Source organism: Phyllopteryx taeniolatus, chromosome 12, assembly GCF_024500385.1.
Source record: "Phyllopteryx taeniolatus isolate TA_2022b chromosome 12, UOR_Ptae_1.2, whole genome shotgun sequence".
Classification (NCBI taxonomy): domain Eukaryota; kingdom Metazoa; phylum Chordata; class Actinopteri; order Syngnathiformes; family Syngnathidae; genus Phyllopteryx; species Phyllopteryx taeniolatus.
Genome location: NC_084513.1, coordinates 15,326,388 through 15,470,566, shown reverse-complemented (window position 1 = coordinate 15,470,566; position 144,179 = coordinate 15,326,388). Strand labels below are relative to the sequence as shown.

At 40.2% G+C, this 144,179-nt stretch overlaps 9 protein-coding genes across 13 annotated transcripts in view; 4 read left to right on the top strand and 5 right to left on the bottom strand.

Annotated features, from left to right (window-relative positions):
* The first annotated feature begins 36,358 nt into the window (after nt 1-36,358).
* LOC133486424 (indian hedgehog B protein-like) lies at nt 36,359-43,553 on the top strand. Its single transcript, XM_061791523.1, has 4 exons — nt 36,359-37,190; nt 38,279-38,436; nt 38,673-38,776; nt 40,448-43,553. Exons 1-4 carry the CDS (start codon nt 36,876-36,878, stop codon nt 41,110-41,112), a joined length of 1,242 nt encoding a protein of 413 aa, XP_061647507.1. The 5' UTR covers nt 36,359-36,875; the 3' UTR covers nt 41,113-43,553.
* A 976-nt stretch (nt 43,554-44,529) lies between these two features.
* LOC133486421 (myc box-dependent-interacting protein 1) lies at nt 44,530-57,814 on the bottom strand. Of its 2 annotated transcripts, XM_061791516.1 has the most exons (18): nt 57,445-57,814; nt 56,486-56,566; nt 56,301-56,355; nt 56,094-56,188; nt 55,441-55,536; nt 55,249-55,359; nt 55,048-55,140; nt 54,805-54,890; nt 54,367-54,442; nt 53,901-53,956; nt 52,453-52,522; nt 52,254-52,376; nt 50,965-50,985; nt 48,463-48,816; nt 47,995-48,072; nt 46,840-46,914; nt 46,646-46,747; nt 44,530-46,560 (listed from the first exon to the last, which is right to left on the bottom strand). In XM_061791516.1, the coding sequence occupies exons 1-18, from the start codon at nt 57,529-57,531 to the stop codon at nt 46,459-46,461; spliced, it is 1,761 nt and encodes a 586-aa protein (XP_061647500.1). In that variant the 5' UTR covers nt 57,532-57,814; the 3' UTR covers nt 44,530-46,458. The 2 variants fall into 2 exon arrangements, with proteins under 2 accessions (XP_061647500.1, XP_061647501.1); XM_061791517.1 differs by lacking the exon at nt 48,463-48,816 and having other exon boundaries at nt 57,445-57,813.
* Nucleotides 57,815-59,784: 1,970 nt separating this feature from the next.
* On the top strand, nt 59,785-86,852 carry tmem198a (transmembrane protein 198a). 2 transcript variants are annotated; one of them, XM_061791522.1, is made up of 7 exons: nt 59,785-60,238; nt 73,008-73,260; nt 75,341-75,579; nt 77,573-77,785; nt 78,830-78,953; nt 81,832-82,124; nt 83,187-86,852. In XM_061791522.1, the coding sequence occupies exons 2-7, from the start codon at nt 73,095-73,097 to the stop codon at nt 83,337-83,339; spliced, it is 1,188 nt and encodes a 395-aa protein (XP_061647506.1). In that variant the 5' UTR covers nt 59,785-60,238; nt 73,008-73,094; the 3' UTR covers nt 83,340-86,852. The 2 variants fall into 2 exon arrangements, with proteins under 2 accessions (XP_061647506.1, XP_061647505.1); XM_061791521.1 differs by lacking the exon at nt 59,785-60,238 and adding an exon at nt 65,666-65,888.
* Nucleotides 86,853-87,776: 924 nt separating this feature from the next.
* Nucleotides 87,777-93,662, bottom strand: desma (desmin a). 2 transcript variants are annotated; one of them, XM_061791520.1, is made up of 11 exons: nt 92,998-93,662; nt 92,650-92,710; nt 92,418-92,513; nt 91,619-91,780; nt 91,354-91,479; nt 90,763-90,873; nt 90,434-90,543; nt 89,990-90,042; nt 89,603-89,694; nt 89,464-89,502; nt 87,777-88,206 (listed from the first exon to the last, which is right to left on the bottom strand). In XM_061791520.1, the coding sequence occupies exons 1-10, from the start codon at nt 93,558-93,560 to the stop codon at nt 89,467-89,469; spliced, it is 1,410 nt and encodes a 469-aa protein (XP_061647504.1). In that variant the 5' UTR covers nt 93,561-93,662; the 3' UTR covers nt 87,777-88,206; nt 89,464-89,466. The 2 variants fall into 2 exon arrangements, with proteins under 2 accessions (XP_061647504.1, XP_061647503.1); XM_061791519.1 differs by lacking the exon at nt 89,464-89,502 and having other exon boundaries at nt 92,998-93,661.
* Nucleotides 93,663-100,798: 7,136 nt separating this feature from the next.
* Nucleotides 100,799-119,901, top strand: ptprna (protein tyrosine phosphatase receptor type Na). Of its 2 annotated transcripts, none has more exons than XM_061792943.1 (24): nt 100,799-101,121; nt 103,223-103,273; nt 106,014-106,124; nt 106,519-106,624; nt 106,801-106,933; nt 108,438-108,636; nt 108,734-108,874; nt 109,001-109,129; nt 109,435-109,469; nt 109,767-110,029; nt 110,981-111,067; nt 111,177-111,256; nt 111,404-111,468; nt 112,767-112,976; nt 114,523-114,735; nt 114,843-114,990; nt 115,102-115,175; nt 115,453-115,530; nt 116,127-116,246; nt 116,784-116,950; nt 117,743-117,796; nt 118,390-118,454; nt 119,140-119,213; nt 119,306-119,901. In XM_061792943.1, the coding sequence occupies exons 1-24, from the start codon at nt 101,046-101,048 to the stop codon at nt 119,375-119,377; spliced, it is 2,751 nt and encodes a 916-aa protein (XP_061648927.1). In that variant the 5' UTR covers nt 100,799-101,045; the 3' UTR covers nt 119,378-119,901. The 2 variants fall into 2 exon arrangements, with proteins under 2 accessions (XP_061648927.1, XP_061648926.1); XM_061792942.1 differs by having other exon boundaries at nt 100,800-101,121; nt 114,475-114,735.
* Nucleotides 119,902-120,145: 244 nt separating this feature from the next.
* Nucleotides 120,146-127,215, bottom strand: dnajb2 (DnaJ heat shock protein family (Hsp40) member B2). The gene is made up of 11 exons (XM_061792948.1): nt 126,957-127,215; nt 125,391-125,487; nt 125,045-125,154; nt 124,869-124,922; nt 124,572-124,688; nt 124,004-124,078; nt 123,787-123,910; nt 122,612-122,682; nt 122,236-122,532; nt 120,617-120,689; nt 120,146-120,506 (listed from the first exon to the last, which is right to left on the bottom strand). Exons 2-10 carry the CDS (start codon nt 125,453-125,455, stop codon nt 120,661-120,663), a joined length of 942 nt encoding a protein of 313 aa, XP_061648932.1. The 5' UTR covers nt 125,456-125,487; nt 126,957-127,215; the 3' UTR covers nt 120,146-120,506; nt 120,617-120,660.
* A 2,944-nt stretch (nt 127,216-130,159) lies between these two features.
* On the bottom strand, nt 130,160-133,104 carry LOC133487012 (tubulin alpha chain). The gene is made up of 4 exons (XM_061792945.1): nt 132,967-133,104; nt 131,556-131,778; nt 131,304-131,452; nt 130,160-131,229 (listed from the first exon to the last, which is right to left on the bottom strand). The coding sequence occupies exons 1-4, from the start codon at nt 132,967-132,969 to the stop codon at nt 130,255-130,257; spliced, it is 1,350 nt and encodes a 449-aa protein (XP_061648929.1). The 5' UTR covers nt 132,970-133,104; the 3' UTR covers nt 130,160-130,254.
* A 1,362-nt stretch (nt 133,105-134,466) lies between these two features.
* LOC133487014 (tubulin alpha chain-like) lies at nt 134,467-137,752 on the bottom strand. The gene is made up of 4 exons (XM_061792947.1): nt 137,625-137,752; nt 137,290-137,512; nt 137,036-137,184; nt 134,467-136,566 (listed from the first exon to the last, which is right to left on the bottom strand). The coding sequence occupies exons 1-4, from the start codon at nt 137,625-137,627 to the stop codon at nt 135,592-135,594; spliced, it is 1,350 nt and encodes a 449-aa protein (XP_061648931.1). The 5' UTR covers nt 137,628-137,752; the 3' UTR covers nt 134,467-135,591.
* A 3,387-nt stretch (nt 137,753-141,139) lies between these two features.
* LOC133487013 (tubulin alpha chain-like) overlaps nt 141,140-144,179 on the top strand; it is a 4,504-nt gene continuing 1,464 nt past the window's right edge. The window contains exons 1-3 of the mRNA XM_061792946.1: nt 141,140-141,297; nt 143,729-143,951; nt 144,146-144,179. The exon at nt 144,146-144,179 is cut by the window's right edge and continues 115 nt beyond it. Of these exons, the coding sequence (XP_061648930.1) occupies nt 141,295-141,297; nt 143,729-143,951; nt 144,146-144,179 (260 nt within the window). The 5' untranslated portion in view covers nt 141,140-141,294. The remainder of the gene's footprint in view (nt 141,298-143,728; nt 143,952-144,145) is intronic.

Genomic DNA, 144,179 nt, shown 5'->3' with positions numbered 1-144,179 from the left:
TTACCCTGTGGAAAATGTAATAGTAGTGTAACTATTGCAATTACTTTCTCAAAGTAATATACTTAATGACATTTGAATACATTTTAATTACTTTTCTTAATTTTGAATGAATGCATTAACAGGACCCTTGGATGTTTTCTCCCAAAAAAACAAAAAAAAACAAAAAGTGGATTAATACCATAGATCATTATTTTGGAAGTAATATATATATAAATAATTTAGACAATCATTTCATAAACCAGACAAACCAGATAAGTGAGTTTTCCATAAATCCAAAATTATAGAGATGAAACTGTTCAAAAGTCAGTGTTCTTTTATGTGTTCCAAAGTGTAACTTGAGTCTGTCTTTTTCAAAATCTCAGATAAACTAATAGATCATACCACAAGGCGGCACTTTGAAGTTATATATGGAAAAATGTGTCACGTTTGAGACTACCGGAGGATAGCACATGACCAGAGAGAGCCAATTACAAGCATCAGATGTAGGAGGAAGTGATATAAAAAAAAAGTGCTTTTGCGGCTATTTTTAAAAATGTAATTGAAGTTGCAATCATGGAAATTTCCAAAAGCAACTCTAATCTAAAAACACATTTACCCCCAGTAATATAGTGAATTACAATTACATATATTTTGTAATTAAATTATGTAATCTCATGATTAGTTACTCCCCAACACTGCCTACATGCATGCATATCCACACACAAGTCTACTTAGGTTGAGTCACCACTTAAAGCAGCAGTGGGTGGAGATGGCCCCTTTAAATAGACAGCATGCAGAGTGGGTCTATCTTTAGAGCTCCGCAGACTCTGACAGAAAGTGAGAAGTGAAGAAAACGACAGGGAACACGGGAAAATGAGGCTGAAATTGAGCGGGTTTATTTGTGTTGTGCTGAGTAGGGCATGCTAAACTGCATGGCTTGAATCATCCCACATCCGTCATGGAAGCTGGTTGCAGGGTCAAACTCAGTACTGTGGCGAATGGCTCTGTTATCGCGCAGCTTAAAATTTGCTGCACTGCCTTTTGTCAAAGACAACCAAAAATAGAGATGCCCAATTAGAAGCGATCCCAAACCTTTGATGAAATTAGCAGGGAAAGGGAGCTTGCATAACCGACACTCTCAGACAACGACAAAATGTGCAGACAGCATATGCAAGGCTTGTCCTATTTACAGGAAATGAGTCCTGTGTCAATTTTTGGGTACTGTGAGACAGTAAATAATAAATAAATAAATAAAACATAAACAAACTGTAGAAAGTAGCTTCCTCATTCACCTCGTCTCCTTTAGTCAGAAATCTTGCAGCTACGAACTGCATGAAAGTTGGCCCTTTTTAGAATCTGTCAACAAATATGCTTTGTGCTATTTATTCATACATTACAGCTCGTCTGCTGCTGATACTTGCCAGACACATCTGTACAAGTTTGTACGTTACAAGTAACACAGGGACTGAAAATCGAAGAAAATATGTAAAATATGGAATTGGCCCACTTTGTAGCTATTGTAGTCTTGGGTGACATTTTACAAGATTTTCTCTGTTGAAATTTTAGTCAATTCATCCAGAATAATACGCATCTCAGATTTCATATGTGCAAGGTCATCCGTGTTGGACAAGTGCGTCCGGCTTACAAATTCAGTTATAGTTTGTCCCGAATTACTTGATGGGGTTGAGGTCAGGTTTCTGTCAGTAAAGTTCTGACAACTCATCCCACCATGTTTTTCATGTACCGTCTCTAACTGAATGATCAAAACACGTCTCAGGACTCTTGTTTGTATTCGGCAGAAAATTTGGCTGAAAATAGTTACCACCGTATTCAATCGGATGGGTTTCCTGTGTTTGTGTGTTTACAGACTACTACCTAAACTCACCATGTAGAATGCTGCAATTAATCCTCACCTGAAAGATACCTTAACAAGTAATCCCAATAAAACATGGTCCAGGCAAATATTCAACAAAAATAATATTGGTGTTCTCCTCTCGTATGGTCAACCCGTCAGCAGATAAAAGCTATAAAAGAAAGAAAGCGAATAAGAGAAGAAGACTGCGGCAATTAAAGGCTTTAGTCTTTCGGTCAGCTCCCCTCCTGCCCCCATGCAGACAGAGAGATTGGGACAGAGAGCCTGAGGATTGTTTGGACCCTCTTCTCATTCTCACTGCATAAGTATGATGGGGGTAGCGGGGGTCTGGCAAATTGGGGAGAGGGGGTGGAGGCCTTTGAGGGCTCTGTGGAGCCTGCCTAATCAGACAGGACAGGTCCTGCTTATTATAGAACCAAGCCTGGATTAAAAAATCGGAATCAAACTGCTGTTGGAGAGTCGTAAATGAACCCCCTTTCAATTTATAAATTTATGAAGGCATAGAGGTGGATCAAATGGCACCAGTTTGCATGGAAATAACATTTGCTCTGGTGCTTACTGAAAAACTTGTAAATCCGTACTACAAAATGATTTCAGTGCTGCTACTACAGTGGCTCCATGTGATTCGTACAGATAATCCTGGAGGTCATCAACTGGGTTGGTTCAGTTACATGAGACAACCTTACAAATCAGTTAATTTAAGAGAAAAGGGTTTTTCAAGCTGTGTATGCAAATCCTAAGATCCATATGGGAGCAGAATTTAACCATCCATGCACACAAATGAGCTTCTTTTCTCCTTCATGTCACCTGCAGGCGACGGTTGCTTCCATACACCTTGTATTTGTCTGTCAGCCTGCACCTGGAGTTGGTACACCATCTGTGGGTGACACCCCCATCTGTAATATTTATTTAGGCCCAAACCATACGTTTGGTCACTGTCCTGCTTCTTTTTGCTTCATGGGTGTACTCTTCACACTTCCACCATCGTTGGTTGGTTGGTTGGTTTGTTGGTTTGTTGGTTAGTCGGTTGCTTGGTTGTTTATTTGGTTGGTTAGTTGGTTGGTTTGTTGAGAAATGAAAACCAAAACACAACAACTGCCTGATGGGGTCGGGTTCCCTAAAAGCATTACAATGACTCCTACATTGAAGAAGTCAGAACAGCTCTTAAAGGGACCAAAGCAAATTCAAAATGAAACAAGATGAGAATAGACATTCTATTGTGTGTCTCCAAGAAATGCAATCAAAAAAGATAATACAGCAAAAAGAGTTTGTGTAATAACAGTAACGATTCCTGCATGACTAAGATGAAACAAAACAAAGCACATGGACAAAACGTGGCATGAGAAAAATGAAAAGAGACATGTCAAGGTGATGTCCTCAAAAATTAGATGACACAGCCCAAAAAAAAAAAAAAAAGTTTCTCAATAACAAACTGAGCTTCCAAGAAGCTTACAAATCCTTATCAGCAAACAGTGTCCTGTCGCCCTAATCACAGCAGATGTGATAACCGAATTATCTGTCTCCTCTGATCGCTTCATCTGATAGGAAAGCCACACTTCCTCCTCTCCGGGGCACAATTCAACTCCAGTGGAAAGCTGTGATTTCCCAGCCTCACATTTGAACCTTAGCAATGATCGTATCTGTAAAGTTCAGCTGAAAGAACAAAAAAGATCACACAGAGTCAATTGGCTGTCGTGATCCGTTGCTTGAGAGCCAGACGTGGAGGGCTATGGCTGTAATCTATGTCATGGCTCATAAGAAGCTCATATTTAAACCTAGCTAAACAGTGGTAAATGGTCAGCGGAGATCTGAGGAGTGTACGAAGAAGGAATTTAAAACCATGCAAACGGGGGAACCAGATGCCCAGACGTTGAGTCAAGAAATGGGTGATGTATGACATCACTTGAAGGAAATGAACAGAAGACTATCGCTCACATAGTTCTCTTATTAAGAGGTGAAATCTGTCTCTTCGAGTTGAGGTTTACTGTAAAATTGACACATGCAACAAAAAAAGAATGATATATTGTACATTTAAACCTCAAAATGTTCAATCAAACAATATACCGTAATTTTGTCTGACAAAAGTCCACTGGCTAAATGCTAACATATAATGCAAAACATCATAGACCTGCTAATGGATATTAGCATAGAGTTAACAATGATTATACACCTTCAAACAACTGCTACTTTAACACACACACTGAGCAGCATCATATATAAACATCCGACAACGATACTGGCATATATTCTCTCAACTGTGGGAACAGCAACTATGACTGGAGATTAGTTGTGGACCTTCTATGCCTATTCTTAATCACATGCTGCATATCTTCCAGTAGACCTCAGTGCTGACCGGCATTTTGCGGCACAACGTGGTACTACACGAGGCACAAACCTTTAAATTCAGACTTGCCTGTATAATGTAAAATGTTAAACCAATAATAAACAATCCATTGTATAGCTAGGCTTCACTCTACCTTGAAGTAGGAATGCCTGGGTGTCGTACAATAGACAGTTGGCGATGTTTGTGTGTGAGGTGCATGCATTAGCCCTCCAGAAATACATCATTAGAAATCAGCTATCTCAGCCAGCTTGCACTTGTTAGATTAAAAACTTTTTTTTTTTGTACATAAAGGATGAGATAAGGAGAGATCAGACCTACAGTGACTATAGCAACTTCCCGCTTATGCCTTTCTTTGCCTGTCACCCTCCATTTTTGTCTGCTTCCTTTGATTGGGAGACCTCAGCAAACAGAGGCGGGATTTACATCAGCGACGTCAAGCTGCTCTCATCACTTTTGCTCTGCTAAAGCGTTTTTAACAGCGGAGCTTTTGAGTCTCCCATCACAGAGGAGCATTACATCAGTTCCTAGGGTGCCGCTTTTCTGTCAACTCGACTATGACTGCGTCTCAGGGGCTTGTAAATAATCCTCGAGTGCTCCCTATATGAACCCAGATAGATACACTGCGAGTAAATCTCACTGCTGTGAACGAGAAAAGTGAAATCCCGTAATGAAAGTGTGAAAACAGTTTGTAGCAACCTCAGTTACGCCTCTTAGCTCATGTCAACAAAGCATAAATTATCCCAAGAAAACATTAGTTAAATCTGCAATGTAAGGCATTTACAGGGATGAAGGATGCTTTCAAATAACTTTTCATTTATGCGATGTTGTAACTCAAACTGTTAAATGGTATTTATGCACTTAAAAATTAAGAGTGCTCCATAATATCATCTTTTATTAGTGGCCAGCGTCAGGAGTTGACTGCGAGTAGCCACGTGGACGCTGAGCAATATTGATGGTTCTTATAATCAATGTTAACTTTTGTATTTTGATACATTCACGTGTGTTTTGGTTTTTTTTCCCTCTTCCTGCTGCAGCTCAGGCGTAATAGATTTTTTTGGCCTTGGACTTTGATTTGGATTTTTTTCTCACTGACATTTAAGTCCTATCTCTTTGTGCTGTTTGAGAAGAAGGAGCAGGTAGTGTGTTTGACATTACATTAGTGTGGGGGACTTGAGTCACATGACTTGACTACAGTCATACTTAAATCACCAGTTTTAGGACTTGGGACTTGCTTGGCTAAAACAAGTAAAAGACTTGACTTGTACTTAATATTCATGACACTTGACTTAGACTTGAACTACAAGACTTGACAAGTCTTGCCTGTTAACATTTGAAAATCTGCATTTATTTTTAAAAGTTGTTTTTTTGTGAATGTGTCATGTGCGTGAACCTAGCAACCCACCAGTATCCTTTGGTGTAGAATGCAGAGGCTAACTCATGAAGTACATATCATGGAGGAAGCCGATAACCGATGCCTGGTCAATTATTAACTACCGTAAGCTGTGTTTAATTGAGAAGACAAAGTAATAGACAATACAGAAACTGATTTTCGAACTATGATTGTGAATGTGTTAGTACTGCTAACTAATGAAACTACAGACCTTATGTTATGACTGAGCAAGATTGTATGAGTTGACTTACGACTTCCTTTAGCCAAGTAATGATTTGACTTGCTTGAAATTCAGTGAGGACTCGACTTGACTTGCTTGAGTTTTGCTACAGGAACTTGCGACCTGCTCGAAACTTGGTTAAGACTTGAGACTTATGACTTATTTGTAAATGCAGTATGCGGTGGTTACCATTGTTTACTCTTGTATGACAGTTTACGCTGGTCAAAAATGAGATTTATGAGGTGCCATCGCAATACTTTTGTTTGCTCCTCATTCATTAACGTTATGAGAGTGTTGTATTCTGTAGTACTTTATGAGTGCACAAGGGTTTTTTTACATAATTGACTGAATAATCGATATTAGATTTTTATGTGCCTCGTAAATTACAATGTTTAAACAGCTAACCTAATAGCTATCTGCTAATATAAACTCAACAGGAACCACAGTTATCTAACAAACAATAAGAACGTTGTTGTTGTTTTTCAAAGCAGATGCTTGCAATTCTGTTGGCTCTAATGAGCACAGAATGATTATGTGGGACAATATGTTGATTTTCAGTTGAAAGCTTTAGATTATTTTTGCCTTTGGAGAGGGGTGCAGCTCTCAGGCCTTTTCTTTCTGTCACTGGCACAAGGTTTACATGTGTGCCACATGAATCGTCCTTTTCCTTTCGTGTAAAGAGCTTAGGATACACCAGCTCAGCTGCACACACACACACACACACTCCCACACATACACACACAGATGGTAGTGTCTGCTGGGGGCTACTAATGTCGCTGTGTGTGGTCGCGTGTCTGCACTAAGTGCATGCCCATTGGCATTTATGAGAGGGATGCGATTGGAAATGGCAAGGAGGAAGCTGATGAATTAAAGTAGCCTTTCACTCATGTTTGACGCTCAGTGCAAGTGCAAAAAAGACAGCTCCACCAAGCATTAAAGTTTGGTAGTTACAGTGTGTTAAATTGTCTTTGCATTGTAATAAAAAAAAAAAAAAGAAATACATAAAAATTCCCGTTTGAAACAATTGAATTTGAACTAATCTGTACCATGGCATACAGTTCCCATTACCAATATAAAACATTTATTTAATTGTACAGGAATTTATTTGGGAAATTGTAACATTCCCAACTTTTAGGCATAAAAAGAAATCACCTTCATAGTAGCTTAATTTGCATCAAGCACAAATGGTCAATGTTATCTTAAGCTTACACTGTACAACATTTATTGTGCTGTGTGCATTAACTTTAATGATATGTAATGAGAGTCACTGATGGTGTAGTGGTACACTCGCCTGACTTTGGTGCAGGCAGTGTGGGTTCAGTTCCCACTCAGTGACGGTGTGAATGCGAATGGTTGTCCGTGTCTGTGCCCTGCGACAGACTGGCGACCAGTTCAGGGTGTAGTCCGCCTTTCGCCCGAAGTCAGCTGGGATAGGCTCCAGCGTCCCGTGGCCCTAACCAGGATAAGCGCTGTTGAAAATGGATGGATGGATGGATATGTAATGAGAACCTTTTTGGGCTGCATTTTGCATTGCTGCTAATGTGATCCCACAATGTTAGTGATGATACCTGTTTCATCTGTCATCTGTCAATTTTAGAGTCATAATCGATTCAATCATCCAATAGAGCATACAGTGTAACACTTACACTGTACTTAAGCTATATGAGAGTGTATTTTTTACATCAATTATGGTCTCATGCCATTCAATGGCGTGGCTTATGTGAATTTCCTCTACTGTGAAATTCATAAAGGATTATTTTTTAATATAATCACATCTATATATTTTAAATTATTGTACAGTGCAGCTTAGCCGACATATTCTCTATATACTGCAGGAGGCCTTTAATGGATGATGGGCTGATAATGCTGCGGTCAGATGTCAGGTTATATTTAATTCAGGGCTTCAAACGGCAAGTCTCATTTTGTTAAATGCCTATTATCACACCTCTCCTCTTATGTTTTTTTTTCCTCAACTCTGCCTATAGCTTGGTGGGAGGGCCTTAAGGGGACAGCAGAGCATATGCTATATGCAATAATATGATGAGAAAAGGGGTTTAAAAGTGATTAAGCTAATACGAAAGGTTGCTTAAAAAGGGGGGAAAGAGAAGGGTGAAAACCAGTACCAGAATGAAAAAAAAATCATATCATCTTAAGAAAATTTCATTTGAGAAAGCGTATCATTTGATTTTGACCTTTCCATTTTCCCTCTCATTTTCTTAGCAATATCGCTGTCTCTTCAACAGCACTTTGGATTTAAGAGATATCTTTCTGTCTATCCTGTTAAACCGAATGGCATCAATAGCACTGAACTGCAAATGCGTTACAAAATATCAGTCGCCGTCCTTGAAAGCATGGCCATCGACTGCTGCTGGATCAAATTCATTTATACGCTCGTACACTTGGTGGCTGTCTCGACAATTATATAGGCTGTCATGACTATCCCTGATCAGTAGCAATACAGTTCATAGTCATGTTTATATAGCTTAACTAAAAGCAACTTTTTCGACTTAAATAAAGGTATTAGATGCACACTTTGATGACAAAATGGTAACTCCTAAAATACTTTACTGGGAGGTATACCAGTCAAAATATTTCCCAAAAAAGCTTCCTCCCTTCCTTTACATCAATTACAGAAAATGACAACATGACGTTAACCCAATCCCTTGTTGAAAGTAAGTGTGACAGATGGATGTCATTCCAGAAATCTTGGGTGGGTTCTAATTGGAGAAACTGAGCTATCCAAACACCTCGAGCTGTTTGAAGTAATGCTGTATTGCACAGAAAACTATAAGACAACATGAAGACGACAAAGTCAGCTATGAAAAACATTCCCACCAGCCACTCGCACGGACTGTCATTTCCTCTCTCGAACCCTTATCCCCACTGGACTTAGTACAAATACAGTCAATTTATTTTTGAGTGTTAAAGCTGACAAGCGCATTAATCCATAATATTACCTGCAAAGGACTACAAAATGTACCCCAAAGTGAATATGAAACTCATTACATTTTAGCATAGCATGGTAAATAAAGAAAATACTTAAAAGCTTGAAATCGTATCGCGTCATCGCATCACAATCCTTCCTGCTGTCATCTTATTTTACTTTGGAAGGGTCAAAACAACACATTTGAAACTGTTTTGCTTCCCTCCCTTGAAATGCAAAAGCGCCAATTTCCTGTAATTTTGTTGTGCCTCCTTTCAACTGCTAGTTTTGCAACGCCGCTTATTAAATTCAGTAAAGGCGATTACCATCTCATGGCTAATCATATAAAGCCCAGAGAGGTTCCACTGGGTGTGACTCTGGTTTCATAAAACGTCTGTTATTGCTGTGGTTTCCCCGCATTTGGCCGTGTGCCTTTCTTTACAACGTGGGTTCTGGTAGAAAAGAGTAAATATTGTTTTATGGCTTTCTTTATAGCAAGCGTAAAAACAGTTATTGTAAGCTTCAAATGCCCTTTTCTCTTTTACAGTGCAGGAGTCTCATTAAACATTTTCAGTTTTTAAAATTGAAATGTATTATTATTGTTATTTTCTTTTTATAATGAATATTCACTTTTTCTTTTGTATGCAGACACAGAAGAACAACTGCACCCACACTACATCGAATTTGATCAAAAACAGTATTACAAGGGTCTTGTTCTCCAAATTAAATTATGTTAGCAAAGCCAGGTTGGATCAATGTTCTTTCTGTGCCACTGACTCACTCAACTAAAATCATTCTAATTCACTAATCCAGTGCTCAACTTTGTGATCATTTGCTGTCTCAAATACGAAGAAAAGAAGTTTGTGCATTGCACTGGCTATGCAGTTTGACACAATAATACAGTGAAAACAGTTTTGCTGAGCCATGTGCAGGGGGTTCTGCCAACTAGCTGTGATGATGACATATTGACAGAGGCTCTACAGGGACACACCCAGCACTGCTGCTTTATTTGGCTTAGAAAAATAGATTTCTGCTTCGGGGAGGGGCCCCGTCGTGGTTGATGCCTGTGTGTGCGTCTCCTGGATGAGGATGGATGAGGACATTTGGATGTCAGCATTAAGAAGGCCTATCTGGCTCTCTCAGAAGTCCACAAGGGAGAGGAAACCCAAAAGGGTCCAAGTCTCGGTTGGCAAATGTATCGTTCCTGGCATTTCTCATCATCCTTTTGTCACACTGGCTGGAATTTGGTGTCTTGTCGGAACTTCTGATGGCACAAAAGAGGAATCTCTCCAGGCATTGACTACTGCTTTAATGCAGACAATCCTCACCATCCCTCCCTGAACTGTTGCTTTGTTTTCAAATCATGCTTTATTTTCAGTGGATGCAAGTACAGGTGTCAAGGGAGCCCCCGCAGATGACTCGATAGGACCTATCAGAACCTCTATGAGTCAGGCATTGATTTCACTGCTATACCTGCTGTCTGTTTCCAGGGCCTTCAGGGTGGAAGTCCAGGATCCCAAAACAAACAGTGGGTTGGGTGGTTAACAGTCCACAGCCCCATCCACGGGATGCTTTAGCAATCAATATGACCTCGAGAGCAATCATTCTTCCTTTCGTCTTTGTCTACCCTTTCCAACATCTTTGTTCCCCATGGGCTAACACAGAAATGTAAGACCCACTGAGCTGTGGCAACCTCTCATTATGTGAGCGTCCTTCAAAAAAAAAAAAAAAAAGACAGCAGCAGATTAATATAATGATGTGTGTCATCATGTCTGGTTAAGGGAGAGCATAGCCGGGAATATGCTTGCAACCCGCTGGATTAGGTGGTCAAGACATTTCTTGTTGGTCCATTAAATTAACTCCTAGAAAACCTGAGGAGGGAGTGAAACAATAAATGGATTTAATAGACGAATACAGGCATCTCGGGACTATGACTGCGGAATGTTTTCATTTTCTCCAACTGAGGCCTAACACTAATTGGGTTACATGGGCTCAGCAAGGAAGTTGTCAAGCTTCAGGGGGTTTTATTTGTGCCTGGCCGACAAATGAGCGAGCAAGGCTGTGACCCTCAGGTTGATGCCCCCGTGAGGCCCTTTAAGGTACAGCTGTCTGATGAGACGGTCCAGAAACCCTCCCTTCCACAGCAAATTCAACACTCTGAGGTGTTAAGGTGACAGAAGGTAAGAGGGCACACAGATTGCGATCAGTGGAGGATTTTAGAGAGAAGTGGGACCCTTAAGCTAAAAGATAACGATAGTGTATGAATGATAATTAGACTGCGGACACCCATTTCACACAAGGACAAGCCTCACCATATGTTGGAGTATGTAGCTACATCGGTACTGGGTTCCAGCGTTACTTGTTCTAATCTTTAAATCACCTGAATTAATGTGCAACACAATTGTAGTCCTACTGAGTCCATACAACATTGCCCATAGCTGCTGTCATTTAGCAGATAAAATATTTGCTTAAAGAAAAGTGTTTGCATATGAGCTTAAAAATGTATTGTGTCAGCACTAATAGTATGCTTTGACACTGACTTTTCCTGGCAATTTTAAACGAAGTCAATAAAGCACCGCTGTAATTACGAGGCCACCCTGCCTGTCCAGATGTTGGGATTTTACCAGATGTGGCGCCCCTGCTGGGGTGTTCTAACAGCATTCTCTGCTGTCCTCCATCTCGAGGGGAAGAGACCAGCCAAAGTGGAAAGGAGAAACACACCTAGCAGCTGATGATGACCTACAAATGGTCAAGTACTGTGTTTGCATGCGGGCAACTGTCAACACGAAACTAATTATGATCCGCATATGTCCTCTACTGTATGTGCTTAACAACTCATTCATTGTCAGTCCTCCATGTTAACATGGATATTTGAATTCAGCAGCTGTCAATGCCAGTGATTTCAACGGCTTCACAGACTCGTAAATCTATTGTTTTCATTTTTTAGAAAATTAGCAGTCTTGCAACTTGAAAAATCCAAATCACCATGAAAACATTTAAGTCAGGTAAAATGGACTATTATACTGTCTTTACATTACACTTATTTTGAATCATATTGTGTGTAAGCAAGCTGAGTGAAAGCAAGGTTGAATGCTCTCTATCCCTATAAATGCTGGAGGGTACCATACCTCTTAATATGCAATTACTCCAATATATGTTTGTATGAATACCAGTTATTGTGTGTGTGCGTGTGTGTGTGTGTGTGTGTGCGCGTGTGTGTGTGTGCGTGTGTGTGTGTGAGTGTGTGTGTGTGTGTGTGTGTGTGTGTGTCTAAAAGAAGCTTCAGTTATGGTGGTGTTCCTGGGGAATTGAAATTAATGATTGTAATCAGAAGCAAGCAGCAAGCCAAGAAAGGGCAATTAATACAAGCAAAGCAAGCTGAGCTGCCGGTTTTTGCACGGTGAGGCATGGCTGCAGCTGAAGCAACGGAGGATTAAGATGCAGCCACAGACAAACTCCTCAGCTATTCCACACACAACAGATGTCCGCAGAGGAGCGGTGCTGGGAGCCTGGCACCGATGAGCATCCGCTAACCGGCCACTCGGTCAGCCTGGCCCAATACAAGCTGACAACCTCCTGGCAGCATTCAGATAACACCATCTTCTCTGTTTAGTTTATGAGCCAAAGGAAGGCCCTCACCCGGAGCCGCTGCAGTGAATACAAAAGGGATTCAATGCAAAGCTGCACAGTGGAGCCACTATGTGTATGAGAGAGACAGGGCAACATCAAGAGATAAAGGGGGGGGGGGGGGGGGAGAGAAGCAGGGAGGGCATTGTGAGTAGGCTCAGCTCAAGTACATCTCAATGTGAGGGACTTTTTTGTTTCCCCCTTTTTTTTTGTGCTTTGTTTTTATGACTGAACATTCCTTTCGATGAGTGCATTTCATTTCATTCCATTTATTTCAGTGAAAATAAACACACAAATTGAACTCATTTGTCCTTGAAAAAAGACTGGGCGTGTTGTTTTCTTTAATTACCGCTGAACCAGGCTGTCAACATCCAAGATCTTTTCACTCAGCCCTTGCCGGTTGAAGGGTGTTAGCTCCCCGATGGCCAAGCAGTTCCACTGTTTACAGAAGATAATGATGCGTGTGTAAGATTATTATTTATATATTTTGTTGGTCTTAACCACCAGAACGGAGTATCATCAGATCAGAGCCCCAAAAGGTTAATGAGAATGAATACAATAGTGGCAATGTGCGATGAACACAGAATACACTCCCAAAAAGGGCTTAAAGGTCATGTAAGGTCATTTAAGCATTCGGTTAAAAGTAATGGTTCAAATCATTACCTGTAATTTTATTGAAATGAAAATTGTTAGCATAATTGTCCAAGTCATTTTTAACATACATTATCAATAATAATAATTTTAAAAAATACTAATGTGCCAGTTAAAAAAAAAAATATTTCTCTATGTCCGTGTGGATTCTTAGTAAAAAATGACTTGGGCAATTATGCTATTAGGCTAACGAACTGATACTCGTTTGGATGCATCTTAATTGGACAGAAACGTCACTTTATAACAATGCCTCTGTGAAGTCCTGCTGATGAGCCAAATATAAAATAACATTCACAAACGTCCTCTGCAAATCATGAAATATAAAACTAGTGTGCATTCTGACTTCGACACTAATGCCTGTTGGTCTCATGCCCACCTTCTAATAGACTTGCTTCTATGGAGTTTTTAATGTGAGCTCAGTCATAAAGCTGTCGCATTTGAGGGCTGTGCATTGAGAGGGAAATTTGATTGAATTCCCCACCATATTTTGTTGGTGAGAAAAATACCATCACCAATTGACTGATATCTTAGCAATCATCAATCCAAACGACAGATTGTGTTGAAGCTGTCTGGGAGATCTTCGTGGATACTGATAAATTATTGTCTCTTTAGTAACTTCTTCAATTAGTTCTCTCTCGCCATTAGAGCCGCAGCCCAGTTAAATGTGTCTATATTTTACAAACCCATTACTTTACTGAAGGACAACTCAAACATGAAGAATTGATAGTTTTCTCTTTAGTGGTGGCCAGTTAGAAATTACCGGGAAAGATCAGATCAGATTTCCCCATAGGAATAGACGAATTTCCTCATATAATAGTATTAAAAGCATCCTTCACTTCTTTTTGCTTGGGCAAGGAGCAACGCGGATATTCGTTTTTTTTGCGTAGCTTGTCTGCCCTCTTCTGGATTCATCTGGTTATGTTGCAATAAATTATCCATCCATCCATCTTCTACAGTTTAACCTGGTCTCGGGTGAGCTGGAGCCTATTCCAGCTGACTTTGGCCCGAGAGACATATAGACAAACATGACTAATTTAGAATATTCAGTTAACCTAAAGTGCATGTGTTGGTAGTGTGGGAAGAAGTTGGAGTACCTAGGCCCAATAAATTAGTACAGGACAAGAAATATATATATATAAAGACTAGCAGACTGGTTTTAATCACGAGGTTAGTTTTTTGGCATAAAAAACATTACATTATACGCTTTTCAAATATACATTTAAAAAAAACTGTATGGCCTAACACTTGCATTTCAGTGAAATTTGAACAATACAATCCTAGAGATGTCCTGTTGAGAACTTCTGTGAAACATATGTGACTCCATCCCAGTACATTAATGGTAAACATATAAGCAGTGTTGGAAAAGTTCATTTTCTGTGTGAACTAGTTCAAAGTTCAGAACACAAACTTTAAAAATGATCTAGTGGAGTTCATAGCTCATTGGTAAAAAATTTGAACCAAGTTCGCAATTCCAAAAATGAACTAGCTCATATTTAATTTCCAATATGTTGATGTGAAATATTATCCTCAAAATATTTTTTAAAAAATGTCCTCACTGTTTTGTTCATTATTAACAAAATGTCAAAACATTATTTTCGCAAAATGATGTTTTATGGCCTAATTGAATCAAAAGTCTTAATCCAACGACAGTTGGCGTTGTGCGACATCTCTAACTGCGCCACTTTGCCACATACAATATGGCGCATGTGTCGACATATTTTGAGCCCTCATTGACTATGTCTATCGTTTTGACATTGCTTTTTGCACTTGCAAGGGATGACCAGCAGATGGCATTGTAAGGGATGTTTACACTGTCTCAGCTGATCCACAATTTTGTTACTCATGCGTAGAAAAAAGTTTTTTTTTTCGTTTTGGACTCTGAAAGGTCTGATACACACTTCTGAAACAACACATTTTCTCAAATTACCTCAAAGTTTTTTTCTGACATCAATTAATGACATTCACACTGATCATATTAATGATTTCTCACATTAATTATCAACAATGGTTTAACAAGGTAGGAAACAGCTAAATATTAATATGCAGGAAACAGATATCCATCTGCAACTTTATTTCTATACATTTATATTTATATTTGTTTATTAAGTTTTCCACTATTCCAAATGATCTCTTTGACAACATTCTTAGAAAATCACAATGTCTTATCACTGGTGAGCTATTTCTATGTTGTCCTTTGGGCGACCTTACTCCTGTGGGGACCTAACCCTATAACACCTGCTTTACAGAATTGTCCATCAACTCAAAATCTGAAGGTTGTCGCATTTACCCCCCCCCCCCCCCCCCCCATCCCCCCCCAAAAAGAAACATGTAATTTACATGTTTGACCGTGGTGTGAACCCACATTGTTGACCTGTAAAAAAAACTTTAATAAACAAATAATTTGTGACATTGAAAAACTATTATGGTAGAAAAGCACCACAAACAGATAACCATGAATAAAATGGATGCAACAAAAAAAGCTTTGATTGATCTGTAAATGTGTTAACGTTAAGAAATGTGTATTTAAATATTGGGTGTCGATACAGAATATTCATTACTAAGGTGGTGATTATAAGATAACTATAAACAAAAGTTTTGTATTATGCTACCATAAACACGCACCCATGCAGTAATACTTTATAATGGCAACATCAGATATGTAATATCTTTTTTTTTTTAAAGTGCTTGAGACAACTCTGAATAAAGGGAGCTGTAATGATGAATTTCCTCTTTTGTGGTGACATCACTGCCCCTTTCGCTTTGGAGATGGTTGAAAGCCCAGATGTGAATAAGAGGGATGTGGTGTGCCACAAGCTAGTAAACAGCACAGAAACACGGCCTTTTAGTTCCTGTGGTCAAACTGTTGTGCAGCATTAAATGTTTAAAGACAAGGGTGGAGCAGGATTCAGAAAGAAAGCATTTTATATAGACGCCACTGGCCATTGAATGGGATGGGTTTTTTTTTTTTTAAAGTTTGTGTCCTTAGGGAAACATTGGAAAGAAGACAAGCATGTGGGATGTGTTGATATTAGGTGTAAATCGATGCAGAGCAGGAATACGGATAATGACCTGATGGGTGGAGGTGGTCGCGGGTGCCCAAAGTACCAAACGGAGCAGCCATCATCACCAGTAGTTACTATTCTTTCCTGCAACTGACCTCAAACCAGCTCCCACCACTTCCTGTCTGGACACATGGCAGACAAACACATAGGCGTGTACACACGCACTACAAACTCCCAATACACAATTATGTTGACTGTAATTGGTCCAAGAACTTAGGGACCATCTTTTGTAAACTGAGCTCAAATAGGTGTGTGCGTGTGACAGAGAAAGAGGCCTGCTTTAAAAATTGGCCATCATTGACTTTGAAGAATATTTTAAATATGAGGAATTGTAAGAACAATGTGAATGAGATTAAGAAAAGTGTCCAAAAATATATGTCCCGATTTTTTAAAATTAATATTATTATTTGATTTTAATAGTGGCGGCACAGTGATCGAGCGTCTGCCTCACAGTTCTGAGGACCGTGGTTCAATCCCCGGCCCCTCCTGTGTGGAGTTTGCATGTTCTCCCCGTGCCTGTGTGGGTTTTCTCCGGGCACTCCGGTTTCCTCCCACATCCCAAAAACATGCATGGTAGGTTATTGACAACTCGAAATTGCCCGTAGGTGTGAATGTGAGTGTGAATGGTTGTTTGTTTATATGTGCCTTGCGATTGGCTGGCAACCAGTTCAGGGTGTACCCCGCCTCCTGCCCGATGATAGCTGTTGAGGCTCCAGCATGCCCGCGAACCTAGTGAGGAGAAGCAGCTCAGAATATGGATGGATGGATGGATTTTAATAGTTATTGATTTCTGGAATCTGAAGTTCTGAACAGCAGAGGGCAGCAACAATACACTTTTCACAGTACAGTGTGTTACCTGCTTGCTATTCATACGTACTGTAAATATCCATCATCTTAATTTGGAAATGCAGCTCAATCAGTGGGATTGAAGCTACATGTTAGGTTAATTTTACAATATATGACCAATAATGAGTATTTGTAAACAGATAACAAATACAAACAACAATAATGTAGTCTGTGTGAGATGATTGATACATCGATACAGTATTTTTCAATGAATTTGTAATTAATAGCACTCTTGTCAGTTTATCTATTGTTGTTATGGTTGTTTAGTGACCATTGTGAGATTCTCTCTCTTAAACAGATGAGTACCAGAAATTTTGCCTACATGTGCATGACATACAAGTACTTACATGTACGTACTTACCGATACAGAGTACTGTTGTTTGATAATTCCATTACATCTTGCAGGTATGATGACAATGTTTAATTTAGCGAAATATCGTTTTAAAAAAAATGACATACGTTTTGATATAAATATGGTATATAAAAAAAAAACTTTTTAAGGTAACAACTTGTCATTACTCACATTTTTCAGCTGCAACTCTTGTCACACGTTTCATAATGTAGCATGTTACATTTCAGTCATGTGGTGCCGCAGTATGAACATTAGGGGGCACAACGTAAAAGGACGACATAGATAAGAGACAAAGAAGAATGTACAGCGTAGTGGATAGAAACAAGTAAAAATGTTGTGGTTGGTGTTAACTACTAAATAAAGTAAGTAGAAAGAAATGTGAGACTGCATCTTGAGAATACGACAAACTATAAAATGAAACTTTACCAGAACAACTGAAGTGACCCTTAATCAAACCAGGGCGTACTTCTCTTAACTCAAAGTGCCGTTACACAGCTTCGGCTGGCGGGGCGGCCTGCCTCTGTCTCCGCCTGTGCAGAACATAATTTGCAGTCGGCTAAGAGTGTTGTCACCCATATTTACCTTAAAGTATTTCAACACGGCTGGCATGGCTGCCACCCAGAAGGTATACAGTATGTCGAGCTGGGGAAGTGGTATCGGTGTGTAATGCAGTGCATTTTTATAGGTACAAGTATGAGTGCAGACATACAGTATAGGGGACCAATACCAATGCCACTACTGGTGCATCTCTAGTTACAATGATGTCATAAAACTACATTTCTTACGTTTTCATCGTATACCAAAAGTACTTCAATTCATTTTGAGATAATAGGAAATACCTCAACAGTGCTCTTCAGTGGCGTGCAAAGAGAGAGGCGGAGGGGGCGGTGGCCCCGGGCAACCAACTCGGCGCCCCCCCTGCCATCAGCACATGTACAGTATTTAGATCGAGAGACATTTCCATCAAACCCCCCCACAAATGGTTGCAGCTGACAGAATTTAAAAGAAGCCAAACCTTCAGTTCGGCTTTAGGATATTAGCTTTCTTTAATGATGGTCTTTACTAATTGAAGTCACGCAATGTACATGTCAACATGGCATTATCGAAACAAGAATATACCGTCATGTACATTGTCCTGTTTTTTTAAATGTAACTGATGACAACATACTAACAACCTACCATAAAACCACATTCATTTGATGTATTTATAGTTTCATTAATTTTGAAACCATCATGTTTCTACTAAATCCGTTTCCTGCCAATTTTTACCTCCTGTCCATCACAGTGCTGTTGACAAATTAAGATGTGCAAGTCTCACTGAGTGCTCTGCATGACAGATGTTGCTCTCCAACACACACGACACACACGCACATACACATGTGAGCATGCACGCAGAGTGTGAGCAATGCAGTTTAACAAGCGTCACAGTCGTGATGTGGTCAGCTTTGCTTTATGTGCATTCGTTGAAAAGCCACATGAAGACTTCTGGGTATTAAAGGACAAGCCTCAGTTGGCTGGGAGGGAATCTGTCATGCAAGAAAACTGTATTCACCGCCCCTCACCAATTTAGTGCTTTTCAATATTTCTTTCATGGTGCTTTTCTGTCCTTTAACCAATTTTTTGTCTCCGCCCTTCGGTCATGTTTCCTCCTCCGTTTCTTGCATTTTGCGGCATATTAATTGCTTGTATAATACTCTCCATCTTAAAAATCTAAGACCACTGGAATGTTCCATCTAAGAGGTGGGCGGAGCTGGAGGCACGGAAGAGGCCAATATAACCAATTAAGGAGGAGATTGAGGTAAGACGGACAGCTTCTAAATGGTGTAATAACAACCTACTACAATTTAATTACAACCCAATAGCAATAGGCACGTCTAATGACAGGATATATGCCAATGTAATTTCCTAATTATGGCTTTGGCATAATAGCTGACTGTTAACATGGCATGGAGATTATAAAGAGGTGTCTGAACGCAGAAATTCAACCGCAATATCTTGTAAAGTGTTAGGTCATAATGGGCCCCTCGCGTGTATCGATCAGAGCTGCTAGGTTAAGGGTAAGCTTGCAAAGGAATGAGTCCATCCGTGTAAACTGGAGTGAGTGATGTAACAAGGTCATTTAATATTCATGAAGCACTTTTATACATACGTCATTTCCACTTTTGTTTATTCATGTGTCAGAATTGTGTGTGTCAGCTGATTCAGGCTGCGCTTATTGTTTCCTGCTGTTTGTCCACCCCTCACACACTGTCCACAGCCATTCATGCTGCTGCTATACAACCATATGTCCATCCATCGCCATCTCTCCATTCATCATTCCATCTCTAACAAGAGGAGTGGATGGTGGCGTCCATTATTACAGAGCATCCCAGAATAGAGTCTCGTTTTATTACAAGTCCCTCTGGTCGCTGTGGCTACCCAAATTACAGGCCAGCCTTCTCACACATAAAAAAAAAAAAAAGTTGCCCAGCCGAAAACCAGCCACCTCAATAAAGGATGGATTAGAAAATCCTTCGCTTTTTTTCCCCTCCTTTCCTTTTTGAAAGGTTTTTCTGTACATTTTTCTTCCTCTGGAGTTTTGTTGGAGCACTGCGGTCCTCTCTCCAGCGGTTTTGCTCCCCAACCCTGCGGCGGGAAAATGCGCTCACTTGTGGGTTTCTGGGAAGGCAGTGGCGGACGCAACATCTGCTGAGAGCAAGATGTAAGTGTGTGTATGTATGTGTGTGCCTGTTTGTATGCGTGCGTATGTGTACAAAAACACAGTGTTATCATGTTCTGGATGACAGGCGTGTTGGTGATAACAAAATCGGGAGAGAAAAATATTTCACGTTGCATTTAGTTTGTAAGTTCTGGAGAGTAGCTGTAGAGCCACAATGTTCAGCTGTTTCATATTTTTTTACAAAAAAACTGTCGAAAACTACAGCACCTGGAGCCTATTATGTTTAATAACACACAGCAAATCAACATAGAACACCAAAAGCATTCAAATTGTGAGAAAGTACTCTTTTTCAAACCACTTTTGTAACTAAGTACTAGCATCACAAACTACAGTATAGATAGCCACTGCTCATTTGTTGTAGTACATGACAGAGAATGTGACATAACATGACACAGCGCAACCTCCAAAGTTCCGTGATGTGGGATGAAACTATCACCATCGTAAAAAAAAAAATACTCTACATATAACCCCAATTCCAATGAAGTTGGGATGTTGTGTTAAACATAAATAAAAACAGAATACAATGATTTGCAAATCATGTTCAACCTATATTTAATTGGATACACTACAAAGACAAGATATTTTATGTTCAAACTGATCAACTTGATTGTTTTTAGCAAATAATCATTCACTTAGAATTTTATGGCTGCAACGCATTCCAAAAAAGCTGGGACAGGTGGCAAAAAAAGACTGAGAAAGTTGAGGAATGTGCATCAAACACCTGTTTGGAACATCCCACAGGTGAACAGGCTAATTGGGAACAGGTGGGTGCCATGAGTGGGTATAAAAGGAGCTTCCCTGAATTGCTCAGTCATTCGCAGGCAAAGATGGGGCGAGGTTCACCTCTTTGTGAACAAGAAAATAGTCGAACGGTTTAAGGACAATGTTCCTCAATGTACAATTGCAAGGAATTCAGGGATTTCATCATCTACGGTCCCTAATATCATCAAAAGGTTCAGAGAATCTGGAGAAATCACTGCATGTAAGCGGCAAGGCTAAAAACCAATGCCCGTGACCTTCAATCCCTCAGGTGGCGCTGCATCAAAAACCGACATCAATGTGTAAAGGATATCACCACATGGGCTCAGGAACGAATGTCAGTAAATACAGTTCGGCGCTACATCCGTAAGTGCAACTTAAAACTCTACTATGCAAAGCAAAAGCCATTTATCAACAACACCCAGAAACGGCGCCGGCTTCTCTGGGCCCGAGCTCATCTAAGATGGACTGATGCAAAGTGGAAAAGTGTTCTGTGGTCCGACGAGTCCACATTTCAAATTGTTTTTGGAAATTGTGGACGTCATGTCCTCCGGGCCAAAGAGGAAAAGATCCATCCGGACTGTAATGGACGCAAAGTTCAAAAGCCAGCATCTGTGATGGTATGGGGCTGTGTTAGTGCCAATGGCATGGGCAACTTACACATCTGTGAAGGCATCATTAATGCTAAAAGGTACATACAGGTTTTGGAGAAACATGCTGCCATCCAAGCAACGGCTTTTTCATGGACGCCCCTGCTTATTTCAGCAAGACAATGCCAAACCACATTCTGCACGTGTTACAACAGCATAGCTTTGTAGTAAAAGAGTGCAGGTACTAGACTGGTCTGCCTGCAGTTCAGACCTGTCTCCCATTGAAAATGTGTGGTGCATTATGAAGCGTAAAATACAACAAACTATCCACAAGAAAGGACACAGACAAATACACTAACAAAGATATGGAATCTGAACCACACAGGTGTAGACAACAGACAGAAGACAAATAGCAGGAAAACGAGACCACAGAGGAATATGATTACAAGAAATTGAAGCTCTCACGTGTGACAAATAGAAGTGAGTACAACGTGGCAGAGGAACGATGCTTCGGCGACAAGCTCCCACATCTCAAGCGCTTATGAACGTCACTAATGATAATATAGATGCATCAGAGGCTCCGCCATTCCACTGCACTAGGGGACTGAAAAAAAGAAAAGAAAATTTTCAGCCACAGAAACACATGATCATGACAAAATATTGTATCCAGATTCTTCTTCTCTGTTGTGGGAACTGTAACATCTGGTTTGATGGTGATCATTGCACTTTTCCTCTTTGCCATCAGTGTTTTCCCTCTGGTGGCATCAGGGGAAAAAAACATAAAACGAGCCAAACACGCTTGAATCCTTTAGATTTTCATTGATGTTTGCATGATGGTTTGACTTCGGATGCATATTTTTTCCACAAAATGCTGATTGAACTCCAAATTGTACAACTTCTGGGGTGTTTAATTTCAGAGGTTCCACCTTACTCTGGTGAAGCTGATTTTATGCTTCATGCTGTTTTTAAATCATCCACCACTGTTTTCAGTTATGCTGGAGGATGTAAAAGGTACTGTACTTCCGATGTCCTGGAAATTGTGAGAATTGTGGAACATTTCCAAAGCTAAGCTTGGGCACTAATAAATAATACACAACCAATATCAACAATGAAGTTAAAAAAAACAAAAAAAACACAAATTGTATATTATTAGGTAAGGATTGGGATTGAGGGGATACGTTTTTTTGGTCTTGCTCTTCTCATTTAAAGATGTGGCTTTTTGCTACACATAATGACATACTTTTGTGATTGCCTGCATAGTTTAAATAACTGAGACCATGTAACGCAAATGTTATATGTAGTAACGTTTTTGGATAAAGTATAATCCAGTCACAAAAACAGGTTGTGGAAATAATGTAGGCGATTATAAAGATCTGTAGGAGGTAGTTAAAACTGGGATCTAAAATTCCTTGATTAGGGAAAGGAGTGACGGTGATAAAAATAAAATGGCATATTTTGGGACTTTCACCAAAATCTCGCCTTTTAAATCCAAAATGAGAACTCCAGCTCAGGATGCTTGCTCATTAAATGATATGAGGACTCTTTATCATGTGGCAGCCCACAAGAAGTACGCCTGCGACCCATCTTGGTTTCCGAGCCATCATTTAGGAAGCCAGGATTTAACAGGAAGTGTGAGTGTGGTGTGCGATGAAAGGATGGGATGAGGTGTGTGTGTGTGTAGGTCTTTTTGTGTGTGCGTGTCTACAGTGCACTCTATTATTAGGTCACTGCGGTTGTAATGATGTCAGACGTTCACAAAGGAGTAAACAACAGCAGCACGCTAGTGACAGACATGAAAACGTTTAGTTTTTTTAGATTAAAGGTAAAAACATGAAACATATAAATTTGAAGATATTCTTACCATACAGACTGTGACACGCCATAGGTTTGTCTTGAAGATTTCAGACATCCACAACCTGGAGCCCATCCCAGCGTTGATTTAGGGTCAATCAATTGTAATGATGGTCAGTTGGAAGCGAACCATCTTGGTGGTGGCCACTAAATTATATTCATTTAAGATTTGCATCCTAGCAGAAATTACATGACACAAGGTCCATGTGGTTGAATTGTGTAAAAGAGTGATAATAATCAACTATTTGCCCAAGTACTGAATATTATGTCACTTAAAACACGACATAGAGGAAAGCTATTTCAAGCAATGGAACTTATGAATGCTGCAGTAACGCACTTTAAGATAAGTACAGTTCAAGCAGCCTTATGTCAAACTGTGGAATGTTATGCCTGGCCAAGTTAGTCCAACATTGGCTTTTTCATAACCTGAAGACTAGACATGTGAGGCAGATGAAAACCAGCATTGGGTGGCCCGGTTTTGTGTGTCTGAGTCAAAGAAACACATTGGAAAGCACTCAAAATGCATCATATTGGGCATCTAAATGAAGACATATGGACGATATGACATTAACTGGTAACAATATTAACTGTTACGAAACCAAAATACATAGTTATCAATCCATGGCATCAGGACACGTGCATACAGCGGAAACCAGACTTTTTACATAGACTATATACTGTAAAAAGACATATACGCTTATTTTTTCCCCATGTTTTATCCAAGCTTGGGACTGAAAGTAGCTGGGTATTGGGGCACTGGCCTGGAATTGAACCCACACCATCTGAATGAAAGGCAGCAGCATGTACTTTCCTTTACACCACCAGTGCGATTTAGGTATGAATGCTAATGATAAAATTCAAGCAAATCTTATATCCAGTCAGTTCAGTCCATCAAATCCCAGAAGACCAGTTTTGCCTTTGGTTTAGTTTGAATAACTATCAATCATTTGCAATAATTCTTGCCAGCCAGCTACTTAGTTTCTGCATTTCCGTCCACCTGCCTTCACTCAACGTCACAAAATATGTCTTTTGCCCAAATATATAATTATAGTCTGCCTGTATGTAGCTAAATACGCCCCGGTGTAAGTCTGGTCTCCCTGGTCATGTTTTTTCCTCCCACCGGTCGTGTTTGAAGTGTTTATAATTGGCAGAGGCATCGTGTCGGGATTAGAGACTCCTGGTTTGAACACTCCAACACTCCTGCCTTCCTATCCCAACCCTCATTCAGACAACCACAGCTTTAAAACCCAAACCCCTCTTAATGTTCCAGATACTGTATTATGTGTGGGATTTAAGATGTAACAATATTATAATAAGCAAAAACAATCCTACAGATGCAGAGAGTTCACACATCATTATAGATGTTTTTAAAAGGCCAATCTCGATTAATTCGGCTGTCTATTATCATTATCGGCACCCATCCTCCCTTAATTCTGTCATTACTTAAAAGGTCCCTTGCAGCTTCCATTTCTAATCTGCTGTAGGCTGTCAGAACAACCAAAATAATCAATTATGCTCTAATACTGTACATATTGTCTCCTCTTGAAGGGCCATTACAGATCTAATTAACCATAAATTATATTCTAAGTCTTGTTAAAGTTTTTTACAAGTGTTAATTACGTTTTCTGGTGCCTGCAAGACGCCTGTGGTGGAATTATACACCTCTCGCATCTCAGACGTGCCAAGCAGCTCCTGCCATCCCAGGAGACAAATGTGTTTTGAGTTTGAGAGAAACAATTCATCAAATATGTAAAAAAACGTTCTGTTCTAAGTTTTCTATGTAGTTATAATTTGAATCAAAACATGTTTTTGATGGAACCTAGCCTCGTTTGTTATGGCTTTATGACGCTCACACCTCTGGTCTATGTGGGTTTGTACAAATAAAGATTGTTTGGTGCATCAAAGCATTTCAAGCTCAAACGTTGGCGCTAACGGTCACTGATGTCATCGGACATGTTGACTTTGTCTGAGTCACGTCGTTTCTGGTCAGCAGAGCTTCTAATTCTTAGTTTGTGTCCCTCTGTCTCGGTGTTTCCGTTTCTACTGTAACCTTCTCACTCCTCACTCCCACTCCCACTCTGTATTACAGATGACTGAGGTTGGCAACTATTACTAAAGGGTTGACTTCTGCTTCCAGATATACAACTCAGCACATTTAAAATGATAAGATAAATGGGGGGTTTTCTGAATGGACTTTTTTTTCCTTTTCTGCGTGGGTCCTCTCCGCTTACTCTGGCTTCTTCCCACAGTACCATTAACATTTATGTGATCTTGACTGAACACTCCAAATTGCCTATACGTGAACACATGCGTGTGATCAGTCTAGGGTGTATCCCACTTCTTGACCATGACTGGTCATTTCATATCATAGTATATTTCACTGTGACGTCACACGTACTGTACTTCTGGATTCAAAACCACTACAGTAAACAAATCATATATGTGAGGCAGTCTTGCGCTCTTCTCTGTACAACTATTTACGATATCAACTCAGTTTATCCTCCTCGCCCACAGCTTCTGCTGGATGAGTTTAGATTTTAAAAGTAAATTTGAAAAAAAACTTAAAACCTTTTGGGGTATTTCTGGCGGTACAGCCCCAACCACACACACACACACACACACACACACACACACACAATTGCATTGTTTTTAAATCAAGTCAGCAGTAGTCATTCACTTTCTGCCATCAATAAGTACCCTGGTGCCTTGAGTTTACAAACATTATGAAAAGGTCTGTAGGAAAGGCTCCAGCTTTCCCAGGGACCTTGAACAGGATTAATGGTAGACAACGAATGAATGGATGGGATGAATGGATTGCTGCTGTGCTGTAACACTGATAAATATTGATTGCTGAAGTCGTGAAGGTACAATGTAAAAAAACATTGGCCATCTATCCATCCATTTTCTATACCGCTTATCCTCACTAGGGTCGCGGGCTGCTGGAGCCTATCCCAGCTATCTACGGGCGTGAGGCGGGGTACACCCTGAACCGGTCGCCAGCCAATCGCAGGGCACACAAACAAACAACCATTCGCACTCAGATTCACACCTACGGGCAATTTGGAGTCTCCAATCAACCTACCCCCATGTTTTTGGGATGTTCAAGGAAACCGAAGTGCCCGGAGAAAACCCACCCAGGCACAGGGAGAACATGCAAACTCCACACAGGCGGGGCTGGAATTTGAACCACGGTCCTCAGAACTGTGAGGCAGATGTGTTAACCAGTTGTCCACCGTACCGGCTAAAAAACATTGTATAATGAGAAAAATGGTTAAATAACTCAAATATCCTCTGAATACCAATTGTTTCTCAACAGACAGCTCAACAATAACAGACCTTTACCGAGATCTTGTGTGGCAAAATAAGAACGTGTTTCGTGTTTTGGTGTGCTGTGAATATGAGCATTGGACTGCTCATTTCTTGAGAATAAATCGTTCCGTTTGACTTTCTTTATTTCGAGTTTTTCTCCTTGAGGTCACTGAAGTTTCTTTTTGCAGCAATATTGTTGCGAGTTACAGTAATTCTATGGCAATTATTTCTGTAGTTCTTCATTGAAATGACTCACAGCACTTGTAGCCTTCCAATTACTTAAAGCAATTATATGTAGCAATTTTCTCTTAAAATAAAAGCTTCAAAGTCATTTTGATGATACAGTGGCTTATAATAAGGAGAATAGTGTCTGTCATTGCCATGGCAACCAACTTTTGTGGTCTATGCTATTGCCGAGACAGCTCTCACATAGCGTTAGCACAAATGTTTGCGCCAAAGTTACAAAGTTCAGAATTGTACGTATTGCTTGTTCAAACGTTGCCACACACTAACAAGAATAAACAATGCTTATTTCGAAACATGTTATTATAACACAGATAAACTGTCTTACTGCTTCAGCTTCTTGCAATGTCATTCTCAGTTAACAAATGCACATTTGTTACTCTCGCAATGTTCTGTGGAGTTGCCCAAGTTTCTTTAAAGTAAATTCTATGTCACCTATAGAGGGAGCCTGGGAGCGAGAAAAAAAAAGCTGCATGATTCCTCAGTGCTTTAACAAGTGCTTCATGTTTAGTTTGTACGTTTGCTTTTGTTTCACGCTTTTCACTTGTTTTCTGTTGTTTTGCATAGACACATGACCTGAGAGGTCGATACCCCCTAATCACACAGCTGTCTCACCAAAAACAAACATAAGTACGCATGGGCACAAACACATTCACTATAAATAGCATTCTTGTGGAACAGTGTAACTTGAGAAATATTTTAGTATAAATGTGTAATGAATTTATTGATATGTTGCTCATGCCAGCCGGCATTTCTTGGAGCCACAGAGTGGTGAACCAGTGCGGTGGCATTGAAGTGGCGTTGAGGGATTGTGGCAATGCATGTTCCGAGTTATGCAGTTGACCAATCGCTGGGCTGGAAACTGGCAGCCGCATCACAGAGAGAGCCACTGATCAGTACCAGTCTTTGAGCAGGCCATCTCTTTTATTTGCTCTGTCTCGCCTTCTCTCCGCTTTCTTGTGGTCTTTATCTCTGTTCTCTTTTCCACTGTGTTTCTTTCTTTCTAGCACGTATTTGTGTTGGTAGGAAATGTGATTCTTCCTCATTTACTTCCTTCCTCTGCTTTGAATCCACAAATGTGGAGACAAAATCTTTTTCTTCATACTTTCTGGTTCCTTTGTCACAAGATTTAGAAATATGTTTTTGGTACTCTGGTGATGTATTCTGGGCATGTCCGGAGACATGCTGGAGAGACTCAGCCTAGCAGCTGGCCTGGAACACCCTCTCGTATCCTCTCGGTGAAACGAGAGTACTGTAGGTGAGAAGATCCAAGAAAGTCTGGCCTTTCTTATTTAGACTGCTGTCCCCACAAACTGGACTGGATAAGCAAAATCAATTTGATGCAGAATTAGCCAGATACAGTGCAAAATGTTCTATAAAAACTAGACTTTGCTCAGTGCGATTATTTATTTTCTAGTACAGCCTTTACTTAACTGTGGAGATCCCTCTAATTTAAAGATCAATCTTAACTCAAAAGGAACCACATCAACTATTTTCATATTATATTTTTATTTATTTTGTTTTTTAGTTGTATGTCTCTTATGAATAACATAACAACGATGATTATTCAAATGTCATGGCATATCTCTCACAGCTAGCCATAGTATTCAGAAAACACCACTGAACCAGAAGGGACGAGGTATCCTTGAATATATTTGCATTGTCATGTATGGCATTGGAATTCTGGGCCATTGGTAGTGTAGTGGTTTCATGAAGCCTGTCTGGGTACATCAAATACTGTAATACACCACAATACATTACATGATACAATACACGAATGGAATACAGACACAAGACACAATAATCTGTTTACGGTAATTTGTTGCTTCTTTGTAGAGACTTCCTTTTCAACAAAAATTCCCAAGCTACTAATCGACACACTGTCATCCCACTACACGAATGGATCCTGTTCACACAAGAATGTACTTAATTCTTGTGCGAATTAAGTACATTTGACAAATGCACTGTAACTAGTAGACACGACATTATTTCATGGCCTACTTTTTATGTTTTTTAAATGTGACCGATATGTGTCTACTAAACCAGGCCCAGATGTAGGGGGAGGACAGCCAAAGAATTGGAGGGGAGGTGGGGGCTAAGGGTGTGATTGGCTGACGACCTGTCCTCGCCCAAAGTGATATAGGAAATGGATGGATGAATGCCCCCATTTGCCCAAACTTAGAACTGGTCCGGAAGTACATCCTGTTCTCTTAGAAATTGTATGCATGTATGTACGTGTGTGTGTATTTATTTTGCATGGAATGCCGCAGGGGTTTCCATATGTGCCTATATTGGTGCAATGACACCCATGTCCATCCATCCATTTTCTGAGCCGCTTCTCCTCACTAGGGTCGCGGGGGTGCTGGAGCCTATCCCAGCTGTCATCGGGCAGGAGGCGGGGTACACCCTGAACTGGTTGCCAGCCAATCGCAGGCCACATAGAAACAAACAACCATTCACACTCACAGTCATGCCTACGGGCAATTTAGAGTCTCCAATTAATGCATGTTTTTGCGATGTGGGAGGAAACCGGAGTGCCCGGAGAAAACCCAAGCAGGCACTGGGAGAACATGCAAACTCCACACAGGTGGGGCCGGGGATTGAACCCGGGTCCTCAGAACTGTGAGGCTGACGCTCTAACCAGTCGTCCACCGTGCCACCTGACACCCATGTTGCTAAAGAAAATAGTCTAGTGCACGCCCAATAAAAAATTGTCTAAAATGATCACGCAATGTTCATTTCAAGTTATGACGTTCAAACATCTTTTGATCATGTCGATGTCAGTTTCCTACTTCATTTTCATGAGAACACATTGCCTATTGCCGATTTTGCCTTTCCCTAAACTTCTCTACCATCACCTGGTTGCCTTTGTGTCTTGACTTGTCTATCTGGCTGTGTTTGTCTTGCTTTTTGTTTGCATCCGTCCGCTCTTCTTCCTTTGTCTTACCCCCACTTCTCTCCCAGTTTTCTGCCCAAGGTTCCATAGCCCAGCTGGCATGGCTTTCCTCGCGGTGTAGTAAAATATAAATATAATAAGGACGTTTTTGAGCTGGTGAATCCATTCTGAGCGGAGAAACATCACCACAGAGCCCACAGATGTGGCATACACTCAGGAGAGCGAAAGAGCGAGTTAGAGAGGGACGGGGGCGGGTGGACAAGAGGGAAAGAGGGAGAAGGAAACCTCCCTTGACATGAATGGAAAATTGACTACATTATTGTTGGCCTTACTCAACCTTTGGGCTTGTTATTAGGGGACCTCATACAAATTTGAGCAAATCTTTGTCTACAATGTGTGCAGAATGAAAAAGTTCTTCTCAGACCCAACCCGAAAGGCTCCTATTTTGGGACTTTTCACATTTAATTATTAATGTGGGATTCACATGCATTAAGAAGTAGTAATTTGTGTGCAGCTGGCTAGTGTTTGTACTTCCAGCAATCGCTACAACAACGCCTTGTGTCAATCTATCCAACCAGACATTTTCTTGGGAGTATATGCATGTGTGCGTTTATGGTGCTGTTTTGACGACATGCATCAGTGCTTAACCTCGGACGCGTGCCTACCTGCATATGCTTGTGTACGTGTGCATGTTTCATGCACTTAGTATCACAGCAGAGTGAACTTCAGTCCCTTGGAACAGCGTTTTGTTTGCTTTAGCCGTGCGGTGGCTAACCTTACCCGCTAACTCTGAGACACATTTAGCCTGTACTCTACTTTTATATCATCCTGCTTTTACTTTCCCTCTACCCAAATGCACAACACTGAGCTACCCTTAACAAGAATGGCACTGATGCATCTTTTTACTGTTAGTGTTAAGGGTTTGTGGTTTCTACTGGCTTTCTCCAAAACATAAGGCAAAAAACTGTATGACCAAATGTGCAACGATCACCAATTAAGGTCTCCACTTCCAGAGCAGACATCCAGTCAAACTTTATCCACATGTCCTGAAAGATTAAGACTTTGGAGATCTCTGGCTGAACCACTCCAAATACTTAGAGGCCCTGTGTATAAAGATGTAGTTTTAGGTGTTTATTGTGGTCAGGGGTTGGGCGCTGGAGTGTGCGGAGGGACAGAGAGGGGAGGAGGAGGAAGAGGGATGGTGGTTTTAGCCACCAGCTGCTGTTACCTTGAGCGTAGCGTCCTGTAACCCCCATTACAGCAATCTGCCACAAGCCACAAACACGCTAGCTGCTACTGCCTGCAAAACAACATAAACTCACTTGTTTACCAGATAATGTGCCATGTAGTCACTCTCACCCAGAAAACCTCCACACTTACACCCCAAATTCCCGATATGTTCCACATTGCCCTGTTTAATTTGGACCATGCCACTAGTTTTCTTTAACATCCTGTCTTGTTTGCTTTACTTCTTCCTCAACATTTCCTTTCATTTCTTTTTCTGCCTTTTGCCTGAGTCAAAATCTTTGTTGGTTACAGCCCTGGGTATGCGTGGGTAACCCTAGTGCCCATGTGAAGGCCCTCTTCTGCGGACTCATTTGGCTCCAGTGTCAGTAGATTAAAAGTCAAAAGAGATTCCTGGCCTGGCACCCATCTTCTTCTGTCCTGCCACTGTGGCCTCTTATTTTCCGGAGAAAATTAATAACTTTAACAAACATCAATGAGAAAGCAGACTGATGCTGGTTGGGTTTTTCTTGTGCGTGTGAGTGTGACCATGTGAATGTGCACTGTGAACACATGCCTTGGATATGCGTGGGTTCGCTTGTGCATTTGTGGGCCTGCATGTATGCTGGAGCTCATACCTTAAAGGATGTGATCCATAGCACTAGTGCTGAAGGAATCTGTCAGAAAAGGCACACGAAAAAGAAACCAAGCCAGGAAGGGGGGCACAGTATGGTTTGGTCCCATCAGAGTGTTTCCTCCTTGGAAGACCATAGTGTCCTTTCTTGAGGCAACGACAAACTGGGAGACAGCCGGATGAAAGGAAGGATGGATGGATGAGAAAATGTGACCACTTCTGAAGCATTGTCGACAGCCACGCTGAATAGGCAGCGTGCCTGGCTGGAGCCACGCCCGTATTTATGATCTTCAAAGGAAGGATGGCACACACACAAACACACACTCACGCACACCCACTAAATGTGACACAGGAAAACATGTGGTCGAGCAAATGTGGATACTCACAAATTTGCATACGGTTGCTGCTGTTGCATGCATGCGGTTGAATGCATGAGCGCACAAGCGCGGGAACGCTCAAGTACCAGTGGCTCTGCAGTTGCGCATGTCATTGGAAATGGAACATTTTTTATTGTGCAATTGGAAATACACTTACATGTGCAGTACATATCATGAAACAAAGGTCAACCCATGGCAAGGATCCATATTTGAAAACTTAAACCTTAACCGAAATGTATGTTATGATATCTGCCAATGCGACTGACCTGTAAACTCACAGATCATATCAATCAAGCCTGATGCCAATGAATACACTAATCAATAATGTATGCACAAGTTTCAATCCAAACAGCACACCAGGGGTAAATCGAAACCACACTTAAAGCATAGCCTATTAACTATAATAGAGCAGGCCGCTAACTAAAAGTAGTCCGGGTCTTGAACACGTGGCAAGTGATGTACTTTTCGGCAAAGTACTCAACATGAATCTGCTTGTGTACACTCAACTATCTTAACAATGTACACTGTATTCACAATGTTACCCAAAAGAGAAAAACACAGTAATTTATCTTACGATAATGTCATACAGCATACAAACTCTTTCCTGTGTCTGATGAAATCGTTCAAAAGTATCTTTTTGTGGCCTCAACCCCGAGAAATCAGTTGGCTACAAACAAGGACTAACATCTCACATTTATTTACAAGTACAGCTCCGGTACCAAAGAGAAACAGATATGAGACATTCAAGGTCAAGGTAGATTCGGAAATTCCACAATCCAAAACAAAAATGTTTTTTTATCATACCATTAGACAAAGAAAAACACGGTTGCGCTTACAAAAGAATAACATTGAGCAACAACTTATAAAGGGACCATTATTCAGTTACACGTTGGTAATAATTATTTTATTTAGATGTTTTTATATTTCTCACATAAGTCTTTGTGTTTTAGATTAATGTATGGGTGTGACATTTATTTAATTCATTTAAAGTCCTCCATAAGTGTCACACGATCATGCTCACCCCCTTCGGCTCTGCTTCCCTTTAGTACACCTTAAAGCGCTCCAATGTGATTTACATGCTGTAATCTTAACAGCAGGAATGCAATTTCTCCTCATGGATCATTGATTAAGTGGAGTTGGATGAATTTATGATTGTGCTTCTTGCATTGGAGCAGCAAAAGTGTATCTTTGTCTCTTGTGACTTCTGTAGCTAGACCCTGAGTCTCCTAAGCAATAATTACTTCTAAGATTATATATGAGAGTCTTTTCCCACAAAGCTGGAAGCAACTCAAAGGAAACACTAACACCTTTATGACGAAGTTTGATTTCCTCAGTCGGCGTGTATGGGCCTTTGCTGGAAAGTTCTACACAAGTGTCAGTTGATGTTCTATTTCAGCTCAAAAGTAAACACAGTTATGTTTGGCTGTTTGCCGTTTATGTGAATCTCTCTTTGTTGTCTGCTCCCCATCAAGCAACATGAAACGTAGCAGCGCTGCTAAAATACTTTACGGTGTTTACGCCCGCAAATAATAAAACATAAAGTGTGTGGACATTCAGTCTTGTACACAGTTCAGCTCATTCAAAGGAGGTGGCCAGAGAAACTGGGGGGAGACCACTGAATTTATGCAGGTAAATATTTGAGGAGCTAATTTGGAGGGGCTGTGTTTGCTGGTGTTAAAAACAAGTGTGTTAAAATGTGTTATTTGTGAGTGCATGCACGTGTGTGTGAGTGGATTCAATTAATCTAGATTATTATTTAATAATCTACTTTGACTAATTGGTTCAGGAAATGAGACGATCGGCGTTCCAGTTCTTCAGCCAGAGGGATGACATACTGTATTTCGCCGAAGATTCAGCTTGTCTATCAAATAAACATCCAGGCCTATTGCCTGTTCAGTCAACTGAACTTTGACCTTTGAAATCTTTGAGAATAAGGGATATAATAACACAATATAAGAAGACTTTTTATTGTTACGATTATAAGATGTACTTTTTGCATGTATTGTATATTCAGGAAATTTGTCCTCAGCATTTAAATAATCCTTGTTCTCACGGGCATCCTGGGACAATCCATGTACAATAGGATACTGTTGCCAATACTGTTGTATGTGAACATTCCTGTACATGTTTTTCTTTGGATTTGACTTCTGTTAAGCAAGTGTCACTATTAGTCCATACACCCGTGGATCTTAATTCTTCACCATCCAGACATTTTGGACAATCTTGTGCTTCCAACTTTGTGGGAACAGTTTGGGACGGCCCTCTCTGTTCAAGCATGACTGCGCCCCAGTGCACACAGCAAGAGCCACAAATGCATGATTGGACGTGTGATTGGATGCAAGGTGTGGACCTTAACCTGATCAAGACCTATAGGATGAACTAGAACAGAGATTGTGAGCCAAGCTGTCTCTCAAGTTCAACATCAGTGGTCCATGACCCCACAAATATTGTTCCAGATAAACTGACAATTCTCAAAGACACACTGCAACATTTTGTAGACAGTCTTCCCAGAAGAGAGGAAACTATCACAGGGTGAATAGATTATAAAATGTCCATGTTCTGTATTTATCAATGACACAATTTTTGGCCATATATTTGATTTTCTTGCTGCGACTTTCTGCTTGTTCCATAAGTGGATCGCCACACTGAGTCACTCCCATGATTTGGTTGGCGCAGTTTTTATGCCGAATGCACTTCCTGATTCAATCCACCAATTGATTCTCATCGGGGCTTGGGACCGGCAAGTGACTAGGTATTGAAGCACTGGCAGGGAATCCAACTCATGTGATCTGCACAAATAGAAGCACTATTTACAGCTCCAGTAGAATTTTGGCCATATAGTGTACTCCTGGAAATCCATTCATAACTTTTACATTGCATGTGAGCTGGAGTCTATCGTAATCAACTTTGTGTGAGACGCAGAGTACCACTGATGCCGGTAACACATTACAAAGTAACACCAGCTCCTAAAAAAATGACAACTCCAAAATAACGCCATTGGGAAGTGATTGTTTATTACACAAAGCACAGTGATGGTGCAGAATCATAAAAGTGCAAAGAAATGCACGATTTCACTGTCGCCACACTCTTTTTGTTATTTTCCTCAGTAAAAAGTGGATTTGATTGTTGTTACTTTTTTATTTACACATTAAGAATTGACAGACTATAGTTTAACTGGCGTGTTAAATGCGCAGTGCATTGTGGGTTAATTATTCATATCGAAGTGCGCGGTCATAAATCAGTCATGGAGGGTAAGGACTGACTCATTGAAGGACTTACAATACTTAATTAACATTTACAATGAAAAGTGAGAACTTTAAAAAGTTTTCTCGCTCCACATCAAAATTACTGTGGTGGGAGCAATGGTGTGTATGTGTGTGTGTCACTCACATTCACATTTACGTACACGCGCGCACAAACGCACGCACGCGCACACACACACTGTTGCCTTCATGGACCACAATCGGCATCGATCTATCAGTTAAGAGTCTTTAGAGAACGTGTACTGAGAATGGCGTGGTTGTTTATGTTTAGTTGCTTACTGTATCATGTTGGCATGTCAAGTCTGCACTAACTTGCTGATTTGATCTGGCTTCAACTTCATTAATATTTAAGTTATTGGTTCATGGTCATGACATCGCTCTGTAACTTGTGTGGCATACATTGCCAAGTAAGGGGTACGGTTAAGCTAATGCTTGTTTTTTTTTTTGTACTGTGGATAAGTGATATTCCTGCCACTTGCTGAAAGTAACTAAAGAGTTACTTTTTTTCTAACGTAGTTACTTTTGAAATCAAGTAATCAGTAAAGTAATTAAGTTACTTTTTCAAGGTAACTGTGGCAACACTGCAGACTACAACCTCCTTTCTTGTCGCCAGCCAGTCGTATGAGGGTACATATTGACATAAAACCACTCCCACTCACATTCACACCTGGACAATTCCGTCTTCAATGAACCTAATATGCATGTTTTTAGTTGTTATTGTTGTTGTTTTTAAATTGGGAGGAAACCAGAGAACTGGTGCACAGGGACAACATCAACCTACACACCAATATTCGAACCCAGAACCTCAGAAGTGTGAGGCAGACGTGCTTACCACGAGATTATCATGCTGTTTCCTCCAGGTACACTGTAAGACTTACAGTGTACACATACACTGTAAGTGACAGAGCAAAACAAGGGCACAAAAAACATAAAGGCACACAGCTGACAGTGATAACTGGCAGCATTGAAGGACAAAGCTGATGTTTGTTGCATGCCTGCCACTGCACTGCAATGTGCGTGCGTGCGTGTGTGTCTATAAGTGCCTGTGCGTGTGTGTGCGTGTGTGTGTGTGTGTGTGTGTGTGTGTGGACAGGATACTTCCCGTGCGCACTGTGCCCGCTTGGAGGGGCGGGGTGGGTGGCAAAGCGGGGACAGATGAGGGAGAGAGGGAGAGGAGGGCAGGACTGGCAGGGTGCGGTCTGAAATGGCAACAGCTCGTCGCGGATCACTCAAGTGGAGTCAATTCAAGTGGAAAGCTGCAGCCTGTTGCGCGCAGTCCTCTCACTGGGGGGGTGGGGGGGAATCACAATCCACGGGGGATGTTGTGACATTTTCCACGGAGCAAAAGAAGAGACAGAGAGAGCACCACATTAGAAACGTGGACGTGCAGTTGCTGCTGTTCTTAGCCTTTCTCTCTCTCACTCTCGCTCTCTCGCTCTCTCTCTCTCCCCCTCGCTCTCTCCGTCTCTCACCCACCTCATCGACTTTGAACCTGTTTGTTTAAATCCACGGACTTTACAGCCTGCACACCCACGGCCGTTTGTCCAAGGCAGAGCCAGCGAACTTTGCCATTTGCCGGTGTCCTCACGGCGCCCTGATGCCGAGACGCTCGCTGGAGTAGAAGGTTTTTGGGACGACCCCGCCCGCGGCTGTCCCGGACCATGGACTCGACAGGTGAACCGGAGACGTAGCATACTGAAGACCCAGATCTCCCTCGGGAGAGTCCTCCCTCCTCCCGGGGCGATGCGGATCCCCTTGCTCCTTCTCACCGCCTCTCTGTGCGCCATGGTTCTCCTCCTCCTCCTCCTCGCACCTGTCTCGGAGGCCTGCGGACCTGGGAGGGGATACGGCAAGAGGCGACTTCCCAAGAAGCTCGTCCCGCTGGCCTACAAGCAATTCAGCCCGAATGTGGCCGAGAAGACCCTGGGGGCGAGCGGGCGGCCCGAGGGTAAAATTACGCGCAACTCGGAGCGCTTCAAGGAGCTGACACCCAACTACAACACCGATATCATCTTCAAGGATGAAGAGGACACGGGCGCGGACAGGCTCATGACCCAGGTGAGGAAGAAGATGACGAGGTTGAGGAGCAATTGGAGGCGAAGGATGTGAGCTGGGAACACTTTGCAGTGCGCTCGTGCAGACCGAGACACGCATTTGTCCCATGCGAGTGATTTAAGTCCTGTCTGGTTAACCGTGTCCATGAATCACTTGAAAACGCGCAAACCTCACAGTCGCAGCAAACTATGCACTCCATGTTTGCTGTCAGTTCAATATTGCAACCATAATGATTGATTTCATTGATTCATAGCTTCACCTCCGGAGCTTTGGTTCTGGAGTAAAGCTGCTTGGACTTCAACTGTATGATGAACAGCTTTTCTGACACGTACTATTTGAAAATCCTCGTCATGAAATTGGAGTACACTGAGAGAAAATGTCCTTTGAATCTATTTAATGCGATCATGTGCATTGGTTGCACATTTTAAAAAAAAAAATTCGAGAAGGGGGGGGGGGGGGGAACAGTTTACCACGGTTTAATCACGTGCCACTCAATGTACATGTTTAAATAAGTAAAGTCAAAGGAATGTTTAATTTCAGTTTAGCGTTGCCTCTGCGCTTGAACAACAAAAGAAAATTAAGTCAATAGTTGAAAATGTTGCCATGCGGAGAGAGTTCAATTGTTTGTGTACGTTCACAACGGGGAATTAAGAATTTTTGTGGAAGATAATCTAATCACGCGGCTTTTGTGTGACAATCGTTCATTTTTTACTTGTCTTTGCATGTGTGTGCTCCTCACTTTGTTTCAGCTGTGAACTCTCTGTTGTTCACAATGAACTCATTGACTCTTTCTCCAACAGATAATTGGTTACATGCCCCCCCCCCCCCCCCCCCCAAAAAAATGAAATGAAAGCTACATCTCTGTATCTTTATGGTATCATGGCTTGTCACTGCATCTCTGATATAAAAAGTACTGCTTTTTTTAAATTTATTTTTTTATACTTGTTGGTGCTTTTGGGGTACATTACAGTGGATTGTATACTCAGCAATGGATTGCTATTGCAATGTTCTTTGCCTTGCCGCACACCCTGTCTTACATGTGCTGGTTTTAATGACCTTGCTAATTTCCAGCTGTGTCCTCGTATCCTCAGCGCTGTAAAGACAAGTTGAACTCCTTGGCCATCTCTGTGATGAACATGTGGCCTGGTGTGAAGCTGCGAGTGACGGAGGGCTGGGATGAGGACGGCCATCACTCGGAAGACTCGCTGCACTATGAGGGACGTGCTGTTGACATCACCACCTCAGACAGGTGCGCACTTCAGCTGACAATAACAATGTGTATTGTGTAATACAGACAGTAATGGGTTATTTCCAACAACCAAAGTCTTTGACCAATGTTAGGAATTTAAATTGAAGTAAAATCCTCTCATTGGAAGCAGAGTGTTTCAAGTATTGGTGATTTTAATGAGTATATTTTTACTCATAAAGGTGTTCCATGAATAGATGCGTGGTGCCGCAGTGATAACGTTATGTTCATGTTCACAGAGACAGAAACAAGTATGCCATGTTGGCTCGGCTTGCTGTTGAAGCTGGATTTGATTGGGTCTACTATGAGTCCAAAGCCCATATTCACTGTAGCGTCAAGTCAGGTAAGCAAGAGAGCTATTGTGTGTGATTGTATTTTTTGTGGCCATTTGTCCAAAACAGGAGGCTTTTGCATTTTGTCTGGGTTCTCTGTGGGTACTTCCACTTCATCCCACAAATGCAAAAGCATGCACAGTATGTTAGGTTATGCGAGCTAATCCCTGCGTTGTGAACAGAACACTCTTAATTTCTCCTCAATCTGTACACAAACATGCATAGGGTAACTAAAAACCTTTGAAAATGTCCATAAGTGTGCATGTGAACGGTAGCCATTCTATTGTTGTGATCCGTCCAAGATGTTCACTGCCTCGTTCCTGTCATTTTTGTTACTGCAATGTAATCTCGTTGCAGGTGCTACACTGTGTCCTAGTTTAACAGTTGTGTATTATTTAGAAGCGGAGCACTTAATAAATAAAATAATCAGATAGCTGATAAGGTCCTGATTGTATATTTGAAGCATGTCCCTTTATGAAGCACAAATCATCTACAGGCTTGAGAGCTAACAATAGTTGAACACATTCCATCGCAAGCTTTTCTAACTGTCAAGACATTTTAGAGGCCCATGTCTGGTACCACCAGTTATTTGATGCCAAGCTACATTCTAGCAATCCATTGAGGTTAGTAGGCTGTGAGATGATTAACTCTCTCTTTGTTTTGCTGTTGCTTTTCCCTCGGTAGGTTTCTCTCAGATCTCTTATCTCAGTCTTATCACCTCCTGGTTGCAGACCTCCTTTTCTGCAAGCCTCATACTTACACAGATACACACCTTTAACAAATATTTGTCCGCCTTAAGACTTACTTAAGACATCCACCTGCATAAATCAAGTATGAGTGTGGATTAACTTCAAATCATTCATGCGAACTGATATGATTTGTTCCCAGAAACCTGCGTTAACAGTTTCTTTATTTCTATTCTGTTTTATACTTTTCCACCTCAGCTATGCTCACCTTTCACTTGATTTTTTTTCCAAATGTACTTTCCTGTCTGTCTGACCCCAGGCCATGCTTAGATACAATCAGCTGGTTATCCATTACCTCTTGCTGACTACCTCCTCTTGCCACCTTGTCTCACTGTGTCTTAAAGAGCCACCTTACTCAGAAGTACTCGGTCACAAGGAAGTAAAGCTTGTAAGCCTACAAACTGCGTTGGTTGTTGCCTCACTCATTCTTATATTGGATATCTCTGATTTGATCCTCTTTAATATCAACAATTTTTTAAAAATGTGATGCCTTCTGATAGCCTGTGAGACTGTACATTTTTGTTAAGCGTATTACTCTCACTTCGGCAAGAGTTAAGCGTCTCTACTAACATTAAACTATTTTAGAGATGACTTGTCTCACCGAAATGCAACAAACTAAATTGGTTTATGTCCGCACAGGGCTCGTGCTGTCTTGTGTGGTTAGAAATTTTGATGAAGACGTTATCTTGTACGTGTGCAAGAATGCTGACTGAAAAGATATTTAAGATGTTATAAACAGTCTGCCGCTAATCCGCTGAGATAATATCGGCCTTTAGTCAGTGTCAAAGTCTAACTTGATTTATGGAGCACTGAGAGCCTGGACTACTATATGTCGAAGTTCAAGTGTGGCTCCTTTGAGAAGGTTCTCTTTGTCATATTAAATGTATTACTATGATCAAATCTGCATCTTAATTTTCTCCTATCTCAATTTTACAGAACATTCTGTGGCGGCCAAAACTGGTGGTTGTTTCCCAGGTGATGCTCTAGTTACTCTTGAGAGAGGAGTCACTAAACAAATGCGTGACCTTCATCCCGGTGACCGCGTTTTGGCTTCCTCGACAACAGACGGTCGTGGTCCGCTTCGCTACAGTCCAGTATTATCCTTTTTGGATCTCCAGTCTAACATCACAAAGATATTTACTCTCATTGGAACCAACACTGAACTTAATATCACGCTCACGGCAGCACACCTCATCTTCGTCACTGACTGTGTGGGCAGACTCAGCAAGGATGGTGTGAGGACAACTTTTGCCAGTGAGGTGAAGCCGGGGCAGTGCATACTGACCTCGCAAGGAACAGAGGCAACTCGAGCTGTCGTGACCTTTGTAGAGGAGAGGCAGAGCACTGGGTTGTATGCCCCACTAACCCAGCACGGGTCTATAGTAGTGAACAACGTTCTGGCATCATGTTACGCTGCTGTGGACAATCATCATTTAGCCCACTGGGCTCTGGCCCCACTGCGTTTCGTCCGCACCCTGATGGGTCCTGCACAACAACAAACTGATGGAGTGCACTGGTACCCTTGGCTTCTGCAGAGGGTTGGCGAAATGCTACTGGACCCAAAACACTTCCACCCTTTGGGAACTGAGCGAGGACTTTGACAGAAGAAAGAATATATTCAAGTCAGTTTAAGTATGAGTATTTAAGAACACCAAATCACAGAAATAGCTTTCCACCAAAATGGGGGGAAAACTGTTTTATACTACAGATGTGTTCTACTCACTCCACTTGTCTCTATGCTGTAGGATACGAACAGGAATAATGAATTCCGATTTCATATTTGTTTATTGCATATGTGCTTTTGGTAATTTCACTTTCACGGGGCTATTGAGACTCAGGGGTGCCAGTAAACCACAAATTAGTAAGCACCTGGTGATCAGCCACATTACTGAGACATATCATATGGACAAAAGTGTTGTGATCTGCATCTGCATCTCTTGAACAACTAGTTAATAGTTGTGTAGAGCAGTACAATTGTAGTCCACCATGAATGTGGCCCAGTGCACAAAAAAAACGTCTGTGAAGGCCTGATTGGATTACTTTGACGTGCAAGAACTTAATAGCCTTCACCTCAACCCCATCAGAGACTGTGGGGATGAACTAGAATACAGACTGTAAACCAGAACATTTCTCAGCATATGTGATCGCTGACCTCAAAATGTTATGGTGGGTGGGTAGAAAAGAAAATTCCCAAAGACGCACTCCAAAATCCTATGCTATTATTCTCAATACCGTTCTCCTTATGGAGTTAAAAACCCCTCCTTTTTTTAGTTTTGCCTGTCATTCAGTTTCACCTTAGAGCACCTTAGCGTTCAAAATGACTGTCATGTGTTTTTGTGGCGTTTTAACAGAAGAGGATGGTCAAGAATCAGTTTAATTCTTCATTTGTACTGTTTTAGTCTGCAAGATGAGACATACTGACAGTATTTTAATTTTTTTCCAGAGCTCTCAGTGCCATGAGGCACATTAGGCCACAATTGCAGTTTCGGTAAACCCTAGTTTTTACAGGAGCAGGTGATTGCCCTAGTGCCCAAACCCAGCACCTGGTATTCATAGGTGGTATCACATCCAAGTACGAGCCAGGACCGATCTTGCTTAGCTTCCGAGATCAGACGAGATTGGGTATTCCCAGCGTAGTTCTCGGGGTATACTGGTACTATTCGTATGAGTTAACTAATGAGTATACATTTTGGTAGTGCTCGTTAGAATTTCAGGCTAAGCACAGAAGAATTTGTGGGGATGGAAGAAAAACACAAACAAGGTAGTGGAACCGAATAGATGAGAGATCATTTAAAAGTCTGTATGTCTGTAAATGTTTATATAAGCAGTTTAGTAATGAAATGAAAGTAATTAGACATAAAGTTTACTCAGTTTACTGATTCATCACTTTCCCTCATTGTCTAATGCATTGTTTTAAATAATAATTCGCAAAAATATATTGACTATATTTATTTGGACATTTTCTTCTCTGTGTTAAGTTTATTGTGATTTTGCCTTGGCTGCAAACAAGCCAGAGTACTATTAATAAGTTATATTTTGTCTGGAAAACAGTTTTAAAAAAAACCGTAACATGACATTTAAGAGCTGCAGAGGGCAATATGGTTAAAATGTTCAACAAGCTTGTCTTATCTAATGCAGGTAGTCACATATAACATGAATTTCAATAATTTGAAGCAATCGTATAATTTATGACAGCATGGATTTACTTTCACTCCCTTTGCAACCGCATTAAACGATGATGTGATGATGTCAAGTATGGCTTGACTTTCAAATGAGCAGCCTTGAATATTCTGGCCAGGTAGACACCCAAAAGAACTTATACTGTTCAAACACTGAACCGAACAAAAGTGAATTTCATTTCCATTATAGTGTCACAGTTGAATGCTGGTCTATTGTCTACATACATGTGTTGTTGCACAACTATTGCATCATTTACAAATGTAATAGTGTGGCTCTGAATTGTCATGTTCAATGTAAACCGCCAGGGTCTGAGCACATGATCAAGGGGTGTTCCAGTGATTCTTTGACCTATTACATATTACATGCTATGGAGGATGCCTGTTTACAGCAATGGTTTCTTAAATAATTCTTATGATTTGGAGTACTCATAGTGGGTCCTGTCCAGAAGAAGAAGTCACTGTGTCTGCTGTCACCTCATCCTTGAAGCCGTTTTACTAAAATATCCTTGTAACCTTATTCGAAATATGTGTCTTCCTTGTAAGTCGGCCCCACAGAATGTCCATAGATTTTGGCGCAGCACGGTGGGGGCATGTTAATGTTTGCATCCCTATGGGGTATTCTGTCTGTCCAAGATCAGGGAATATCTGGCACTGATGCAAGAAAGTTATTAAGATGTATCCATCATTATCATATGGTTCATTAATGCATCTTCTTCATATCAGGTTTGTATCAGGTGTATTATTATTTTTTTTAAATGTATGTGCAACATGTTTATTGTTATAAGTTTCAGTTTTCTGGTTAGCAGTATCGAAAAAAAAAATACACTTGACTCAGGCTGAATTAAACTACTGTTTATATATTATGCTACGTAGCAGTTATCTTCTCCTGTAGTTTACTGCATTTGAGGACTTTCTTTTGCATGACCATTTTCATTCCATCGATAGATTCCAAACCTCATTTCCAGCGAACATGCATAAAATTTGAAATTAAGTACATTGTCCGATGGTTTTGGAACTAGCTTTTGCTGCAAATGCTTCATGAAGAAACAAACATTGCCATTATGAAGAAACTCCAAGGCACTATGGTATACTGTATACCGATACTCAAAGATTTGTCAAATATGTATATTAAGCTGTTTTCTGAGAAATTATTTAAAGATCTATTTTTAAGAATATTAATGTAAATGTATTTTTGGGCAACGCTGTGCATTCATTTTATATGTTTAACATAAAGGTTTTTTTTCTTACAAACAAGAATGTGTTTTCTTTACTAGCATAATATGGCTATGAGATAAACATGACGAAAAGCACGATGAATCACCTGCTAAATTAACACAGGTATAGCATACAGAATGTTTTGACCATTTAAGCAACACAATGGGTTAGGAAATGAGCAGGTGATAATAACCTGAGTTAGCATGAGATGGTCTCAGGATTTCAGTACCACGGACAGCAATTTTCAGATTGTTTTCTTCTTCTTCTTTTACATTCTGTATTTTTAGGTAGAGTACACCCTGCTGGTGCCAGTGATCATTGCACATGTTATATTATTGTATTGAAGTTACCGGCCCTGAATTGGAGACTCTAAATTGCCCGTAGGCATGACTGTGAGTGCAAATGGTTGTTTGTTCCTATGTGCCCTGCGATTGGCTGGCAACCAGTTCAGGGTGTACCCCGCCTCCTGCCCGATGACAGCTGGGATAGGCTCCGGCACGCCCGCGACCCTAGTGAGGAGAAGCGGCTCAGAAAATGGATGGATGGAAGTTACCGGCAGGGGGTGTTGCAATCTAAACCCCAATTCAAATCTTGCTTCAAATAAAAGCCACAGAAAGTCAAAACTGGGTTGAAGTACTTTTTTTTTTTTTTAATATTGATCGGGTCGGTAAGGAAGATAACTTTGTTTTATCCCGTAAGTAATCACAGGAGACTTGCATTATAGAAAATCAGACTGAGGAAAAAATTAATTGAAAAACAAAACAAAACATAGAGAAATGGAGCCGTTGTTCTCACACGTGACTGTAAGTTACACATGGAAAATGCAGCAAACCTCACATGGTCAAACAACTGAACATTGATTTAAAAAAAAAAAAAAAAAGTCAGTCTCTATGTCTTTCCTCCATATAATCACAATTTAATCTCTTCGGACCACAATACACTGGCAACATTTTGAGGCAAGGTTGATGGAAAATCACAAGGGAAGGGGGCAGTGTGTAAACATCCAATACAAATCGGCTCAAAGCCCCGTTATAAAAAAATAAATAAATAAACAAAGCTTTTCGTGGGGGAAAAAAATGACCTCAAATGCAATCCCAGTAGCATTGTCTTAAATGAAACGTTTTCACACAACAACACATGGAAAGTCAGCATGCTCACATTAACTCACACACAGATATGAATGTCTTCATAGAATATGTAGCTGTCATCACTTTGCAAAATTACACTTATACACAACAAATGCACGATAACATCTGGAACCTGTAATACCAGCCAATACATTTGTGTTGTCTGAAAAGCTCCCTGTCAAACGGACGAACTCCTTCCAGGAGTTTGTCCCATAACATTAGCCTATAAATAATTGTATTTCTTAAGCACACAAATAATCACACACACACACACACACACACACACTTCGTACTCACTTTAATACAATAATAACAAATGTGAATCTATGTTGAGTCTGTGAATGTGTTTGGACTATGTAAGAGCAGAGAACCTGAAATAAGTACAAAATGCTCTGTAGCATCCTCAGTTGGCAAATATGTCGACTGCTATAGGCGATAGTGTCATCATTGCTTGGCAGCATACAAAAATAAAACAAGTAGCTCTGGTGCATATTTGGAAACATTTGCATTTGTGACCAAAGTTGTCTGGATGTAAATAGGAGGAGCTGATCTCAGCACGCCTTTTGAAAGTGAATGAAGCTGGCTCAGTTAGAACATGTTTGATTAATATGTGATTAGGTCTGCCTAACTATTTTAGTACCAGTAGCAGCTTCTCATTGGTGCAGTTTGCAGGAAAGCTTTGAGGCAAGCCTAATTTATGCATATTTGGGGGGTAAAAAAAGACATTTCCAAAGTGACCAACTTTGTACTGGACATACGGCTGTTGTGCTGATTATTTAATGCATAATAACTTACCGAACAACACTGTGAAACCACTTTTATCACTATGAAAAAGAAATTAATGCAACAACCAGGGGCCCATGTTGAGTGGGAATAAGGAATTAAGATGTGAACGATTGTTACAGCTGCCCAAGACTAACTACACTGATTTCTGATCAGTAAGCAACAAATCCTTGACACCTGATCTTAACAGCTCACCCTCCCTGAATATTTAGAAAATACTTGCTACATGACAAAAACAGACCCAACCAGAGATTTCTTTCATAAACAAACTGACTACGTGTTCTTTAATTTAGCGATAAGGTGTTTGCGAGTCGAACATGAGAGATGATTTATTGAAATGTAACGAGTGAGTTACGGTTAGGCGTTACAGAGGGAGCCACATCTCCATCTATCCTGCGTGAGGTCAGGATTTACTAATCAGTCCAGTCAACGATAGCACAGGTCTCATATTTGGCCCCTTGGAATGGCTGTCATTTCTATAACCTCACTTTGTTCCAATTCCACAGTAGTGGAACTGCGATTTCAGCACTGTCTATGGTCAAAGTCCAAGTAATTAGACAGGGCAAGAATAGGACAGGGCGTGGGGATAATAGAGGCAAGGAGATGAAGGAAAAAAAAAAAAGTTGGCATAACAATGAAACTTTCACAGCCGCTGGGTGAAGTTCTCAGGGAATACTCCTTTGGTGCCATTTTCTTTTTTCTGCTTCCAGTCGTCCTCTTTTATTCCCATCAGCCAACCATCATCCTAAATACACACACACACACACAAATCCAGACATGAGTTGACTTTTCTTTGTGATGCAACCGTGCTAGAGTCTGTGAGCATGTACTTGTTCATCTGGGTTGTCAAAGGTTGTTACTAGCACCACATCGTCTGCCTTCATTTCGAGTTCGTCCGTGTCGTTTGCCGCATAATCATGCATCACTTTGACCTTTACCGCACATTAGTCGAGAGAGAGAAAATGAAGAGGTTAGAGGATTGTTCCACTCATCTGAAATGTTCTCATTCAGTGTTAGGTCTTACTTTAAACAGGAAACCAGGGGGCATGTCAGGTGACTCCGCCTTTGCTTCAATTGGTTCTTCATTTTCTGCAGGTGTCTAGACAGGATGAGACAACATAACATTTGTATTTTTTTTTTTTAAAGAAAGTGCATTTTGGGAATAATCATAAAGCTTTTAAAGGAGGTAGCAAAAACGCATAATAGAACAACTCTTAGGTGGCATGCAGTACTGTTCTACACCAATAATAAAAATATTCAGAATAGATAACGCTCTAAAACCTTCAAAACTGAATACTTTTTTTTTTCCATTATATTATATACAGCGGCACGGTGACCGACTGGTTAGAGCGTCTGCCTCACAGTTCTGAGGTACGGGGTTCAATCCCCAGCCCCACCTGTGTGGAGTTTGCATGTTCTCCCCGTGCCTGCGTGGGTTTTCTCCGGGCACTCCAGTTTCCTCCCACATCCCAAAAACATGCATGGTAGGTTAATTAACAACTCTAAATTGCCCATAGGTGTGAATGTGAGTGCAAATGGTTGTTTGTTTGTATGTGCTCTGCGATTGGCTGGCAACCACTTCTGGGTGTACCCCGCCTCCTGCCTGACGATAGCTGGGATAGGCTCCAGCGCGCCCACGACCCTGGTGAGGAGAAGCTGCTCAGAAAATGGATGGATGGATGGATATTATATACAGTATATATTATAGTAAATAAATGGTGACAGCCCTTGCATTGGATATTATTAGTTGCATGGACTGACTCTATCAAACTTCAACATCTTAGATAATCCAGTAAGATTCAACCTCATGCAATACAAAAATGATCCCCGGAAATAGATTGAAAATGAATCTGTGGTCCCTTTACTGTATGTGTGTTATCACCAAGCTCCACCGACCTCTGACCTCTCAGATCATCTGTGATTACAATCCTCACCCACCCAAGACTTATTATCCCCTATTTTTCTCTTATATCACTACAGAATATTCTTCATATATTTGCACCTGAAGATGACTATCAAGTGCTGTTATGTATTACAAATATTTTTAGTCCTCATTTCATTTCTACTGCTCACAAAGCATTCTCATCATGCAAAAGCAATTTCTGTAGCAGCTGCATTCTCAGGTTTTGTATGGATTGCATTTAAAGGTTGTTGCGAGTATTTTTCTGCTTGTACTCACATCATCTGTTGTTGTTTCTTCTTCTGCTTCTGCTGCTTCTTCTTCAGGAGCTGCTTCTGGAGTTGTTTCAGACTCACCCTGAGACCACAAATACATGAATAGAAAAGATGAGGCACACACTGTCCATGATTTAAAATGATAAATAATTGAGAGGGAGTGAGCTTGACACCACAAGACAAACAACAACAAAAGCAGTGCTATGACAATAACAGGCAATAATGTTGAATAGAGTAGATATTAGAGCACCACTTTAGTTATGTGGATTGAAAAACATCTCTAGACCTTTGTCTCATTAATTAAGCTCCACAACTTTCCCTGAGAGAAATACTGGATGCATCCATTCTGTTGGTCCAGATGCATCACCCTCTTTTAGACTCATAATTCACAATCTATTTTCTCTATCAAGTTCAAACCTCCTCAAGAGCTGATGCATCCATTCTTTTCATCCTGATGCATCTTCTTGGTTACCTGATCCTCTTCATTAGCAGCATTAGGAGGAGCTTCCTCTTCGTAGACGTCGACCGAAGCTTCAGCAGGACTTGCGGCGTCCTCTGTGTCCGGCTGGGTCTCGTTCTCGACCGGACTCTCCTGGGCTTCAGCCACAGGTTCCTCATAAGCCGGCTGGGTTTCATCGTCCCCCCAATCCTCGTTCGCGTCATAGTGAACCGCTCGGGTACTGTCGTCCCCCCAGCCCTCTGTGGCAGCGGCTATGGGGTCATAGTGGGCAGGCGGCGTATCATCATCCCCCCAGGCCTCCGCAGCAGCCGCCACAGGGTCATAGTGCATCTTGGTGGGCTCTTCTTGGGCACCGCCGTCCTCTGGCTGAGGGGCAGGGGTTAGGTTTCAAGGGGTCAGAGTTCATAAGACACATTTGACCTCATCACTGGGTGTGTAAATCATTGGGGGGAAACTGTTGAGGGACAATTAATTACATTTTAAGGGAAGATATGGTCAACTATTCAGAATTTCAAAGACATATATTTCCAGGGCTTGGACTTTTTGTGCTGTATGTAATTTGGATTGGATGGAGAAATTACACTTTTGGCCCATTCAATGACACATTTCACTTTCAGGGATGCAATTTAACTGCACAAACAAGTTGGTATTTCATCAGTATAGAAAAGTGGTTGTCAAATTTTTTAACCAAGTACCACCGAAAAACAATTCTTAGCTCTCCAAGTACCACCATAATGACCAACGTTCAAATATAGCAGGGTAGTAGGCGTACGTGTTCATCAATAAATAAGCTGATATTTTTAACATAAAATGTAGATTTAATATTATTGTAATTCTAATTGTAACATTACGCACAATTTAAACAAAACTCTGAATAAATTACAAAAAACTACTTAAATAATGAAATAATTCAACTGAAAAAGCATTGCGCGTAAAGGTTTAAGATAAATTGTTCAGAAATAAATGCTTGAAAGCAAACAGTTCATTTCGCACAATTTAAACAAAACTCTGAATAAATTACAAAAAACTACTTAAATAATGAAATAATTCAACTGAAAAAGCATTGCGCGTAAAGGTTTAAGATAAATTGTTCCGAAATAAATGCTTGAAAGCAAACAGTTCTAAGACATTTTAATGTAAAATGTATTGTATTTAAAGTGCAGTAAATGTACTGGATTCTTTAAAAAAAATCCGCTGTAACTTTTTTTTTTTTGCATACCCACGTACCAAACTATGAGAATCACAGCTGTAGATATTTTAAATTAATTAAAAGGAAAATTATTCTATCCTTGAATTACCCTGACTGTGGCATAAATACTTTCCTAAAAGTGAAGTCTCTAATAATCATCTGTTCAATAAAAAACCTAAAAGTTCAAATCACAGCTAGATTTAAGGGGTTATTATAAGAGGTTAGTAAAAAGTGTCACTTTAACACAACATATTTTCTAAATTTCAAAGCAAAACCGACACATGTGAACACTTGCAATAATCCATCATCATCATATTGTACGAAACAAAAATTTGGGAAAAGGATAATAAGCCTTCACTGGGAAGGCTTGATTAAAAAAAGAATAATGCATTAAAAAAACAGGAAGTTAAAGAGGGATGACGGTAGAAGGTATAAAGGAAGCCTTTTCCATCAGAAGATCGATGTGAGTTCTTCTGTGTTTATTCAGCAAGAATGGCTTCTAATCACAGAGCAATGGTGACAAGTCAGAGCGAGGATAAGGTGGGTGCTTTGTAAGAGCAGAAGTGTCATTCCGTTGGGAGGTTTTGCTGTCTGCCTCAAACTGTAATAGCGGCACAGAAAGGTCTTGTTTTGGAGACACGTCTCTCTTACAGTGATGAACGAAAAAGGTTAGTTCACGGATGCCACAGTGCAAGCAAGACTGTGAAGTTGCCCGCTTTCTTTTTTTTAAACCCTTGCAGAAGGCTTCAATAAAGGTAAAGATGAGCAACTTCACTCAACTGCAACTGCTCCCTGTGTGTTACATGGCATGTAGACATGTTCTGTCAGTGTAACCTACAGGGATACATGGATCAACTAAAAAGGGAGGTCAATTCAGTTCCAATTACATGGATGACACACTTATAGTTAAAATGGTGAGGAAGGTTAAGTTTTGTTTGTGTTTTGTTTATTGTGCATGGTAATTTTATTACATTAAATTTGAAAGTAACATACATTTTTGAAAACGAATTGAATGAAGCTTATTTCCAAGCTCTATTTGTGCTATGTAAACATCTTTTTAGTGCAAGGACACCAAACACTGCAGACATGAAGACAATGCACAAAGAGATTTGGGGCAGATGAAATACAGTATATATGCAGTAATTTGTTCAGATATATAACGCAGCCATTAAAGATGTATCGCACAGAGTGATGTTTATACAATGGCTACATGACACAATGGTTAACATTAACACAGTGGCATGTAAATAATGATGATGATCATAATTATTTATTGTTTTTATTTATTAAATACATAATGTAGTTCTGGGGGTTGCTTAGCTTACCCAGGAGTCCCAGTTTGCTGGCTGTAGGGGCAGAGGAAGTAACAGTATGAGAAGAAATACTTTGCAAAGCTATTCTAGTTTTTAGGTCTGCTGTTTTGTTTTGCTTTGTATTGTTTTTCTAAAGCAAGAGGACAGTAAATTTAATTGCGCAAATCCTCAAGAGAAAACGGGTATCACCAGTTAGATATCGCTGTACAGAAATATACATACGGTACATTACAAACATTTCCTGTCTGTGTAAATGTTACACTGTCACCCTCGCAGTCATATCTACTGTAAATTAATTTACAATATACAGAATAACGCATACTGTCGATTACAGTACTATGTTGATCAATCATTATCTCTCTGAAAGCATCAATTCAAACAGAGCATTATCTCTGTACAGACTGAGATGTCCCTGATGGTGGGGCCAGCAAAATAAAAAAAAAATTAAAAAGACACACTATGCAAGCTTTGTCAGTTATAACACAGTCTGCATGCCATTCATCCAGTTAATTAAATTCTCACAAGCAGGAGAGCTGCACCAAAGGGAAACAGAATACAATGACATTGTTAGTCTCAACAGTACAGACATAAAGGAAAACTCATCTTTTTGTAGTATTTGTTCTGCACTTTTGTCAACTAGCGAGAAATACGGGTAGAAATGTGCTATTGTCGACTACCATAAAGAAAGCAGAAAAGGGTTACTCAAAGCTCATAGATATAAATTGCCATGCCAACAGCTTTGTATTTTTGGCTTGAAAAGAAAGTGGAAAGGGTAGAGCCAGCAGCACCTCAAAATATGCCAAGTCTTTCAAGACATTTTTATCCACGCCCACAATTTTTTTGCAACATGTGCACTGAACTAGCATGTGATCATCATGTTTACTATCGAGAGATCCTAATGTGGTATTTTAATCCTGACTTTGCAAAATGTCGACAAAAGAAAATCCCCTGAGAAACCTGGCATCTTAATGAGGTAATCAGGTGAGTTAAGAGCGATATATCCATGCCATTCATCTTACACCTGTGTGACCGTGAAGGCTTTGGTTGTTCCATAGAACGCGCCAAGGTCCATGTCCAATAGGCTGCTGGCTACAGTACTGTCAAACTGACACCAACAACAGAAACACTGACTTACTGTCCCCATTTGCACAATTGAAAAAGATCATGAAAGGGAGCAAAATATTTTGAAATAACCTGGGTAAAGTACAGGCTAGAGAAAGAGGAAGACCTTTTCAAGAGACTGAAAAGTTTAAGCCCTATTGTATTCCACCGTTTGTGGACACAAGCTATTACCCACTAACCTCTGTCGGAGAGGTGACACTAATATCAGGAGTTGCTGCAGAATCAAACAGCTTGATGATATTTTCTGTTTTCATCTCTTTGGATGGGGTCACCTTGGGTGGAGGAGGCACTGCTGGTTTGAGCTACAACAACGACATAAATGATTCAAACATTGGATATATTTTTAAAAACAATGGGAAATACAAGATAAGCAACAACCTTGGATGGGGATTTTGGAATTGGCGGTGGTCCTCCTGGTTTGAGAGTGTGGTCGGACTCATCAATGCCACTGGGTTAGTGAGAAATAGAAGGGTGGAAAGAAAGTCCAGATTACCCCGAGTGATTTTACATAATGTATGAGGGTAGCAAAGAAAAGTGCTATGGAAAAGTAACAAATCATGCAGAGGTGTCATGCAAGAAAAGTGAGCTTCCGTCCCTTCTTTCTACATCCCTCTTGCATCCCATGCAAGCAGACTGTGACTGCGCTTCGGTTGATCCTCACAAGAGAGCAGTGGAAGTGGCGTCATTAGTTATAGAGAACATAGAAGCTGACAAAATCCTCAGAACTGAAGATATTTCAAGAGATAGACATACACACACTGGCTACAACATGAGGTACACTGGTACAGTCCAATGAGATCCCATACAAGAGCTGTATCGAAAATACTGTATCCCTTTCTGAATCTAATTGGAACACACTAAGAAGAGTGTAGACCTCCTTCATGCATGAGCTGTTAGTAAATGTAAAAGCAATTGTGAAGAGACGTAGTTTATTTGTTTGTTTGTCCACGCATATGTTCGCAGGACACTTTCTGCTTAAGAGGATCGTCACTTGTATATTTGTGTCTTGGGTTTCTAGATGTCGTCTCTGGAAATGGAAGAATTTTTGATACAGGTCTTAAATTGAATCAAATATATTGTTTGGGTGTACCTGACGAAGTCTCCACAATATATTGCTGAACCAGGAAACTGTTGTGCTAACAAAATCGCTTACAGTATCTTTAAACAATTATTACCTGTACACTTTAGAGTACATACAGTAATTTCCTTCACATTCCTCAGCAAACTGCAATTTGAAGGAGATGAAGATTATATTAAATTGTTATGTAACACTTTTGCCCGGTGCAGCATTAAAGCATTCATGCCCATCTCGTTCATATCTGCAGCTCTGAGAGCAAATTGCACTTTCCAGACAGCATCTGTGAGCCCACTTGCACAACCAAGCACGGTGTGCTCTCAAACCTGCAAACTGACTGACATACAGACATTTGGACAGACAGACCAACAGTTGTGTCACCGTGGTTTACCACAGTCCTTGCTGATTACCTCCTATTTGCTCCTGAAGATAAGGCGCTGCGGTTACCTGTCTTTCTGCAATGGAGGTTCAGGGGTGGCTTCAGATTAATGAAGGTCATTGGATTTATGTGTAATTATTTGTGAAACGTTCTGTTTTAGTTCAATTAAAGAGATGAACCTTGAACTTGGATTGATTAAATAAAAATTGGATAAAAATCCCCTTATCCATTCCATTATTAAAAATATGGACAAAACCTCACATATAATCCCGTTACACTACTTGTATCATGTCAGTGTACGGCATTCGGAAGGAAACAAAGGGATGAAATTAAAATGAGACGTAACAAACTTCACTAATGTTCCTCACTAACCTGCTTGTGTCTGTCTGTTCGAGTTTCTCCAAGACATCATATAAATCCTGATCCAACTGTCGGGGAAGGGAAAAGCAACTTACGTTAGATTCTCCGCACTGCGAGAGCAATGACTTTGACCCTTATTATGATCTATATATTCATCGGGTATTAACAAAACTAGAGCTGAGCCAGCAGTATACACAGCACTACAATATATGGATAAAGTTATTGGGACACATCGTCATAACATGAAAACTTTCAACAAGCCATTATGAACCTTGCTTTGAGGCACACTCATGCTAGAACAGAAAAGTCATATACGGGAGAATCGGCACACCTTGACAGCACACAAGCCAGGCACGTAAAAAGAAAACTTACACACGAACGGGAATTATAGCCCTCATTGATTATGTGGCGAGTCCCAATATGTTAATTATACAGCCAAATTTCTCTTGTTTCTAACAAATGTTTGTATAACACTCACCCGGCTAATTTCTTTGTGAAACTTTTCCTCAAAACCAGCCAAACTCTGGAAGGTGCTGACATAAAATCCAACACGACTGCAAAAGAGAGGGAAAGAGATGGATATTTACTGCATTTGCAGACTTCTTTTGTTCAATGCCAGACAATTCTTAGGATAGACTTCATGAACACACACACAAAATAATGCAAAATATATACACTCGGGTGTCCACTGGGTCAACTAAAATATATTGTATTTTCGTCCTACAGCAATATGAAATTACTACATTCAAGAATGTTCATCATTTTGATAATTTGAGAGAGGATAAAAGAATATTAATTTCATATCTTTCTATGGGCAATGGAAGTTTTTGACCTATATTGCAATTTATGATCACCTGAAATGTATGAGGACATAAATTGACACCAGATCTAGCAATTATGCTAAATAAAAGCTCACCTGTTCCAAAGTGAAGGTAACTCCTCCTGTAAGTCAATATTGATCTCCTCGAACACCTTCTGCGCTCTCTCCAACTCCTCCTCTGCCTGAAATGAACGCATTGTGTAGTTATATGCATTTTTAAACTCTGTTGATTCCTTGGTTCTGCCTTGTTTCTTTGCTATTTGACTGGCACTGACAATAAACAGGTTCAAACGCTCCTGATAGACATGTTGAAGTGTCCACGTGAATAGTGTAGTGTACCTGGCTCCTGGATAAGCTACTCTGGGCGACATTGTGTGCAGACAGGATCCCTTGAGCCCAGCCGGGGGTTGCCCTCTCTAACAAAGAGGATGGCTTAAAGGGGGGGGGGGATGCATATGTTGATCGTTTCTTTTATGCACTACTAATCTTGAATAGAATCTCCATTCTAGTTTCCACTGATGTTGCATGCATTCGCATTACCTTGGTGATTTTAATACCGCCATCCTTTTTCTTGGTCTTATGTGTGGTGGCATAGTTGTGTCTGGCACTGTCGTAATCCACCAACTTTCTGTCCCGCTTGGCGATACGGGCCTGAGCAACAAAATAAACAGCAAGAAAGGTAAATGTTTGTGCCATTCATATTGAAAGGTCTTTGTAACCATGGCGGCTTACCTTAATATCAGGAAACTGTCCCAAATAGGTATCCATGGAGATGAGCGCATGATCAACCAACTTTTGATGGTAGTCAGTCCAGAGCACATCACAGTCCTGGAAGAGGAATGAGCATACCGACATAAAACAAAACTAATATGGAGCTGTGCTTTTCATTTTCATTTTTGTCATATTTGTTAAAACTGACAGTATGACCTGAGAGTACATTAGTCAAATGATCTGTAAAAAAATAAAAAATAAAAAAACATTTCTCTCTGGTCAGCTCTTATACCTCTAATTTAATTTTCAAGACACCACTGCACCTGAGGAAAAACAACTAAGGAAAAACAGAGAAGGTGAAAGTGTGACCGACGATGTGTCAATCATTTGCTCTCATTTTGTGCTCTCGTGGGCACACTCATCAGGCGTATCCTCCTCAGATTTGTGGATTTTCTTGGTGCAATGTTAGGTCAAAGAGGTGAAGTAGCCAGATAAATATTCTTAGAGTCAAGCATTCATACTGTATGACTAAATACTTTCTAGCTTCAACATTAACTACACCTGCATAAATTGATGAGCTCTAATACATGAATGAATTAGCAAAACTTGTTGTTTGATCTAATGTGGCCAAATAAGTGCACACATATTAATAATAAAGAAACAACATGTCTGACCTCCACAATGGAATCGACTTCATTCTTGCCATACCAGTCGGCCTCATACATGTCAGCCAGGCATGCCTGCACATTCTTCGAGGACTCGTGCATGGCTGTGAAAAAAACAAAACAAAAAAACACATACACACCATGGAGCACATTTGAAAGAATTGGAACAGGTGCACAGTTGTAAATTGTGCATCTTATTATACAACAATGCCTCACCTTTCACAGCCTCCAGGTATGCTCTGAGGTCTCGCTGGAGTTTGCTCCCTTCGGCCTGAAAAATAACGCATTTAAGACAAAGTTCATTCAGTATACATATATTCAATAATACAAATTCAAAGTGGTATTTTGCGCAGAACAAATTACAAACAGGGCTTTGATAATATCGTTCACTGGTTGCTCACGTATTGCTTGTTGAAGTTTATGACTCCTTCCTCGAAAGCAACGTCTTTGGTCTCATCTGCTTTCCCGAGCTTCTGGAGAACCTGCCAATCACAAAAGGCAATAACACTGTCAGTAACAGTATTTTTTTAATAAATTCCTGCTATCACCAATACAACCTAATGCATGGTGGGTTTGCAATGGTAATCTTTACAAGTGTATGTAAATATTCCCAACATACCTCATACAACATTAAGTTTACATTTAAATGAGCAAAAATATGAGAATTGAACTGCTCATATTACATCACATTCACATCTAATAGGTAATTTAATAGACACACTGGAATAATATAATAACACAAGAACTGTGAGAAAATCGCTTTACAATAGTTTCATATTCCCAAAATATTAGGAACACCTCTCACAGGTGTACCAAATATTGTTTTGATGGCCAATGAGTGGGGCTCACGCTGCAAGCATATGGCGCATATAGGCTTAACTGATAGCGCCCTCTGCCATACACTCATAGCATCCCTAACATGTAATTGCCGAGGCCTCGCTATGGATAGAGCGCACGAAGCAGCGTTCAACTCACTCTGTCATTGTGCTTTCATTAAACGTGACAAATTTGAGTCTGTGGGACGTCAAAGACATTTGAACATGTGCCACATACACACGATCACAAGTGGGCCCGTGTCCTTCTCCTTCAATATTCCTGACGCTGCCCCCCCCCCCCCCCCCCAACCACCCACTACCCCAAACCCCCACGCCCCAGACCCACCCCTCAATGACATTGCCTAAAATGCACGGATGTGCACGGGCGCACTAAACGATCCCCAAATGCTCCATCTCAGCTCCCAGCTGCATGGCGGTCGTGATGCGACATTGCCCCTCGGTGGGGGGATGCGCAACTTGGCCCCTCGCTGTTTTCGCAGGCCTCGCATCTCCCCGTTTGATCACGTTTAGTCGGCAGCTCTTACCTTCTCTTGGGCTCTCGTTAGCTTCTTCTGAACGTTGCTGGCCACTTTCCCCGCAGTCAACCCCTTGCCCAAATTGAGCTCAGCCATCTTATAGCGTGGATCAGCCTCGGGACGCGCGCGGGTGGGAAATAAGAGCAAAAACCAACGGCTGGCCCGCTAGGGTGACCGTGTAGGAAAATGCATCAATGTCCCGATAAGAATTAAAAGCGTATAATGTACTGTATATGTGCGTGTCGGGAGAAACTGATGTGGTATCAGTTGGATGATGCAAAGCCAGCCTGGCTGTAATTCTCGAATATTGAGCTGTTAAGTGTGCGCGTCCACGACACGGGAGGAGGAAGCTGACAGAGATGCTCTTAAAGGCACAGAGGCTGCATGCGCAGTGCAACGTGTAGTCCTGTGCAATCCAAGCAGACCGTCAAAGTATAAGGTGGCTGGGGTTGTCAAATTTATAATACAGAAAACCACGTCACTCTCCAAGTACCACCATCACATCCAACAGAAAAATACAGAAGCGTAGTAGGCCTTGGTGTTCAGTGAAACCGAAGCGGTTTTATTGAAAAAAATAAAAAAAAATCATATTTGCTATTATTGTAAGCCATTCTGAAGACCTAACACAATACAGTAAAAGAGTACTTAAAATAGCACTTGAAAAATGATTGCATTAAAATGTATTACACATAAAATGGATTACTGCACCTAAAGTTCTCAAAGATTAAATGCAAATGTAATGTACCTAAAAGGTAAACACAACTGAACTGTACTTAACAAATGTAGTATACTGGATTTAAATAAAAAAAAATGCAAGCATATTTTTGTGCAGTTTGAACATTTAATTCAGTGATTCTTATAATACCACTATTAAGGAGCCTGTATGGCAATACCGCACCACACTTTGAGAATCCCTTTGTTATGGCATTTGAATGCTAACTAACTATATACTCTTGATAACTTGGCACAAGAAAAAAATATATATATATTTTTTTCCAAACCAAGCGCTCACTAGAGTTGTCTCAGGCTTTTTATGATATCAAAACATGTTCCCTTCACATTAATTGAGAAACCAAAAAAAAAATTTTAATAAATGCTGGATTGGCTAATTGTAACAAGTGAAAAAATACACTTTACCATTTTTTCAGTGATGGCACAACTCAACACACGCTGTAATCTCTAATAATGCCACGGATGGGGAATATTTTGCTTCTCTGAACGTGCTGCGTGATCGTTGTTAATGCTCTTTGGTGCATGTTCCTCCATGTCCTTGTTGTGCCTGTTTTTTTTTCGACCTTATAGGTCCCAAAAATCTCAACTGTGGTTGTCTTTATGTCTTCTTCACATCGCGTCATCATCAGCGGAGGTTAAAAATAAGTAACGAGCCTATTTTGACCAAGATTAGAAAGTACAGACATGTCTTTTTAAATGTAGGGTTGTAAAAATAAAAAGTAATCCCAAAAAAATAGATCTACTCAACTACAGGTAACCTGAAAAATCTGAAGCATAGTGTATAGTGTGCTTTGTAACTTTCCCCCGCTGGTTATATCTCTGACAGTGTGAGTAAATACTTTTTAAAAACGTATTTAAACGTGACAAAGTAGACCTACAAACAGTCTAAAACAGACATACAGTGTATCAAGAACTCAGTGTTACAGAACAGCAGCAAGGTGGTCCTAAAAAATAAATAAGTGTTAGACTATCTTTAATATCGATACAGCAAAAAAAATATGTGAACATGAATGACTAAATATTTATTGTTGTTGCTGTTTTCCCTCAGTGATTAAAAAAAGAAAAGAATAAAATAACAAAGATAATTTGTTTTCCTGGAGATGGCGCCACAAGCACACTACCTGTACTTGTAAACGTGTAATTCTTAATCTCTTAACGCGTGCTCACCAACACAGTTCACATACAGTACATATATATGTACTATATATTATACAGAATTGTGCATTTTTATTAGTTTTTGGCCATGAGAGCGTGTCATTTGCCTTATCACTCTGCAGAAGGAAACTACGAGCTAAACACAATATCACATATGACATGACGTTGGTGACGTCATTACCGGGCTGTCTTTTCGAACTATCTCCTATAATTTGATTTGCTGCCATTGATTGAGTTGAAGCAAATATTTATTAGTGCTCCTCTGCTTCGTTGGGAACTCTCCACGGTGCTGAAGTAGAACACTTGCTCTTTTCATCCTCCCATATCTTGGGCGGTGTGCGAGACCACTCATCCCTACTTGCCCCCCCCCTCTCCACTCACGTGTGCCCCCTCACCACCAACCCTCCCCCAAGCCTTTATCCTGCACAATAACAACATTTGGCCACGAGTCACCAAGCCCATTCGTTGCTCCCGTAATGAAATGGATCTCTTCCCTCGACAACTCCTGCACTCCCCTCTAGTACCGTGGAATGGTTTGACCCGTCCTGCACGATGAGACACTGACAACAAAGAAAGCACATAGAGAGTGCTTTAAGAGGAGGGAGCAGGATGTAAACACAGGGGGAAAAGAGGGGTGCTTTGCGGTTTTTTAATTCCATTTCCTGGACTATTATGGGCGATCAATACTGCATGAGGCGTTTTCGAGTGGACAGACACAATATTACACGTGTGGATGAGAGGAGTTGAGAGCCGTGTGACGTTTTCCTGGAGTTGTTCTTCTCCGGGTTGGCATGCATGCATGCAGTGGGGGTGAAATGGGGTCATTTTCAAGCTGACCAAGAAGACGAGGATGATTCTCCCGTTGGTTCTCTTTCATGGACAATGCAAGAAACGCTCGACTATGTTTTTTGATTAGGTGAGTTTTCTTTGTTCTGACAAGCAAGCATGGCGCACGCAACACCAACCAGATTTCTAACAAGGCTACATTTCCTAATTATTCAAATGAGTTCCAAAAAGACAGACTCGCATGTTGGTTAGCATCCATCATTGTTGTAACGTGTTCGTGTGTGCGTGTTTGTGTGTATGTTTGTTTGTGTGTGTGTTTGAAAATGAGACTCACTCTGTGTCATCTATTTGCTATTGTTTGCCTTCTGTTGTTTTCATTCGGGAATTTTTGGTATGCTGTCAAATGTGATTACTGGCACACTGTGTCTAACAATTAATAATCAGAAAAAAAATGAATTTGATACCTTTATACATATACAGACTGTAATTGGGTTTACAGAGTGTAAACACTATCTATCTATCTATCTATCTATCTATCTATCTATCTATCTATCTATCTGTCTATCTGTCTATCTATCTATCTATCTATCTATCTATCTATCCAATCTGTTTTGTTAATATTGATAATATCTGGGGTTTTTACGCAACTGAGTTTGAAACATGTTCAAAATGAGAGGTGAAACAATTCATCGCTTAATCGGCAACTAATCGATTATCAACTTACTCGACAGCTAATAATATAGTCACTGATTAATCATTTTGAGCCATTGTTTAACTTAAAATTTTCCAAATCATCTTAGTTTATCCTCTTAAAAGTAAATATTCTAATATTTCTGCAGTCCTACATGAAATCAGACATCTGCTTTTACGTTGGAAAACAATGACCAGCATTTATTTATTTATTTTTGCCTATTTTCTGACATGTTACAGACCAAACCAATAACTGAATCATATTTTATGGAAAAAAAATAATAGTTTAATCTATTACGACAATAATTGTTATTTGTATGTGTAGTTGAAACTGAAGCAGCCTCAGAAGTGTAAATAAAACTAACCAATTATGCTAAACACACTTGCCCAAATTTAAACGTTGGTGCTGCAAAAAAAAGAAAAAACAACAAATACTAAATACATATTTCTAAAACTTTCTGAGGTGGGTATCAATGAGGTGTACATTTTGTCATGGATCCAGATTTCGTTTGGCCATGACGGAGGTCTGCGGTCTATTAAGTCCAACTTTAGATTGAATTTGATGATCTGCGCTCTGTTGGTCCCTTCACCTTCTCAGCAGCATCATGTAAAGCACAACTTTTTACAGGGACATTTTCATTTCTGTATTTTAACAGCTCCTCTATCAAGTTGAGACAGCCATCCAAACTTAAAAACCAAGTCAAATTAGCCAATACATCATTGCAGTAATGTTTTTAGGTGTTATTGCATTACAGAAAATCTCTGTTGAAAGCAAATGGTTAGCAGTATAGTTGAGGATCGACACTCTCCAGTTATGAATCCATTTAGAAGATTAGTGATAGATATAACATAACATATTTGCCAGTTAAATCCACTTTGAAAGTTAATGTTGATTTAGTTAAGGCAGTGAGGAAAAAACCGAGACGCTTTGACAGTGATGGTGCACCTAAACCAAATCTTAAGAGGTGCATTCAAATGGGCTTGATTTATGACAAAATCAAGCTAAAAATATCTGATCACAACGTAACAATGATACATTCAGAATTCCATTATTTGCAGAAAGGACACTGAAGAAAAACCCAAAGGGAATACAGTATTTACAAGTAACATGAGATGTGTTTTTCTCAGTAGATAACACAGAGAGTGCTAAAGTAAGTTATTATATAGTGTTTAAATGGGAGTTGGTATTTAAATGTAGCTTTACATTCAAGTAATGTGAAAATGATGGTGTGAAGATGATCGTGGGCAGTTCTGCATGCAAAAATTGGCAGTGCAAATGCGGTAATGGGAGGTATTAGAACGTAAGGGTATAAAGTACAGTGCATTTATTGTATTTAAAGATCCATCTTTTAAAAGTCCATTGAAATCTTTTTGAGCGATGCTCCATATGGTGCAATGCTCTTATCTAACTGTAATCAACAGACAAGCAGTCTTCCTCAGACCTTGGACAAAGTGACAAGCTCCGAGTTTGATGAACAGTTTGGACAGAAGTCAAAAATTATATTTCTTGCCAGCATTTTCCATTGCAGCTGCTGAAAGAAAAAAAAACAGTGCGAACCATCTAGAGAGGATTAGCTGTTCTCAGAAATCACAAGAAAATATTACGCAGAAATCCAGCGGAAAGCTCTTTCAGCCTCACAACCTTTAGTTGGTTTTTAATTATTTGAAAAATGGCTTTATTTTATACAGTATTTATTCACAGACACGCAATCAATGGACTGTCTGCATCTATTCGGCGCACAGTAGAGAGGAGATGGGTTATGTAAGTTTGGATAGCATAAGCCCAAAAAACTATTATTCTCAGTACTGAGCAGTGAGCAAAAAAATGTCTACATGGATGTCTTTGTCAAAGTTGGTTTGCAGCAGGGCTCATTTCATTCCAAACTGCAGGGAAATAAGGATGAGCGAGGGAAAAAAAATTGCAATGGCGATGCAAGAGGAGCACAGTTCAAACGAGAGCAGGACAAAACGATGGCTAGAATGGGAATTCAAAGCACTAGGCGAGTAACAGAAAGGATGATTGTGGGAAAGAAAGTCAATCCTAATCCCATTAATAGACACCAGAGTTGTCCTTCCTATTGGAATATTCTCATACGCATTTACACACATGTACACAAACATAAACCAGACAAACAGTACATTCTGTCTGATCATGTGAAATATACGGCGACCTGTCCACCGTTCCTGTATTGGGAACAGCATCAGATGTGACTCACAGTGTGCATTCACCCTCAGGCAGCGCGGCTTGCGTGGACATTAGTTTCCTATCATCATGCTTTGTAGCAAGGCCCGTCCCCATATTAGTAAGTGCATCTGCGGAAACTGGCAACATCTACAGTAAATCGCGGATGCAAACACTATTTGCCAGTGTTTAGGGAGGAGAGGAAAATTTATTAGCCGTCATGTACTTTTTCAAACGCATAGATCGAAGTCTCCCAAATCAAGCCTGCTAGCAATTGCACATTCATTTTCTACTGAAGAAAAGCGTATGAAATATTATTTTTTACTTTAGCATACTGGTAATGCTTTCTTGTACTTGTGAATTTGAATATTACATCCCACATAGTCGGCAAGCTGTATATAAATTCAGTCTATCTCTTGATAATAATAGTGTATGTACAGTGCGTAACAATTTTACTCGACCAACACCCAATGTAAGGTTTATGCTGCAGCTGCCCTAAATGAACAGCATTGGTATTTTCCAAAATCATTAAATGCAGCATATGTAGCACCTCTTTAAATGAAATATTTTTATGCTAAAATTAAATTCCATAATTTTTTCTATTTACCGTGTTACACAAAATAAAACATAGTAAAGCACGTTATTTTTTGACTAAGATTATGAAATTATAATCACTTAAAATCCTGAATAGAAAAAAATATATTTTTTTACTGGTTGAATGTTGTGCTATATTCATTTCTAACTTTACTGCTACCACTACTATTAACTTTACTAACGGTAATTTTAGTTTGAAATTCCTCATTGCTTTTCAAAATTGTAAAATATCAAGAGCTCACTGATCAAACTAGCTTTTCAGATCGTAGACTCTTGTTTATGTCATTTATTTAAAATGTGACATGTTTAAACCTGGCCGGGGTTTGCGCTCTAACATTTTAACAACTGTATGTCCACAGTTTGAGGAAGAAAGTGGCAAAATACTGACTTCTTAGTGGTCATAACACTGCAAGTTGTACCTTTTCTGCATTTTGAGTGTGCAAAATCAGCGCATTAGGGACATTAGGGGGACAGGAATATCGATCTGCTTTGAACCAGAGACAAATTAGGTCCGGTGTTCTATGAGAAGGAGTGCTTGAAAGCTGCCGTCAATGCCTGTGGATGACGTCGAAAGATAGAGAATGAACTAATCTGCCAGAAAGCCTCTTCAGCCCCCTGATGCCTCACCTTGAGCCTTCTAGCTACAGTATGACCAGGACTTACAGAGGGATCACTCTTGAGACCACCAACACTGCACACACATACTCAAATCTACTACTAATCTAATACTATCAAATCACTTAAGGTGGTCCCAGGCTGCACCCGACCGAGAGCATTTTCTATTAGCTTCTGTACCTTTGTGTTGACATTTTTTTTTACATGCATAACAAGCTGCATGTACTGTGTTTTGAGTGAATGTGCTTTGACGTGGGCGGATGCTGCCATAGGTCACTCGCAATCTCAATAGATTTGTAGCACAAAAGGGGGAGCAGAGAGAGTGTGAGGAGAAAGTTAATGCTGTTGTAGCTTCCATACAAATCACCCATCTGCATTTAAACTTAATGACCTAAACAGACACATGACCAAAGTTGAGACCGTTCCAGTGCATTTAGGCATATTTTACGGGATCCAAACGGAAGAGTCTGCAGACAATGCACATAACTCTGTGAGGCTACAGGGCGTATAACAATATTATAGCCTCTAAAGATGTCCTTTCCTGTAGTCCACACTAAGTGTAAGAGTTCAACGTACCGATGCAAATGAGCACATAGCAGCAAATAAGTAAAGCAAAGAGTGTATTCTTGTTTCGATACAATGGACCCTAAACATATGTCTGACTAAAAGAGCAACAAATTGAAACCATGTTGAAGATGGCATGGTTGCAATCAAATTTAACAGAAAACATGGAACAAGGTTAATCTGCAAAACAAAGATGATTGGAATCCTGTTAATCCTCACTGGAAGAGTCCAACTAAGTTTTGTTGTTGTTGTTGATGGGAATCATGATGCGGAAATGAATCTTAATGTTGCAAGAAGATATTTTTCCATTCTTGCTTAACGAGGATGGTAACTTCCCAGTTTACTGACTTACTTTTTTTAATATACATAATTACACACACACACACACACATGCACAGTCGTCTCCCCAGTGACAGATGGGCTTGATGGAACTCAGTCATCTTGTTAGTCATCATGACATCAGCAACGGTGTTACTGCCACATGCATATGGATGCACTCTTCACCACCTTTGAGCGGCAATCCTTTTGTAGAAAACCGAGTTCCAATATTAATTACTGGAGAATAATGAAAGATGGCTTTTGGGTTTCCATTAGCTGACACTAGTTTGTCATGTTCACACCACACTGCGACGTATTAGCTGGATGTGCTTTGAGAAATGTGTTTCTTGCTGGTTTCAGCATGATCAATACGCAAGTCATTAAAACACATGCGCCCACTCCACATCTTTTGACAGCGCACTGCGAACGGCTACTCATGAATTTGCAAAAGCATCTAACAAAGCAAAAACCATCTCAACTCCTTCAGGAATAGTTCGAGGGGAATGATGTTATTCTGAGTCCAAATTAATGTTCATTCGTCAACACACTTAAAGCTTGCCTGACCCAGTGGCTAGAGCTTTATTTTATTTTTAGAGAATCTCATATTGATAGTTCCACGTGACAGACTTACATGCATTAAGGCTTGTGTCATTGGTCTAGTGCTCAAAAAGTAAAGAGACAATTGGATTACGCTGACAAACAGAGGGAGTGTGACATCATTCGCTGCTCAGCACGCTGTCACTTCCTCAAGCATATTTTTACATTTAAACGTTCACTGTGGCCCTTCTGTCGGACATATGGACGATTTGACATGGGGGTAAGCTATTTTTGCCAAAATACAATATGCACATGTTCTTTTTTCCTGTGCAATCCAGCGATTGTCTCTTGCACCCTGTTGACCTCAGGAAGGAAACAGGCTAAATATCTTAGTAATAGATTTAGTGGTATTAAGTAGGTTTACCTACAACATTTCACTTTAGTTTACCTAAATCTCCATCATGCTGCAGCCTACTCCAATTATGATGAATGGCTCTTGCAGCTTTGGAGTGCATCATCATATTTCCAAAGGAAGTGATTACAAGTGTTAGGCTTTCAATTGAGTGACTGTAAGTCTTTAAAATTGGATAATATACACATTTGTTATCACATTACTAAAATACAAAACACTTTAACTAAAATTGACCAGGCCATTTTCACAATGTTGTTTGCACGATTTTATTGGCATGTCTTTTACTTTTTTTAAAATACTCGCATCTCCATCTAAAAGCTGAACACCAACTGACTTTGACAACTGTTCACCAGCTAAGTGTACATCTACCGCCCTTTACACAGCCCCAAAAATTGAAATGCAGCACCAATCCAGCAGGTACACCACGTCACAGGGTGCAAATTGCACTGAAATAGAAAGGTGCAGCCTATGTTTAGTTTTCATTTTAATTTATCAGCCACAGATATAACCTCATTATACTCTGACAGTGAAGACACACCAAGATTGTAAGAAATTCGTATGTGAGGACAGCAAGTTCTATATAGAACAAATTTGGCATGATGGTGCTATCTTTTTGCACATCATTTATTTACTGTATGAAAGAACACATTATTGTAAGAGGAGCTGCATATTTTCTTATACGCATGTCAGATGATTTTATCTTACAACAGGCAAACTCCAGTAAACATAACTAATAAAGTGTCAGAGAGCCAATGCCACACTGTACAGCTGACATATAAAATCAAGGCACACGAATGAATTGAAAGTGGTACTAGGAAGAATAGATGAGAACTGCTATATTGTCAGGCTACTGAATTGGATCGGAAAATGAAAAAAAAATAAAAACCTCAAATAGAGTACCAAACTTGAACAAGCCAAAAGGTTATCAAACTGACAGCGATTACATTTTTGACCTGACAGAAGCATGCAAGCAATGAAACAGCTCTGATTTGTGTCCAACAGACTGTACTCCAATTTTGTGTTTCCTCCAGCTGAGAGAAAAAGCAAGGTTTCAAAACAGTCTTTGAAATCTTGGTAACACTGCAGCGTCTCTCTGTACAAGAGCTCTTAAGAACAACTGCCAAGAAAGCAGCAGGAAACCTTAACCTGATGTTATGTTTAGCAATAAAGAGAACATTTACATTTATTTTCATGCAGTCGCCTCAGTAAGGATAAGTTTATGTGAGATCATTTTTAACCAAAAAAGGATTTCGTGTTAAACGGTGTCGGTTTAACTTCCATCCATCCATCCATTTTCTGAGCCGCTTCTCCTCACTAGGGTCGCGGGCGTGCTGGAGCCTATCCCAGCTGTCATCGGGCAGGAGGCGGGGTACACCCTGAACTGGTTGCCAGCCAATCACAGGGCACATACAAACAAACAAACATTCACACTCACAGTCACACCTACGGGCAATTTAGAATCTCCAATTAATGCATGTTTTTGGGATGTGGGAGGAAACCGGAGTGCCCGGAGAAAACCCACACAGGTACAGGGAGAACATGCAAACTCCACACAGGCGGGGCCGGGGATTGAACCCGGGTCCTCAGAACTGTGAGGCTGACGCGCTAACCAGTCGTCCACCGTGCCGCCCGGTTTAACTTTGTTTTGCTTATTCCAACAGTATTTTTGAAGCAAATATTTGAAAAAAATATCAAATTTTTTTTAAATGATAGCACTACGGTTTCCATGTACTGTGGATATGAAAAGTCTACACACCCCTGTTCATTTCAAAACCTCTTCCACCATTAATGTGACCTGTAACCTGTACTACTAAAAAAAAAAAAAATCATCTTTTTGAGAATAAAGATAACCAACTGAAATAGTGTGATTACACAAGTGTGCACAACCTCTTATAACTGGGGATGTGGCTTTGTTCAGAATTAACCAATCATATTTAAACACATTAAATGAGAGTTTGATCACCCAAAGCAAATTTCAGTTGTTCTAGGAGGCTTTTCCTTTTTTTTTCTTTTTGGTGAGTTTTTTATTTATTTATTTTCATTTTTTGCTTCATAGCAGAGGTCTGAAGGTTTTGTGCAGACAGTAACTAATATTTCAGTTCGTTTCACCTTGTCTAAGGCGCCAGTTCCATCTGAAGAAAAACAGCCCCCAAAGCATGTTGTTGTCTGTGTATAAAACAAACAAAAATGAAAGACCATTTACTAGTTTGTCACATGAACATACCCCTATAGCTTCAGTGGCATTATTGCTGTTCATCAACTAGAGAAACCAGTCGTGTTTTGGCACTGTCACAGGTGATGATTATAGGTTATGTTTTCCTTTTGGATTATTCATTTGACATGTATGATCTTATTCCAGTACTTCATTATTATTTTTAACCTTGTATGTTTCTTTACCTCGTTTCAGCCACTGTAGCTGCTTAATTCTACGTCTAACAAATGTTGAGATTTGATTAAGCTCTGTTCTCTTGCTCGACGGTGCGATGTCTCCACCCATGTCTTTAGGGCTAAGCACATCCCATGATAATTTTGGCTGCTCTCCAAAGAGTTGAGGAGGCTGAAAGCATACACAGTTGAGTCCATCCAGTTCCACCTTAGTGCACGGTTTAGAAGAGGTTAGACCTCATTAAAACGTTGCTACGTATCTATCAAGATTTATGAGGCAATACGGTAGACGAATGTGAAACAGCACTTTTCAAATCTGGACCAGTACCGTATGTATTAAATATATCTTTTAGGCAATTGAGTCTAGCACAAATGTTGATATGGCTAAGTGTGTTCCAGTACATTTTGGCAAATTATCAAGAAACACTAGATGGCAAGTGTCAGAGGTCAGGGTTATTTGCCACCAGGGGTCTCAAAGCGCAACCACTCGAGGATGGTTCTTTTCTTAGAGCACGTTTCCTTAGAGACGACACTCCCCTCCTTTAAATTAGCGGGGTCCTTATATTGCTGCAGGTTGTTATGGGAACAGGGAGGATGTGACATAATCCAATGAAGTGTTGTTTAATCAGGTCCCTGATTCTGGCCCTTAAGCGCAGGCTTTCCTCTAATTGCGTCTTCGTCTTCATGACAACGCCGCATGTGAATTCATCAGGCTGATGTGTCAATAATTGCTCGAGAGAACTCAACCACATTTGTTGTCACACTGGTCAAAATGTGTGGAAAAGGTCAGGAAAAGAACCGTCAAGCTCTTTTCATCAAGGCCATGCTTTAGACTACAAGATACATTTACTGTAATGTATAATTAAAACATGTATTGACCTCAACAGAGGTACAGAGACTTTTGGTGACTTTGAATAACTTCCACTTCCTCTTCTTATCATTGATGTCAGGGTAAAATAATCTGTAGTTGCAAATTTTCATTTTCCATCACATTCAGGGAAGATGACTGCAAAGTAAGCTCTCCTCAGGATAGCATATTGTGTACTCACCAGCCACTTTATGAGGTAACTCTTATTTTTGGGTTCGGACCTCTTCTTTTAATTATTATTATTATGTTTTTTTTTTTCAAAAACAGCCATAGGCATTTGTGACAATTTTTTTACTTAAATTAATTACATTTATTTTTGTTATTAGCCCTTATAGTCAACAAATTACATGTTCACTCCGTGTATTCTGTATATTGTTTTACATGCATTTTACCACCAAAAAAAAAAATATCTAAAGGTCATATCATCCCAAATCGTTATTTTAGAGATGCTAGATAGTGAGAGTCATTAGACTGAGAAATCATTTATCCATCGCTTCTTTTTGTATAGCATCCATCCCATCCATTTTCTGAGCCGCTTCTCCTCAATAGGGTCGCGGGCGTGCTGGAGCCTCTCCCAGCTATCATCGGGCAGGAGGCGGGGTACACCCTAAACTGGTTGCCAGCCAATCGCAGGGCACACATAAACAAACAACCATTCGCACTCACATTCACACCTACGGGCAATTTAGAGACTTCAATAAACCTACCATGCATGTTTTTGGGATGTGGGAGGAAACCGGAGTGCCCGGAGAAAACCCACACAGGCACAGGGAGAATCATGCAAACTCCACGCAGGCAGGATTGAACCACGGTCCTCAGAACTGTGAGACAGACGCTCTAACCAATGGACCACCGATTTTGTATAGCACTTATCCTATTTTCCAATATTGCTGAATCTGTGGAATGGCTGTAAGCGAGACACACAAGTAGATCATCAGCAGCCTGAAAATCTTAGTTGGATAAATCAAAATACACCCCATCTGGTACAAATTAATCTAGTCACATACATCCCCTTTTTGTTATTCAGTGTTTTTTCTTTTCTTCTGCAGGTTCTTTGCTTACCTTGCATAGATAGATTGATGTGTCTTCTATTGTTTCATCCAACATCATGTAACATGTGTATTAATGGATAACATGAACAACCATTTTGAGATAACGTGTAAGACACAAAAGGCCGCAGTGTCAACTGTGCCACAGCCCACGGCAATCAGGTGTTCTTGCCTTGCTCAAGGGCACCTTTAGAAGTAAACCAGCATCTACTGCTTCTGATCTAGCCAATCCACAGCAAGTCTTAAACCAAGCCAACAGCCTGACAGACCGAGCTACTGCCTCTGCCAACTCTGTATTAATGCTAATCGGCTCTAGCTCTGAGTCATGCACACACTGCCCACAAGAGACATTGCTATCCATCCATCCATTTTCACCACCGCTTATCCTGGTTAGGGTCACGGGGCGCTGGAGCCTATCCTACCTGACTTCGGGCGAAAGGCGGACTAAACCCTGAACTCGTCGCGAGTCAGTCGCAGGGCACATATAGACACGGACAACCATTAGCACTCACATTCACGCCGTCACTGAGTGGGAACTGAATTCACGCTGCCCACACCAAAGTCAGGCGAGTGTACCACTACACCATCAGAGACTAGTACACACATTGCTAACACAGTTACATTAATGTTCTTCATCTTAACCTCTGATAATGCTGTTAATTCCATATTAATAGTGACAGAAAAGACCTGTCATTTGAGTTCTAGAAGCAGCAAAAGTTATATAGTATTACAGTACATAAACAGTATATTAACTTATATAAATGCAGAAATAAAATTCTTTCCATCTTCATTTCCGCTTATCCTCACTAGTGTCGTGGGTGTGCTGGAGCCCATCCCAGCTATTTTAGGGCAGAAGGCGGGGTACACCCTGAACTGGTTCCCAGCTGATCGCAGGGCACATATAAACAAACAACCATTCACACTCACATTCACACCTACAGGCAATTTAGAGTCTTCAATTAACCTACACTGCATGTTTTTTGGGATGTGGGAGGAAACTGGAGTGCTCGGAAAAACCCACACTGGAACGGGGAGAACATGCAAACTCCACACAGGTGGGGGGCGGGATTTGAACCCCGGTCCTCATAACTGTGAGGCAGATGTGCTAACCAGTCGCCCACCGTTCCACAGAAGAAATAAAGTTGCGTGTGCAATATGCTCGCTAAGAACTTGCAGGACAAATGGAAATGGACAAATGTGAATGAGTCCTCAGTCAGCAGTCCACTAATATAGCACAAATCCATATTCATGTGAAATATTAAAATGATAGCCATATCTTATCGTTTAACATTATTTAATAACATTTATACACAGATGTAAGAATATTGGACTAGAAAGGCTGGATCTATGGTTCAATCCCAGGTTTCATCTTGTTTCACTCACTGACTTAGCCTGAATCTAAAGGTTCAGTAAAATGACCCAAAATAAGTCTTGTAAATTTGACACACCACAGAGAACAGTATTGTTAACAAGCCTGCCAAATTTGAATGAATTAAAAAAAAAAAAAGTCTCTGAAATCAGGCTTCAACATGGTCAAGAAGTAAGACATTCTTTCAGCTTTCAGAAGCTGTGGGCGTGTCGCTGAATACTCTGAAAAACCTTCCCCGCGGAACATTCAGCTGTTAATCAAATTTGCCTTCTCTCCCGGTTCCTTCCCAGCAATGGGCCGCAGAGAGGCACTCTGTGGCAGCCAGGCAGCCTCTACGCCCCGGCGTAATGACCGCCAGCCGCACCAGAATAATTTTCCACTCCTTTGCCTCCATTGAAATTCAGCGGGCCGTTGGCACGCAGCTTTGGCCGCCCATGGTGCACTCGAGATGGCCACAGCAATCTTTATTGTACCATCCATCCATCCATCCATTTTCTGAGCCGCTTCTCCTCACTAGGGTCCCGGGCGTGCTGGAGCCTATCCCAGCTGTCATCGGGCAGGAGGCGGGGTACACCCTGAACTGGTTGCCAGCCAATCGCAGGGCACATAGGAACAAACAACCATTCGCACTCACAGTCATGCCTACGGGCAATTTAGAGTCTCCAATTCATGCATGTTTTTGGGATGTGGGAGGAAACCGGAGTACCCGGAGAAAACCCACGCAGGCACGGGGAGAACATGCAAACTCCACACAGGAGGGGCCGGGGCTTGAACCCGGGTCCTCAGAACTGTGAGGCTGACGCTCTAACCAGTCGCCCACCGTGCCGCCCTTTATTGTACCATTGTACATTAGAAAATTCACAAAGCACTGCATCAAATAAAAATCTCATTTCAATTTACTTACAAATTGACTTAACATGAAATGTGGGCCTATTTAGCTGAAACAGGCAACTGGATACACAGGTTCATTGTACTGACTGCCATCTAATGGAAGATAATTTAATTGCTCTGCTTGTCACTATATATCAGTGGCATAGATAGATGAACATAGATATTTGTAATTAATAAATAATTTTCGGACAAAGTGACATTGGATCATTTCCCGCGGTACGACATGACGTATCATGAAACAGTGTGCCACGGCACCCTGGTTGGGAATCACTGCAGTAATGCAGTTATTTCACCTGGGAATGTTGCAGAACTAAGATGTTTTTGTCAAAATCAAAGTGTGCTTATGGCAAAACCTCTCCAGCTGAGGGCTGCCAGTATGTGATCAATAATCTCTTACCTCTCTTTCTCCTGCCTCTTTTTTGCAGTTTCCCACATCTCAATGGGTGAGGCCCACTGATAAAGAACACCCCCAAACAACCTCTCCATCCCTGACCCGCAGAGTCCTCCCGTCAATGCTGGCTCCCCTCACATCTGTCGACATGGCTTCCACCAGCCAGCTGCTGGGTCTGGCCGAGCTGGGGCTGAAATGTGACCAGGAGATAGAGAGGCGATATGAGATTGTGCCCTCTGTGGTCTGCTCCATGAGCTGCCTGTTTGGAATCGTCTATTGCTTCTTTGGTACGTGACACACAGGTCAACCGTTTGTAACATGGTTGTGCTCATAGGGTTAGGGATAGGGTTATTAAATCCTAACCCTTAGCCCTAATCCTAACCTAAACATAACCCAAAATTATTAATATGCATTATTGACAAAGCCTGGGGCTTTGTTTTGTTACCTGTTGAGATATTTTATTATATTCAGATTCTTCTGTTCCAATAATCATCTACTATACAGTAACAAAACATCCTCTACTCAATGCTAGTCGTAGTGTTGTGTCCAGTTGGTGCACATATATTTGTTTAATTTTGTTTTGAATGTTGAATGTTAAGCTTCTCAGCGAAGCTCAATGAACCGGCTGAAATTTTGGTGTGAAAAGTCAATGAGTTTGAAATTCCTCATTCCTGTTCAAAAGGACGGCATGTATTGGCCCGCGCTTGTAGCTAAATAAATTGAAAACATCTCCCAACTATTCTAAAGAGTATTACCTGCATAAAGGTATAAGCTTGTCATTCAGATCTTGTATCTCATTATACAGTAGTCTTCACACTTCATCATGTGTTGTGCACAGTCACCGAGGACATGTAATTAAATCAATCAGCGAGTAAATTCAGATCAAGAAGGTTAGAGCCGAGATATTGTGGAGAGACAAAAGGCCAGAACAAAGCAGGAGAAATAAAAGGGCATAAGCTGACAGGAACAGATGGGATCGAGGGGTTGATTCCTTGAGGGGTATTAACGAAAGGTGAGGACACAATGAGAGGCAAGACAAACACAATGTAAGGATTTGTCTGGTAGAAGACAAGAAAAGCCAGGGTTTATACATCCCACAATATGAAAGAAAAATTACCAATTTTAAATGGCCTCTGAGCCAACAAATCTAAAGTTGATTTAAGCTCTGCAAAAGGTGGACAGAGGAAAAGGAAATCTACAAGGAGTGCATAAAATAAACAAACTACGGTCACCAAAGAGGAGCTCAATCTTTGGTCTGGTAATGAGTATTTTTCAGCAGTGCAATGTGGTTACAAAAATACCACATAATATAATATAATGTTGAGTACCCTTGAATCCAGCCATCCAGAGAAAGGCATGAGTTGAAGAAAGTAAAAAGAGATTTTAATTGCATTTTAATAAGCACAAACACAAAAGCTGTAATAGCTTTTATGACAATACAGAACATTAAAATGATGCAGTGGGAAGTACAAAGACCCAAAGCCAAGAAATACACGCGAGGAGACAAAGGAAACGGAAATTAGAAGGGCAGCAGCTTGCCTGATGGCTAATGAATGTGGATGACCTTTTATTATGATATGATCATTCGCATATTTGTATGTAAACACTCACAATTTTATCAGATTTTCCACCATACTCTAATGAGAGGCTCTTTGTTTGAAAGGCAATTTGAAGGCCTCACCAGCCGTTTCTAATAGCTGTCCAATTAGTTCAAAGAAAGCGCTGAGCAAAAACTCCACAAAGAACAAAGGACTTGTCATGCAGTCTGCTGGATTTATTCACTTGAAAGTGTGAAAACAATCCAAAAAAGCTGTGAATCATTGCTGTTGCACAAACACCACATCCTACTGCTTTTAGCAACATTAAAGACCTAATAGAAATAAATTGAGCAGCACCACTACAAATCTTTCAAGATGTTTGCGAGGTAAACTATTTCAAGACATCGCTTTAACTGGCAGTGAAACTTAAAGGAGCATTTGTTGATTGCTTGACAAACTAGTTGCTGGTGGGTTAAGTGGTCACATGACGAAGCCATGCCCGTACCTGGAAGTTAAATTTTTGTAAATGACCATTTGTAAATGAAGAAGAAAAAAATCATTCTGGTTATGCCCACCCACACAGTCTGTGTATATTCCAGAGAGATCTGATTTTATTGAACATGCGCTTCAATGCAGGAATCCTTTTGGAATCTAACAAAAAGTATGTTGGAGGTAGCTAAGGTAAATGATAACCATATAAATAACCTTGTTGATTTCTATGTGCTGAGTGTGGCATGGTTATATTATCATACATCAGTATTTATTTTGTTAGTTTGTCTGCATGCTGATCTGAACCTCACATCTGAGTGTGCTTCCTACCTCCTTACAGGCTACAGATGCTTCAAGGCCGTCCTGTTCCTCACAGGCCTCATGTTCGGGTCTGTGGTCATCTTCATGCTGTGCTACAAGGAGAGGGTGATGGACACTCAGCTCAGCATTGAGGCATCAGTGGGCATCGGCCTCGGTATTGGGACTTTGTGCGGCCTTGTGACAATGCTGGTCCGCAGTGTCGGACTGTTCATGGTGGGCCTGCTGCTGGGCCTGTTGGTTGGAGTGGCTTCATTGGTGGTGAGGATGTTCAAGCCAGATTGAATGTTAACAAGTATAGTGGAACTCCCAAAGTCGAACACAATCAGTCAATGCCACTTGACTTCCAAGTTCTAATTCCCACATAGTTTGTACCATTGAAAATGGTGGACCTAATATTAACTGTACGGCAACATTTTACATTCCTAACTATCATGCAAGTTTAAAGAGAAGTTGACTGTAAGTAAAGTGGTGCTTTAAGTTACAAGTTTAATTGGTTCTGTGACCATGCCTGTAACTCAAAGCATCTGTATTTTTCCCCACTGAAATGAATGGAAATTTCATTAATCTTTTCCAGCCTTCCCAAAAAAAAACACCAAAACGTTTTAAAATGTGGTTTTTAATCAGAAAGAGAGCACTCAATAGAATTAAAATTTTAACAAATAATGTATTAATAACATAATTAAATAGAATGTAAACAATTAATCAGTTTGTGCATAGAGATGAATTCATTGCGGCTCCTTTTGATGTGCACGACTTTGTCCGCTGGGGGGGCGTATAATACAGCCATGCAGACGCAGACAAAGAAGTGTTTCACAACTACTGCGACTCAATAAGCTGCAGTAATTGTAGTTGTTTTTCGCAGAGGATAAAGAATATATGCCTATGAGTAATGTTATATTGACTCTCTACTGCACATGTCTTGATGCACCGTTTGTGCTCACATTTCCATTGCTTGAAGCGCTTTTACACCGCCACATACAGTAAATGCTATCCTTTAGCCTGTCTATGACATTTTGCATTGTTTGTTAGCATTAAGCTACATGGACTAATGGCAAAGCTACAGTATTTGTTTATTTTACATTCACAATGTCTAATTATCTTTGCATTATATTTAGTTTGACAGTCAAATTAAACTGGGAGTGGTATTAAACAGATTGAAGCCTCTTTTTTGAAGAATTATTCACTATCTGACAAACTGCTGCTTGTTGTGAAGTGCGTCGAGTTCACTGCCACTATACAGCACTTGCATTTTAGCTGACAAATCAAAGCAAAATATCGGCCGAACGACGGCTCCAAAAAAATGTGTAATTCGGGTCACTTGAAACCCAAGGCACCACTGTATAATAAATAAGTTAGCTTAATAAGAACTGTAGCATGAAATTAAATACATTTGTAAAAGTGAAATGACAAAGTAAAACTGCTCACCCTTTGAAGGGGGCCTGATTGATACGTAATGGAGAGGGAACAGGAAGGTATTTGCAGAGGGTGGCATTTTATAGGTTTTGCTTAAAGTGTTGTATGCATTGCTTATATTGTACTTTTTAATGTCACATGTTCTAATGCCACATGTTCGATTTCTTGATCTATGGTTGTCATCACACTTTTCTCACCCTTCTCTGCCTGCATCATAAAAAAAATAGAAAAAAGCAGAGGAAAAAAATGGGTCCAATCTCTGCAGCCCGTCTGATGATCAGAACACCTCAGCAGCAGCATATTACCGCCATCTTGCTGCAAGTCCACTAGCTCCCAGTTATGTACAAAATTCAATTTAAACTCCTTTTCCGTACATACTGGATATGGAAATTCACAATCTTTCTCTTACGTATCTGCCCGACCTTTTCCGTATCGCCTCTTCCTTTCGCTCTCTCCGGTCCGCCTCCTCCATTAAACTTATGTGCCCTCGGTTCACCTCAACACCATGAGAAGCAAAGCTTTCATCAACTCCCCCACCTGCAATGCTTAACCATTGACCCTTTTCCTCTTCTTAAAACCAGACTATATGTATTTACAGTGGACATAAAAAAATCTGCACACCACTGTTCAAATGCCAGATTTTTGTGACATAAAAATAAAACACACTTGTTGATTAAATTACGACTTTTGAGACATACGACTAAGAAGGTTTAACTGTACATGCAAGATGCATTCAAATATTTGTATATGTGAACAGGAAAAAAAAAAAAAGTTAATGTGTTAAGTATAGTACAGTGCAGTAATCAAATCTCTGAACTTTCCTTTCACTCTCTTTAAGGTCATGGAGGAATTTTACCACCCAAGAACAGTCTGGGTTCCTCTGGGAATCCTTCTGGGTTCTGGGACTCTGTTTGCTGTCCTCACCCTTCAGTGGCAGCGTTGCTTCGTGACCTTCTCCACCGCAACTTTCGGTTCGGCCGTCATCACAATCACGGTGGATTACTTCACAGAGCTGTTCGCAATGGTGCACTACGTCTATGAGAGACTCAAGGTGCTTCTTGTTGGTTTCTTTGTGTTTCTGGATGAACTTTTAATTGCACACACAGACAGAAATACAATTTATTCTTTCTAGGTTGGGAGTAAAGTGCTTGGCTGAGAACTAAAGATAACGCTCATACTCAGGTTGGAGTCATGCAGCTCTGCAAACTTGATTTTCAAATCTGTCAGTAATGAGCAGATATCAAACCAGAGAGAGCGATTTGGAAAATAAGTCTTTATCAACCACTCCCACAGTCCATGCACAATATACTGCTTGATGACTCACTGGTAATGTGCAGTCGAGTGTTTCATTTCTTTGCTGGAGATGCAGCGAGACACATTTGCTGTGCTTAGGAAATACTGCAGCAGGCGGAGGGGTCATACAGGCTTCCCGTCATGAATCATCCAGTCTTTTACTGGCCAGTCAGACTGCACTTTGTCCAGGAATATCATTAGACCCACCCCCAGTCTAGTATGTAAGCAGTGGGGTGCTTTAAAGCTTCCTCAGGGCCATCGTTACGCCTGCCGATGCTGCAACCTCCTTATTGTCAATAAATTTCACAAACGGATTTACGTACAACTGTTCTTCAACTCCGTGCACATTGCTTTATTGATTTAATTAATCAGTAAGTGTTTGTACTGTTTGGCTTATACATATTAATCATTTTATACTACTCGTGAGCTCTATTTGCAATCTCGCAATTAAATGCTTAAGCAGCACTGCGAAATAGGATTTCCATATAGTGCTACTCATACTGCATGAAAGTGTAATTTACTAGTGGCAAATACAAATCAGTTTGAGAAAAAAACAAAAATGCATTTGTTAAGTGGCAAAGAAGCTCAAGAAGCCCAAAATAATAATATACGTTATAGCATCCTGTCTTGAAATTAACATTGACTGATTATTTGTACCAAAATTTGTTCAACCACAAATAAGAGGTGTCCAGGCAAATCCTCCAACATTATAAACCACAAAAGTTGTCTGTGCATCAGATGAATTAATCGGCTGTGCCAATGACTTGATGAAACGCTAAGATTGTAATTGTCATCAATACAGGTGGCACCCAAGAAGCCGGTCTGCTGGTTCACATGGGTCATCATGGGGGTGTGGCCTGTCCTGGCACTGCTTGGAGTGCTGATTCAGTGGAAAGTCACAGCAGAAGGTTTTTCTCACACGGAGGGTGAGTACGCAACCACTATGTTATTGTGAATGACATTTACTAATATAATGGAATGAAGGGGGCGCAAATTCCCTTGCAAACGGCAATGATTTTTATTTCATGATGCCAATAAAAAACTAATTCACATATAATTTTTTTAGAAAACGCATATGTGTGGCCCTGTGCGGCCTAACATATGACACATCCCAAGAAACCGCCACTGATTGTCTTCAACTGCAGATCTTTTCCTTGACCTTCCTGTTTGATGTTTTCCTTAGCACACTAGTGTGTTTTTTTTTTTCACCACATTCCAAATGGTTGTACTGGCTATAGCCAGTGTGTGCGTGCATGCGTGTGTGTTTGTTCATGCTTCTGATTGATTTTCTATCTTGTTTCAGTTTTACAATTGCTTGTTTTTTTTGCCCAGACAGTTTGATTTTCATGTTGGTTACATCTCGAACTAGTTTAAATGTAGTCTTCATAGGTAAAACCTAAATCTGAAACTGATCATAGACATTTAGCACTATATATTTTTCAATAATCAAAATAATGGGTCCTCTTGGGCAAAAAAAAAAGGGAAAAAAAAGAAAAAAACACATTTGAGTCACATGTTCCAATACTTTTGCTCACATGATGAATGGGCTCTTCTCAGTTGAGTATCATTTACTGTATTGTATGTCAAGCCCAAATGTTTTCAGTTAAAAATAAAGGAACTGACCTTACTGTTTCAATACCTTTGGTGGGGATTGTTAAATATATCGCATCATACCAAATGCAATTGCTAATGAAGTAGCAATCATTAAATACTGTGCTGTTTCTAACTAAGGATGAAACAAAAACAGATTTCTACAGCAAAACAGTACAATCCTTGTTTTCTTGTTCTCTCTTTTATTTTCCCTAAAATTTTTATGTTCTATGGTTACAAACCAAGACTTGAACATGGAATTATAAGAAAAAAATCTTGTTAAGTATCAACATGAGGTCGCCCCAAGCTGCTGCGGTGTTATTGAGAGATCCACATTTGTCGCAATTTCATTGAACGCTTTAATTGCTTCTGAAATCATAACCATAATAAGGGAACATAATGTGTGCATGTGTGTGTTTGTGCGTTATTCAGGAAAATAGCTTTTTATCTGTACTGAAATCAACCACAACACAGATGGCACAGTGGCACCCGCAATTGCATGCTGCAATTACGCCAACACACAACACTCACAAGGCAGGCATTCGCACACAGTCACAGACATATAAGGTCTCTTGCTCATTCATTCATTTAGCACTCACTTCAGATAAGACGATGTCACACTTGACTTTCAAAAGCAGGATTTAACAATTGCCTATAATAGCTTCAAGTCAGAGGGTGAGGGAAGAGGGATCAAACTTTGTCAGGCTATGGAAAATAAAAAAGTGAAAGGGAAATAGATGTGGAGTCATTGTTGCTTTCAAACTACACAACAGATTCCTGGGGAAAACATGACTCCTTAATAGGAATGAGACCAGTTCTCATAAATCCCTTCCACACTGATAAGCAAACATGCAAAGAAGTGATACATCAAAATTTTGAGAAAAAAATTAAGTGGGTTTGTGCAGGGATGGATAAGCAAAAAGAAAAACACCCAAGTACGGCTTTGTGTTACTATGAAGACCAAAGGCGGAGCTAAGGGGTGGCTTGTGGCTGCTTGCACTTAAACTCGAAGTCCGACGACGAAAACAAAATCTCAGCACTGATATTTTAAAATGAATACCTCTCTGACAGTGTCAATCAAAAGTGAACTTTTTTTTTCTTTTTTCTTTTTTTTTTGTACAGGCAGTTACATAGATCTCATGTGTTTGTGCAAGTGGTCAACTCAAAATGTTGTATGCTGTCGGTGTACATGCGTGCTCATGACAACAAAGAAATGCTCAGGAAGCGAGGGAACTTTAGTAAATGTTTGGCAGAAAGAATCATATCTACAGTGAAGATGATTTATTCATTTTAAAAAGAGTATACTGTTTTATTTATAACATTATGTAGGATTTTAAAAAGTGAATTGCTATATTTGGGTCCTTTTATGCTGTCTGTCAATGGCAGAGAATGATGAATGGGGGGATGGTGCAGAGGGAGCAGGTGTGAAGAGGGGGTTGGTAGGGGTTTGAATTTCTGCATACTGGGTAAACGGGGCACTCAAGTGGGCCAGTGAGGAAAATCACATGGCAGCTATTGAATTGCGTGCAGCACACTAGTAATCGGTTTGAACATAAGTGGCTCGTCTGCCTCTTCAGTTTTTCTTTGATTTCTCCATACTTGTGAGGTCTCTCGTCAACATTATCCTCTCCCACTGGTCCACATAAAGACACACACGCACACACAGACACAATGAGCGGCATTTGGCCAGGGGGTCCACAGAGGGTGAGCTGAGGAAAAGAAAATGGGGGTTTCATTAAGCGATTCTCTGGCAGATGGTGCCTCGTTAGCCGTGCGCTTACACAAAGACAAACAAAACAATGGACAAGAAGAACACACGCAGTTTCAGTGACACGCTATAATTTTCAGGATGTTCAGTGGGGCTGAGGATTGCATCCCCACATAACATGAAGCACATTTAACCACACAAAAGGATCATATCATTGAACAATGAAATGTGAAAAATTGGGATTTTTTTTTTTTTTAAGACAGCTTTCATGAGAATTTCTTTGAAAAACATTACAGAAATACACACACATTCACAATCATTTAAGCAGAAAGCTGTAGTGAGGAGAGGTTTGCGGTTGTCTTTACGAACTGTGACGCTCTCTAGCGGGATTATTAACAGACTATGAAATTAAATGCTTTTAAAATGTGTTATTATCGTTTTCACGTCCACTTCCACCGGAAATTAATAACATCCTTCTTCCTGATTATCTTCCGTTTTCGCTCTAGTGGTTTTGAGTCGACAACAAAGGAGGGTGCAGCTCATGCGCATCCGGCAGCGAGAAGAGAGGCTTAAAAAGGAGAATGAGAACAAGAAGAAGAAACAACAAAACCAGAAGAGCAGCCAAAAGCAAAAGGCCAACGGTCATCACCACCAGCAGTACCACCACCCGGGGACGTCTCACCCTCATCACCCAAACCGAAGCACGCAGACCCCCAAAGTCCCTCCCCCTCATACTGAGCCAGGCTTCCATCGCAAGCCCAACCCCAAAAAGCGCATTGAAGGAGATGTGCTCTCACCGGTCAGAGCCTTGTTATTTGTAAAGATGTGTTACTTCATCTGTTCCAAAAAAATAATTGAAGAGTGACGTACAGTAGTTGTTTGTTGTTTTCGCCACGATGTTGCCAGGCAACCAAAATCGAATTCTCGAAGTGTCTGTGTCAAAGAAAAAAAGGCACAAAGCCAACGTAACTCAAAAACCAAGAAAGAAAGCATTTTTTCAGTTAGATTCTTTTTCTTTTTTTTACCCATTTTTCAGTTTATATTGAAGGAAAGCAATATTTTTTTGATTTCCATATGTTAGTTTGTTTGTTATCAGGATTATCCCAGCCCTAGTTGAGTGGATTTATAAAATATAGATATATAAAATTGCCACTCACCACAAAAAAATAGTAATAATTAGTGCTTCACATTTTTCACTTTTAAACAGTTTAACCTTGGTGTGGTATTCTGTGCTCTACTGAGAGCTATTGTTAGGTCATTATTGTGAACGTTCCAGAAAAGACAGCGGTCATTATCACACGGATGTTTGGCCTTGATAGAAGCTTTTCCGTGTACAGTGTTCCCTCGCTATATTGTGGTCCATCCATTGTGGATTCAGTTCATTGCAGATTTTTTTTTTTTTCATATTCTTATCACGCATAATTTGCCATATCGCGGGATTTTGAGTGCACACTGTAATTTTTTGGTTGGTAAAATAAACGCTTCCTAGCCTAAAACATTAAAAGTATAATAATAATAAAAATAATAAATGAATAAATAGAGAGAAAGATGAAAAAAATATTAGAACAGATATTACAAGTAATAAAATGTACATAGTGTACAGTACTAATGTGCATTACTGTATGTTTAAGAGTTTAAAAGTTATTTAGGAGTATATAGAAAGTGTTTATAAGGGTATGGTAGAGGTTAATAGGAGTGTGGAAAAAATTAATAAGAGTCTGTGGAGGTTCTAAAAGCTTTAAAATATGTATAAACATTTTTTTTTAATATGTGGAACTTAAACGAAGGATTATTATCTTTTTGTATGTTTATCTAATGTGGCTGTTGTGTCCTCACTTCACTGTGATATGTCTGTCCACAGAGCTACATCCGCAGTTTCAGGGACAGGCAAACAGACCGACGAGCGTACTCCCACAGTCGGATGATGAGCCGCTCCCGGATGGCTGAACTTGACTATGACTGTGGCTCTCAAGTGCCCCTCACAACTCCCTCTGCAGCGACAGTTCGTATCTGATGTGTGAAAAAGCACAAATCCTTCCCAAAAACTAAATTACAAAAACGCGTTGAGTGTGGTTTGGCACGTTCAAGGCTGTGTCCATATGGCCTTTGGCTTTTAATTTAAAGCCGAAATAGAACCTGAAGTACAGGAACTTAGCTGCATTTTAAGTCAGCTTGTCACCTGTTTTCATCATCAAACAAATAGCATCAGAACCTGCAACAAAACTGTCATATTATCTGACATCCATTAAAATCATGGTCTTTCCAAGTGCGGCTTTAATTTATGTCTGCTGCACTTTAGATTTTGGCCCAAGGAGGTCATATTGAGTGACTTTTAAGGAAGCTCCTGCCACCTTCAGAAGTCGCCTTTGCTGAAAGCTTTCCCAAGGAGAAGGTTAAGTCTCCTCACTGGAAGATGAACACAACACTTTTCACTGCCTGCTTTTTTTATATATATATCATAAATCCCTCTGTAAGAGCTTATGCTCTTATCACATCTATTGACTGGTAGCTGTGTTAGTCCAACCAGCTCTAGTCCATTGCAGAAATATGTACATTTTCAGTCTTATCTTTCTCAAATGAAAACATCCATCCATCTTCTTCACCGCTTACCTGGTTCAGGGGACCTGAAGCCCATTCCTGATGATTTTGAGCGAAAGGCAAACATGGCATGTATTGGTTGCCAGTCAATCACAAGTACATATATACAGACATACAGACATTCTCCGTTACTGAGTGACCAGGCAAGTGAACCACTACACTGTCGTCCACTCCTAAAAGGCTACCCTTTTTAATCCCAATATCTTTTAAGTAGAGGTGGGACTTTAACACTATAATTATGATAGATTAATTACAGACAAAATAATTAGTTAAAAAATTAACGCATTTTTATCTCAATTGTCTTCCAAATAACACGGAACTTTTGTCAGTGTACGATTTCCCGGTACACCGATTACACTGACGCGCATATCAGAGCTTGGCTACCAAAATGGAGGAATTGGTTGAAACAGCGAGGGCTGATGGGAAATTCACTGGCAAAGTGGCTTGCTCTGGTAGAAGATAAAAAAGAAAAATGTGCTACAGATAGGCAGCGACATGTGATCCAACATTTCAACTGCCACACGGAAACCATTTAAAGCTAATGCCTGTACTGTTCTGGAAAAAGAAAAAAAAACTGTCCTAAAATGTCAATTTAACTTTAGGTCTGTTTAATTTTGGCCAGGGTTATTTCTGCTGGTTTTTCAACTGGTTTGAATTGGAATGCAATTAAATGCATTTTTCCAGAGTTAACAATATTCCCATCTGTGTCAATTATTTGATAGTCGTCCACTAAAACCCATTTAAATGTTGCTTTATAGGACAAATATTTTTTTACAATTAAAATGTGATTAATCTAGAGTAATTCAAAACAAAACCTCTAATTAGTTAATTTTACTAATTATCTTAGTCCCACCCCTACGTTTAAGTTCTAAAGATCATTGCCTAATTTTTTTTTATAGACAGAAACCAATCCATCGTTCCTATTTTGACTCATTTAAATTATAAATGAACGAATGCAGCTTCTCGCCAGAAGTCAGTTAATTGTAACCTAATGAGGACAAGCGCCGTAGAAAATGGATAGATGTGGTTTTGTGGGTGAATATATTCTTTGCTCATTGTTATTTGATTTTCTTCTTCAAATTCACTGACCCTGTTTAAGACCACAGCAAAGGTCTTTACACAAGCACACAAGCAGCGGTTGTTACTGTATTTTACAGGCCCCAAAAGGAAACTGACTGCTCTGATCATGTTGTGCTGTTAAGGCAGACTACACACAACAGTGAACAAACATGTAATGAAGTCAAGTGTTACAGTGTTGGTGCAGACACACGAGCCCTTTGGCAAGTGATGGATTGTACCAAATATTGGCCTACGTGAGGGGGGTTTCTCTACCAATGTATGTAAATGTAACTATGTGATGGTTTTTGTTGTTGTTTTTGTTTTTCTTTGGAAAATACATGAGTAAATACCGTAATTCTTATAAATACCACGAATCCCATCACGATGGTGGTGATGACATTGAAATTTGGTTCTAGATGAGACTCGAGATGGAAAGAATTGCAAGGGCGCCCTCTAACGTTTGGAACTGGACTCTGTGTGTATTCGTGTGGGACTTATGTGCTGTCTTCTTGTGATGCACATCCAGAAAGCAGCATTTTTATGGTTTTATTTTAACTTTGTATTCGCTTTATAGTTGTTACTTTCTTATTGGGCCATGAAACAAGAAGCCATTGCTCAACTAAACATATATATATTTAAACTTGTACCAATTTTGGGTTTACATCTTGTAGATGTTTTAATAAGATAAAACGAAGGATTGCAAAGACTATAATACTGAAGTGCCACAACATGCAGTATGTTGTGGTTGTGTTAATCTTGGCAGGCTTTGCACTTCTTTGAGGGGTACACGTGCACTGTTACCCCTTTCATGCACGAGTGTCTTAGTCGAACTGTTTTGTGTTTTCATTGTGTCAGTGTGTCTATGTGACATGTGTTCTCGTGACAGTTTAGCAGTCATATTAGACTAATTTCAAAAAGTGGTGAGTCCTGTCCAAAAACCCCAACCACGACATACTGAAAATGTTACTAATTTACCCAGGAAAAATCAATATTTTGCCATCATGTCATTATTTCATCATGCCAATTAATACAACCTGACATCTTTTCATATCACACAATACATGCATGTTTACTATTAATTACTATTCTGCAGCATTACTTTTTGTGCAAAAATCCTACTAAATTCTTGTGAGTGTAGGATACGTGTAGGTGTTTCTGTTGATTTGTGACATGTAATTTGATTTGTAGGTCCTCAGCATCAAATGCATTGAAAGGACAACAGGATATGTTCAACTTGTGACATTCGCGCCGTTGTCCTTCCTTATTCTTTGTCTTTTATGTTTCACGTCTCCTCTCGTGTCTTTATCATCTCTGTTTAATCTTTGCAGGAAAAGGGCTTTGAAAAAGAATGAGAACATTTCCGTCCTCCCATACGCAATGTTTGTAATGTAATGTATTGTCATCATTTTGCATTTTAGCTCATATTTGTAATTTGACAGATTATTTTTGTTGCACAGATGAATTTGGTGGCATATTGGATTACTACAGTCAAATTCAGTGATTTAAAAAATCACTGTGTTCAATCACTCTGCAACTCCTGCAAGATGTGTTTGAGGGAACACTTATTGTACTGTAGATATTATGATGTAAATAACTTTTTAAATGTACTGAACGTTTGCTGTCGTCATGTTTACGCTATGGTCTTGTAGATATATTTTTTTGCAGCGGGTTATTTCTTTTGGTGCAGTAGATATTTTGAAATTGTGTTCTTGAATGTTCAATTGGTTTGTTTTTATTTGAAAGCTGTGAGCCTGTGAAGAGATACTGATTCACCTTAATGCCATCATTTAATTTATTATTATTATTATTATTGAGCATGTCTTTAAATGGACCTATGATATGATTAAATGACATACATGTGATTCTACAATTACTCTTATGTGATTTGTATTTTTAAAAGGGTGCACACAATTTTTATTTTATTTTTATTTATTTTTTAAAACAGCTCCATTCTCTTCCCTTATTGACAATAAAATGTCCGTCACATGTTAGCTGTGGGGCAAAATGACATGACATGCAGAAAAACAAAACATCCTACCAGTTGGTTCGAGTTCAACGTGAAGTTCAAGTAATTACTCTTCCCCAGCAGCCACCACAATAGCTACAATCAAATTATATCAAACAAGAGTTGTATTTTTACATTTCCCCAACTGTGACAAAATGTCACCAAAAAATATCATTAACTGAATAGGCTGCTTTTCAAATAACATTTTAATATTTCATTTTTAACTTTCTTAATCAATGTACAGTATATCTTTGCTGACTGGAAATGTTGCTGTAATCAAAACAGGACATAGGCACACCGTTTGGACCAACAACACTCATTGAAAGCCTTAAAATTACTTGGCATCTCCCTCAGTTTCAGTAATTATCTCTCTCCTGTTATAACCTTTTCATTACAATCGCACTCTCTTTGTCTTGCTCGCTGCCTGTGCTGCCCTCTCACCCTTGCTGTCATCTGGATTCTCAATTCCCCTCGTCCTCCCTCTGCTTCTTATCTCTGCTAACATTTTCAGTCCAGTGACTTCAGACACATGCTGCACTGTAGATCTCGCTCTAGCATGGCCCAGCTTATTAACGAGCCATTGTTTCACACAGACCGTTTCTGATCATTTCAACGGGGCCCTTACTTTCTTCTCCAAGAGTGAATTAAATGTGCACAAAATGGTACGCTTGGTGGCAAAGCAATTGTGTCAGATGATAAATGCAGTGCACACTGGCTACATGAGGGAGAGCCATGATATATGAATTAAAAAGTTCTTGTGTTTGCCGGGTCAAAAGAACCTTGAACGAGTTGTGATAAGAAATGTCTTTATTTTGAGATTTTAGTCAGAGTGAAGCAGCTCCACATGGTCGCCCATGCGCACACAATCACACGCAAGATCATAATGTCACACATGAATTTGTTCCTTTTTCACAAAATGTTTCTTGACATTTTTTAACAACCATCTTCCCACTTTTTCTCCAGCCGCAAACACACCAATACAAGCCATTCTCTTTCCAGTCAGACAATATTTGCACAAGCAAAACGTGGAAAATGTGCCGTCACAGTTCACTCTGACCATGTTTGATGCCTTGTGGCTTACAAGCTTTGTCATAAACCATTACACTACAGTGGGAAGATGCCTATATTTTCTATTTTTATTCTTTTTTTTTTCTTTGTTATGTCATCACCTCCTTGTTCACATGATGTCTTGCTGGTGCTGTGTGGACTCGCTGACAACCTGAGAAAGACAGCAGAGATATAAAACAATATTTTTGGCTGCTGGTCAAGAATCTATTTATTGTACAGCATTAAGGATCAAAGTGTTTTTTGCAGATAATATAGGAGAGTGTTTGCCATCAACAGTTCAGTGTCTTGCATCATCATCAAGAGTGAAGTGGTGTGGTGTGCAAGGGAGTGAGAGGGGAAGAGGGTGACACAGGTCTGTCAGTGTTGCAGGTTTATTGTTATTATTTTTTAATGAGCAACATTTTCTCATGAGAATTTGGTAGAAAGTGGTAAACAAGCACTCCTAAATTTCATCTTAGCACCTCTGAAACTACCACTGGTGATTGGATTAATTCTAATGTTCCTTACATTGTGATACACTTTTTTTTTAACTGCAAATGTTGCAATAATACATCTTATTTGAACGAGTTAAATCTTATGTTAAAAGGTAATTTTATGACACAATTGTGTTGTATATAATGCAGATTTGAAAAATGTCACCATGACTTATTTGTTCTCAAGATGTCAAAATCGCATGCTATGTTTACAATCATTTATATAATTTGTATCTTTTTTTATATAATAGCTTATTTCCAAAAACATTTGGAAAAGTGGTTACAATCAGCAAAGTCAGTAGTGAAAGCTACAGTATGTTTAATATTTTTATTTTCTTCAGGTTTCATTAACTAAAAGGTCCTCCTCAAAAAAGGAGGGTGTCACTATTTTACTTTTAGCTAGATTAGACACTGATCTAATTCGTAAATTAACTTTTAAAGATGACGTGTACCTCATTTAGTTTTGAGAGATACACGCGGCATATTCCATTGTTCATTTTGTTGATAATGACATTGTGGTTTTAAACTCCTATTATCAGAAGTATTTCATTATTATTGATCGTTTTTTAGTGAAGCATTTTATTGAAGTCCAGTGTGCTTGACATTCTGACCACTAAAGTTTGATTCTAGGATCACGGCAATTTTCAAGCGACCCTAAAATGTCTATTTTGGACCATTTTACAGTGCATTACCTTTCGTACAAAATTCTCATGAGGACAGCCTTCACAAGTGCTCGTGCAAGGTCTATGAGGCAAACTACAAGATTTCAGCCCACTAATATCAATAATATATTTTGTTTGTATTGGCTATAAAACCATTATAAGACGATTAAACCACAGGAAACCTGAGCTTTTTATTCAAATCTAGTAGTTTGCCTCCATCCAGATTAAAAAAAAAACAACAACAAAAAAGTGGAACTTTTGAACCTGACTTACACATCAGGCACTAGTGCCCTCGCTCACAGAATATGTCATCTGGTATGAAAAAAGTTGAAGATGGTTCATTTGTAAATTACTCCTAATGCGAGTGTGTGTGTGTGTGAGTGAATGTGCGTGCATGTGTACTTGCGCCAACCTCTCCATCGCGGGTCTCGATGGTCTTGATGAGAACGGTCTTCTTTGAGTGCATCTCAGAGGAACGCTGAGGCTGAGACTCGGGACTGGTCTCTGTGATGAGACATACACACACACAGTGTAGCATTTTAATTAACGACACTTGTGACCCTCAGCTCAGCCCCCGCGCCAATTATATGAACCAGCGAGTCCCGAGGATTGGTTACATGTCATATACGGTATCCCGCACACAGTGGTGAGTATGGGTCACAGTAGTTATGTAATGTCCTGAAAATAGCTACCCCAATGTTTGGTAATGGGTTATAATTAGTCTTTTATCCTTTCCCGTGCAATTTGTAACTGTTTTCTCATGGGTATGTTTGTGTAAAGGCTGCACAGTTTCACCTACCTCTGAATCCAATAGAGGAGTAGGCAGATTGGACAGGCATAGTGGTGGTGATCCTGGAAAATAAAATAACACAAAGTTTATAGCAAAAATATGAATATGAATTATGTTGGCACTTCTGGGAAAAGCAAAAATCTGCAAAAGATTGACGCCCCCCCCCCCCCCCCTCCGAAAAGGAATAGTTTCCTTATAGATGCTACAATATGGCAGCAAAGCACTACTTTTGTCTAAATGACGCTCCTCAATTCACTTCCACAGAGTTCCCTGGCATCAAGATGCCAGAAGATGACGGCAAAGCAATTTTTTTTTTTTTTTATTGCTTTGGCCTGAGCACATAAATTTTTCAGCAATGTAGGATAGGTTAAAAAAAACTGCTAATATGGGAATTTACAAATACTGTACTGTGAATATGTGGGTGTTCTACACAAGGTTCACATAAGAACACACCTGCTCTCCTCTCCCTCCAGCAGCTTGCGGTAGGTGGCGATCTCAATATCCAGAGCCATTTTAACATTCAGCAGGTCCTGGTACTCCCTCAGGTGACGGGCCATATCATCCTGGAAAACAAAAGCTGTCATCAAATAAACACCCTCCCCAAACATTCAAGCACTGCGACGATTGCAAATAAACCCATCTGTGACAAACAGTGGCAGGTGTTTAGTGCACTCAGTATCACTTGGCATGGCGTATTATCTGTGATCTGAAGTCCCGATTTATGCATCAGTTGGATGCTGTTTTATTTACTTTGCAGATGGAATAGTGTATAAAATATTGACCTTCATCTTGGCAATGTCCTCCTCTAGACGTGCGATATTGTCCTGGTAACCAGAAGCCTCGCGAGACATGCGGTCCTCAATTTCTCTCATCTGACGCAGCAGAGACTCATTCTATGGAGAAACAGAGATGTGAGGTTAACAATGGTCCAAATGGAATCGAAAGACATTATGATTTAAAATATGAAGACTTTAACGTGAAAATGAAGCAACAAAATATAATAACTTTAAAAATAGCATCTCCAAAATCATGATAATATATTGGCTTGTCATAAGGGGAATAGGGTCTCGAGATCACCTATATTAGTATTTAATGTTGATGGACAAGCCTGGAAAAGTCTTCTTTTGTTATAATACTTTATAGAGTCGTGTGCAGTGCTGCATACTTAATTGAACACAGTTTGTTTGAAGACATGCTGATATATTAAAGAGCAGTTATGTCAATAATCCGCATGAACATTTATTAGATTTGCTACTGACGTTCCTTTTGTCAGTTGACCAATGCATGCTCATTAGTTACAGTAGAATGTCAGTTTGTTATATTTGTGCAAATTAAAGCTTAATACAGCGAGAGAAACAATGTTTGATACTCACGGTGCCCTTGAGTGAGTCAATCTCGCAGGTGTAGGACTGGATCTGGTGTCTGTACTCAATGGTTTCTTGTTTGGCAGAGCGCAGGGCATCATTGTTCTTACTTACAGCCTGGTTCAGATCTGAGACCTGAAGAAAGAGGGTTGCGGTTTGAGCTATGGGTTGGCAGAAGACGTGTTTGTCCACACAGTCAAGCAGGGCTTTTAAAGGGACTTAACCATGGGTAAAACGGCTTGGTTTGTGAATGTAGGATAACTTAGTGTCCTACCTTAGACTTGTACCAGTCCTCGGCCTCTGAGATATTCTTGGCAGCGATCGCTTCATACTGCGTGCGGATGTCCCTCAGAGCTGCGGTCAGGTCGGGTTTCGACATGTCCATTTGGATCTGCACCTGTGTGTCCTGCATCTGGCTCTGCAGCTCACGGATCTCCTGTAGAGAAATTCATTTTCAACAAGAGTCTTTACGGTTGTGATAGAGACACTGAAATATCAACACTTTTGGCAACCTTAACTGATATCAGTTTAAACCATCCTGCTGTTGCCAGTGCATTGTTATTTATAACGCACATGCAGTACTGTCCAATGGTAAAATATAAGACTAGAACTATATTAGGCTCATTTAATTCGGTACAAGTGGGAAATTTAAACTGGTAAGGCTTGGGTGCTTTCAGCTGCCCTGTGGACCAACCAAAAGGTATAAATAGCTTTGCATCTGTTCACATACATACACTCCTTTTTTCTCCCCTGTGTAGATCTAGACAACAGCTGACCTGCTCTCTTCAAGCAGTCTGCAGTTCTGAATTTCTTAAAGGTTGAAGTTGAGACATAAAAGGACAGCACCTTTATATGCGTCTTATTGCTGTCAAACCGACCATAATCCAAGGAGTTCAGTGAAAATTTGTTACTGTACTGTGAAAAGTGTAAAAAAATAAAATAAAATAAAAAGACATGAGACATGTTCCAGCCCCTGAACTTCCACAGTGAGCCAGCATCTAATTTAGTCTATTTATCTTGGTCTCATTTGTCACCGGCAACAAAAGATATTTTTAACTGACTGCTAAACAAACCTCTTCATGGATCTTCTTGAGGAAGGCAATCTCCTCTTGCAGACTCTCAATGCGCCTCTCCAGGTCCAGCCTGGCCAGAGTGGCGTTGTCCACATCCTAGATACGAACGAGAAAAGAAGAACATTATAGTGTCAGTGCAAGGATGACGACGGTAGGAAGATAAAATTTAGCCTCAGTTTAAGGGGGGATATTGCACTATCAAGAACAAGATAGTGAATAAAAAATGACATACAGCTCTAAAGGCAGACAGATTGTTCTCCGCTTCTTCCTTCTGGTGAACCTCCTCCTGTAGTCTGCAGTGAAGACAGAAAGGAAACAATGGGACTTGTATAATAACAGAACTGCAAATAGGCTCTTCAGTGTCCATTGTGAAACAGCTATAACAATGGACACTGAGGAATGGGGTGCGGGGGTGGGGGGGGGGGGGGGGGGGGGGGTGTTTTTAATTGGTACCATTTGAAGCCAGAAAAACAGAAAATGGACTGAACATACAGTATATTAACATATGGATTCATATTTGATACATATTGTAACGAATCAACACCCCTGCCTCTTTTGTCATTTGTCCTTGCTTACCTACCTGAGCTTCAGTTTCTGAAGGTCATCAGCCAAGTTGTCTCTCTCCACCTCCACACGGGCACGCTGGTTGGACAGCGCTTCAATTTGCCTCCTCAGCTCCCTCATTTCGTCTTCGTACATCTCAGCCACATGGCCTGGGCCCTCGCGGCCCTTGAGCGTCTCGATCTCCACCGTCAGAGCGGCGTTCTGCTGCTCCAGGAAACGGACCTTCTCAATGTAGCTGGCGAAGCGGTCATTTAGATGCTGAAGCTCGGCCTTCTCGTTGGTCCTTGTGTTGAGGAAGTCCTGGTTCATGGCATCGGCCAGGTTGAAGTCAAGTTTTTCGCCGTAGGTGCGCATGGCTGTGGAGGAGCCGAGCCCAGCGCCCCCGGAGGACATCCTGAAGCTGGAATAGGAAGGACTACCACTCTTCACCTCATACACTCGAGTGGTATGACTTGTGGCGCTGCGACCTCCTCCATGGGTGGCGAAGAGGGAAGACATCGGGGATGAACTGACACCTGAACCAAAGGTGCGACGGTATGAAGAGGCCGTCTGGGCCGAGGAGGAGTAGGACTTGCTCATGGCTGCTGGTTTGACTTATGTGGTGTGGTGGCACTGCTCGAGAAGTCAAGACCCAACTGACCTGCTGGGTAAATGGGAGAGGAACCAAGTGAAGAATCCCCCAGCAGCGAGCGTGGCTATTTGTAGCTTTGCCCCACCCACCGTCCCCCCGACACCTCCTCTATGTCCTCCCATTACCACTTTCCTCTTGCCACCACCTATAACTCCACCTTGTCTATGTTGTCTTTTTAAACACTTTTGCAGGACTGTTACCAATGTTAAGACCAACCAATTTTTACTTACACTCACCAGTCACAACATTAGGCAGACCTGGATTGCATCATTGCATTTCTAGTTTTCCATCCATATCATTAATACATTTTGGTGGAAAACCTCTGACTGCTTATATAGTGTACATACTCCAAAGGCCTCTCCTCAACATTTCCACTCTCCTTTGTAGCCACTCAACTGTTCTACAGTGCCTTCCTCTCCCTCTTACCCCCAGTAGCCTCCTGTTGCCAGATGTCCATTCAGCTGTCCAACGAGTCTGGTTTCAAGTGCTTGTGTGTGTGTGTGTGTGTGTGTGTGTGTGTGTGTGTGTGTGTGTGTGCGTTTCTGCATGAGAGACGGATACTGTACTTAATTGAGTGATGCATTTGTGAGCGGTCATTCCATCAGCTCCGAATATTATGTTGAGTGGTATAGTCCTTAAACACTGTATAAAAGTCTGGATGTCAAAAGGCAAACATATGTAACTCCCTTCATTTTTTTTGACACGAGCACACAGTAATCGAGTTATGACACTCAATCTAAAACCCAGATCATAAAGATTATATCAAGTACGTTTTTGTGATAACACATCAGTTATATAGACACAATGTGAGTTGTTACCCAGTCGGTAGCTATAGTTATGGTATGATCATGCATTGCCCTCACTTGTGTAAGGAGCAATTTGAGCTACTGCCAAGAAGGTCAAAATTTTGCCATGGGGTTTCTACAGACTCTCACACAAGAGAAGTATGACACTATTTGTGTACCGTTTTAGTCTATAAGATATTGTTTAATTAAATTAAAGTACCTACAAAACTAGAATAGCAATCAGTTGATCATAGACCTTGGTGCAGTTTGATTTGAGGGCCATATTTTTCTTTGTCTGACACCATGGATCGCGACAATTTATGCAATCATCAGCACATATTCTGACAAGAACGAACGAGGCAGCAAATGACAACAAATTGCCTTAATTGTGAACCCATACACAAATGCACCCTGGTGAAAGACCTTCAGCAAACAATTACTGTATACATTTAATTAAACACGGAAAGGTTAAATCACGTTGTGTCAAGACATTCATTTAAATGCTGAGGGTGGCTCTTGTCAGTATAACAGACACCTTATTAACACATAGCAAAATACCATAATAACGGATTTAGAATTTATATTTTAAACATTTTAATAAAACTAGGTATTGTTACTTTAACTTGCCTGTCATTATATGAAGGGCCTTTTCTACAGGAGGTTTTTAAGGGGTGGGGTTAGAAGGTCATAGTGATTAAGGCAGCTGGAAGTGAAAGCAACAGAGAGTGCTTCATTCTGTAAAGGGTCGGTAATATCAAGAGTCAGCTGGAGGGTTGGAGAAAAAGTTAGCCGCGCCTATGGAAAACAGCAGTATTGTGATGATGTACATCGATAGACATTTCTAGAAAGAGGCAAAGTTATCAATAATAATCACAATAACAAACCTCTCCATTCTTCCGCCAAGATTGCTTTCTGCACAGCACAGTCAATACGTGAGACAAAAAGAGTGAATGAACACTGGGAAAAAGGGATCAATCATAAGCCATGCTAATTATACACTAAAGTATATCTAAAAAGAACATAATGGGCAACATTTTAGAAGAGTCCACACAAGCATGCAAGTGCTACTACATGCGCACATAGGGGGTGGTGGGAGGCGGTGGTTCAAAGGGTCCCTGTGTGTGGTCGTGCTTGTAGTCGCGTTTCACGGGGCAGCACATGTGTCAGCTGCCAGTGGTGTCACACTATTTTTAGCATTCCCATTTAATACCTGTTGCCCATCCCACACACCCAAAGGATCATGGTACATGACAGTTACCAACAACTATGACATAAATGAGGAAGATGATGGCTCATTTTTGGTAATATTGTATATAATCAATGTCAAAAGCTGCGGACAATTGAACTGCAGTAAAAGTGACAAACTACCACAATTTGATATCGACCAAGGTAAATGTATTGATGGATGCCGTAAAAGAGAAGCCATTGTTATTTTTGTTTCTATCCAGTAACAGGTGACATTGTAATTGTTGCAACAAGACAAAGTTGAAATATTTCACATCTATCTGCCAACACTATAGTCTACCTGTCACAAATGAAGCACACATTTTGTTTGATGGCAGGGCTATTACAGACAATGTTACATCCAGATTGCGCCACTACTGCGCTCATACTCCGGGAGTGATGCATGGTGTCCTCATTACATTGCTAAAGAAGGGAAATGATCCAATAGGACATACAGAGAATTGACTGCAGTATCTGATGACATGATGGCGGGAACCATCTTGCATCAATTTCCTCAGAGAGACTTAGAGTTGAATCACTGGCACAGATCACAAAATGAATAATCTCAGAGTTGACTAACGCGATCAGATACGGAGACGAACCGTTGGGACTGTCGGCCAGCAAACAAACTTAAATTAGCTCTCAGATCCCATCACGGCTGGGAGGAATGCATGTCCCAAACAAGTCAGAGAATATTAAGAGTACACAGCAGCCAAACCGCACCAGGCCTCCAACCTGAGCAAGATGTCAGTTATAAAACGAACATAGCTGCTCTTAAACTATGAATTATTAGAAAAAGAGAATAATTTTTGTGCATGATACTGTACATCAGAAACTCAACATCAACTGCAGTATATTAATTGTATACTTAATTGTATTATGGTATATGCCTATTGAAGAAGAAAAAAAAAACATGATTGTCTGGCAACTAGTTCAGGTTGTACCAAGCCTTTCACCAAAAGTCAGCTGTGATAGGCACCTGCACCTAATGAGGACAAGCAGTATAGAAAATGGATGGATATTGAAATAAAGAAATGATAAGAGGAAACGAATAATTTTATTGCAAACATTAAAATAAAACACAAAGCTAGCTGGTAACTCTCCTGTAAAAGCACTTGTGAAATATGTGACTTATTTTTAGTAACTCATCACCGAACCTAACACATTAATACATGCATGAGTCATATTGCAACAGTGACATCTTCATCACATCCCAATTCTGAGTATGATGGGGTATCAATAACGTAATAAGGATGTGTTGAAAGTTGAAGCAACCGAACTATCATCGTTTTAACCACTCATTGGACATGAGAAAATATTTTGCACTATGTGGATTTATTTGTAAATGAAAACCTTAATGTAGCTTTAGCTTCAGGCGATTAAATGTTGGGTTATGTCTAGACATGATGCTACTGAGTTGGACAGTCAGACGGTAAAAATGCCGTGTTTAAAAGGACCCAGATAGTGTGCATGGACGATGGGGTTCAGCTGGTCTAATCTATTATAAATGTGGGATGCATGTTACCTAGCAACCAACCAAACACTGATACACACATGCCAACATGCTGAGCTGCCAAAACAGGAGTGACAAGGACAATAGAAGGAGGGCAAAGGCATGACTGTGTGCCTGTTTGTGTGCGTTGGTGATTGCATGCAAATGTATTTCGGTTCAGTCTATCTTGGGGCCGTCGGCAGCTCAGTGTGACAAGAAAAACAAGCGGTGGACTTTAAAACAAACACTGTGATTCATGAGTCACACCATCTTAAAAGACCACATCCTGTTTTATTTCAGTGTAATTGCAACATCTCAATGCACACAGTCCAATAAAACGATCTGTACTATGGGCAACCGTCAGTACATGTACATGCGTTGAAGAAAACCGCATTAAATCAATTGAAACCAAGCTTAAAATGCATGTACACACCTTGATATGACCGTGTGTGACTTTCTTAAAAGTTGGATTAACACACCTAGATTCCCATATAACACATATTCGCTTGGAAACCAAATTCCTGTTGCATGCATGCAATTCCATCGAGCCATATGGTAACATGGGTCATTCATCGCATAGTGCCTGAGGCACCCCGAGAATAGGACAAATGTGTGAATAGCAGGCTCAAATCCAAGAATCTGGAATTTGAAATGGCAGGCTTTTATTGGTTTTATAGTGTTCTAAAATTAAAATGTAATGAAGGGTTTTCAGGTTGTAATCTCTCCGATAATAGAAGCAATCTGTTTGCGCAAATATTGGCATTATTGTGTTCCCTGACAACCTCAGAAAGTATCCCTAATAGAGTTGCATTATGTGTTTATGGGTAATCAACATTATGAAATGTTTTAAAGTGCATGATTTCATTTTTGGCCTCATACTTATTTTGCAGCCATCAACAAAACATAATGTAATGTATCCCACTTCCTTTCACCACTAGAGGGTAGAAGAGGACAAGAGTAGAACTGAGTTGCAAAAACTAACCTCAAACACGTCACAATTTCCATGCTCATGTGTAAATATCTAGTGTCCATGGATAGTCACTGATATTTTTTATTTTTTGGGGTACAACTTGATAGTACCTGCCTGACTTTCATCCCAAATGGCCTCTTTTCCTGAAGGCATACATTCAACTCTGTACAGTGTAAACATTCTTTAATTTTAGGTCCGTATTGACATGATAGCATAACACAGTTGTTGCAAATGTGTATGCTGTAGCTCCCATACCAGCACATCCCATAGGTGCTCTATTGGAATCAAATCTGGGGGATGTTTACCATTTAAAAATGTGCAGTGTCATACTTAAAGGGATGGATTGTCAGCACCTCAACAAAGCCAGACTGTGGTGTTGAAATAATGCTTTATTGTTACTCAGGGGCCCAAAGGATTCCAAGAACCAGTCCCTCAAACAAACATATGACCACTAATCTGAACCAAAAAAAAATGTCAGGATGGATGCATACTGCTCTTCATTCCAAATTGTGACACTACAATCGGAATTTGCGGCACTATTTCAGATTTGAGCAAAATATTGCTATCTTTTGTGCAATTTTGCTGAGCATGTGTGAGTTGTAGTCTCCTGTTCTTACCTGACAGATGTGCCACTGTATTCTTGTATCTTATTTTAACATGCTGTACCGCCCTTCTGCATACCTCGTTTGTGACAAGTGGTTATTAAAGTCTACTTGGTATCTGATCTAATAGGTCTGGGCATAAACAAGACTATTACATAAGAATAATGGATGCGTTCCTGCAAACCAGAGATTGGTGTGAGTGAAAATCCCAATACACAGTTACTTTTCCATCTTCAATGGCTAACATGCACTCTTTCCACTAACAACATGGTTGCAAACTGAGAGGAGCTAGTTTACAAACGCACTAGTGTCACCAACTTAGTGATTCAGTCTATATTTAGCGACTTTTTGCCACCGCTCTAGCAACTATTTGTTTTAAGTTTGCGAGTTTAATTCCGACTAATAAACATACATGAACGGAATCATTTCCATATTATTTTCCTAATGAGAAGGAAGGAACCCAATAGAACAAGGGTATCCTAACTACGGCCCAGGGGCCATTTGCAGCCCGCCGTCCATGTGTTTACAGCCCGCAGCATATACAAAAATTAATTTAGTTTTAAAAGTTTGACATAACGCTCAACACATTTGAGTGTGGGTGTTGAAAAAGAGTGAGGGGGTTGCAACACTCACCTGACAAATATTACTACTAATAATAACAAATTGGTTTTATATAGAGCTTTTCTAGATATGCAAAGAAACTATATACAACTAAAACAGTAACAACATTTCTCTTTATAATGTGAGTATAGAGATCTGCTCAGGGCAGGGGCAGATCTATTCTCGTGGGATACAGGGCTACGGGTCACCCCAAAATCATTTGCCTTACCACCTTTAACAGAAAACTGATTTAGCAGTATCCTCAAAATAAGTATACAATGTTGTTGGATTGTTTTTAATGAGGTTAATAAAGTCGAAGAACGGCAAAGTGGCGCTTGCATCCTTCTATTTTTCTGTATGCGCCCCTCAGAGGAAAACGTTTGGACACCCCTGCGGTAGAAGGTAATGGCCGAGTCAATTGCGTTGAACATGACCAAATACACGGTGCTTATTTATACGTTGCAGAATATGTGATTCATCGGCATGTTGGAAACTTCAGCCCTGAGGTACTGTATGTGTGGCCAAGCCGCAAATATATATAGCTGAGGTTGCCATTGCCTTACCCATAGAACTCTACATGAGAAAAGAGCAAGTCCTGAATACACGCATGGATGTTAGATCAATAATACAAAAATAAAAATAGCAAAAATGCTTATTGCTCATATGCAATACCCATTTTGATATCTTGAAACAATGGAGAGGGGGGAAAATGCTGAAAAAATACATACTGCTTGCAACTGTTTGTTGCTATCAAAACATGCTGCCTGTTTGCAAACTTAGTGAACCGAGTTGCGAAAAAAGGCTAAATTAGCCAATGATAACAACCGAAAACAATCAACTTTACCTGTATGTGAGTTTTCAGAGGAGACACGTGGATTTAGGCTTGCACAACACAAGACACAAGGTATTCGCCACGAAACAATTCTCCTGAGTAAGGCCATGGATGGGGTCATGCGGAATATCTTGCTTCTCTCAATCTTTTGTCATTGCCATTCATTTCCCCTGGTTCGTCCATTCTGCTGTCCCCCTTTTTTCCCGACCTTATAAGACCCCAAGAACTCAATCAATTGACAACTCAACCTTTACCTTACGCCTTTTTTTTAATGTCACGTCTGCAGAGGTTGAATTAACAAGCCTATTTTTGATCAATTAAAGAGTAGAAAGTGCAGCTATCTGTTTCGAAATGTAAATAGTAAAAGTCATTAAAAAAAATAATACTCAAATGCCGATCTATTGAGTAACAAGTCTGTCCTTACTTCCCACATACTTAACTAGCTTCATTATCTAACTTGTGCCATGAAAAAAATCTAATCAAAAGGAGTGTAAAGGACTGTGTTTGTTCAGAAGGACAGGGTGTGTGTCTGTAAACAGGGTGCTCGTCTCCCTTTGCTATTTCGGCCAGCGATGACGCACCTGCAGCTTCGTTCAAGGTTCATTTGCGTTTACGTTATTTCCGCAATGGTGCTGCTGGCCCCGCCCCTCCTCCGCATCACTTCTCAACGGGAGAAAATTGCACTTTTTGCATCCAGCCAGTCGCCCGGTCTCCTTTTATTGCCACCAGTCGCACATAGCGAATTGAAAAACATACATTTCCAACCTGTTATACCTTTATATTTGGCTGCCGCAAGGGGGGTCGTGCACCAAATTTGAGCCGTCCACACTGACTCTGCAGCCCTTTTTTTGTGTGTACACAATGGGGATTTAAAGGAGAGGAAAAGGGCAAATATTTCTTCTGCTCTGCTGTGACACTTGAACGCACCATGCAGAATCCGAGGGCATGGCGAGCTGTGCTGCTCCTCACCATCATGTTTCACGCAGGGCTGTCAGACAGATACGGTAAGATGATGGAGATGGATGGCTGCTCAAAGTATGCATGGGCTGTTTTTGTTTTGATTTTTTTCAACAGACATCCTTCACTGTGAGCTGTGACTTATTTTATCAACATCGTGCTTCTGTCGTTATGTGATTTATCTTGCCAAATAGATTATGATCTGTCATCTGTGGATGATTAGCTACAAGATGCCAAGGGAGGAGTGATAAGCAGTGCATTTTGCATTCTCCGATAATTATTTTTTCACGTAGAGATAACAACCATATGTCCACTATCTTACTACTATTTAGTACTATGCGTCTTGTTCAATATTGTACCGCCAAACTCATAATAAAATACATATAGAAAAAAACGGACTTTGGGAAGGATGCTTCTGTTCTTTGTAACTCTCATTCTCTGTTCTTTTTCTTCTTATTATTTTTTTCTCAATTCCCCTTCTGTTTATAAGCTCAAACATGCATAAAGAATCTTTGGGTCAGATAAAAATGAACCAATCTAATCATTTCTAGATAAATAAATAAAGTTGTAACGTATTGTTTTTGTCTTGTGCAAGATTTCAGATAAATAAAGGGGTTTCTGGGGTTTTTGTTTGCACTAATCTACACGACTTGAATACCCTTTGAGTAGAACATAAGATTATTTGTCGTCTTGTATAAACCAGAAAGAAAGAAAAAACTGCTGATAGCTTGCCATTGATTAAGCTTCCACAAAGTCAAACATACAAGTCAATAAAATGTTCTATTATATATTGTGGGCTAATTCAATGTAACTATGCATTTTGGCTTATTTTACTATGATATTGCTTTGAATGTGATGTTAGGAATCCATTCAATCTATTCACAATCACTGATTTGTCAAGAATATATAAATGAGGAGAATTCTGACTTCTAAACAGGTGTTACTATGAAAATGGTATTACAACATTAATGGTAACCTACTAGTACTATGTATTGCACAATTTGTCTTTAGTAAGTAAGCATCATTCGACAAGAGGTGCGAAAGTATAATGGCAACTGAGCCTGAGAACAAGCTTTTTGTGCGTTATGATATAACACATTGCTTTTACCCATTCATGGTGAAATAATTTTTTCTTCCATCTCTGTTCCTTCTAATAAGCATCCGACCAAGCACATAAAACCAGGATGAGGTTCGCATTAGCGGCTCTCCTGCGACCAGCCATCCTCTCAGACATACTGCAATTTAATTAATTGATTCATTTCTAAACTAACTGTCTAACTACAATCATACCTACTACAGTACATTGTTCCACATTGTCAGTCAAAGCTGAGTACAGAATCTTTGTTGCCGTACCAAAGGTTCATCCATTTATGATGTATCCATCTGTAGTCAAATGCATGCTTGGTATTGACTTTGATTTAATTTTGATTGTCTCTGACATACAAATGGAGAGCGGAGAGCTGCAAATCAGGCAGGGACAAACAGAGATAACCATGCATCATCCGAAGCACTAGCGTCCAATCTAGCGCCAACCACCTGCTCATTCACGCAACACCGAGGTCTTATTCCCCAGAAAACTGATGAGAAAAAGCAGAGATTTATGAACAAAAAAAAAGATAATTTAACGCTAATAATTTAGTTGTTGTACAGTGTGTATTATGTATTGTGTACCAAGAAATTGTAAGATTTTGACATCACACCTGCAACAATTTCTTTTAAAATTGATATTGGTGGCTAGGTTGACACAGTGTACAAGTGGTTTTACATTTCTGAGGTGTGGGGTTTGAATCCAAGCTCATTTCGAAAACATATTAGGTGAACTGAAAACTGAATCTCAGTGGAAGAGGTTGTTTGTTTATGTTTATGTGGCCTGTGATTGGCTAGCAACCAGTATAGGGTGTACCCAGCCTCTTACCTAAAGTCAGATGGAATAGGTTCCCGCATACCCACAACCCTAGTGAATATAATTTATATAGAAAATGGATGGATGGCTTCGGTGGCTGACTAATTGTGAATTAAAATCTCTTGGGTGTATTTTTTTTTGTAATTGTTTTTTTTTGTTCAAATCACAGTGCATTAGAGTGTCTCAAACTTTGTTGCATTCACAAATTTTACCTGTTGGCCTTGTTTGTTTTTCCTCTGCATCAGGTTGCCTGTTTGAGAGAAAACTGTGCTCCAGGGATCAGTTTTGCTCTGATGGTAAGACACACACAAACACTCATAGCATTTTTTATGCGCAAAACATCCGGTGTTTGCAAAAAAAATAAAAAATGTATTGACAAAAGGCTTGTGCAACAAAATGTCAAATCAAGTCAAGGATTTTTCTCCCTCTAGCAGCCCCATGTGTCCATCTCCCACTGTTTCCTTCCCATCTCCCTTTCATTACCTTCACCGAAGCCCCACCTCCCTGCACTGCTGTTTCCATGGCAACACCGACATCACGTCGAGGTCGACACCCCCACAGTTGTTGCGCTAATACAGTGATGAGTCACTGACATACGCTTACGCACTGCTCGGTGGAAATTGCACTTTCGCACATAGCATAGCCGTAGCACAGAATATAAAAATATAAAATGTGTCTGCACATGCAGTCCAGAAGCAGACTAAATTGGAACCATAGTCCCTTTAAGGAAAAAAAAAAAAAAACACTTTAAGGTGAAAGACTTTTGTACGACCATGAGCAAACGGTTCCAAAACAGTAATTACATATGGATGATTATTTGTAATTGTCAAAAATGAAGGATAACCAGAACATTTGTTCTCAAAATACAGGAAGATATGTGTGGGTTATAGTCAAATGTTCACAGACAATTCCTAAATCATACACACAGGTTTAACAGGGGTATTTTTGGGTTGGGAGAAAGTGCACAGAGATGCATACAGTTCTGGCCAACTGCATTTCCAATAAATATCCAACCACAATACTAATAACTACAGAGGGAGTATATCAAACTCCCCTGTTGCACAGAAAAAAAAGACTGTTCCGGCATATACAGGCATACAGATCCAAGATTCTGCATGTCCAAGCAGCCAAACAGGACAGGCTACAAAATGAAAGAGAGTGAGACATCCAGAGTGATTGCACTAACTCATACTCAGACCCTACTCATGTTGCAAATCCGTTAAGACTCACAACCATCAAGTCAACAATATCAACATTTTGGTAAAAGTGCAAACCTACAGTATGGTCGGATAAAAAACAAACAATAGTTGCTGAAAAATGTCAATATTAAGATGGGCATACAGTCACTGTATGATTTTAGCAGTGTTGTTTTCAAATTGCGTGACTGCACCCGTTCATTTCTGCAACAGAGACTCTCCAGGGTTCACTTTTTAGCCAGAGCCAATATAGTTAAATATTATTGTAAAGCACTATGTACATATATATATATATATATATATATATATATATATATATATATATATATATATAAGCACTATGTACATATATATATATATATATATATATATATATATATATATACATACATATATATATATACTATGGAAATTAATCAAGAAGACAAGGCTTTCTTGTTTTTTGTTTTTTTGATTGAGTGGACTGTAAATATGCAAAATAGTCAAAATACAATTCTGGATCTGCATCTTTATTTGGACCCGTTACAATGAAAAAAAATATATAATAATAAAAAAATTCTTCCTAAAAGTTCCATGAAAATAATTTTTGTACACCCCAGCAAACTAAGCAAAGAAACCACAAAAAATGAATTATAGGGTACTATTTATTTTACATTACAAATTGAGTTTTATGTATTTTGTCTTCATTATGCCGGTTAACATATACATTTTCTTTCTGCCTGATCCACAAGTCTCAGAAAATTGAATTTAAGGTTAAACCATACAGCCTATATATATTTTAGGGTTGCAATAAGACTCTATGTACTCTTTGATATAATTAGAGGCTAAAAAAGCACATCAATCCTCTATAATCTGCTCATTGTAACAATTCAGTGTCACAGGGTTTGTGTCAGATTTAGAGGGTGTACCGAAAGACTGCAGTGACTCATCATTGCGTCAGAAAAATATACTCTCGGTTTTACACATTATCTCACGTTGCAGTCTGAAAGTTGCTTTTTTGTTGTTGTTGTTATTATTTCTTAGTATTTTTTTATCTTAGCTTACCAGGATGTTAGATTTAAAAGTGAATAATTCTGTTTGTGTAAATCACATTGATCAATGATCAAATCAGTAGTCAGTCATGTTGTTGCCACGAGGCTGCCTGCAGGTAAGTAGAAAATGTTCAAAACGACGGTCAGTGACAGTGAAAGGCCATTGTTGAGGGTACTATAGCAATCAGGATAAAATGTGTGGGCTGTACTTCAATTGTATGAATCACTGTTAAGTGCTACTGTGACCACACGGGATAGAAAGGTGTCATCAGGGAAGCTTTGCATATTTCATACTCTAAGTAAACAGAAGGCAGCATATTGCAGCGATTGAGGGGTTTTAGTTTGAATAAATATAGACAAGACAACATTTTTTTTACATATATATACTGTGACATGGCAGCACGGTGACCGACTGGTTAGAGCTTCTGCCTCACAGTTCCGAGTTCGAACCCCGGCCCCGCCTGTGTGGAGTTTGCATGTTCTCCCCATGCCTGCGTGGGTTTTCTCCGGGCACTCCGGTTTCCTCCCACATCCCAAAAACATGCATGGTAGGTTAATTGACCATTCTAAATTGCCCGTAGGTGTGAATGTGAGTGCAAATGGTTGTTTGTTTGTTTATATGTGCCCTGCGATTGGCTGGCAACCAGTTCAGGCTGTACCCCGCCTCCTGCCCGATGATAGCTGGGATAGGCTCCAGCATGCCCGCGACCCTAGTGAGGAGAAGCGGCTCAGAAAATGGATGGATGGATACTGTGACACAGGCTGGTGTTCTAAATTGGAATGATTGTGCGCGTGTTTGTGCTCACCAGATGGGCTATTTGGTCAGTGTCGCAGTTCGAAGCAGGACCGGGTCCGGTATCAAGTGACAGTTCCTGTACTGAAGAGAATGCAGGAAGTCCTCAAACAGCTCATGCTACAAGGTGAGTTTGTGTTCGGGCAAGTCTATTTAAATCAAGATTTACACATGACAACACCTAACAGCAATCCTAAGAAAACATAATGCAAATATCCTTAGAAGGAGCTTTGATGTGGCAATGCCATGACATCAATACCACAACATTGCTATGCTCTAAATGACCTCATCGTTGATCCTCTTTTAAAGAAGCATTTTAGTAATCAATAACATCAGTCTGGATAGATTAAATAAATTCCAGTAGTTTGCATATTATGTTTTGTTAGTGTTACTACGCTTAAAATTAAATGTCCCTTTATAACTGTAGGGGAAGGCCTTGTGTAAAATAAAACAATTTCCTACACTGCTTTAAATGGTTAACAATATTGGTCACTCCCTGTCTGTATTTGCTGTGTATGTAGGACTTTCCTGGCGAGATGACATCACCCAGTATATTTTATCAAAGGAACTGAAGAGAGTTCCTCACGTCACCCAATCTTCCAAACCGAACTCTTCCTCGCATGCTCCGTAAGTTCTCTCCAGCTGCAGTCATGTTTAGTGATACAGAACTAAAGTCGTGGAGAGGTGTACAATCAATCCCTTCAATCCTTCCGTCAGATGCAGTTTAGCTCCCCTTGCACCTTCTCTGTAATCCAAGACTCCATGTCCATCCTAATCCTTTTTGTTTCTGTCTGGGTGGCAAGGTCCAAACAACACGTCTCCAAACCAGGGTCTGCAGCACCTGCTGGCAACTATGTGGACTACATGATCGTTGAGCCACCTCGGTCCCCAATACAAATGCAGGCAGCCTCCATCAACCCTTACACATACCAGCAGGTTAGACTCACACACATATAGCTGAAGGCCACCAAACATTTCTTTATTTCTTAACATTACTTACAAGTCCCATGCCATCATTTTTTTTTTGTATAATCTTTATGTCTTTTTATCGGGTTTTCAAGATAAATTGGGTTGAAAATGCTCAGGATGCCCTTTTTCAAGCTATTCTAGTTGGTCTACTATATACGCTTGGCAATTGAGACAGTTGAATTTCTCATTAATATTTGATATGTAAATAAGCTTTGCTTTGGTTGGATCGCTGTTATTCTTTATTTAAATATGGAAAACAGCTTTGTTCTGATTGGTCCTTGGCGATATCCTGATCTCTTGTTGCTTGTGGTGGCCAAGTGTTTATCGTGAATCCTTTGATACAGGGTCTTACTATCATAATGAAGCAGAATTTACCAAGCGTTGGATTATTGGCCAACTTATAGGGAATGTGAGCTAAAGGGGACATGGGTGAAAATAAAAAGAAAGGATGACATTTTGAGGTTTAGGCACATCCTCCGCAACCATTAACTCGACTTTAACCTGCGTGCAACGTTCATCGCTCGCAATATAATTGAGTATTGTTGTAAAAGGCAACATATGTATACTTTATAGACTGTACTTGTATGGCTTGGCGGCGGCTGAGACTTGCTCGCTTAAAACGCGGAAAAGCTGTGTTGCCGTTCATCTGATTTGAGTGGGTGGGTAACAACAACAAAGTGGGCTAGTACTTGATTAATAATTAATTATCTACGCCACAAACACACAGAAATCTTATCCGGTCGTTTTGCAAGACTAATGTCGTTTATTACCTTTTCCATTCAATCAACAAACCGCATAGATGTCAAACTTAGAGTATGTCACAGACTAATTTTGACCTATGTTATGAATAAACACTAGTAAAAATATAAAAATATATATTTTGAGGGCCTGGAACCTTTAAAACTATCCATCCATCCATCCATTTTCTGAGCCGCTTCTCCTCACTAGGGTCGCGGGCGTGCTGGAGCCTATCGCAGCTGCCATCGGGCAGGAGGCGGGGTACACCCTGAACTGGTTGCCAGCCAATCGCAGGGCACATACAAACAACCATTCGCACTCACAGTCACAGTCACACCTACGGGCAATTTAGAGTCACCAATTAAAGCATGTTTTTGGGATGTGGGAGGAAACCGGAGTGCTCGGAGAAAAGCCATGCAGGCACGGAGAACGTGCAAACTCCACACAGGCGGGACCGGGGATTGAACCAGAGTCCTCAGAACTGTGAGGCTGACGCTCTAACCAGTCGTCAACCGTGCCGCCACCTTTAAAACTACAAAAATCAAAAGTAAAAAATGACAACTGAACTAAATGATAATGCTGCAGTATGCATGCCACACCAGTCTTTGGGAGTCTACTTATGTCGTGCACAAAGCTAGATAGTCCGGCACTGCTGCTTTTGGTAACCATACTCTGAAGTTAACCACAAATCGAAAGAAAAAAACAAACCACAAAATATCTCTGGCAATCACAGCACAGCCACCAAGATGAAGCAGATAGATCTCTCATTGGTGGAGGAGGAGGCTATGCTCGCCCTTCTGCATGGTCGCAGGCCAATCAGAGAGAGCGAGAGCGAGACAGGCAACTCCTTAAGGAGGCATTGTCCGTCTATTTGGCTTCTGCACCATCATCGTCTTATCGCCATCGTGGGTCAACGTCATTGGCTTCTGCTGGTAAAAACATGACTAATGTTAGGCATTCAAATATTGTCAACGTATCTCAATACACATCTTGCGATTTAATTTCATACATGTAACAACATATTCTCAGGCCTGCCTTATTATGATGACTTCCAAATGGAGACACCACTGGACTATGCAGACGATTACAACCTAGAGGAGAGATTTGGATCTACAAACAGGCAACCAGCACTCCAAAATAAGGTTTACAGCGCCCAGTCAGGAAACAGTGGTGAGGAAACAACGCACATGCTTTGGTCCTTGTACAAGTCTGTTACAACATTTGAATTACATATTCATGTGTGCACCACTTTAAATGTGTTGTTCTTTGTCAAGCTTGTGCTATACCTTTTGTTAGATGGCTTGGTGCAAAAAATGTCCGGCGTCCTACAGAGGTACAGGGTCGACCCTAAAGAACTCAGCCAAGAGCAGCTCTACAAACTAGCCCTCATACTCCAACTGCTGCAGGCCCAAGACAAGACACAAGGTATTGGGTAGCACTAGTTACCAAAGCTAATATGGAATTGGTCTGGACTTTGTAGTTAACAGTGTAACTTCCACGCTCCTGGAAAGACTGCCTGCAAGATTGGACAGTCTTCTCTGTAGGAAGTGTTGTATCATTTGGGAGAACTAAAGGGTCTAGCACAACTCCTGACTGATCCATTGAGGGATTTCCGGGTTTTTCCATATAGTAACCTGTTTTACTATCAGCTTGATGCCTGAAACTGGAGTTGAATGAACTTTGCTGCTTTAAAAAACTTCTCTGTTTGTGTTGTGTGCTTCTCTCCATAGATCCAAATGAGAAGGACCTTGTCACTCTCAAGGAGGTATGTCACTATTTATGTAATGTAAAGCTTCTCAGAAAATATGTTTTTCAAGGTTAAATTAGTTCCTGCTTGTTTGGGATCGTTAATGTCTAAAACGTGAGCATAGATACAGTCTATACTGTATATAGAACTGAGGCTCTCAGAACTGATGGATTCCCACTGATTAGGTGCAAAAGGGAGATTTCCTGAAGCTAGTACATCCAGTTGCAACAGATCCAACCCTAGAAACCATCCTCTGTGTTCACCTGCAGCAATCATCCTTGCCTAATACAGTCCTCCTGTCATTGTTCTCAATAGATGCAGCTGTTAAAAACAGATACCATGCCTAGGAAGCCGGAGAAGCTTGCTTCTGTCCCCATTGCACCTGACACCGCTCAGGCCCCCCAACCTGTGTCAGCTGTAACCACACCTACGACAAAGAGCATAGAGCCTCCTTTGTCTGTCTCCCAAACCCCACTGGTTGCTCCTGGAGAAGGAATTGGTGTGGAGAAGGAGGGAGCGCCACAAATTGAGGCTACAGGGGCCAAAGAGGAATATGGCTACATTGTCACTAACCAGAGGTCAGTATTTGATCCAAATTCAACATCTATTGCAGTGATTCTCAAACTTTTACCATCAAGTATCATCATAATGACCAACATCAATGTACAGTAATATAAAAGGACTACGTGTTCATTAAAAATGAGGTTTTTATTCCTAAAATGTATATTATTATTGTAAGCCACTGAAACATCATGCACAGTTTGAGCATTAACACTGCACTTGGATATAGAAAAAGAAAAACTATACTTAAACAACAATTCAGTTAAAATGTATTGCACATACTGTAAAAGTAAAATAAAATTGTTATTTAATAAATGTTTGAAAATAATCAGGTCTTAAAGATGAAATAAAAATATATTGCACTGTACTTTAAAGTTGAATACAACTGACATGTACTTAAAAATGTGCTGTACAAGAAAAATCAAAACATGTATGTTACATGAAAAGTAAAAATGTACTGTACAGGATTTTTTTTTAAAACAACAATTTAAAAGGCTGTATGGGTAGATAAACGCTTCATTCATGTTTGATGGAATTTCATGTCATGTTCAGTTATTATTTTGTGTACCACTTAATAGAGCCCACATACCAGTAGTAGTGGTACCCATAACACTTTTTTTTTTAATCACTAATGTATTGCATCCCACCAGTCTAAATTGGATTAATTAAGCGTTTTATTAGGAACATCATCATTTTTTGTGTGTTGATCATTTTAAGACGTCAACAAGGAAGAAACCTTTTTTATTTGTAGTTGCTCAAAAGATTGAAGGAACGATGAATTGTGGACATCCACTACCATGAATTTGTTTCGTTTTTGAGTTGATTAATCAAGCGGAAATTTGAGTTATATCTTACATAACATATAACAAATGCTGGTACTGTATTCCAAAACTATTACTTCTCTGAAAGAAAGAAAAAAACATTTAAGTAATGATACAAATTAACATAATAAATGTTCTCCTTCCCAGCCCTCTGAGTTTGTATGATGGAGTGAAGCTTCTGGAGCTTCTGGCTGAGAAAACACACATGACAACCAGCAGCTTCATCAAGATTAGGTATGACCATAAGGATGTGTGTGCAATGCATGCATGTTTATTATACAGTAAATACAAATGACTTGCTCTTCTGACAGTTTGTGTGAGCATGTGTGTTTTGTGCTACTAGTGTGGTGGGACCGGCGCTCACGTTTCGTATCCGCCAGAATGAGCACAATATGACAGCTGCAGAGGTGGCAGCTAAAGCTGGTGAGACTAGAAAAATAAACATACACATGCAGCGTTGTACCCACACACGTTGTATTTTCTCACATTCAAAGAGAATCTCACCAAGCTTTCTTTTTTTTTTTCTCCTGACATTCAACACTGACACACTTGTTTTGTTTCTTACTACAGTATCTGAAAAAAACTTCTTGGAGTCCGAGACAAGCCTGAAGATTGTACAGTCTGGTGTGGGAAAGGTACAGGATATACACGCACAAGCACAGGGGTGTAGTTCCTAATTCAGGGCACCCCTACCTAAGCCTCCTGAAGAGCACCCACCACTCTCTACTACCACCCCCGCCACCCCAGATATGCAAACTAATCGTTGACGGGAAGAGGGTGGTGTTGGGGGGGTGGCAGAGTTTCCCGATTATAAAGTAGGCAGGCATGGGGGGAGTAATGGTCGCCTGGAGTTGCCCAATCAGAAACTAATCGTCAATGAGGGGGGATGGTGACGGCAGCAGCTGGCAGTGGATCGGCCAGCCGGAGCCAAGCGGCCCTGAGCGAGGAAGGAAAGGGAGTGCGGGGACTGTCGCCAACTCTTGTCGTTGCGATGGTGAAATTGTCTCGGCAAATGTTAACTTCCCATCCCCATTGTAGTACCGGGTCACTTTTAAACGTGTTAAAATAAAACGCGGGTGGCACACCGCTAGCTGGAAGAGCTATGCCTTCATCTTTAAAAAGTCAAAACCTTTGACCTTTTAAAAGTAGCAGCACCGAATCATTGAATATACCTATCACACAAGCGCCTAGATATCACACATTTAAAGAATGAGGTTTTTTTTTTTTTTTTTTTTCCATCAAATGATGTCCCATCTTGAAACAGACAGACACCGGAAACTGTTACACCGCCTCGTCTTTCCACCGGAAATGCATAATGTGTTGTTGTTGTTGTGCATATGGTTGACTATATTATAGCATTAAAAATTGTTTCTACATTTTTCTGTCTGGTAGATTTTTTTTTACATAACCACTGTGCGTGTGTCTGAATGTGCATGAGTGAATGAGTGAGCACCATTTCACTTGTTGCCATGGTGCTTTGTCCTCCTCTCCCCCACTGTGGTGCCCAGATCCTAGGTGCTATGACGACAGGTGTCATTAACCTATTCCCCTCGTCCCACAGACTGCCTGCATGAATCAACAACAGAGATTTTTTTTCTTAAATATTGGATTATCAACAAAAATCCATGAATACCACGTTAGCATGCACATAGAGCAGTGTGGGAGGTAGTGATGTTATAATATTGCAGCCATGCACATGTACAGTTTATAAAAGTAATGGATTGTAAATGTACGTGTAGAAATTATATCTGCAAGTAATGTCAGTCAGATTAAAGGAATTAGTATGCACTCTGAGATATGTTACATTATCAGAAGCAAAAGGGCAATTCCCCTGCGGTGTCCGCTCTGAGATGTACACTGAGAAGATCATTTCTTCTTTGTCCACGTGCCCATATCATTCTCACTTGTTCACTGTGTGTGTGTTTTTTTCCAGAGGACAAATGCACAGGGTCTCCCTCAGGTAACCAGGGTTTCCCAGGGATCCAGTGGGATGGTCATCACACTAGTTTCCATGGCAGTGGTAGGAGGGGTGTTGATACTGGCTGTGGGCATTGCTTGCCTGAGACACTATGCTCACCAAGTGGCCAATGGCAAACTTGGTCTCGGGCCAGAGGGAGGGGCTGAAACACACTTCGATTATCAGGTAAGGCAACAGCGTTTTGCTTTGTTTACCTTGAGACACTCACGCCATTGTTAATTTCTAATAGCTACACTTCTTCAGTGCGCTGCATCATTGACTTAAGCATAGTTGTGAAACTGCAATAACTTCCACTAATATATTTGCAGTAATGTTCTTTCATCCCAAAATCTATTGTATACTGTAAATTATCTCGTTGCACAACCTACACGTATGTATTCTGTTGAATAAATCTTTTTTCTCCCCCAGTAATGGCAGTTTGCACAAAGCATTGCATAGTAGATTGTACATACTGTATATTTATTATACTGTATAGCGATCATACTAAATTACTTAAGATTGTAGTCATAATCTGTTCATAGCCATACTTGTAGAAATAGACATGTTGACATATATTGATGTAACATCTCGTGCCTTACACGCTGTATATACTGTGCAGTAAACCCCATATTCGCGGGAGATAGGGATCATGCGAATAGCAAAAATCTGCAAGCGATTGACAACCCCACAAAAGGTTTATAATTGCCTGTAAATGACACAAGATGGCGCAAAAGTACATCTTTTGGCTAAATGAAGCTCCTTAACTCACTTTAACCTAATTCCTTGGCACCAAGATGACACAATGCTGCATTTTTACTGCTTTGGGCTGAGCACAAAAACAGCAAATATGTGAGGCTTTCAAAGATAACTTTAAAAAGAAATCTGCAAATATGTGAATTTGTGTATGCCCAACTGTAAATATGTCGAGTTTTACTTTCTATGCGTTATTATTTCCTGCTTACTGCACTTCGGGGTAAAAGCAATCTACATTTCATACTTAGATACTGACATGTGGAAAAAGTTGTATTTGCATCAAAAATATGCTCGGCCAAGAAATTACTGTTACCCTAATGCTAAATAGTTGAATATTATTCCTCCTCTTTATTGTATAAATGCTGAAAGACAAAGCTGTCAGTGCAGCAAGAGGACATACAGTAGTGGGGCCATAACCCACAAAAGTCTGTTTTCTATTAAAAGAAAAAAAAAAGTAGTAGATTCATTCTCATTAATAAATCTCAGTAGTAAACTTGACAGACTGCACAATGACAATGACCCCGGAAAGAGTACAACACACAGCAATGAACTGACAGGAAACCTTAATTTACTCAGACAAAGCCATACACAGCATACTGTAGCTGAGGGAAGGTAAGAACTGTTGCCTGAGGCAATAATATCATGGACAAAAAGGCAATGATGTGGCAATTGTAGGCAATTTCACAACAAATTACGAGGGACATTTAGTTCCTGGGACAAAAAGTAAGACCCAGTCAAGCTACTAGTGCACTGAATTGTTACAAGTGAGGACAAAGTATACTAGTCCATTGAGCTGTATGTCAACCATATCAAATAAATACTTTCAGCTTTCCATACCTCTCAGCATTCACACGCAATTGTACAACAAGCTACTGTGTATTGAGTTTTGCATTGCTGTTCCACCTCTCCTTTGTCTCTACTGCACATTCAGGAGCTATGTCGACAGCACATGGCGTCTAAATCATCCCTGTGCCGCCAGGACTGCGTGGGTGCCACGAGTAGTGGTGTGGCGGGTTCCGCCACCAACGCCGGTGGTCGACGAGGAACGGACACATCCCGCATGAGCAGCGTTTCCTCCCAATTCAGCGATGGCCCACAGCACAGCCCGTCCTCCACCCACAGCTCCACTCCATCCTGGAGTGAGGAACCTGCCCAGTCAAATATGGACATCTCCACCGGTCACATGATTCTGGTGCGTGAACACACAACAGCAATCATGGTCCCCGGTGGCATGTCCAGCTATGAAAAACCTCTTTTGCTTTAATGAGACGGTATTTATGACCTGCATGCCTGTCTCAGGCCTATATGGAGGACCACCTTCGTAACAAGGACCGCCTTCAGAAGGAGTGGGAGGCGCTGTGCTCCTTCCAGGCTGACCCCAGTTCAGTGGATGCGGCTCAAACTCCCAGCAACATGGCCAAAAACAGACAAGCTGAATCGCTTCCATGTATGTGCCCCCCCCATACTATCACATTAGTGTCCCAATTGTGTTATTAATCAGCTCTCCTGTATTATTTCCTTTGCTTTATTCTTATAAGTCTCCCTTTTTTCTTCAAAGACGATCACTCACGTGTGAAGCTGAAAAGGGAGCTGAACCCCAGAAAGCAAGATTACATCAATGCCAGTTTTGTTGTAAGTCGTTATTTTTGAGACACCTATTTTATTTAAATGTATATTATGTATCATTACACAATGCTTCACTATCAATTGTCAAGTTTAAACTTAACTTCACATTTATAAATTACTTACAGTATATGTATGATTTATAGTACTGTACTGAGTTGTTGAATTGTTCCCTCTGTAAATTTAACTTCACAATATGACATTCTGTACAAGCCATGTAATGTTTATCTAATACAGTATGTTCACGTGCACTAAGGTTGCCTTCTTATTCCATTTCAACCGACAGTTTGATCACGACCCTCGCCAGCCAGCGTATATTGCCACACAGGGACCTCTGCCTCACACAGTGGCTGATTTTTGGCAGGTTAATACATTATTGTATACAGTACACACATCACATCATGTACAAAATAACCGATGTAATGGTGAATGTGAAACATAAAGACCACTGACACATGCATATTAAATCTCTGATGCCATTGTTATGTGCTATGATCTATAGATCAGTGATCGTCAAAGTGTGGTATTAGTACCACTAGTGGTACGCAGAAGAATGACTGTCCAATTACTTTACAGTTATATTTAATATTTTAGTACAATATATTTGCATCTAATCTTTAAGAAGAGTTTGCTTTTAAACTGTCTTTTGGGTACATTTTTATTCAACTTGTATATGCAATACATTTAATGTAATTATTAGCTCTCTCCCTCCCCCCCTTATATTTAAACGTAGTGTTAATGTTCAAATTGTCAACTGTCTTGGGTTTTTGTGTTTGAAGACTGTGGCCTTCAATTCCCCTGTATTTTAATGTTGGTAATGATGATGGTACTTGGAGAGTTAAAAATTTGTTTAGGTGGTACTTGGTGTAAAAAGTTTGAGAACGACTGATCTAGATATATATAAAGCCATTATTGGATGTTCTCACAGCCATGCATGTGCATGTTCTTACTATACTTCAGATGGTTTGGGAGAATGGCTGCACGGTCATAGTGATGATGTCCGCTTTGGCAGAGGATGGACAGAAACAGAGCGAGCGATACTGGCCGGATGAGGGTTCGTCACTCTACCACATCTATGAGGTTAGGGTTGATTTTGTGTTTGTTTTTTAACCGTCAAGCTGTACAGTATTTTTGATAATTAATAAACAAAAAGCATGAAGTTATGTTTCCCCCTGGTGACATACTGTGGTAGTTAGTATCTAGCCATAACAATAGGTACACTTGCACACTGAAGAGATGACATTTTCAAAAGGTCCCTCCTTTTTCAATGTTAGACAGGCATTTCAAAGATATACTCATTGTTTTGGTTGTAGTTTGCAGTAATGTGCAACTTCTTCATATTGAGTGATATATTTCTTTAATGTGGGAGAAGCAAACCCTACTAGAGATTCGAACATGGAACCTCAGACCTGTTAGGCCAACCACTAGGGCACCAAGCTGCCCGTTTCTAATATTTTGGTTACCTTATTTAGTTGCATCATGATAAACACCCCAGTCATGTGTATACACCACTACAAAGTACATGCAACCACAATGGTAAACATACTGTTAATTTAACACGATACCTTATGGTTTGATTACCATCTGCCTCCTTGACTTCCTTTGGTCCCTCTATAGGTGAACTTGGTGTCAGAGCATATCTGGTGCAAGGACTTCCTGGTGCGTAGCTTCTACCTGAAGAACGTCCAGACACAAGAGACGAGAACTCTAACACAGTTTCACCTACTGAGCTGGCCGGCTGACGGAATCCCCACCTCAACACGGCCCCTGCTTGACTTCCGCAGGTGTGAAAGCACACAGACACAAATGCACATGAACCCTGTGCATGCCCTTGATTTGTGTTTATACAAAGCGGAAAAGAACATTATTTTCCACTGGAATAGTCACTTGTCACTAGTTGAGTTTGTATCTTTGACTTCAAGATGGTATAACGTTTCCCTACCATACTGTGAATTATCACGTCATTTTTTTAAATTTTCTTTTTACCACACAACAATCTGTATAAAACTCTCCTCAAGACAGAGATACAATATGTTTCTAAAGTGCTTTTCAGCTTCATCACATCCATCCCTTAATGCCATTTCGTATTTTGTGTTGTGTCCATTCACTGCTCCTTCTCTCTCTCCCTCTGTCAAAGTGCACGTCCAGATAGGTTTGTACTCCAACATCTCCCAGTGTCATTTTTGCGGTTTGCAGCTAGTACTCTGGCTCCAGTTGCATAGTCACAAAAATGAGCATTGGCAGGTGTGACTGGCTACTGCAAGAGGGACAGTGAATCCGGGGCTTCCTACCATTTTGCCACCTCCACCATCTCACATAATATATCATCATGTCATCCTTTACTTCATTATTCATTTCATTCCTCTTGTTGCTCTGCTCTCTAATTGCTTTTAATTCAACCATAAGCCACAATAGTAACTGTGGCTGCATAATCCTGCATATGCAGTCATTAATCTCCTTTTCAAAACACTTCACTCTATTACAATTCGTCCTGTGAAAGAGGTCAGTAATGCACCCCATTTGTGTGTGTCTTTTGCTCTGTTTTCTTTTACTATTCCTCCTCTGACGCTTTTCAGGAAGGTGAATAAATGCTACAGAGGTCGCTCCTGTCCAATTATTGTCCATTGCAGGTAAATAAAATAACAGTTATGAATGCACTACCTCACACAAAAATCAGAATTACAGGAAAATTGACTCACAATGAACAGTTTAAAACAAGATTTACTTGCTGTATGACTACTGTGGTCCTTGTTGTTAGTCTTTTTCTGATTAGCAACACGCGTTGTTTAGTTACCACTTACATCACTGTACTTTGACAGAAAATGTAGTGTAAGACAAATCAATTTATGCAGTACTTTACATTGAAAAGGTGGCATGGTGGACGACTGGTTAGCACATCCACCTCACAGTTCAAAGGTTGTGGGTTCAAATCCGGGGCTTCTACTCCAGTTTCCTCCCACATTCCCAAAACATGCTTGGCAGGTTAATTGAAGACTAAATTGTCCATAGGTGTGAATGTGAGTGTGAATGGTTGTTCGTCTATATGTGCCCTACGATTGGCTGGCGACCGTTTACCCTTGCCTCTCGCCCAAAGTCAGCTGGGATAGACTCCACCACACCTGCAACCCTAGTAAGGATGGAAGGATGGATCGATGGATCGATGGACATTGGCAAAAAGATGTTTGTTATACTGACGTTTTGTTTTGCTGTGTCACAACTGCAGTGATGGGACTGGCAGGACTGGCACGTACATCCTCATTGACATGGTGCTGAACCGCATGGCCAAAGGTAAGTCTTCTCTGCTTCTGCCCACACCCACGTATTTTTAGCGTAATGAGTGGATCACGGATTGATGCGTAAAGAAAATGTTTGTTTTAAAATGGCAACTGGTAGAATAATGACAAAAACATATACAATTACAAATACCCACAATTATTCATGCCCTAGCCAAATGTTGAGTGACATTATTATTATTATTATTATTATTGTGAATTGATATCTGACTCAAGACATGACATAAGTATACGGCAAGCATTTATTTAAAAATGATTTGCTTCTTGAAAATTTTTCAAAAAATATTCACTTTTTTATTATTTCTTTTTTAATATACAGTAAATGACTAATATTGCAAATTTATAGTTGATTAGAATGCTCTCAGCCTCAGAAGAAAGGATCCTGGTCACTTTAGCCTACCGTAGAGTCTAAATTAGGCTAAAGTGACCAGGATCCTTTAGAAAGGTGCAATAAGATTGTTTCCTGAAATCCTGTCCAATAAGATCAGTAAGATGAAAACATTTTTAATACAAAAAATAGAAAACGTTTCATTGATGTTTCTTGGTCTGAAAACAACGAAAAAATCCATGAAGGATGTCGCCTGACAAAGTTGAGAGCAGACCTTGAGTCAAACAAATCAAACATTTAAAAACAATACACATTAAAAAAATAATAATAACTTGGCTGATCCTGTCTTAAGGAGTAAAGGAGATTGACATTGCTGCCACACTGGAACACATCAGAGACCAGAGACCTGGCCTGGTCCGCACCAAGGTACCAAGCATGTGTAATTTATATGCAAATAAATGATTACTACATGTTCCTGTGTTTTTCTAACAGCTTTTACTCTCACTTCTCCCACTCAGGACCAGTTTGAGTTTGCACTGACAGCTGTTGCTGAGGAGGTGAATGCCATCTTGAAAGCCTTGCCACAGTGAAACGCTCCACCGACTGATGCACACCAACGACACAAGAATATTGTAAGACAGCCACATTGCCAGCAGATGCACTTGAACGAAGCAGTCATGTATAGTACAATACGAACATCAATCATATATTAAATTTAATAATAAAACTTTTTTTTTTTTAACATCTCTGCCATATGTGAATATGAATAATTTTGTGCAGTTATAAGACAGAAGAGTACATATACGGTGCCTGTGTGACTTCTGAATTTCTGTGGACCAGAATACTGTATCCTACTGTCTTGTGTCAATTTCAGTGGAGTTTTTTTTTTTTGTTTGTTTGTTTTGTTTATAGTGAGGCTTGGCTTTGTCTTAACAATGATTGTCTACATTCATGTGGCACTTTGTATGGATTACATACTTTAAACAGTGCACATCTCCGTGTTTCTCATCCTCAGTGTAAATTGTTGAATTTGTTGTGATTAATGTAAATAATTGCCTCTGATGACTTTATTTAATGTAGCAGACAGATAAAATACAATATCTATGAAAATGTATTTTTGACTTAAAAAATGAATAAATGTGTGATGTGATGCAGCAAAAAAAAAAAAAAAAAAAAAACAGAATACAATTGTCATTTTCAACTTTGAGCCTTTTTACGTGTGGGCACATTTACCCTAGCACAGTGCAACCGCTAAAGTTGAATGGCCCTGAAGCAGTACAATTTGGAATTAAACTGAAACTTTAGGGGGGAGGGAATGCCTTCTCAAGTCAGACAAAAAAGTTTAAACCACAGTCATGTGACACGTCAGACTCAAAGTCTGAAAGAAACGCTTTATTTCCTTGCTTTACACAATAGCTTATGATATGTTAAAACAATTTTTGTTTCTGCCTTAAGTATCCATTTTAGATTGATGGGATAATTGTTCTCACGGTGACCATTTTACCCTGTAACACTATTCTTCTTCTAAAAATGAGTTACAACTCAGCACAAACAAAATTGATTCTTTCAGAGATCACTAGAGACATTTTCCAGTTGTTTCCACCCAGTCTGGGATATGCTCATTCACATTCACACATACAAAAGCAGTGTAAGAGTCATTCATCACGTAGAAGCCATGTTGGGCAGAGACAAGTGCATCAGGCGATATTGAAGTTTGACCTGTAAAAGCAGAAATGTCATGTGTAAATAACAGGTTAAAACTAATGAGACATACAATACATGGTCTGAGCTACATGGAGTTTCAACATGGAACACACTGCACACTTTACCAAAAAGTGGGGGCGTGGTCACAGCACAGCGAGAGGCAATCGGGTTAGCTGGTGAAGGCCTCAAAGTCTGAGTCTGCAACGGCAAGCAAGAGATTTGAAAACAACTTTCCAACAATATAAAAAAATAATAATAATAAGTGTAGTGGCAATAAAAACAGACTCTTGCAGAAAACTACAAATATTTTTCTATGATCAAATAATCATCAGCAACTAAGTCTTTCCAAATAGACTGTCCAGTATTACTACAATCGTCTTAAAATGTTGAATATGTTTGTTATGTCATTTCAAATACTGCATGTTCAATGTAAAACTGGATTGCGACTGTGGCTCAGAGTGTGACAACTGAGCAAACGTTACAACACCAAATAAATTAAATATTCCAACCCTCTTTAAGCTCAAACCTTTATTTGTTATTGCATTTTGAAAAATATGTAGTATAAAGGACAAGAAAACAGAAAAACACAAAAAATAACTATTACTGTTTTATAGTTACTCTGCTCCTTTCCCTTGGCAACAACTCTTCAGTGATGATTGTTGTTGCAGCGTTTCATAAATAAAATGAGAAATAAATACAATAACAAACACTTCTCGTTTGTTGAATGCACTTTAGAGGGAAATTCTCTACTTTGGAAGAAAGATTTTCATTATTTTACATACATTTATCTGTTTGGCACATTTGCAAGGTTAAGGCCAGAGTGTGTCCATTATTAAAGTTATTAAGCCATGCAAAGGCACCAATTGGATACAAATAAAAAAAATAATTCTATGCCAATTGGGGATTACATTCAGTTGCGCTGTTACTGTATAAACAACTGGATCTGTTCTGCTTAAACTGAGCAAGTATAGCGTAACAGCATTTATTCACAAGCTACTTGCAAAGGAACATGTGTCCCAATGACACATTGTTAGAGTTGATGAGTTTACTCTTTTTAAACCAGACGTGCATTAACACAGAATGTTCTGTGGTCCACTTTTGGATTATGATGCTCAGCGTTGAGCTGGGCTCAGTGTGTCACAGTTCTGATACGTTCCCTTTTAAAATGACCCTGAATGAAGGAAACACTATTGCATGGTCGCAACTGACCGAAAACAAACACAAAAATGCATGCTGAAAAGGATTAGCGTGCAGGCACACAGACACACAACCTCAACACAATCTACCCCCTCCCCTCTCTTTGGATTTCACTCCATCAGAAACTGGCTAGAGTTATTGATTATTAAGTCATGTTAAGTTTTTGGCATATTTGCACATCATATTCATAAACAATCCTTAATGTTTACTTGCATGCAAAACCTCTTTAGCTGTTAAAAACAAAAAAATGCAAGGCCTCAAGATCAGACTGACCTCTGGCATAAATGCAAACGCTAAGGCACCTTACTGCATTAACACACAATGCACACACACTTTTTTTTCTTCTTCACATTGCTATCACTGCTTTGCATGTCAGGGCCTTGTGGCACTACATGTCCAGGGCCTGAATCCATTCTAAGCGCACCCTCTATTTCGACTGGAATAGCATTGTCACGAGCACCTGTGTTTGGATGTTTTGTTTCGACAACCCCGCTTCCTTTGTGCTCACCACTTCTGTCAATCACAGCTCTGACCCCACCCCCGGCACCTGATATTAAGTCGGGAGCAGCTGCTTTCTGCTGGGCTTCCATTTCTGACAAGCTGCACGCCAACGCCATCTGGAGATCTTCATCGTCCTCGTCTTGCTCGCTCCCAGTAACCCCCCCATAGTGGTAAAAAGGGGCGGCGCTGAACGAGCGGTTTGTGCCTGCAGAATATGGGCTGGCCCTGGTTCTCCCAGTTTCATGACGTGATCTGTTTAGGATTGAGGGATTCGGAGGTGGTTGATGGGGCTTGCCCTCTCGTCGACTCAGCTCCAGTGCAAGAGCCATTTCATCATGCACGCCTGGGGGGTACAACACAGGATGTTAAGTTGTCCCCGTACAATCAACCAATGGATTAATCATCAAAATAGTTTATTTTACCGTTAATTAGCACAGTCTTTAACACGCCATCTTCCTCGATCTCCGTTCTTTCCTGCCCGTTCTCTTTAATCCTAAAATGGAGAATGAGAATCAAAAAATAATAATTTGTAAGCTCTGTTCTCTTGTGTACACTCATACTAACGAACACTTAATGAAAAAAGTCACAATTCTATGTACAGAACAGCAGAACCTCTGAAGTCGTGCAATTTGGAATTCAGTGAAATTAGTCTGGAAAATACAAAATGTTGCAAAACTTTAAACTGCAGGCATGACCACAAATGTGTGAGAGAGGTAGATATAGATAAGATAGATAGCTAGATCAGAATCAGAATCATCTTTATTTTACCACGTATGTAAAAAAAAAAAAAAATAAACACACAAGGAATTTGTCTCCGGTGGTTGGAGCCGCTCTAGTAAGACAACAGATAGTCAATTGACAGAGAATACTTTTGAGACATAAAGACATTGAGCCACCGAGCAATAAAATGTTGCTAGTAATCTGGTAATGCCGGTACAATTTATTTAAGTTTTTTTTGACAATTGTGCAAAAAGATGCAGAGTCCTCTAGCAATAAGAGCAGTTTGAATGACTAATCTCGCAATAGTCCAGTGCAATGACTATTGTCCAAAGGGCGCCGAGACTTCAAGGAATGTATGCCGTTTAAAGTGACTAGTAGTGCGATAATCTGGGACAATGTCGATTGTTGCAGATACTCCTCAGTCATTGTGCAAGTGGTGCAGATGCTACTCTGGCATGACCAGTTTTGGTCAACAACAAATATGCAAATAGTGCACCGTGGCGAGACTACTTCAGTGAGTGCACGAGTAATGTGTAATTCGCCCGACAGAAAGGTGACAACAAACTCAAGACAAAAAATTGTCAGCATGTTGCAATGGAATTGTAAGTTAGCTGTTTAAGAAGTTGATTGCAAGAGGTAAGAAGCTGTTGGAATGACTGCTAGTTCTAGTTTGCATTGTTCGGTAGTGCCTACCTGAGGGAAGGAGAGAGAGAGAGAGAGAGAGAGAGAGAGAGAGAGAGAGAGAGAGAGAGAAAGAGAGAAAGACAACATTTCATGCAAAATGCACATCATGGAAAGGATTGAAATGGGAGTGGTGGGTGAGTTTGCACAGCAAAAAAAGTGTCAGTTTTGGAATGGTCAAAAAGACACTTCTTACTTCTTGGTGGTTGTGCGTTTGCCATTTATGACACGGGTGGAAGTAGACACAGATTTGAAATTACCTCCTCCCATACTGCCCATATCATGAAAACCACCCATTGATGAAAAAGATGTAAATTCAGCTGTAGAAGAACAAAAACAATAGACATAGAGACCTTACATTTTACTATTTTAATAGGTATCAAAGTATGTGTCATCGTATATTGAGAGTTTACCTCCAGCTGAAGGGAACGAGAAAAACCGGCTCGGCCCCAGGCGGGAGGACGAACTCCCAAATGATGAGAAATCATCTAATGGAAAGTACAGACACAAACTGTCAGGGTTGTGTTTTCTTTAGAGTCAAGCACCTTGGTTGTTTCTGCTGAAGAGCAATAAATACTCTAACCTCCAAACTTAACTAAACCTAATCATCTCCAAAAGTAAATAATGGTCTGACTTTCTTCAATCAATACACAATCCATATGCTTTAATACAGCGTTCATCTACTTTACAATTGTTTTTATTTATTTTTTTAATATTTAAAAAAAATCATCGTATATCATCAAAAAGGATTTTGGAATGTTTTAAATACCAAATCTTATTTATACAGTTTGTCACTTACAAAGAGGGGTGTCACTGACATAAGCCTTTTAGGCTTTTGATTCCCCCGGCGCAATGTTTGAATTCATTACATTTTACTCTGAATTGTTATTTAATGTAAAAAATATATATATACTTATTGTAGTGCAACACATTTTTGGCCAACCTGGAAGTAATCATTCAAACTCACTGCACATGATTTACCAAAGAAGCTGGAGAAGGGATCCTGGCCACCAAAAAACTCCTTGAAAACCTCATCTGGGCTACGGAATGTGAAGGTGAATCCTGGGAAATCTGAAGAGAAGTCTGAGTTGGAAGAGCCTGCGGAGGAAAAAAATAATAATTATTAAAATGTGAATAGAAAACAGAGACAAAAGAAAAAGAAAACCAGAAGGAAGAAGCCATAAGAAGGAATGTTAACCACGGGTTTCTGTAAGGGAAAAAAGGGGAATTAAATGGGAGAGCAGAAGTGAGGGGGGCAACAAGAACCATTTTCTATACCTGAGCGTCTCATTCCATCACTTCCATATCTGTCATAGGCATCCCGTTTATTCTCTGTACAAAACAGGATAAATGATCAATAAATACTTCACTCGCCTGTACAATTAAGTCAAGTCACCTAACAATTGTCCGTCACAGATGAGTGACATGACATGTCAACATGTGCCAGGACTTACGGTCAGAGAGAACCTCATAAGCCTCGGCAACTTCTTTAAACTTCTTTTCTGCTTCCTCTTTGTTGTCTGGATTTTTGTCAGGATGCCATTTAAGTGCCAGTTTCCTGTAGCTGAGTTCATACAAAAACACAGGGATGAATGTGGGCATCGTGTCAACAAAAGAAACCTGCACTCTCTCTTTACCGACTGCATACTGAGAGGCGTTAACAATATAACCATATATAAAAAAACAAAACACCCCTCAAAATTACAGACATCACTGTATAGTACAAACAAAATCATCAGCAAATGTGTCATTAGCTGGAGAATTGACATAACTAACATTTGGGAGGACAGGGATACTTACGCCTTCTTGATGTCATCCTGGGATGCTGTTTTGGATACTCCCAAGGTGTTGTAGTAATCCACCATGTCGCCTCCTGTCACTCCTCTCCACACCCCTCCTGGGTAGAAAAAGGACTTTCTTACAGGGAGCAATGTCATATATGGACTTTGATCAGCCCTTCTGCAATTAGCAATGCAAAGTCATGGAAAGGTGATCTTAATTAAATCAATTGGCAGATAGTTAATAATGTGACACGCCATTTTTATTAGAAACATGTTGCGACAATTGTGCGTTCTTCATGGCATTAAAATGCACAAAATGTCTTTTTGTGAGTCTTAAAGCTCTTATGATAGCTTTATTTAGCAATGTAAGCCGGAATAAGTACAAAGTACTCTTACAGATAGCAGGGTTAAACTCTTGTGGTACAGGGCAGGTGAAAAGTAGGTGCAGTATACACTTTGTAAATTACCTTTTTTTTTTAAGTAGAAGCAAAATGTAGTGTTCAGCAAAGGGATGAAGGACGTAAAATAAAATCACAGGAAAGGAAAGTAGGAGGGAAGGAAAGTAGAAAGCATGTCTGAGGTGGAAGGAAATATAAAAACAGGTGGGTCAAATGTTCCAACAAAGGAAGGAGGGAAGTAAGGATGCAAAAAGCAGCTCTGAGTGAGGGAAGGAAAGGAAAGAAGGGAGGAGGTGAGGAAGAACGAAGGTTAGGAAGGAAAAGATATCAGGAAAAAAAATGGAGATGTGATCAAATGTCTGTATACTACTTTTTGGGCCCACTCTGTATACCTCACTGGGACAGCCAATCAAAAGCGAACATCTTTCTGAGGACAGATTTTTGAACAGTGTTGGTGCCCGAGCTATGCTGCGAATGGTGAAAATCCACAAGTAACAGACACCCAACAAGATTTATAATTCCATCTTGATGCAATGAGATGGTGGCAAAACACTCATGTTCTCAAAATGAAGCTCCTTAACTCACTTCAAAATAGTTCATTGGCTCCAAGATGAAGAGAAAGATATATTGTTATACCTTTGGCCTGAGGACAAAAGCAGCAAACAAGTCCCCATCCTTCAAACAAATCAGTAATTAAGCAAATTTTTAAATGCAAATATACAGGGATTCACTTGTACATACATATTTTCAAGCATGTAGGAACGACTATCCTACTTTTTATTCAACGTAATGGCTATACATACAACTGACATCTGAATAAAAATAAAATGTCAACACAATACGTTGCATACATCAGAAATTAAACCATCATTTGACTATTTTAGCCCCTCAGGCTCTCATACCAACTTACTGGTGGACTGCCACAAGTGTCAGCACTGAGGGGGGTCGGTGGGGGGGTTTCCAAATTGATGCAAAAGCCCTGAACGCAAGCGTGAGGCCCCTGGGAGCTGCATTAAGTGTATTTCGAGAGCACTGGCATCCCACTCACAGACAGTGGTGTTACACAAACATGTACATTTTGCCTACTTGAGTCTAAAGACGCCATTTATCTGCCATAGGGTCTTTGGTGACACACATGGACAAGAGTCAAAGGCAAACTAGTAGTCTGAACGTGTAACCTGACCTACCTCGCGAGCCTGACAGAAGACGAGGCGGCTGTTGACAGAGATAGCCGCGTTTCTGGAACAGTCTCTTCCCGGCGTGTCTTTCCACCGTTCCCTAGCCACGGCGGAGAGCCTTCTCCTGCTCGACACACTCCGCGGGGTGTCACAACTTACGGTTCTCCGGCCCAGTTAGCCTCACTGTTGTGCACATTACGTCACAATCAGCTGAGAGAAGAAATAGAACGTCGAGAACGTGCCGGAGTGTGGTGACGTCATTAGACACGCCCCTGACTGCAGCGTTCCACGCAACTCAGAAATCTTGGTCTCAAACAGCCAAAGCGAAACAAAAAAACAAAAAAACAATTAATTACAAAGGCATTGTCACTTTGTTATTACAATTAGTAATATCACAATGTATTGCATTATCCTAAATTTTCATTATGTGGAGGAACAAACAAACTAATATAGTACCACAATCCGTGCGGTCAAAGGTGTTACCAAAATATCCCACTTTTGACCTGTCCTCAACGCAACATATTGCCCGTTGCTGTGGAATTAATTGCCAACACGCTACATTGAAAACACTGGGGTGAAAGATCACTCAACTCAAAGATGACAAATATTCGAACAAAAGCCTAAAATCGTATTCTAAATGACACATTTTCCGGCAACCCGACAACGGCAACTTGGAAATAGGTGGATGACTTGCAGAAAATGTTAAAACACTTAAGAGATTTTCAACGATGTGCTTTTTGACCGAGCTGCTGTCAGTTCCGTGTGCCTCCAACAGGTAGCGCTATTTTGATACTCTAATAGAAAATTTACAGAAGATGGTTGGTACTTCCCACAACCTGTTGAGTTTTTGCAGAGATGAACACGAGTCCAGTCCGACTGAAGGGCTGCCTTATCCTCTGTGGCCTCTGAGAACTGTCCTTGGCATCTTTAGGCACCCTTTATGTTTAGCCCATTTACTGCTACCTTAATTCTGTGATTCTCAACTGGGGACAGCCAATTATAAAATTACATGTATTCCGATTAGTTTTTCTTTCTGTTAAATTCCAACACGGAACATATTTCAGCGACAGGGAATAATGTTACTTCTTTGCGTTATTGCCACTAGTTATGTTTGTAACAAACAGCTGGTGGACGTCTTGACAAGGCAGATGATTTTGGCGGTACGTCATACTCATTTGAAACAGCGTTTAGTAATATAATAAATTGTACGTTTTCACAGGCTATTTTTTTAATTTTATTTAACTTTTTTTTACAAAAACAAACTAAAAATAGATATATATTTGTTTTTAACTTCAAGGTGGGACATGACTCTGCAACAATAGGAAAATACAGGTCCCAGAGTGACAACAGTTGAGAACCAATTTATTTTGGGTTAATGTTAACTGGTAGCTGGTGTGCGGTGACCCCCTTTTAACATGATTTTTTTTTTTAAGTTTTAAAATGATTCTTAGTATCTATAGTATCTGATCTTAGCTTATCTTTTTACATTTTTAAATGATATTTATTGTACTGTATGCTGCTTTTATTTTGTGTTTTTTCTCTTTGTTTTAAATGTTTATAAGCTGTCTTTTTTAATCTTTGTTTTTAAATGCTTTTGATCATGTAAAGCACATTGAGTTACCTTGTGTAAGAAATGCGCTATATAAATAAATTTGCTTTGCTTTAGTCTCATTTTGTATAACAAATAACTGCCGGTTGAACGGGGTACCATAGTTGCTAACGGCTGCAACAGAAAGGGAAGGGCCACTTGCCGGTCTAGACCGATGGGCCAACACACTAGCAAAGCATTCTGGGATTTGTAATATTAGTGGCGCATGTGTTATATACTGGCGGGCCGGCTCTAATACACATTTGATATGGTCTTGCGGGCCAAATTACATTGTAAGGCCTGAGTTTGACATATATGAACTTCATTTGTATCAAGTACAACCTAATGTCGTTTTGAGAATAAATCCCATCTTTATGCGGTAAACTTTACTATTGTCAATGGACTAGTGCAGGGGATCTCAACTTTTTACACTAACAATACCACTTTGAAAAATACTTAGCTCTTCAACTACCACCATAATGATAATATTAAAATACAGTATATCAAATGAGGCAAAGCAGGCCAGGAGGATAAAATGAAAGGTCAAAAGTAACATTTTACAAGCAAGCCAGTCAAAATTCACTGACTCGTGGCAGTTATCAGTCCCGTTGGCGTACAGCAGGTGACGCCCTTTTGCTACTCTTAGTAGAAATCGGTAGGAACGACAGCCACCTGAGAATAACGCGTACACTTGGACTAAAATTATTTTTTAAAAGTATATCAGACGTATGAGCCTGCGCAACTCCAAATATGATTTATAGGCGGGAATGCAAATATAACTCATAGGAGCCGATTGACATCTGTGATCTCATCTGTACCTGGACCTTCAATCAGGAACACACAGCCCGTTGGTATGTAGCTAATGGCTAATTCAGATTGGTGTCATGGACAGTATATGCCATTTTCTAGCAGTGACATCTACCATGGTGTGTCCGTGTCAATAGCAGCTAATGAATAGCCCTGGATTCTTCATAATTGGTGTGGCGCCGGTCGACGCCAAGTTTAAGTATCCACTCTGTAGATCCTAACGGTTAATATCCAGTATTTTATACATTCGACAATTGTACGACAGTAACGTGGTGAATTGAATTATGTTATTGCTCCAATGGACCTTGAAGTATTGCATGAATTCAGTGTTTTCGATCCTTTGAGCAACGAGTTTCCTTGACTACAACTCACAAGAGGCAGAGCCGTTGCGCATGAGCCAGTAACTGAGCATTCTGGGAAATGTAGTCATTTTGCGCCAGCTTTGTTACAATTAAAATAGCGTTAAAAGGTAATAACTCGAAAGTTGACTTTGCATTTTGTTTGAAAATATAAATATAAAATTTTGATGACATTGGTTTCTCCATGTCTGCTTTTGTTTCAGGTCTATGACCAGTGGTCATTTGTTAAATCAACAAAAGTTATAACAATGAGTGCTTCCTGGTGAGCCATTTGGAGGGCTTAAAAATTTTTTTAACATCCTAACACAATTTTAAATCGAGCTATATAAAATATTGTACTAAACATTTCAAGATGTGTTCAGTTATTTTACCATGCATAGTTACTTTACCCTACATAAAAACAAAATTTTGGGGGTTATAAATTACCCTACTGACACTCAATGGAGAAAATACATTAGTGGTTTGGAATTCTTTATTAACACTGAGCAATGACCACAACATGTCATTTCTTAATTTTTGGAACATGGAGGCAAAGCCTTGGCAATGAGACTCCTCAGTACTCCTCTCCCTCTTCGTCATCCCCAATGCTGTCAGTACCAACCTCTTCATAATCCTTCTCAAGGGCCGCCATATCCTCCCTGGCCTCTGAGAATTCTCCTTCCTCCATTCCTTCTCCAACATACCAGTGGACAAAGGCCCTTTTGGCATACATTAGATCAAACTTGTGGTCCAGACGGGCCCAGGCTTCAGCGATGGCTGTGGTGTTGCTGAGCATGCACACAGCCCTCTGCACCTTGGCCAGATCTCCTCCAGGAACCACTGTTGGAGGCTGGTAGTTGATGCCCACTTTGAAGCCAGTGGGACACCAGTCCACAAACTGGATGGTCCGTTTGGTCTTGATGGCGGCGATGGCGGAGTTGACATCTTTAGGCACCACATCCCCACGATATAGCAGACAGCAGGCCATGTATTTACCATGACGAGGATCACACTTGACCATCTGGTTGGCTGGCTCAAAGCAGGCGTTGGTGATGTCTGCGACAGAGAGTTGCTCATGGTACGCTTTCTCAGCAGAGATGACTGGAGCATATGTGGCCAGAGGGAAGTGGATACGAGGATAGGGCACCAGGTTGGTCTGGAACTCTGTCAGGTCGACATTCAGGGCTCCATCAAAGCGAAGAGAGGCTGTGATAGAAGACACAATCTGGCCAATAAGCCTGTTCAGATTAGTGTAGGTTGGCCTTTCAATGTCAAGGTTCCTGCGACAGATGTCATAGATTGCTTCATTGTCCACCATGAAGGCACAGTCGGAGTGCTCAAGGGTGGTGTGAGTGGTCAGAATGGAATTGTAAGGCTCTACCACTGCTGTGGACACCTGAGGGGCTGGGTAGACAGCAAACTCAAGTTTTGATTTCTTGCCATAATCAACAGACAGTCTCTCCATGAGCAGGGAAGTGAAACCAGAGCCAGTGCCTCCACCAAAGGAGTGGAAGATAAGAAATCCTTGCAAGCCAGTGCATTGATCAGCCTGTAAGAAGAATGTGTTTTTTTTAATTTTCTCTCTATTTATTTGTAAACACTCAACCAGTGCATAGCACTTACCAGCTTGCGAGTCCTGTCTAGAACCAAATCAATGATCTCTTTGCCAATGGTGTAGTGACCACGGGCATAGTTGTTTGCAGCATCCTCCTTTCCTGTAATTAACTGTTCTGGGTGGAACAGCTGACGGTAGGTACCTGTACGAACCTCATCTGTAGAAAACAAGGTAGTACTTTTTATATTAATTATTGACATTAACACTTACTGTAAGCTCAAAGATAAAATGTAACAATATGGGAGTCATCAGTTACTCACCAATGACAGTGGGCTCCAGATCAACAAAGATGGCCCTGGGTACATGTTTCCCAGCTCCGGTCTCACTGAAGAAGGTATTGAACGAGTCATCACCTCCTCCAATAGTCTTATCAGAGGGCATCTGTCCATCTGGTTGAATGCCATGCTCCAGGCAATAAAGCTCCCAGCAAGCATTGCCCATCTGGGCTCCGGCTTGGCCGACATGCATAGAGATACATTCACGCTGGATGGAAGAGAAGGTACAAACAATGAATAAGTTTGTGGTTGTTGCTTTAACGCATTTTCAGATCAAATGTTTCTCTGAATTACATACAGTGCACGGGAGTAGCGCAATAAATGTACCCCCTTTATGTAATTTAATTACATTTACATAATTGTAATCCATTAAATGACATTGAGCAAATGTAATTACAGTAGCTCTTGGAAATTTTCATTACGATTTTAGTTACATTTAAAAAAAAAATAAAAATTCTCACATCTAAAAGAAGACCCTTGTTATTGTAGGACCTTGAAGCACAATCTATTAGTTTGTCTGAGATTTTGAAAAGGTTAGACTCAATGTATAAATCAACTTCTGAAAAGAAAACTGACTTTTATCTTTATAATTTTGGACGTCGTATATAACTTTCACTTTATCAGGGCTGTCATTTAAAATGTGCACATTTGTCACGGCAGTTTTCCACATGCTATACACATAATGCAACAAATGCATTTTATTTTTAATTTGCATTTTCTTTTGTGACCGGTTTACTATGTCTCAAGAACAAATGTGGTTAATTCCAAGGGGGGGGGGGGTTAAGTCCCCTCCTCAATGCGGGAAGTATGCAGCATGTCTGTCTGGCCTCGCCCTCTCCCCCTCCCACTCTTTCCAGCTGCATAGTGCTGTGTAATTCTGGGGATGAACCGCCCAAATGCTGAAAAATGGCGGCTAAATGGGGGGGGGGGGGGGGGGGGGGGAATGGGGGTAGGAAAAAAAGATGGCGGACACAAAACTTGTGACTCCAGACCACTCCTTTTTTCCTCCCATCGATCGTGGTTCATTTTACATGTATAATGTCCACCAATTTATGTTTTACATATTTTTTTTTAACACGATAATCTAGTATAAAAACGTCAACATATCGTGTCATTAACTTTCGTCGTTTGACCTACTTTATGGCCCAATTAAGAATTTTAAACGGCACATTTATCCATCATCTTCAATTCACTTTCTTTGAGCTTTCGCACACGTTCTTAATAAGTTCACATACATCACACGTCAGCAAAGTAACAACAGAGTAACGCTACTTTTTTTTTCTGTCCCCATTGCCCCCCCGTTAAGCTTATGGACTAATTTCGATGGCGAGAACATAAAACCGTGGGAACCGAGAAAATGCAAGCTATCAGGCGACGTCACCATGCGGTTACTCACCATTTTGTCTGCTTGTCCTTCGAATGAAGTAGCGGATTCAGAGACAAGGCAAAGTGCGGAGGTGGGGGGGAGTCAGAGTTTATATATGCAGGGGAAGTGGAGGCGGGCAGTCCGCAGGAACTTCAGGCAGCAGCTACGTTGCTCATTGGTCAAAGAGGAAGACACATGTTGGGGGGGGGGGAGGATGTCACTGAAGTTCGACGATCGCCATACATTCTCCTGCCTTTTAACGCGGATTTTAACCTAAATAAATGGTTTTGCAGTGCGTGTGCTTGTATGACTCATTATCCTTACAAGTACAGTACTGTACACACAACATAATTTTATCAAGACAACTTAATGACAGTATAAATCCTGTCTTTATGTAGTAAGCTTTACTAATGCCAATGGACTACTGCAGGGGTTTTCAATTTTTTTACACTAACAACATTCAACAACATTAAATAGTGATATTGACTGACAGTTAATTGTGAGTTCAGAAAGGAATGGCAGAGCAAAGGGCTATTTAAACATCCATGTTGGCTCAAGTCAATTAGCCTGTTTGTGTGAGTCTGGGTGTGGCCATCTGTGTGTGAGTTGGAGCCAATAGCAGCTCTTGTATGAATGTGCATTCTGTTATCGCTCATGGGAATAAAGCAACTGAAAGGCACTAACATGTCATCCTTGACCACAAAAGAGTGGTCATCAGAGTTCATTAAAAATGAGGCAGTTTTTTTTTTTATATTACTGTAAGCCATTGTCACATTATGCACAGTTTGAACATTAACATTGTAATATGGGGGTAACTACTTCAAGTCCCTGCAAAGTTAAAACAAAATGTCTTTGACACACCACAGAGAAGAGTGTTGTTAACAAGCCTGCCAAATTTGAACGAATAATACAATTGCCAAGTATTCAGAATGATGCTGCAAAATTGTGAAAACTAGAGACCTCCTCCAAGCTGTCCAACACTGTGGGCGTGTCTGCTGAATGCGCTGAAAACACGCCCCACACATTTTTCAGCTGTCAATCAAATAGGTTTGTAAAGTACAGTATATGTTCAAATGTCTGTAATGTGAGCTACAGGCTGGAAAATGTGTGCCGCTGCGTTTAATAAACAGTTAACATTCCTTGAAATGTCTGTGTTTTGTGGATCCATACACACGACACACAACTCAGTGAGGCGGTCAACGCCGGTCTGCGGGCTAGAGAGCTACCGGCTATCCCCTGGCCCGCTAGCAAGCTAGCTCGTGGACCATGGAACGTCGTCGTCCGATAAGTCACCGCCTCGCTCGGTTTTGTGTCATGTGTGGGTCCACATAACATACCAGTGTAGCAGTCTAGCGGGCTAGCAAATGGACCAGCAGCAGGGTCGTCTGGAATAACTACACTCCATACTTATACAGTATAGTTGGGGTGTGCCAACTCATTCCAGAAAAGCCCAAGTGCATACTTGAGCTTGGTTTTAGTCACGCTCCAAAAATGCAGACAATTGAAATGGAGAGTCTAGTATTAAAAGAGTTTAATGTTATATCGCAACAATTCAATACGAGATTCTTCTCAGTCATTGCTCATTTTCAGGACTGTTCTTCAAACTTATGTATTTAGAAACAAATCACTGAAATCACTTCACAGGGGTCTTTAAATAATTATTAAATTAAAATGCATTGCAATTATATATAGGGTTATGTTAAAGAATTGTCAGATTTAACCATAAAAGACTAGCTTCTAAAATCACTGCTTCAATTTATGCTGGCGATAGAAAAATACACTTTGACCTATCTGTAGATGGTGAACAGAGACAGTGGGGGCAGTTCCCAGCTGCTGGACTTGTGGATCAGTTGGAAACCAGACTCCATGCTCAAGGGCATTAAGGAAGAACTTTATTTGGGTTTTTTGGATGGCTGATGGAGCCCATATAACTCTTCATCCCCATGATGTGAATCTTTTACTGGTTTAATATCAACAAGGTGGGTGAGTAGGCCTACAATGAGCAAAACACTTTTCAGTGACAAGATGGCAATTTGTTATCTTTTAAGCTAAAAAAAAAAAAAAGTCAAATGATTTAGCACTCTGCAGTGGTTCATTGTAATCATTCATTCATTCATTCATCTTCCGTTCCGCTTATCCTCACCGCCGGGGTCACATAATTTGTAATGCACAAAGATACATGATCATTAACAATACAGTCATACATGTGTGAAAAATTTTCTGTTTAGTTTGGTAATTCACTCACTCGAACTTATTAATTTCCTTATCACAGTGTGTGTAGAGTAGGACAGGGATGCAGTTGTTGCTACTGTCTGGTCGTGTTTGAGTATGAACTACACAAACAATGCAGACAGTAAGTTAGTCTCTTATTCTCTCACTGTAACACTCACAGAGTCACAGCTGAATGGGACAGTACATAGAAACTGACATTGGAGCCCTTTCATAAGTTACATTCCACATGTGCGGGAATAAGTGTGGGGGAGGTGCACAAAAGAGAAACTGACACTGCACAAAGGAAGGATTTCTGTGGAGATTCCAAACAAAAAATATTCAGTATATTAATACACTTTAATAGGATGAGAATGACTTTCGGGCCAAACTGATGAAAAGACTAAAGTGAACCATTTCAATTGTGTTTGTACGTGCGTCTTTGGGTCAATATTCCTCTCCTTCGTCCTCCTCCCCAATGTTGTCTGCACCCACTTCTTCATAATCCTTCTCCAGGGCAGCCATATCCTCTCTGGCCTCTGAGAACTCCCCTTCCTCCATTCCCTCCCCAACATACCAGTGCACAAACGCCCTTTTGGCATACATCAGATCAAACTTGTGATCCAGGCGGGCCCAGGCTTCAGCGATGGCTGTGGTGTTGCTGAGCATGCACACAGCCCTCTGCACCTTGGCCAGATCTCCTCCAGGAACCACTGTTGGAGGCTGGTAATTGATGCCCACTTTGAAGCCAGTGGGACACCAGTCCACAAATTGGATGCTGCGTTTGGTCTTGATGGCGGCGATGGCAGAGTTGACATCTTTAGGCACCACATCACCACGGTACAGCAGACAGCAGGCCATGTATTTACCATGTCGAGGATCACACTTGACCATCTGGTTTGCTGGCTCAAAGCAGGTATTTGTGATGTCGGCCACAGAAAGTTGCTCATGGTATGCCTTCTCAGCAGAGATGACCGGGGCATATGTGGCCAAAGGGAAGTGGATGCGAGGGTAGGGCACCAAGTTGGTCTGGAACTCGGTCAGGTCGACGTTCAGGGCTCCATCAAAGCGAAGAGATGCAGTGATCGAAGACACAATCTGGCCAATAAGCCTGTTCAGGTTAGTGTAGGTTGGCCTTTCAATGTCGAGATTCCTGCGACAGATGTCATAGATTGCTTCATTGTCCACCATGAATGCGCAGTCAGAGTGCTCAAGGGTGGTGTGAGTGGTCAGAATGGAATTGTAAGGCTCTACCACTGCTGTGGAAACCTGAGGGGCGGGGTAGATTGCAAATTCAAGCTTAGACTTTTTACCATAATCAACTGACAGTCTCTCCATGAGTAGGGAGGTGAAACCAGAGCCGGTGCCTCCACCAAAAGAGTGGAAGATGAGGAATCCTTGCAAGCCAGTGCATTGATCAGCCTGAAAATGCAACATTACACAGGAAGATGAACAATCAATTAATCCATCCATCCATAAATCCATCCATCCATCCATCCATCTATCCATCCATCCATCCATCCATTTTCTACTGGTTATTCTGTTCAGGGTCATGGTAGAGCTGGAGCCTATCCCATCTGACATTTGAGGAGAGGCAGCGTACACCAGTCAACCACAGGGCGCATGTGGACAACCGATCATTCACAACTACATTCAGTAATAGGCAATTTAAAGTCATCAATTAACGTAGCATGTACTGTGTATTTTTGAGCCCAAAGAAAACTCGTTCAAGCATGGGAGAACACACCAACTCCATCCAAAAATGCCCAAGCCAAGATTCGAACACAGGACTTTTGAACTTACCTCTGTGCTAACCTTACCTTTCACCCATGAACAAAATATTTTTTTTCCAGAACTTTTTGCTGCATGAAATAGTGTTAAAGGGTCTCACCAGTTTGCGAGTCCTGTCCAGAACTAAATCAATGATCTCCTTGCCTATGGTGTAGTGACCACGAGCGTAGTTGTTGGCAGCATCCTCCTTCCCTGTGATCAACTGTTCTGGATGGAACAGCTGACGGTAGGTACCTGTGCGAACCTCATCTGGACAAACAAAAAAACAACAACAACAAAAAACAGACAGAACTATGAGTTTTCACAATGATTTCACAATATTCTCTTCAAGAAAATATCAAGTCAATCACTGACCAATGACAGTTGGCTCCAGGTCTACAAAGATCGCTCTTGGGACATGTTTTCCTGCTCCCGTCTCACTGAAAAAGGTGTTGAATGAGTCATCGCCACCACTGATTGTTTTATCACAGGGCATCTGGCCATCTGGCTGGATGCCATGTTCCAGACAGTACAACTCCCAACATGCATTGCCAATCTGAGCTCCAGCTTGGCCCACATGTATGGAGATACATTCACGCTGTGAAAAGAGAGAGCAATTTAAAAAAAATACCCCAAGTACTTTATTCGTGTGCCAAGTACGACACAATCAATGTGTTTCACGGTGTAGTTTTTAGTAAAACGTATCTTACCATTGTTGATCTCTCTTTTTCAACGTTCACGTGTCAGTAAGAAGATGTAGTACTTGTGCCACTAGTGTTGCTCGACTTTATATACCTGCACTTTGAGGTGAACAGTGATTTGATATGAGCTGTAATCAGAGAACCTGCTGATGGCACAATAATACATTCATCCGCTCAATAGACAACACAATGCGGAAGGATGTCACCACCCAAGGCTTTGTGTGGATTTTGTGAATGTGCGTATATGAATTGGAGTGTGTTGTTGCATCTATTATTTTTGTAGTGAGAGGAAGATAATCTCTCAGTTTCACACAGCTAGTTTCAGAAGTATGACCTTAAATTCTGTTTTACACTTTACGATTTCTGAAGTTGTATAAGAGGGAGAATAAGATGAAGTCACACTAAACAATAGGAAATGGGTGTTTCACTAATTTACAGAATGTTCACAACATGGAACATACATTGAATTGTTGTTACAACAGTGAGTTTCAAGCTTAGCTTTTATATCATGTAATATTACAAAAAAAATAAAAAAAATAAACAGTGATGAAAACAACTTCCTGGCAGAGGCAATTGTGAAATATACTGTATCACCCAATAATAATTTTGTTTTAATATTTGTTATGCAGTGTTTATCATTCAAAATACTTCCCCACACTTTTCTATCCACTTGGAATTAAATAAAAGGTGGTTTATTATTTCCTCTTGTCAGTTCAACCCTTTGAGAAAGAGAAGAAACTTAATAGCCGTTACGTGAATCACCTTATATGGACACTGAATGGCACACACAGCAAATGCCTGAGTGGGGTTTAGTTTTGTAAACATAAATGTAGACCATTAACAATGCGCAAAAGGTGTTCTAAACTGATCGTTACTAAAGTGTGCATCCTCATTGGTGTCAGAATTTAATTTAATAGTTTTCACGAAAAAGGTTGTGCATGATTTAAAAAAAAAAAATCATCTTGTCATTGTGGGTTTCATTTGGCCAATAGTGCCATTACTGCCTGTTCAGCTGACTGAGATAAACTAAACTGTTGATACGGCGCATAACTCCGAGGCAGAGGCCTCAACTAACACCAGGAACATTTCAAATGAGACAAACTGCTTTTTTTCAGTCAACAGACATCCAACAATGTGGAGGTGTTTTTTTCTTTTTTTTTCCCATTCAAAGCTGCTTTGTGAGAAATATTTAGGTCGTATACACCACTGGTCATCACTGGGACGCATTGTGCAAACAAATCTTTTGTGAAGAATGACACATCTCAATGGAATTTTGCTTTTATATGCGGAACCATGTCTACTAATGAGCTGAACAAGGTATGATGATCAAACAACAGTACTTTATAATTTACTTTGGCCCGTGACCCACTTCTGTTGTTTGTGTAACCTACTCTACTGCCGACGCCCAAACTCTCAACATCAAAGTTAAGACCGCAGTGTTTAAAAAAAATAATAATAATAATAAATAAGGCTATATGAGCACATGCATAAAGGTGAAAGCAGAAGTAAGTCGTTCAAAAAGAGGCAGTTTCATGACGGCACAAATTCTTTTTTGTTTGTTTGTGTTTTTGTGGCACGTGTCCCCATGGTACAAAACACGCTTTTCCGTTAGCTAGTTACATATTCTGTGCCAAAAAAACTGGAGCATTCATTCATTGTGCAGCAAGTGTGACCTCTGGCTGTCAAAGACTGTAAGGACATCTGAAACAGTAAAATTGCAGTCAATTTAGAAGAGGGGTGTCCAATCCGTTTCTTCCAAGGGCCACATACCGAAAAATGGAAGGATGCAAAGGCCAATTTGACATTCTTCACTTTTAATTTCAATTCGCTAAAACCTATCCATCTGTATGCAAAGATATGTAAATCAATTATATATTGTTTTAATATAAATTCTATATATTTATTACAAAAATAACAAAAAAAGTGATAAAGCAGAAAGTCAAGGTTTATTACAGGATTTTGTGGTGGCCAACGACCGTGTGTCCCACGAGAATAAATCTGCCTCTGTACTGAGCAGCAGCAGAACCACATCTCCACATTTAGAACCAAAACAAGAGCAATCTGCAGTATAAGGTGCCCTTGATATGGAGCAGAAAGTGGAGCAAACAATCGCAATTCCAAGTAACATCTTACCGAATGATGTGTGATTGGTGGAAAACAAGGAAATGTCTTTTCTTCTTCTGCCTTGCCAGTTGCCACCCAGTGTAGAAAGTACTGTAAGTAGGCTACTACAATGCAGGCCACCGACACATAAATTGTTCATTTTAGTACATGCTGTGGGGTGCTAAGAAACGGACGGTGGCCTGCAAATGGGCTGTAGTTTGGACACAGAGTTTGTAGAACTTAATACAGGAGGTCCTCGACGAGTGACAAACGCGCACTCGGAGATTTTATTTTCTGCCAATAAGATTGATTATTGATCATTCACACCTAGTATAAACTCATTGCAACAGTGTTACACTACAGTGTTGTTTTTCCTATTGTTAGCCTGTCTTTACTCATGTATATTACTTTAACCTCAAATGGCAGCACATGCAGCCACAAGGGCAGACTGGGGTTTATTTACACAATATTCCAAGTGATAAAACACTAAGTGTGACACTGAATATTATCTACGCCGTTGCCTAATAAAAGTAACAAAAATAACCCAGATACAGTAATTGATATCTATCCCATTCAATCAACAAAGAAAGGTAATCTTATAATGAGATATATTAAGAGAAACGCATAGTTTATATATAGTCTATTCTTGTGTGGTTAATCCTTATAGTAAATGAAAAGGTTATATATTTTTGAAAAAGGATTGGAATGTACTGCAGTCATTTTCTGTGGTTAAAAGAATTTAGATGAGTGTCATACAAAGAGTTAAACCTAATGGACCTGTGTATACTCTCATATAGTAAAGATTTTATAACAATCGAAAGTGTGGATTAAAAAAAAACAAAGCACCATTATCTTATCATTCCCAGAATGGATTGTTTTTGACAACTCTAAAAACAGAATATGCAAATATTAATAATATGAAAGAAAAATCACAAAACTTGTAAAGACCAGCGTTCACATTTTAGCTCACGGTTGTGTATTTCATTGTCAATTCATATGCACACTGAAATGGGCCAATGTACCGGTTGAACTTGTCCCTCTTCCCTTTTTTTCAGACACTTCAATAAATAAACCCAATCCTCCTGAAGGAGTAACATCTGCTAGTTTAGATTGACAAGATATGGACCTATCTCTGTTTTTTTGGAAGACATATGAAGAGGACACATTTTACGTTCCATTAGATATTGAGCTGGTATCTTGTCTCTCATACTTATTTTTACAAGTTGACCATAAACTATTGCAAATGAATATAAGCAAATTCCATTGTGTACAAACACATCATTAACATTGGAGGTCTGTGCTTGTCAGTCGTGAAAGTTTCCACTTCTGCTACAAGATGAGTTTACTGTGTGAAGAAATATATTCGCAACACCTCGTGGTCATGCGAACTGCCTGCACACTCACAGTGCCTGTCAAGGAGACAGGTGGGAGTGGTTTGAAGTTGAATATAGCCTGTAGTCTCTGTGCATCTGGCAGTTAAACTCACTCAGACCACATTGAGGACTGCTGTGAGAGGCACCATAGAAATTCAAGTCAAAACCAGATTGTGGAAAGGACCCTCAATTGAGCAGGCATAATGGTAAGTATGTTTTCTTACAGCATACCGCTTTTGTCAAACCTGGTGTTTATTTCACATGGAAGTGAGGTTTAGACCATCATCACCTGCTCATTCAGGTCAGTAGCCAAATTCAGCTCAGCTTTTATGCCAAACACAAGGACAATGATCTATTTCTGACACAAGCGGTCTTGTTAGGACAGCACAGGGGAGTACAAGTGAACGTTACAGTTAACGTGGCCCATTTTTCATGCACATTTTTAATACACAAATATATCTGTAAGATCCTGAGTGAGTGTCAAAATGAAATGAAACGGTTGACAAATACAACTTTGGAATACAGTGGAGCTGGGTTTACTTATTGCCTGATTTGCAATTTAGAGCTGTAATTCCTAATTAGCACTCCTAACACACTAGCTTTGGTTTCGATGCATTGCTGTGTGACAGAATACATACCAGCCAGGAATTTAGGTGTGTCATAAAACACGCAGGCAGCAACAAGTCAGGTCGGCTTGAGACAAAACAAGCACAGTATTTCTATCAAGGGAGGGCTTTTTGAAAAAAAAATTATGTTGGACACAAGTTGGCTTTGACAGTGTCTTCAGTCTTCTTTGGAGACTGAAAACAAAGTAATGCATTTTTTTCAAAGATTGTAGTAATTGGCGAGGTTATGTCACAGTTAATCTTATTCACCTGGAAAAATACTGCATGCAGTCTTGTTTGCACATTATAGTACAAACACAGCTTGTTAGCAATGCTAGTAATGCTTATAAAACCAATGAACAGAAGGACACCCACCTTCCTCAAATAGACCCTAAGCATTATAATGGCAATGGTAAAGACTCAAATATATACACTATTGAATCAATGCCAAGTAACACAATAGGGTCAGAATTAGAAATAATAAACTAATTGTAAATTACTAAAGGATGCCACTTAATTGTTAGTCTTTATTGCACTTTACTTTTTTTCTGACTGACAGGATTTGATTAGATTTTTTTAACTAGGAGAGACTATTTCTGTGGCTGCCTGTTAGTGTTTACATAAACATTCACACCCACATCGCTACTGGGTTTCATCTCTCAACATGTGCACCCAAAATAGCTGCTGTGCAGTGACCTGCATACCAGGAAATTGAGATGATGTCACATTAGCTGGGCTTAGTGAAAGAGGACACTGGAGAATTGAACTGATCTCAACACGGATTTAATGAGGTCTGACACTTTGAAATGATAGTTGATTTCCTAACTCTCACCAAGAGCACTGTCCTTTCCATACTAGCACAATGTCATTGTCCTCAGTGAGAAGGGACAAGTTGAGAGAAAAACAAACAAACAAGTATACAGTATTATATTTGGTATACTGACTGGATCTCATCATCATTTGTTCATTATTTTTATTCTTATTTTTTTAATTACTGGGTGGGATACAGAGTTAGGCGGCACGGTGGCCGACTGGTTAGACCGTCAGCCTCACAGTTCTGAGGACCCAGGTTCAATCCCCGGCCCCGCCTGTGTGGAGTTTGCATGTTCTCCCCGTGCCTGCGTGGGTTTTCTCCGGGCACTCCGGTTTCCTCCCACATCCCAAAAACATGCATTCATTGGAGATTCTAAATTGCCCGTAGGCATGACTGTGAGTGCGAATGGTTGTTTGTTTCTATGTGCCCTGCGATTGGCTGGCAACCAGTTCAGGGTGTACCCCGCCTCCTGCCCGATGACAGCTGGGATAGGCTCCAGCACGCCCGCGACCCTAGTGAGGAGAAGCGGCTCAGAAAATGGATGGATACAGAGTTAATACAAATCTGCCTGTATTTTTACCCTCTACATTCTACCCAATTTGCATCCCTTAATCTCGAGTGCCACACCAAACGGGTCTACAGACTAGTCAAATAAAATTATTTTGTTTTTATGATCAGTGGTGTTAAGATACAAGAGTGCTAAGTGTTAAAGGGCATATGTTTTAACAGTTATATTAGCATTAGCCACATTGTAAGGGATAAGGGATGAAGGCGCTCCTCCTGCTAATCCAGTCCAGCAAGATGATGACTATCAAGCACAAGGAAGTTTTATCTGAGGGTGTGCTTTGCATGATGTCACAAAACGGGTGCGTCAACTGACAATATTAATACAATAGGGGAAACACAAATGAGGTCTTCCCTGTTCTATTTAATGTAAATAATGGGAAACTATTTTTCGTTTGATACTTTTTTAAGATCAGTCCGTTCAATTGTTTAAGAGCAATTTGTAATATGATTGCACGAAATGATTTGTGTTACCATGACGGACTAAAGTCTTTACCTCTTCCCCAGTTGCTGAAAACTCATGAACTCTTAACTCTTAAAGCTTAAAGTAATATGGAACCCCTTCAGTACTTTGATATATATTGCCTTGTCTATATTATAATTAAAATACCTTATTCTTATGTCCTTTTTCCTCTTCTTGTTTCTTTCTTCAAGCGTGAATGCATCTCTGTCCACGTAGGCCAGGCTGGTGTCCAGATGGGGAACACCTGTTGGGAGCTCTACTGTTTGGAACACGGCATTCAGTCAGATGGCCAGATGCCCACCCAAAAGTCCATAGGGGGGCATGATGACTCCTTCACCACCTTCTTCAGCGAGACCGGGGCTGGAAAATATGTCCCAAGAGCCGTCTTTGTTGACCTGGAACCCACGGTTGTTGGTCAGTGCGAAAAGAATTCTTATGAAATGAAGGTTTTTGCATTAAAATCAATGTAACTATATAAAAGATGAGTTTTTGTACAATCAATAGAGTTTTTTTTGTCCAAAATGAGTCTAAAAGAAATACTATCAGACTGACACTTTTCAAAAGTAGTTATTCTATTCAACTGTTGCTTTTGTCTTTCACATTTGTAGATGAAGTGCGGACTGGTACATATCGCCAACTCTT

Bases quoted from the DNA above. Each gene is read 5' to 3' on its own strand.
- LOC133486424 (XM_061791523.1), top strand. From the start codon at position 36,876: ATGCGGATCCCCTTGCTCCTTCTCACCGCCTCTCTGTGCGCCATGGTT. The intron at 37,191-38,278 runs GTGAGGAAGAAG...TCGTATCCTCAG, and splicing joins CGGACAGGCTCATGACCCAG to CGCTGTAAAGACAAGTTGAA. The intron at 38,437-38,672 runs GTGCGCACTTCA...TCATGTTCACAG, and splicing joins GACATCACCACCTCAGACAG to AGACAGAAACAAGTATGCCA.
- LOC133486421 (XM_061791516.1), bottom strand. From the start codon at position 57,531: ATGGCTGAGCTCAATTTGGGCAAGGGGTTGACTGCGGGGAAAGTGGCC. The intron at 53,957-54,366 runs GTGAGTGTTATA...CTTCCCCGACAG, and splicing joins TTCACAAAGAAATTAGCCGG to TTGGATCAGGATTTATATGA. The intron at 52,377-52,452 runs GTTGTTGCTTAT...TCGTTGTTGTAG, and splicing joins TTCCAAAATCCCCATCCAAG to CTCAAACCAGCAGTGCCTCC.
- tmem198a (XM_061791521.1), top strand. The intron at 75,580-77,572 runs GTGAGGATGTTC...ACTCTCTTTAAG, and splicing joins TTGGAGTGGCTTCATTGGTG to GTCATGGAGGAATTTTACCA. The intron at 77,786-78,829 runs GTGCTTCTTGTT...TCATCAATACAG, and splicing joins ACGTCTATGAGAGACTCAAG to GTGGCACCCAAGAAGCCGGT.
- desma (XM_061791519.1), bottom strand. From the start codon at position 93,560: ATGAGCAAGTCCTACTCCTCCTCGGCCCAGACGGCCTCTTCATACCGT. The intron at 92,514-92,649 runs GTATGTCATTTT...GTTCGTATCTAG, and splicing joins ATCTGTCTGCCTTTAGAGCT to GATGTGGACAACGCCACTCT. The intron at 90,043-90,433 runs GTGTGTTCTTAT...TTTATTTTCCAG, and splicing joins CTGGAGGGAGAGGAGAGCAG to GATCACCACCACTATGCCTG.
- ptprna (XM_061792942.1), top strand. From the start codon at position 101,046: ATGCAGAATCCGAGGGCATGGCGAGCTGTGCTGCTCCTCACCATCATG. The intron at 101,122-103,222 runs GTAAGATGATGG...CCTCTGCATCAG, and splicing joins AGGGCTGTCAGACAGATACG to GTTGCCTGTTTGAGAGAAAA. The intron at 111,257-111,403 runs GTGAGACTAGAA...TTCTTACTACAG, and splicing joins AGAGGTGGCAGCTAAAGCTG to TATCTGAAAAAAACTTCTTG.
- dnajb2 (XM_061792948.1), bottom strand. From the start codon at position 125,455: ATGGTGGATTACTACAACACCTTGGGAGTATCCAAAACAGCATCCCAG. The intron at 124,689-124,868 runs GTATAGAAAATG...TTTCCTCCGCAG, and splicing joins TGATGGAATGAGACGCTCAG to GCTCTTCCAACTCAGACTTC. The intron at 122,533-122,611 runs GTAAAATAAACT...TGTACCCCCCAG, and splicing joins AAAGACTGTGCTAATTAACG to GCGTGCATGATGAAATGGCT.
- LOC133487012 (XM_061792945.1), bottom strand. The intron at 131,453-131,555 runs GTGAGTAACTGA...TGTTTTCTACAG, and splicing joins TCTGGAGCCCACTGTCATTG to ATGAGGTTCGTACAGGTACC. The intron at 131,230-131,303 runs GTAAGTGCTATG...TTCTTCTTACAG, and splicing joins TAGACAGGACTCGCAAGCTG to GCTGATCAATGCACTGGCTT.
- LOC133487014 (XM_061792947.1), bottom strand. The intron at 137,185-137,289 runs GTCAGTGATTGA...TTGTTTGTCCAG, and splicing joins CCTGGAGCCAACTGTCATTG to ATGAGGTTCGCACAGGTACC. The intron at 136,567-137,035 runs GTGAGACCCTTT...TTGCATTTTCAG, and splicing joins TGGACAGGACTCGCAAACTG to GCTGATCAATGCACTGGCTT.